Raw genomic sequence first — 144179 nt, forward strand, 5'->3', positions numbered from 1 at the left:
TTGCATCTATGTTCATGAGGGATATAGGTCTATAATTTTCTTTTTTTGTAATGTCTTTACCTGGTTTTGGTATCAGGGAGATGGTAGCTTCATAGAATGAGTTGGGTAGTATTCCGTCTTTTTCTATGCTTTGAAATACCTTCAGTAGTAGTGGTGTTAAGTCTTCTCTGAAGATTTGGTAGAACTCTGCAGTGAAGCCGTCTGGGCCAGGACTTTTTTTTGTTGGAAGTTTTTTGATTACCGTTTCAATCTCTTTTTTTGTTATGGGTCTATTTAGTTGTTCTACTTCTGAATGTGTTAGTTTAGGTAGGTAGTATTGTTCCAAGAATTTATCCATTTCTTCTAGGTTTTCAAATTTGTTAGAGTACAATTTTTCATAGTAATCTGAAATGATTCTTTTAATTTCATTTGGCTCTGTTGTGACGTGGTCCTTCTCATTTCTTATTCGGGTTATTTGTTTCCTTTCCTGTTTTTCTTTAGTCAGTCTAGCCAATGGTTTATCAATTTTGTTAATTTTTTCAAAGAACCAGCTTTTGGCTTTGTTAATTCTTTCAATTGTTTTTCTGTTCTCCAATTCATTTAGTTCAGCTCTAATTTTTATTATTTGTTTTTTTTTCTGGTGCCTGATGGGTTCTTTTGTTGCTCCCTTTCTATTTGTTCAAGTTGTCGGGACAGTTCTCTGATTTTGGCTCTTTCTTCTTTTTGTATGTGTGCATTTATCGATATAAATTGGCCTCTGAGCACTGCTTTTGCTGTGTCCCAGAGGTTTTGATAGGAAGTATTTTCATTCTCGTTGCTTTCTAAGAATTTCCTTATTCCCTCCTTGATGTCTTCTATAACCCAGTCTTTTTTCAGGAGGGTATTGTTCAGTTTCCAAGTATTTGATTTCTTTTGCCTAGTTTTTCTGTTATTGATTTCTAGCTTCATTGCCTTGTGGTCTGAGAAGATGCTTTGTAATATTTCGATGTTTTGGATTCTGCAAAGATTTATTTTATGACCTAATATGTGGTCTATTCTAGAGAATGTTCCATGTGCACTAGAAAAAAAAGTATATTTTGTAGCAGTTGGGTGGAGAGTTCTGTATAAGCCAATGAGGTCAAGTTGGTTGATTGTTGTAAGTAGGTCTTCCGTGTCTCTATTGAGCTTCTTACTGGATGTCCTGTCCTTCTCCGAAAGTGGTGTGTTGAAGTCTCCTACTATAATTGTGGAGGTGTCTATCTCACTTTTCAATTCTGTTAAAATTTGATTTATGTATCTTGCAGCCCTGTCATTGGGTGCATAAATATTTAATATGGTTATGTCTTCCTGATCAATTGTCCCTTTTATCATTATATAGTGTCCTTCTTTATCCTTCGTGGTGGATTTAAGTCTAAAGTCTATTTTGTCAGAAATTAATATTGCTACTCCTCTTCTTTTTTGCTTATTATTTGCTTGATATATTTTTTTCCATCCTTTGAGTTTTAGTTTGTTTGTGTCTCTAAGTCTAAGGTGTGTCTCTTGTAGGCAGCATATAGATGGATCGTGTTTCTTTATCCAGTCCGTGACTCTCTGTCTCTTTATTGGTGCATTTAGTCCATTTACATTCAGCGTAATTATAGACAAATAAGTTTTTAGTGCTGTCATTTTGATGCGTTTTCATGTGAGTTGTTGGCCATTTCATTTTTCCAGATACTTTTTTGTGCTGAGACGTTTTTCTTAATATATTGTGAAATCCTCATTTTCATAATGTTTAACTTTATGTTTATTGAGTCGTTACGTTTTTCTTGGCTTTTTTCTTGAGTTATGGAATTGATATTCCTTTTTGTGGTTACCTTATTATTTACCCCTATTTTTCTAAGTAAAAACCTAACTTGTATCGTTCTATATCGCCTTTTATCACTCTCCATCTGGCAGTTCAATGCCTCCTATATTTAGTCCCTCTTTTTGATTATTGTGATCATTTATCTATTGATTTCCATGATTCCCTGTTATGTGTATTATTTTGTTTATTTATTTATTTTTTAGAATTAATCTTAATTTGTTTGTTTTTGTGCTTTCCCTATTTGATTTGTGTTGGTATCAGGACGTTCTGTTTTGTGACCTTGTATTGTCCTGGTACCTGATATTATTGGTCATCAGGCCAAACAATCTCCTTTAGCATTTCTTGCAGTCTTGGTTTAGTTTTTGCAAATTCTCTAAACTTGTGTTTATCTGTAAATATCTTAATTTCTCCTTCATATTTCAGAGAGAGTTTTGCTGGATATATGATCCTTGGTTGGCAGTTTTTCTCCCTCAGTGCTCTGTATATGTCGTCCCATTCCCTTCTTGCCTGCATGGTTTCTGCTGAGTAGTCTGAACTTATTCTTATTGATTCTCCCTTGAAGGAAACCTTTCTTTTCTCCCTGGCTGCTTTTAAAATTTTGTTTGTCTTTGGTTTTGGCAAGTTTGATGATAATATGTCTTGGTGTTTTTCTTTTTGGATCAATCTTAAATGGGGTTCGATGAGCATCTTGGATAGATATCCTTTCGTCTTTCATGATGTCAGGGAAGTTTTGTGTCAGGAGTTCTTCAACTATTTTCTCTGTGTTTTCTGACCCCCCTCCCTGTTCTGGGACTCCAATCACTCGCAAGTTATCCTTCTTGATAGAGTCCCACATGATTCTTAGGGTTTCTTCATTTTTTTTTAATTCCTTTATCTGATTTTTTTCCCGCTATGTTGGTGTTGATTCCCTGGTCCTCCAGAAGTCCCAGTCTACATTCTAATTGCTCGAGTCTGCTCCTCTGACTTCCTATTGTGTTGTCTAATTCTGTAATTTTATTGTTAATCTTTTGGATTTCTACATGCTGTCTCTGTATGGATTCTTGCAACTTATTAATTTTTCCATTATGTTCTTGAATAATCTTTTTGAGTTCTTCAACAGTGTTATCAGTGTGTTCCTTAGCTTTTTCTGCAGTTAGCCTAATTTCATTTGTGATGTCTTTAAGCATTCTGTAAATTAGTTTTTTATATTCTGTATCTGATAATTCCAGGATTGTATCTTCATTTGGGAAAGATTTTGATTCTTTTGTTTGGGGGGTTGTAGAAGCTGTCATGGTCTGTTTCTTTATGTGGTTTGATATGGACTGCTGTCTCCGAGCCATCACTGGGAAACTAGTTTTTCCAGGTAATCAGCTAAAAAAAAATGCAGTCAGATCCCTATCTGAATTCTCCCTCTGGCTCAGGGTATTCGGATGTTAATGGAGCCGCCTGCTGATGGTGGGGGAGGGATCAGAGAGCCAGGAGTGTAGCACCTCAGAATATAGAGCTGATCCCCGCATTCACGCTCCGCCCGCGCCTGCCAAAATCCCGGCGTGATGGCTCCCTGGCTGGGACGCTGCTCTTCCTGCTCTAAGACCAGTCACTTCCTCTCGGGGACTTCTCCCTCCAGCGCGCCGCTCCTCTCCCACGAACTAGGTGGGCGTCTCCCGCACGAACAGCTGGGCCTGCCCCCGGGGTCAATTCAGGGAAATATAACTGGTCCCCGCGCTCACGCCCCGCCCACGCCGCCAAAATCCCAGCGGGACGGCTCCCCGGCTGGAACGCTGCTCTCCCCACTCGGAGACCAGTCACTTCCTCCTGGGGACTTCTCCCTCCGGTGCGCCGGGCCGCACGCGTGAACTGGGTGGGCGTCGCCCGCACGAACGTCTGGGCCTCCCCCAGGGGTCGCTTTAGGGAAATATAGCTGATCCCCCCTGCTCGCGCCACGCCCGCTTCCTGCCAAACTCCCGGCGGGACGGCTCCCCGGCTGGGACGCTGCTCTCCCCACTCCAAGATCAGTCACTGCCTCCCGGGTGCTTCTCCCACCGGCTGCGCCGCTACGCCACCCGCGCCAACCGGCCAGGCTCCCTCCCGGGATGAGTTCGGGGGGTAGGGCTGGGCCCCTTGTCTGTGCCGTCTGCCCCCCTGGGCTCTGCCCCAGATCGGGCTCCGAAGGTCACCTGCCTGGTACGCTGGCTCCTGGTTCTGAAAACGATCGCTGTCTGCCCGTATTTGTTCGTTCTCCGTCTCTAAGTCTGTGTTTGTTGTTCAGAGTTCGTAGATCGTTATGTATGTGATCGATTCACTTGTTTTTCCGAGTCTTTGTTGCAAGAGGGATCCGCGGTAGCGTCCACCTAGTCCGCCATCTTGGCCCCGCCCTCTAGACTTCTTTTGTGACTTAACATATGGCCTATCCTAGAGAATGGCCTATGTATACTGGAGAAGAATGTATATCTTGCTGCTGCTACGTGTTCTATAAATGTCTGTTACATCTAGTTGGTTTATAGTGTCGTTCAGGTACTCTTTCCTTGTTGATCTTCTGTCTAGATGCTCTATCCATTATTGAAAGTGGTGTGTTGAAGTCTCCAACTATTACTGTACAACTGTCTATTGCTCCCTTCAGTTCCATCAGTGTTTACTTCACTATTTTGGAGCTATGCAGCTAGGTGCATATATATTGATAACTGCTATATCTTCTTGATGAATTGACCATTTTATCATAATGTAATTTCCTTCTTTTTCTCTTATAACAGGTTTCGACTTAAAGTCTTTTTTTTTCTGATTTTCACATAGCCACCCCATCTCCCTTTTGGTTTCTATTTGCATGGAATTAAAAAAAAATTTTATTGTAAAAATATACATAAGAAAACATTTGCCAATTCAACAATTTTTGCATATACAATTCAGTGACATTGATTACATTCATCATGTTGTACAACCATCACCACTATCTTTTTCCAAATCATTCCACCATCATCAACAAAAACTCAGAGCCCACTAATGAATGATGCCTCCTTTTCCCCTATTTCCCATCCCTGGTAAACACTAATAAACTTTTTTCTCTATACGATTGCCTATTCTAGATATTTCATATAACTAGGATCATAAAATATTTGTCCTTTTGTCACTGACTTATTTCACTCAGAAAAATGTTTTCAAGATTTTTTTTTTTTATACCATATATTAGGACTTCACCACTCTTTATGGCTAGGTAGTATTGCATTGTATGTATATGCCACATTTTGTTTATCCATTCATCTGTTGGTGGACATTTTGGTTGTTCCCATCTTTTGGCTTTTGGGAATTGTGCTGCAATAAACATTGGTGTATGGGTTTCTGTTTGTGTTCCTGATTTCATTTCTTTTGGATAAGGGTTCCAATTTCTCCACATCTTCACCAACACCTGTTATTTCCCTCTCTTTTTTTTTTTTAATCATTAGCCACTCTACTGGGGTGAAGTGGTTTCTCTTTGTCATTTTGATTTGCAGATTGCTGCTATGCTGAGGAACAGATTTCTGTGGAGCTTCCAGACTAAGATGGACTAGGAAAAAAGGTCTGATGATCTACTTCCAAGAATCAGCCAATGAACACCCTGTGAACAAAACGGTCTGAGCTGCAACTGGTCATGGGGATGGCACAGGAATGGATGATGTTTTGTTCCGTTGAGCATGATGGTTACCATGAGTCAGGGCCAACTCAACCGCAGCCAACAACAAGGACTAATGACAGTGAACATGTTTTCATGTGCTTGTTGGCCATTTGTATATTGTCTTTGGCAAAATGTCTGTTTAATTAAGCATTTGTAACTTTTTTTCCAATCCTTTCACTTTCAACCTGTTTGTATCTTTTTTTTTTAATGGGTCTCTTGTAGAGAACATAGTTAGTCATTTATTTTATCCATTCTGCCAATTTGTGTCTTTTAATTGGAGACTTCAATTCATTCACGTTTGAAATAATTATAAAGAAAGATTTACTTCTGTCATTTTGCAATTTACTTTCTGTGTCCCTTATTTCTTTGAATACTGCTCTTTTTTGTCTTTAGTTAATTTTTTGAGATAAATCAATTTTATTCTTTCATCATTTCCTTGTGTATTTTTTCAGAAATTTGTGATTACTATGAGGATTACATTTACCCCCATAAATTTATAAAAACCTAATTTAAGCTGATACCAGCTTAAATTTAATAACATACAAAAAAACTCTGCTCCTATACTGCTCCCCCTTTATATTACTGATGTCACAAATTTTATCTTTACACATTATATGCCCAGTATTATATATTTACAATTATTATTTATACTTTTGCCTTTTATATCATGTAGAACATAACAACTACAGTTAAAAACTGAAAATAAATCAAAACTGGCCTTTTTATGTGCCCTTGAAATTACCTTTACCAAAGGTCTTTATTTCTTCAAACAGTTTCCAGTTGCTATCTAGTGTCCTCAACTTTTAAACTGTAGGACTCCCTTTAGCATTTCTTTTAGTGCAAGTCTGGTAGTAACAAATTCCCTCGCCTTTTGTTTATTTGGAAATATCTTAATTTCATTCTCATTGTTGAAGGACAGTTTTTCCAGTTAATGTATTCTTAATTGACAGTTTCTGTTTTTTCCAGCATTTTGAATTTATCATCCCACTGTCTTCTAACTTTCACAATTTCTGACGAGAAACTGACATTTAGTCTTATTGGGGCTCCCTCATACATGACAATTCACTTTTCTCTTGCTGCTTTCAAGATCCTCTGTCTTTGGTTTTTGACAGTTTGATTATAATGTGTCCCAGCATGGATCTCCTTGAGTTATCCTACTTGGAGTTTACTGAACTTTTTGTACGGGCAATTTGTGTCTTTCATCAAAATCGGAAATTATTCTGCCATTATTTCTTTAAATATTCTTTCTGCCTCTTTCTCTTTTCCTTTTGGGAAACCAATCTCACATATATCGATCTGCATAATGGTATCCCACAAGTCTCTTATACTCTTATACTCTGTTCATTTTTCTTTATTCTCTTTTCTTTCTGTTCCTCAGACTGGATCATTTTAATTGTACTATCTTCCAGTCTGCTGATACTTTCTTCTGCCAGTTCAAATCTGCTGTTAAATCTCTCTAATACATTCTTAATTGTAGTTATTGTACTTTTCAGCTCCAGAATTTTTGTTTGGTTCCCTTACATAAAATTTCTGTTTGTTAATGTTTTCATTTTTTTCATATATCATTTCCTTTAGCTCTTTGAGCATATTTGAAACAGTTGTTTTAAAATCTGTATCTAGTAGATCCAATGTCTGGTCTTCCTCAAGGATGGGTTCTTTTGCTTCTTTTATTCCTTTGAACAGCCCATCCTTGTTTCTTTGTATGTCTCGTGATTTTTTTGGTTAAAAAGAGGACATGTAAATAGTATAATGTGGTAGTTCTAAGACTCAGGTTCTCTCCCACCTCAGGGCTTGCTAAGATGTTGTTGTTCTTTCTTTCTCTTCCTTTCTCCTTTCCTCTCCTTTTCTGTTGTTGAAGGCTGTGGTAATCCATTAGCTTAGTGACTTTTCCAAACTATTTTTGCAGATACAAACAGAAAGAAAGCAATTGGGAAAAAAACTCTCTTCTAGTATTTGCCGATTGGCTCTATGCTGGGCCAATTCTTAACCAGTCTTAAAGTGTGCTGAGAGATCCACCCATAAAGAAACTTTAAGATTACCTCAGGCCTTTCTGGGCATGCACCTTGCTCTGGGCATGCATGTAGCTCTCTGAATTATACACACTTGGGTGGCTTTAAGTGTCCCAGTTTCTCAAGGATATTCTCTTCTTGGGCTTTTGACCCTGGTGTCTCAATGACCCTCTTTTGCCTCAGGCAGCCACAGGCTCCTCAGTTCACTTTACAGTGCCTCAGGCTATGCCTGCACCCCTCTGGTCCTAGCACCTCTAAGATGGACAAAAACAGAGGCAACCACTTCACTTTAGTCCTTTAGGTGGCCACTTGATTAATTCAAACAGGCAAACACCATACTTTGTTAATAAGGTGCACTCTGCTCTCACCACAATCAAAGACCCAGATCCCAATCTGGGAATGCAGCTGCCACTTCAAGACAGCAAGTCTCAGAGTCATCCTACTGTTCTGACCATCTTTGCCCAGCTTTCATGATCACCCAACTATTCACCAGTATTTCAACAAGGCTAACACTGCCATTTTCTGCCTCCCCCACCCTCCATGGGAGGACAGGAATGTAGAACTTCATACTCCCAACACTCTTGAATTTTGGATTTTTTTACTGTTCCCCAGGTATCACTCACCCAGGATGTAGGGCTATATTTCCTTACCTTCCTCAAGTGTAATGTTTCCCCCATTCAGGATTTCACAATACATATCTACATATTCAAAAGCACTCCCCACTAATTCCCATCAAGCATTTACAAGTTATATTTACATGTTAATATTCCACTTTCAGACTGTCCATTCCGAACTTCACAGTCACTTTGAGGGTGGAAGGCATTTTTCTATAGATGTTCTTGAGTGTTTACGGCAAGAATCCTCAGTCTGATGGTGAAATGGCAAATTTTCCGTATGATACGAAAATATAATGTAATGATTCCTCAAATAAACCTTTTTTAAGAACTATCTACATCACAGTCACCTGAGGGAAGCTTCCTCCAGAGATCAAAATTCAATAGGTCTGGGATGAAGTCAAGAGGAGCCCTGGTTGGTGCAGTGGTTAATTACTTGGCTGCTAACCAAAAGGTCAGTGGTTTGAACCCACCAGCTGCTCCATGGGAGAAAGATGTGGCAATCTGTTTCCATAAAGATTACAGCCTTGGAAACCCTAATGGGACAGTTCTACCCTGTCCTTTAGGGTTGCTATAAGTCGGAATTGACTCCACAGCAATGGGTTGGGGGATGAAGTCTAAGAATCTGTATTTTAGCAGGTTCCCCAGGTGAATCTATAGTTTGAAAACCACTGCAGAAAGAGATGTTGCTTATGTGTCTTTGCTCACTTTAGGTGTCAATATCTTCACTGTGGTCATTAGGTAATGCACCCATAACAGTATGTGGAAAGTTCTTTAATTTGGGACTTTATGAAGACAGCAAAAGTACCTGTTGAGAATAAATGAATGTGAACTCTAATAATAAGAACTACATATCTTCTCATACACATGTGCATGCTCACAAACATGCACACATAACCATACACGTTGCTTGTTTACTTGTTTGCATGTATTTAGATAAAAGAAACTATAAGGGTCTACAGACATTTTAATATCAATCTCCAAATACTCCTTTCTAAGGAACCATCCCTGTGTACATTTTTTCCCCAGGTTTTGGGGATCATCTATGTCTACCAAGTTGTTAATATCCTATGCTGACTGAACTAGGAGATCTGATTCTTGCTTCAGGGTGCTGATTAGGAATTCCATGCCTTGCTCTAATTATCTAGAATTGATTGATTTCTATGTTAAGCTTTATTTCCTTCCAATATGTTCTGCAAACTTCTGCTTACTGGCTGTACTAGTCAATTGTAATTGGCAATACTGTCAGTTAATGTCTAACCTGATGGTTCCAAAACCTGGGGCTAGCTGGAGGGAAGAGAGTATATGAGTCACCTGAGTAGCTCTTTTTCAAGTAACATGTGCCCTTTTCCCAGAATACCTGAGATTTTGGCAAGACCCAAGTTTGTGGATGGGGTGGGGAATCCAGGTTGAGGATCATTTGTCTAAAAAACAATCTGCTTCTGTGTTCTCTGGAACAACTGGATTCTCTCATTTTTTAAAGCAGCATTCCTTAAGGTGGACTATGGAAGGGGTATTTTAAACACCTTTCGCTGGGAAAAACCACTGCTGGTTTGGAGAATAAGCTGAAAAATTCCCCCATTTCCCTCACTACACAAGTCCATAACACAGTTCCTCTATAATACCATAAATATCCTCCACTACTATCCCAACACTTATCCTGGGGCAGTATCAGCTCAGTGTATTACTAGTTAATTGCCTCTTGCCTTGTATCTTTTCATGTATGGAATGACTTGGATTTACAATGGGTATCCTCAGAGACTGATAGCATTCAGGATCTTTCTGAGGGCTGGTATGAGTTATGTTAGGTTCAGAGTTCCCTACATATGGTATATGACATGGAGAAACATGTCTCTGTTACTAGCCTCACTAACTTTCATCAGTCAACCAAAACGATGAACGTTGAATAGGTATCTACTAACAACTGTATGCCCAAAGGAGGATGACTTAAATTCCAACCAAAGAAAGTAATGCATTTTTTTTAGACAAAGTTTGTGGCTCTTCAGCAATAAAGTAGCTCAGTTTCAAGCAGATTGGAGCTCCATGTTTCTTAGGCAGATTAGATAACCTCATACTCTCCTGGAAAAAAGGGAGTCTTACTTTCCACCCAGTGTTTAACCCACTTTCTGCAGCTCTCCAGTCCATAAAGTAAACTGGCCTCTTCAGGACGTGCCTACTGGTAGAAGTAGCTATGGCACTACCTGGTTCAGGACCCCATATACCACTATTTTCAAAGACACTCTAAATCTGGTAACAACATGGTTCCACCACAATGGCCTCATCAACATAGTTCCACAGGTAGAACTTCTATACAGTCAGTTTTCCTTTTTGCCTAAAGAACCTCCTCCATGACAGTTTCACAAAGACTTAATCCACCTACCTAAATCCTTAATTTTCTGTGAAACAGAATTAACTTGAAATAATCTGGCAGAACAGACATCCAAAGAAATACCTCTCAGTATAGCGCATCTTAAAATGATGGTGATGGAAAGAAAGAGAGAGAGGGGAGAGTGGGGAGGGAGAGAGAGACTGAATATATGCTCTTGTAGGGATGGCTAAGATGGTGGGAAATTAAGAGTCAGTTTTTTAAGGATCACATGGAAACCCTGGTGGCTTAGTGGTCAAAACTTCAGCTGCTAACCAAAAGGCCGGCAGTTCGAATCCACAAGGCATTCCTTGGAAACCTTACGAGGCAGTTCTACTCTGATCTATAAGGTTGCTGAGTCAGAACCAACTTGACAGCAAATGGGTTTGGTTTGGTTTTTTGAAGGATCACATGGAGTCACCATGAGTCAGAAATGACTTGATGGCAACTTACAACAACAACAAGGATATGTCAGCACTAACCCAGAGGAAAAAGGAAGCTATGATACTGGCATTTACCTTGGGATATCTACTTGTGTCTAGTGACCCTAGAGAATAGTTGCAAGGGACAAGGGACAAAGGAGACAAATTCTAGGGTCCAAGCAAGATTAGAAGTTGAATCAGGCACACGCTATCCTCCTTCTCCTCTGCTTAAAGTCAGACTCCCAAAGGGTGAAACTCTTAATGGATAAATGGGGTGAGGGGCATCCACCACCCACAGGGATATATGTGCCTGTCTTGGTTTTGGCTCTGGGCAGGGTGGCAAAAAAAGGAGAAATTCCCTTGAGACTTCATAAACCTAAATCTGTACTCATGCAGGTCTGGGGTCAGTACCCACACTACTAGCATGATCAAAACACCTCACACCAGAAATTTAGCTTAAAGTGTTTCTGTATTGGTAGTATTCCCAGGTGACTAGCAGGAGCAAATGCAACTTTTCTTTGGAGAAATGCACTTTAAACCCAAGCTTCAAAGAATTTCCAAAGAGAAGGTTCCAATGAACATGTTCTCACCAATAAACATCACTACACACACAAGAAAAATATGAAAGACAGGTTAACAAACATGGAGAATATAATGAGAAGGACCAAAATACATCGAATGGGAGTTACAGAAAGAAATATTAAAAAGAATGGGAAACTCAGGGCAGGAACCATTCCCAGAGCCAACTCTTCAGACAGGGATTGGACTGGAATAGAGGATGAAAAACGATACTGGTGAAGAACGAGCTTCTTGGATCAAGTGGTCACATGAGACTCTGTTGGAATCTCCTGTCTGGAGGGTAGATGAGAGGGCAGAGGGGGCCAGAAGCTACCCAAATGGACACGAGGAGAGAGAGTGGAGGGAAGTACTGTGCTATCTCATCAGAGGGAGAGCAATTAGGAGTGTATAGCAAGGTGTATGCAAATTTTTGTATGAGAGACTGACCTGATTTGTAAACTTTCACTTAAAGCACAATTAAAAAAAAAAGAATGGGAAAGAGGTAATATCTAATAGGTAAGAGCTGAATATACTCCAAAATTAGTGAAATACATAATTCCTCAGATTCAGTCCGTATTTAGTTAGCATCCCCACTCTGTCTACTAAACTTACTAGGCTAATGCTAATCCTTAATTAGCTCACATGAGAATTCTGGCTTGACCACGTTCAGGGTACTCAGTAATGTCATTCTTAAAAGGTGCAAGGGACAATGAGTGCAGTTACTTCACTAAGCCTCACGGGTTGTTCCAGAATACTAAAACTGCGATTATGTATGGTTAATACAGACCTTTCCTTCAGAGTCTGAATTGTTATCTGGTAAGTGAGCTCGGTTAATTCTAACTCCTAGCTTGACCATTGGCCGGACTGATTATCTTCTGTAACTCCCAAAGGAAAAATAGAAATAAAGGATGCATTTTTTTGTGTGGTATACTCGGAAAGGCACATGTTTAAGGGCCAGGCTCACCTAAGTTCATATTCTGACTCTTTCCATTGTGCTCAAGGTCCCTACCTATAAAATGAAGAGAAGGTTCTGAGAATTGGATAATTAAAATAATATGTAAAGTGCCAGACAAATCATAAGTACAGAATAAATGGTTGTTCCTCTTCACCCCCATCCCTCTTCTTAGGTCATTGCTTTTAGACTTTTGCTCAAGACTGAGGCCAGATGCCTGGTTCTCTATTCCCGACAAAATGGTCATTTTGAGTATAAAAGTTTGTCAGAAAATTTGAAAAAACTAAAATTATATACACCATTTCATAGTTCCAAGGTGTATGTGGGCAAGCCAGGTCTAAGGGAATAGTTGTTAACCAACCAGAACAACCAGTCAATGTGATTCCAGTGGGAAAGGTTTTAAAGGTGGAAAGGATGACTGAAACAGGCAGAAAGATCCAACAGGATGATCTAAGTTTTGAGTCCAGAACTTAACACTATCAGGGAATGTAGGAAGGCTGTAGTGAAGGCAGATTGGAGAAGGCTAGTGTCTAGACAATTTGGCTTCAAAGATGAGAAACAGGCAAAAAGTCATAAATGAGAAGTAAGAGACATAGTTGTTCAAGGTCTGGCAATGACTATTGGGAGGCCCAATCCCACATCTGGGTCACATCTGTCAGATTCCAGGCACAGGGTACTGGAGCTCAAAGTCAGAACTCAAATCAAGAAATTAGACAACAGGGATAAGAAGCTAAACCCAGAAGGACTAGGCCATACCACTACTATCCCAATACTTAGCAAAATGCCTGGCACATAGTAACCCTTTAATAAACATGTGTTGAACAAACAAATGAATGATGGAGCAATCACAGTGAAACCATATGATTACTAGCAGGCCAGCAGTAAGATTAACATTAAAAAAAAGCCCAAGCTCTAAAAGGCAAGCATGTTCGCGCCATGAGAAAAGATGACAGAAGTAGGGAATCAGACAATCCCTAACATCACGTGGGCAGCACAATTGAGAACATTTTGCAAATGGGGTTGATTTAAGGGTGTAGTGTATGTGTTTGTATGTGTATGCATGTGGACACACATGCACACAGTCATACACATGCATGCATGTGTGTGTGAAGGTAGACACTTCTTTCATATTTTAAATGCATATTAGGTTTTTTTTCTGAACTTACTTTTTTCTCTTCTGTCACCATATTACATCTTAATGTTGACTCCTGTTTTACTTTTTCCCCAAGTGTACTCAAAAACTTTTCCATAAAGCAAACAGCACCTATTGATGTATTACATTTGTTTTATCACAACATGTGGTTCTTAACCAGGAGAGGGAGGATAGGGATATTTGCCCCTGTGTTAGTTTTCTATTGATATATAACAAATGATGATGAACTTACTAGCTTAAAACAATGCCCGTTTATTATCTCATAGTTCTATAGGTCAGAAGTCTGGACACAGCATGGCTAGGCTCTCTGCTCAGGGTCTCACAAAGTTTAAAATACAGGTGTTGACTGGACTATGTTCTCATCTGAAACTTGGGGTCCTCTTTCAAGATCATTCAGGTTGTTGGAAGAATTCAGTTCCCTGAAACCATAGGACTGAGGCCCCATTTCATTGCCGGTTGTGAGCAGGGAGCCTCTCTCAGCCCCTGGAAGCTGCCTACATTCTGCATCAAGCGGCCCCCATGAGCAGTTCACAACATGGATGTTTGCTTTCTTTCATGTTAGCCAGAGTGCAACTCTCCGACTTCCTCTCCCTTACCAGCCAGAGAAAACTCTTAGTTTTTGAAGGGCTCATTAGATTAGATCAGGCCTACCTGTATAATCTTCCTAGCTTAATATCAACTGATTAGGGACTTTAGTTACCTCTGCAAAATTCTTTCATAGCAGCACCTGAATTAGTGTTAGATTGAATAACTGGGAGAAGATGTGTGTACACCAGGGCTGGGAATCCTGGGAGCAATCTTAGAATTCTGCCTACCACAATTTCCATGGTTGAGATATACCCACTTAGACATAAAACACTGTTTTAAAAATGAGAGAAAAATAATCTACTGTAATATTAACCAATTGCTTTGATTTTTATTTGTTGTAATATTTTTATTTAGGACACGTCACTCATTAACATGGCTCATTTGTTACAAGTTAGTTAAACTATAGCAAACTCTAGAGAGAGAACAAAAAATTACATAATAAAATAAAAGTATGAACTTGGATATGTCACAAACTCTCAATATCTCAATTTTCATATGATCTTCACTACCATAAAGTGTTTAAGAGTTCAAACACTGGATTCAGATAGACTTAAGTTCAAATCCTGACTACTAAATACTAGCTGTGGAATTTTGGGCAAGTTCACTTAACTCTTCTAAATCTGTTTCCCCTATCTATAAAATGGGGATAATAGTAGTATCTTCCTCATATAGTCTATGGATTAAGTGAAATATTATATTTAAAGTACTTAATACAGTGCTTGGGACCTAGTAAGCCCTAATTTAAAGATAGCAATTGTTATTATTTTATTAGCATTAAATGAGATAAGTAAAATAAGTATGAAGAGCTATTATAATAAACATATTGTTACTAAATACACAGAAAGAATATCATGAAACAGGTACCCTATACATACGGTAGATATGCTTAGCATGTACACATGTAATACATTTATTTAATGTATTACCTTAATTTTGCAGTTGAAATTCCCACTTATCTCAGTCTCTGAACACATTTGGTGAAAACACATCAGGACTGATGTTGTTACTTGTCATCAAGTTGGCTCCTACTCATGGCGACCCCATGAACAACATAGCGAAATGTTGCCCAATCCTGCACCATTATCACAATCATTGGTCTGCTCGAGTCCATTGTTGTGGCCACTGTGTATTTTGACTGACTTCTAACCTAGGGGGCTCACTATATTGGAAAACATTTTGTTGTGACCCATAGGGTTCTCACTAATTTTTAGATGTATCTCCAGGCCTTTCTTCCTAGTCTGCCTTTGTCTGGAAGCTGTCCACAATGGGTGACCCTTCTGGTATTTGAAATACCGGTGGCATAGCTTCCACCATCATAGCAACATGCGAGCCACCACCATATGACAAACTGACAGATGGGTGGTAGACAGAGGACAGATCACCATCTTTAAACAGATGAAAGGTTTTGTACGGACTTAGAAGACAGAATTATAACCAGTACATAGAAATTACACAAATGTAGATTTGGGCTAAATACAATGAAGAACTTTGCTAACATTTGGATTTATCAAAAATGAATTAACTATCTAGAAAAGGCAAACGCATAGAGACAAAAGCAGATTAGTAATTACCAGGGGTGGGGGGGGGGGAGTATGGAGAATAGGGAGTTATTGCTTAATGGGTACTGAGTTTCTGTTTGGAGTGATGAAAAAGGGTTGGAAATGGATAGAGGTGATGGTTGCATTGTGAATGCAATCAATGTCACTGAATAATACACTTAAAATGGAATAAAACGGCAAATTTTATGTTTTATATATATATATATCACCACAATAACATTTTTAAAAAACATATAAAAAATGGAGTGGGTAAATAGTAAGCTTGGGGAAGTTTATGGAATGAATTCATGCATCAGATATGAGGTATGGACCAGTGAGCTTGAAAGTCCCTTCCAATTGTAAGATTCCATGAAATTCAGTTGTTGTTGTTCAATGTGTGTATGAGTGTCCCTGTGTGTGTTTACTCATGATGACTGATATTTCTAAATAAATGTTTGCCATTTGATTAAGCTTTGGCAATTAAAATACATACATAAAGATGCCATGGGAAGAGAAATAAAAGATGTTTCCTGTTTATGATCTGAGGTGATATTTTGAAGCATAAAGTTCATATGTCTTAGTTCATCTCCCTTTAGATAAGGCCATGTATACTACTTACTTATTTTGAAAAACAAAATTATGGCTGGTCCATATTATTAGAAGTGTACCTCTAACATTATACTTTGCTTCTAGAAGCTCCACATCAGTGCATCATTTCACAATTACTTTAAAATTCCCATTACTATTCTCTTTATGTCTCAGGCCTGCAGTCCAGAAAAGATGACTTTGAAATGTAGAAAATATGACTTTTTAACCAGTCGACTGATTACATTCCAAGATTCGCTCTGTAGGTAATTTTTCCAAGTTCATCTTCTCAGTGGCACTTATTAAAATGATCCGGAAGCAAAGTGGGATGCCTGCAATAGGCCCAGGTCTCACAGTCATGTATTGTGTTAGAAATAAATTTCAGGCTTTAAGTTTATATATATATCTACATTGTATATGCTTGGCTATATATTTTCTTTTAATATTTCCCCTTGTTTACAAAATAATCCACCACTCGTCTGTCAGTTTCTCATACTGTAGTGGCTTGCGTGTTGCTGTGATGCTGGAGGCTATGCCACCGGTATCTCAAGTACCGGCAGGTTCACCCCTAGTGCACAGGTTTCAATGGAGCTTCCAGATTAATAGAAACTAGGAAAAAGGACCTGGCAGTCTACTTCTGAAAAAAATTGGCCAGTGAAAACCTTATGAATAGCAGCAAAACACTGTCTGATATAGTGCCAGAAGATGAAACCCCTCAGGTTGGAATGCACTCAAAATACGACTGGGGAAGAGCTGCTTCCTCAAAGGAGAGTCAACCTTAATGATGTGGATGGAGTCAAGCTTTTGGGACCTTCATTTACTGATGTGGCATGACTTAAAATGAGAAGAAACAGCTGCAAACATCCATTAATAATGAGAATGTGGAATGTATGAAGTATGAATCTAAGAAAATTAGAAATTGTCAAAAATGAAATGGAACACATAAACATTGATATCCTAGGCATTAGTGAGCTGAAATGGACCAGTACTGGCCATTAAGAATTGGACAATCATATGGTCTACTATTTCGGGAATGACAAATTGAAGAGGAATGGCATCACATTCATCATCAGAAAGAACATTTCGAGATCTATCCTGAAGTACAATGCTGTCAGGGATAGGATAGTATCCATAGGCCTACAAGGAAGTCTAGTTAATACGACTGTTATTCAAATACATGCAAAAGCTGGACAATGAATAAGAAAGACCAAAGAATTGATGCCTTTGAATTATGGTGTTGATGAAGAATACTGGATATACCATGGACTGTCAGACAAATGAACAAATCTGTCTTGGAGGAAGTACAGTCAGAATGCTCCTTAGAAGCGAGGATAGCGAGACTTTACCTCATGTAGTTTGGGCATGTTATCAGGAGGGACCAGTCCCTGGAGAAGGACATCATGTTTGGTAAGGTAGGGGGTCAGCAAAAGAGCGGAAGACCCATGACGAGATAGGCTGACATGGTGGCTGCAACAATGGGCTCAAGCATAATGACTATTTTGAGGATGGCACAGGACTGGGTGATGTTTTGTTCTGTTGTACATAGGGTCACTATGAGTCGAAACTGACTTGATGGCACCTAGCAACAATAGTAATAACTAACTGAAATTGTCTGCAGCATCTTCCCTGGCTACAAGATGGAAGCTGTCTGAGTAGGAAAATTGAAGCCAAAGCATGAAAAAAAGCAGAGATAAGCAAAGATGAGAGATGGACCAAAGGAGTACTGACATCACTTGGGCTCTGGACACAACCATGCCTGAAGCTACTGCTTCTGGACTACAGTCAATTCTGCTATAAGGCAACACATGCAATCCTAAGAATTCCTGTATTACATAAAACTGGGCAAAAAAAAAAAAAATGGCTTAGACAGAAAATGGAGTTGGGAAAGAACATTCAAAAACTTATCAGTTCATATGACCTCGCAATTCCAATTCTAGGTATATACCCAAAAGATTTGAAAGCATCAACGCAAACAGAAACCTGTACGCCAATGTTCACTGCAGTACTATTCACAATAGCCAAAAGGTGGCAACAACCTACCTGTCCATCAACAAATAAGTGAATAAACCAAATGTGACATACACATACAATGGTTTATTACTCGGCCATTAAGAGAAATGAAGTTCTGATACATGCTACAACATGGATGAACCCTGAGAACATTATGCTGAGTGAAATAAGTCAGTCACGGAAGGACAAATATTGTATGATCCCATGTATATGAAATAGACAAATGTATAGAGACCAAAGCTTAGTGGTTAACATGGGTGGGAGGGAGCGGGGAAAGGGAGTCATGGCTTAGGGGACACTGAGTTTCTGTTAATGGTGGTAGAATAATTTGGAAAAAGATAGTGGTAATGGATGTACAACATGATGTACTATCAATGTAACTATATTATACACATAAAACTTGTTGACTTTGCAAACATCAGATATATTTTTATCACAGTAAAAAAATGAAGGAAAAAAAACCTTTGTCAGTGACACATGAAAAAAATGAACCTAATAAAAATGGTAGCACAATTTTACACATTAACCAGATGAGCCAGTTGCCATGCAGTCAATTCTGACATACCCCCATGTGTGTCAGAGTAGAACTGGCTCTATAGGGTTTTCAATGGCTAATTTTTCAGAAGCAGATTGCCAGGCATTTCTTCCAAGGTACCTCTCTCAAAGCTCCAAACTTTCAGTTAGCAGTTGAGTACGTTAACCATTTGTACCACCCAGGGACTCCTTACAAATGTTAAATGGTTAAGAAATACATAGATTCTACAATAAAGATGGCACTTTACTTTGAAAAAGACCTGAAGTTTGCCTGTGGAAGTGGGTGTTAGAAGGGTTATAACTTGTTACTGTGAAGAAGCCCTGTTTGCACAGTGGCTAAGCACTTGGCTGCCAACCAAAAGGTCTGAGGTTCGAACCCACTAGTCACTCCACAGGAGAAGGATGTGGCAGTCTGCTTCCTTAAAGATTACAGCCTTGGAAACCCTATGGGGCAGTTCTACTCTGTCCTATAGGGTCTTAAGAGTCAGAATTAACTCGAAGGCAACGAGTTTTGGGTTAGTGGAAGGAGGGTTATCTGAAATTAGATGAAAGATTGTTAACAAAAGATGTGGATAGGTCTAATACATAACACACACGGTGAAGTGAGGCAGCTGGTAGATGCTTGAGGCAAGTGTCTGTACGTGCGTGTGTGTGCATTTTTTTGTATTCTGATGAAGTTTGGTTCGGTTGGATGCAATTTTCTGATTTCACCTAGTGTTTCCTACTGACAAAACCACGCTTAAGCAAACACAAAATTCATGTTATGCTCAAATTGTTCTCTGATACCAATCACAGTGGAACGAACAAGTGTTATAGCACAGCTGACTGTATTTGATCATTCAAGCCAATAATTTCCTTTTTTAAGATAATTCCAGTTAGCTTTCTTCCAGAGTCTTGAACAGTAGCGCACAGCTACATAATAGTCCATTACACAACATGTCCAGAGTAAAAGGCCTGATAGTATATATTCTAAGTTTTGCAGGCCATACAGTCCCTGTCTCAACTACTCAACTCTGCTGTAAAAGTAGCCATATATAATACTGAAACAAATAGTCTATGCAATGACAATAACAACCAAAAAAAAAAGTAGATATATATGCATATATGTGTATAGGAAGGCATGTGTGATTATAAGGGTGTGGGTATACAGGGGCATCTGTAGGCATGTGTATATACATGTTTATGTGTGCTGCATACATATTTATATACAGTAAATCACATACGGGGCACTACCTAAGTTTTTAACATTTTTAAAAATCCAATTTTTATCTAAAACAAAAAACCCAGTGCCGTCGAATTTTTATCTAGCCTATTTTATTAAGCAGGTTATCACAAAAACAGAATACTTTTCAAGTTACAGGAGTTTGTACAGATTCAAATTGAGTCCTGTAACTGCCATATTGCTACAGTCTATTTTATCTCTGTAAGTCAATAATTCAGAACTTGAGTTTACTAGTTAACACATAGGCTTTTCCCCCAGTTCATTATGTTACATGGGTGTCACAAAACAGCATTTATAAATATTTTTCTATCAATCCACAAAACCAACAGCAATCAAATACAATCTATAATTAAATGCCAACCCATGTCCCTGGCCCCACTCATCTTTTCTGCCGCCATTTTGAGTAACAGCTGAGGCTGCGCAAATCGCTCAAAGTGGCTGACAGCCGTGATGTCAGTGGGAGAAATAATTGTGCTTCACGATCATAAGGAAAGTTAATGTAATCATTTTGAAAGTCAATGCCCCGTTTAAGAAAGAACATCTTGGTCTTTTAAAAAGTACCTTTTTATTTTCATCACTGGACATTGGTCAGTGGAGGAGCAGAATTAAGTTAACTGGGTGTTAGCCTTGCAACTGTTTTCTGCTCAGTACATTAGTTACCATTTGACTGACCCACATCTTGGGCGTATGTAAAAATTTCTCTCACATTAAGTGTGGGCAGCGACAGATATTTGTAGAAAAAAAAGTAACTGGAGGCCTTATACTGGCCAAACCCGTAGCCGTCGAGTCAATTCCGACTCATAGCGACCCTACAGGACAGGGTAGAAATGCCCCATACGGTTCCCAAGGAGTGCCTGGTGGATTCGAACCGCTAACCTTTTGGTCAGCAGCCATAGCTCTCAACCACTATGCTACCAGGGTTTCCTATACTGGCCCAGCTCCAGCAATAAACTCATCCTAACTCCGTGGAACGGGCACACTCCTCGCGTGTCTCTCATGAATCTTATCCTCTGGCCGGCAGGACTGTATCTAGGGCTCTCAGTTAGAGATCTTGTAGTAGATACCACCAAAACTCGTTGCCGTCGAGTCCGTTCCGACTCATAGAGACCCTATAGGACAGAGCAGAACTGCCCCATAGAGTTCCCAAGAAGCGCCTGGCGGATTCAAACTGCCGACTTAACCACTACACCACCAGGGTTTCCAGCGAGATATTCACGTAACGCAAGAGGTGGTGGCCCTGCCTACGCCCCAAGGTGGGATCTTCCGGGCTTGAATTAAGACAATGTAAATGCAAACCAAAAAGGCCACGACAACATTTCCTCATATATAAGAGAAATTTTAAAAACAGACTCAAAATCATCCCTCTTGAAATGCCTCCCTTTGGAACTGCTGAGTAAGTACGTAAAACAACTCCGCAAAGCCCTACCAACATCGGTGCACACGCCCTCAGAACCCGGGCACCACGTTGCTCCTGCGCAAGTTCTAGACTCCTCCCTTATTGAGGCTCACCACCTCCCTTCCGGGCTACTTCCGGCCCCTCCGAACGCCCTCAACGCGCTTGGGCCGTTTTGATAGGCTTCTGGGGCAAAAGTAATCCGAGCGTTGCCTCTCAGAACTGCCCCCGCCTCCTCTTCGCCACGCCCACGCCTTACCGTCCACCTCCCGAAATCTCGCGATGGTAGGTGCGCGTCGGTGTTTTGCGGACAACCAGCTCTCCCAGCTGCTGTAATTGCGGCTGCGGGAGAAATTGGAGCTGCTGTCGCCGGCGCGCCCGCCCTCCCCCACGGAGAAGAGCCACCGCCTCTTCTTTCGTTCTGCTTGTACACCTAGCGCCAGGAGCGGCGGCGGCGGCGGCAGCAGTAGTCCCCGGACCACCGCCGCCTCCTCAGGCGGACGCTCTCCGGGTCATTCCCGCAGCCCGGCAGCTGAGGGCGGCCCTCTGTCCCTAACCGACTCTTCACTCCAGATTTTCTGCTCCCTTCTCATCCTTGCCCGGGACCCACCTCCCCAGTCTCGCCGGGGTGGAGGACGGCAAGGAGGAGACGAGAGTCACCCTCTCTTCAGGCGGCGCCGGCCCCCTCACCCGCGGGTGTGTCCTATAAATGGCGTCGGAGAGCGACACCGAGGAATTCTACGATGCCCCTGAAGATGTGCACCTAGGGGGCGGCTACCCCTTAACGTAAGTGATTGGAGTTACGGCTCAGAAGCCGAGCATCCCCGTTTCCTGGCTGCTTCTGTGCCTCATATCTCTCTCAGGTCCCGCTGCTTCCCACAATCACACTCCGGCACTTCAGACCTCAGACGTGGGGCTCCTTAGGGAGGGTGATGCAGGGGAGGGGGGAGTTACCCACCTGAGTAACCGCGCCCTCCCTCCTCTCCCTGATGAACGGCCCCAGGGGCTCACTCGGAGCCCTTTTCTTGGCTTGCCCTGCTTTTTGCGAGGTGAGACAGCTGACGTGCTTGAGAGCCAGCGATTTGTATTTGCAGGGTTTGGGGTTTACCTTTCAAACGTCCGTTTTGGCCTCGGAGACCATAGATTAAAGGGGCAGTAGCAGGAGTAATTGCGCTTCACATTTTTTTTTTCCTTCCTTTTACGGCTGACTTACCTATTCGTTTCAGAGGTAGCTGTAACTCTCCCCTATTTGCTGTCCTCTTTTCCTTGCAGAGGAAGAAAAGGAGTGGAGGAAAGGTTGGGTATTTACTTAGTAAAGTCCTCCAGCTGATGTACTCTAGATCAGCAGTGTGTTATTAAAATAGTACCTTACCGTGAGGCAAAGGAAATCGAAGACAAGGTCCTTATCGTTAGGAAGAATGCGGTCTATATGGGTAGCCGGAAAATGTACACAACCGACTACAGACAAACAAACAAGTGCTGAGTAATCTGGTGGTTGGGAGGAGAGCCACAGCTTTGTGCTCTTTATCTAATTCTGCAAGATGTTTTAGTTTACTTTTGATTAACATGAGAGACCCTGAGTAGGAAGTACAGTAGTTGGAATGCTTCGCTTGACTAGGATTTCTGGTAACCCACTCTTTCACTTTTCAAAGTTGAAATAATGTTGAAAGCGATTTCGCTGAACTTTTATATGGACTTGTGTGGTACTAGAGGCAATGAAATATATTTTCATGCTGTAAGAGCTTGAGAATTGGAAAAATTTGTATTTTAATGTAAGGCACTAATATGGTTCCAGGAGTTCACCTGCCTTCAATTCTCCTGCTTCCTTGCGGAAGAAAAGACCCTGTTTGATGCAAATAAAGTTGTCCCTACATTCTAGAAGTAGGTTCTAAAATCTAATGTATGTGACATAATCTAGACCAAGAAAAATTATCAAAGCGGTCATAAATGTGCATTGGTAGATTACAGATGTGTGTGTAGCCACCAACCTTCATATTATGTTGGATTTTTGGGTGATTTTGAGATCACTTTCGCCACCCTTGAGATGACACTGAATCTCCTTCAGGTTCAACATCAGACAAGTTCATGGCGAGATGGTAGAGGATAGAAAATACATTTGGTTTCAGTGTTGCTGCCTTCAAATTAAATTTTGTTTTTGTGGTTTCCAAAACTCTCAAAAGTAATGAACTGTTAATTCAGGTTAAATGATTGACTTTTGTGTGTATGTATGTGAGATGGAGGGAGAGGAGGAAACAACAGTTTACTTGTTGTAATCAGTTTAGAGCAACATAGATATTGTTCCTTTACGTTGAGTAAAATAAGTTTAATTTTGAATGACAATTACATCCGGAGCTGTGTGAATTGCCTAGTCCAGTGCCTGGCACAAAGAGAGTACTCCAACATTCCTTTCTCCTTCCTTTCTTGGAATTAGCAAATTTATTAACTTCACACAGTGCTTACTTTGTAAGTATCCAGAACTTGGAGCTATTTAATTTATCTAAACTGGATGAGTCATTTTGATAGAATTGATAGTCACTTCTTCCCCAGTGGGATAATACAAGTTCTCAAGGACTTGGATCCTTTGATGCTGGGTGAAAAGTAAAGTGTGTTGGGACCCGGCTTTCTAATTTTAATTCTAACCTGCCCAAATACTGAGTATGTTGAGCTCTACGGATAAAAACTACAGTGTCAGTTTGTGGATTTCACGGCTTCATGTTGTCTTCCCCAAAAACCCCAGTGCGGTCGAGTCGATTCCGACTCATAGTGATCCTATAGGACAGTAGAACTGCCCCATAGAGTTTCTGAGGGAATTTAGAAGACAATTAAGCTCATCTAGGGAATTGCATGTGAAAAGAATTAGCAGTGCTGGGAAGAAAGAAAAAGGTTGGCTTCATTTACATTTTCCTACATCCCTTTCCTCTGGTTTTGTTATTTGCATAAGGTATGGTAGTTTTTTGTTTTTTTTTTTTATGGTAAGGAGACTTGCCTGGGCAACTAAGAACCACCTGGAAATGCAGTGAGAAATGTTGATTTAGTGGAAACAGATGGTGTCACCAGATATGTGGTCATCAGAAATACCTCCCATCCCTTGGTATGAACTGGATTGTCACATTATACAAACTCCAAGAGGTTAATAGACTGAATTTGGGCACTTTAAGAAATGTTGCTTGCTATTGTGTGTTCAGGAATACAAAGACCATTTCACCAAATCTCACTAAACCGAGTAGGCAGTTGAGAGTTATTTCATGTTTTATTAACCAGCAGAATCTAAATACACAATCCATTTCTTAAAATTGATTTGTTTCTTGCATTTCTGCTCCAATGGTGTCTTCTGCTTTGGTATTCTACTTTTTTAAAGCAAATTTAATAAGTTAAAAATTAGCCTAATTTTTTGGTAGAAAGGTTTTCAATTCCAGTACAGCGTGGTTTTCCTCAGTAGTAGATCGTCTCCACTTTCCCAGCTTTGCAGTATATACCACATTTATAATGTTTTATTTTGTTTGATCTCTAAACTTCGAGTTTCCTTATTTTTATTTTTTCATATGGGGAACCTTAGGCTCAGAGAGGTTGAATGAGTTGTCCTAGAAGACACAGCTTGTAAGTGGCAGAGCTGGGATTTGAAACCATCTCTTCAGACTCCTAGTTCAGTATTTTGTCCTATTTTTTTTTTTTTTTTTTACATCATAGCTACCCAACACGAGGGGAGGGGTAGGGGGAAGGAGGGGTCCTTCCCCAAGATATTCTGGAGTAAAATGCTTTAGTACCATCCTGCAGAGTTGAACTTATTTATTTAAAACCAGCAGCTAGAACTTTTTAGTTCTCTTGGCTGGAAATCCCCTCTTTTTCTTTCAGCAATTATGTATTTTTGTGTTATTAGATAGGAGTTTTACAAGATCATAGCTTGTTAACACTAGAAGGGACGTGAGGGATAAACCCCTTCATAGCAAATGATGTGAAAAACTCAAGCCCAGAGAGGGGAAATGACTTGGCCAAGGTGCCACAACAAATAAATGGCAGAGCCAGGACTAGAACCCAGATCAGTTTCATAATCAGATGTTTTCTGTTAAGGTGCTATCTTTTGATAGTGCGGGAAGGGGAGGAGGAAGAACTGTGGTATAGTAGAAAAGAGGCCTGGACTGTGAGTCATTTCATTTCCTTCTCTTTAAATTGAAAGATTACACTCTGAGAGCCCTTCCAACTCTGTTGAATTGAGGTTTAAGAATATGCTTTTATTGATAAGCTTTAAGTTCTTGAGAAATCTTGCCAGCATTTTATTTTACCTTTTAATTTAACAAACTTAATGACTTTTGATACATGGTCAAGAGCCATAGATTTGAAATTATGGTAAGTATTTATTGAGTAAATGATGTATGAGATAAATGCCCCTGCTAATTAGTATGGGTTATATATACACATCCAACTCGTAGCGACCCTATAGGACAGAGTAGAACTGCTCCATAGAGTTTCCAAGGAGCGCCTGGTGGATTCGAATTGCTGACCTTTTTAACCACTGCGCCACCAGGGTTTCCTAAGTTTATATACCCTTTAATGGAATCTTGGTTTTAAGCTAAAGCAAATCCAATCAAAACCAGTTATATATACCCAGTGCCGTCGAGTCGATTCCTACATTATATGTGTATGTATATGAGTCGGAATCGACTCGACGGCCCTGGGTTTTTGTTTTTTTTTTTTTAATATATGTAGGGTCGCTATGAGTCATAGTCCACTTGACAGCAGTGGGTTTGGTTTTTTTTTTTTTTAATGCATGCACAAATAAATGTGACATTTTATGTATTTTTTTTTTTTTAGTGTCAGCCAAATGTTTTTTGAGGCCTTGAAAAAAGGATAGAATCATAATTTTTTTAGAGTTGGAAGGGATGAGAGATCGTTTAGCCTAGCCCTTCCAATTCTCTGATAGAGAAACCTACCCTCAGAGAGGGGAAGTGACACATTGCTGATTGGTGGCAGATTCGAAACTAGAACCCAAGTCTTCTGATTCCTCATTTATAATATGTTGCTATGTCTGTGGATAGAGGGGAAGTATTAGTTGATATTCCCGATATAAGTTCCTGGCACTTCCCTGTTTTCTGGGCTCCTAAGATGGTCTACTCCTATCTAATGTGTTTGTTTCTTCATACCTTGCAATCAGAGGACGTTGGCTGTTAAAGGACCCTAACTTTTGCCCTTTAGTTTTCCCCAAGTCATGATGGAAAAAAGTGGCAGGATAGTTGATGTAGGAACAGTGGGTAATCTTATGTTGTTGTTATGCTGTGCTACACTATGTTAATTTTAGAACTTGAGTAGTGTCAACCGCCACCTACCACGTTTAGATTGGAGTGATAGCAAAAGTATGTGTCTTGATTTTTTTTTATCTTTTTTTTGTGCTTTAGTTGAAAGTTAACAGCTCAAGTTAATTTCTCCTTCAAAAATTTATACACATATCGTTATGTGACAGTTGCAATCCCTATAATGTGACACCACACTCCCCCTTTCCACTCCAGGTTTCTTGTGTCCATTCAACCAGTTCCTGTCCGTTCCTGCCTTCTCATCCTGCCTCCGGACAGGAACGGCCCGTTTGGTCTCCTGTGCACACTCTTTATGAGCATTATTTTATGTTTTATAGGTCAGCCTAATCTTTGTCTGAAGAGTGGACTTCAGGAGTGGTTTTAGTTCTGGGTTAACAGAGCATCCAGGGGCCATGGCTTCAGGGGTTTCTCCAGTCTCAGTCAGACAATAAAGTCTGGCCTCTTTATGTGAATTCGAGTTCTGGTCCACATTTTTCTCCCACTCCATCTGGGATGCTCTGTTGTGTTCCCTGTCAGGGCAGTCATGGATGGTAGCTGGGTACCATCTAGTTCTTCTGGTCTCAGGCTGAAGGAGTCTCTGGGTAATGTGGATCTTTTGTCCCTTGGGCAAATATTTTCCTTGTATCTTTGGTATTCTTCATTCTCCTTTGCTCTAAGTGGGTTGGGATCAATAGATGCATCTTAGATGGTTGCTCACAGCTTTTAAGTCCCCAGATGCCACTCACCAAAGTGGGGTACATGACTTTTTCTTAATAAACTCTGTTATGCCAATTGCCCTTCTTAGCTGTTGCTTTCTCCCAGTTGTGCTGACTTCCCCTGTATTGTGTGTTGTCCTTCTCTTCACCTAAGATGATTCTTGTCTACTATCTAGTTAGTGAATTCCCCTTTCCCTTCCTCCCCACCCTTGTAACCATCAAGTATGTTTTCTTCCGTGTTTAAACCTTTTCTTGAGTTCTTATAGTGGTCTCATACAATATTTGTCCTTTTGTGACTAATTTCACTCAGCATAATGCCTTCCAGATTGATCCATGTTGTGTGATGTTTCGCGGATTCATCATTGTTCTTTACCATTGCATAGTATTCCATTGTGTATGTACCATAATTTGTTTCCAAATTCGTCTGTTGATGGGCACCTGGGTTGTTTCCATCTCTCTGCTATTGTGAACAGCGCTGCCGTGAACATGGGTGTGCCTATATCTATTTGTGTGAGGGCTCTTATTTCTCTAGGATATATTCCAAGGAGTGGGATTGCTGGATCGTATGGGACTTCTATTTCTGGCTTTTTAAGGAAGCACCAAATTGTTTTCCATAGTGGTTGTACCATTTTACATTCCCACTACCAGTGCATAAGTGTTCTAATCTCTCTTCAACCTCTCTAACATTTATTATTTTATGGTTTTTGGATTAGTGCCAGCCTTGTTGGGGCGAGACGGTATCTCATTGTAGTTTTGATTTGCATTTCTCTAGTGGCTAATGATCGTGAGCATTTCCTCATGTATGTGTTAGCTGCCTGAATGTCTTCTTTGGTGAAGTGTCTATTCATATCCTTTGTCCATTTTTTTAATTGGGTTGTCTTTTTGTTGTAGAGGTGTTGGATTTTCCTTTGGGTTTTAGAGATTAGACCCTTATCAGGAATGTTGTAGCCAAAAATATTCTCCCAGTCTATAGGTTCTCTTTTTACTTTTTTGGTGAAGTCTTTTGATGAGCCATAAGTGTTTGATTTTTAGGAGCTCCCAGTTATTTAGTTTCTCTTTTGGTGTTTGTGCATTGTTAGTTATGGTTTGGATTCTGTTTATGCGATGTATTAGGACTCCTAGCATTGTCACTATTTTTTCTTCCATGATCTTTATCGGTTTAGATTTTATATTTAGGCCGTTGATCCATTTTGAGTTCGTTTTTGTACATAGTGTGAGTTATGGGTCTTGTTTCATTTTTCTGCAGATGGATATCCAGTTATGCCAGCACCATTTGTTGAAGAGACTGTCTTTTCCCCATTTAACTGACTTTGGGCCTTTGTCAAATATCAGCTGTTCATAGGCGGAATGAACTTATGTCTGGATTTTCAATTCTGTTCCATTGGTCTGTGTATCTGTTGTTGTATCAGTACCAGTCTGTTTTGACTACTGTGGCGGTATAATTTCTTAACTCCAGTAGTGTGAGGCCTCTCACTTTGTTCTTCTTCAGTAATGCCTATCTTACCCGAGGTATGCATCTTGATTTTAAGTCATGGATAGCTACTGAAATCAAACTGTCCTAAAGAATTGTTTTAGTCTAAAAAACAAAAAGTTGCATAGCTGCTTTTGTTGAAAACTCAGTTTCTCACTTAGGTATCAGAAACATTTCTCTCTGATTTGAAAATTAATACAAGTTTTTATTTTAAACATGTGTGATAAGGATTACTTTAGGAAAGGTTCCTTAAAAATGGCTTTTGTTCATGGGTTGGCATTTAATCATAGGTTGTATTTGATTGCTATTGTTTTTGCAGATTGATAGAAAAATACTTACAAATGCTGTTTTATCACACCCGTGTAATGTATTGAACTGAGGGGAAAAAAACCCTAAGTATTAACTAGTAAATTCAAGTTCTGAATTGTTTACTTATGGAGAAAAAATAGATTGTAGCAGTGTGGCAGTTTGGGGACTCAATTTTAATCTGTACAAACTCCTGTAAATTGAAAACTCTTCTGTTTTTGTGATAACCTACTCAACAGGGTAGATAAAATTTGATTTTTAAAAACATTAAAATCCTAGGTAGTTTCCACATATCGAAGTTCAGTGATGATCTTATCGAATAGGAAATAATTTTTAATTGTTGGTATTTGAGACTTATTGCATAGCCTTTACACAGCAATTCATGTGTTCTCTTCAGTTCATTCTTATGCCTTTGACAAAGTCAGGTGAATTTGCCAGGCAAGCCCCACGAAGAGACTGTTTCCTTCTCATATTCTGCCCACAATTCTCGTGGATACTTTCTAGGGTAGTAGCGGAGGTGGTGTCAGGGAGTAGGAGGATGAGGTCACGGAGGTGGTGATGGAGGTTAGAGGAGGCAACCCAAGCAACAGGTATAGAGACCAAGTTATAAGGCTTCTTTCCTGGGCCTGGATAACTAAGACAAGACAAATCATACCATTCAGTGTTGTTTTAGATGCACACATACATTATGAATTAAATAACTCCTTCAGTAAGAGATTAATAACCTTTAAGAAATACCACAAACAAAATTTAAAGTAATTAAAATTGTTAGTACTTTATGCTGCCCTGTTAACTTGAAATGATAATTAACTTATATTTCTGTTTTCCACCCAGAGCTTAACTAATTTCTTCAGAATTTCACAAGGTATTTGAAAGTCTGTTCACTTCCAGCTGCTGTGTTATCCTGCTAACCAGTTAAACCTTTAATTAGGTGCTTCTTTACTCTTCACAGTATAACTTTGTTCTCTGGTTTCAAACTGAGCATTCTTTGTGTCAGTCTATCATCTCATGATTCAAAATTGAGGAAAAAACCCATAAGACATAATGTGGGCCCCATACCTGATGGCAACCCCAGTGTTTTTCCACAGTCGGTGTACAAATTTATCTTGGTTACTATAGCAACCAGCCCATCAGTTATTCTTCTAGCTCATTTGCCTTCCTGCAGATAACTAGGATTACCATATAATCAGGTTCTGCTAAAGCTCTTCAGGTTTTAGCATTTTATTACCAGCTGCAGATGTCTGCCAGTTTACAATTTGGCATTCATCAGGGTCAGTGTCTTTAAGTTCACTAAACCTTTTTGTCTCCAAACATTTTAAACATATACAATTTTTAAAAAAGTTTAAGCAGCAATTTCCTCACACTGATTTCCTCAGTTTCAATGTTTTTGTCTTGAAGTTTGAATGCATTGCATCACCAGCATCTAATGGTTATCTCTTTGTAATATCAACTAGAATAAATTTCAGGATCAAGGGTGACCATTTAAGAAATATATTCGCAGATGTGATTTTAGACTCAGTATCATCCTGAGCCACCACTTGCCCGTCAAATTGTCACTCTGTGGTGGCTTGCATGTTGCTGTGATGCTGGAAGCTATACCATTGATATTTCAAATACTTGCAGGGCCACCCATGAAGGACAGGTTTCAGCAGAGCTTCCAGACTAAGACAGGTTAGGAAGAGGGACCTGGCAATCTACTTCTGAAAAAATTGGCCAGTGAAAACCTTATGGATAGCATCAGAACATTGTCTGATATGGTGCCAGAAGAGGAGCCCCTCCAGTTAGAAGACACTCAAAATACAACTGGGGAAGAGCTGCCTCCTTACAGTAGAGTCAACCTTAATGACGTGGATGGAGTCAAACTTTTGGGATTTGCTGATGTGGCGTGACTCAAAATGAGAAGAAACAGCTGCAAACATCCATTAATAATCAGAATGTGAAATGTACGAAATATGAATCAAGAAAAACTGGAAGTTGTCAAAAACGAAATGGCACACTTCAAGATGGATATCCTAGGAATTAGTGAGCTGAAATGGACTGGTATTGGCCATTTTGAATCCAACAATCGTATGGTCTACTATTACCAGGAATGACAAATTAAAGAGGAACAGGGTGAAGTTACAAAGTTGTCAGTGATATGATAATAGCCATATGCCTACAAGGAAGACCAGTTTATATGACTATTATTCAAATTTATGCACCAATCGCTAATACCAAAGATGAAGAAACTGAAGATTTTAACCAACTTCTGCAGTCTGAAATTGACCAAAAATGCAGTCAAGATGCATTGATAATTACTGGTGATCGGAATTTGAAAGTACTTGGAAAATGTGGCTTTGGTGATAAACATGATGCCAGAGATCACATGATATATTTTACAAGACCAACAACTTATTCATTCCAAATACCTTTTCTCAACAACGTAAACAAGGACTATACATGTGGACTTCATCAGATGAAATACACAAGAATCAGATCGACTACATCTGTGGAAACAGATGATGGAAAAACTCAATATCATCAGTCAGAACAAGGCCTGGGGGCCAACTGCAGAACAGACCATCAATTGCTCATGTGCAAGTTGAAGCTGAATAAAATTAAAACAAGTCCACAATAGCCAAAGTATGACCTTGAGTATATTCCACCTGAATGTAGAGACCATCTCAAGAAGAGATTTGATGCATTGAGCACTGATGACCAAAGACCAAAAGAGTTGTGACGTGACATTGGGGGCATCATACATGAAGAAAAGCAAAAGGTCATTAAAAATACTTAAAAAAAAAAAAGGATGCTGGAAGAGACTTTGAAACTTGCTCTTGAACATAGGATAGCTAAAGCAAATGGAAGAAATGATAAAGTAAAACAGCTAACAGAAGATTTCAAGGGGTTGTTTCAAAAGACAAAGTATTATACTGAAATGTACAAAGACCTGGAGTTAGAAAACCAAAAGGGAAGAACACGTTTGGCATTTCTCAAGATGAAAGAACTAAAGAAAAAATTCAGGCCCCAAGTTGCAATATTGAAGGATTCTATGGGCAAAAAATTGAACAATGCAGAAAGCATCAAAAGAAGATAGGAGGAGTACAAAGATTCACTATACCAAAAAGAATTGGTCAACATTCAGCTATTTCAGGAGGTAGCATATGATCAATAATTGATGATACTGAAGGAAGAAGTCCAAGTTGCACTGAAGGAAGGCCTTGGCAAAAAACAAGTCTTCAGGTGACAGAAAACCAATTGAGATATTTTAGCAAATGGATGCAATGCTGGAAGTGCAACTTGTCTATGCCAAGAAATTTGGAAGATGGCTACCTGGTCAACCGACCAGAAGAGATCCGTATTCATGCCCATTTCAAGTAAAGGTATTCCAACAGTATGCAGAAATTATCAAACAATATTACTAATGTCACATGCCTGTAAAATTATGCAGAAGATAATTCAAAAGCAGTTGCAGCCGTACATCAACAAAGAACTGCCAGAAATTCAAGCTGATTCAGAAGAGGACATGGCACAAGGGATATCACTGCTGATGTCAGACGTATTTTGGCTGAAAGCAGAGAATACACGAAAGAGGTTTACCTATGTTTTATTGAGTATGCAAAGACATTTGACTGTGTGGATCATAATAAATTATGGATAACATTAAGAAGAATGAGAATTCCAGAACACTTGATTGTGCTCATGAGAAACCTGTATGTACATAGACCAATAAACAGTCATTCCAGCAGAACAAGGGGATGTCGTGTGGTTTAAAATCAGAAAAAAGTTTGTGTCACCATACTTACTCAGTGTGTATGCTGAGCAAATAATTCGAGAAGCTGGACCGAAGACTTATTAACAACCTGCGATACACAGATGACACAACCTTGCCTGCTGAAAGTGAAGAGGACTTGAAGCACTTACTGATGCAATTAAAGTTATAGCCTTCAGTATAGATTACACCTCAGCATTAAAAAGACAAAAATCCTCACAACTGGACAAACAAGCAGCATCAGGGATAAATGAAGAAAATATCGAAGTTGTCAAGGATTTCATTTTACTTGGATCCACAATCAATGCCCATGAAAGCAGCAGTCAGGAAATCGAAGGACACATTGCAAAACTTGAAAATGTTTAAAGGCAGAGATGTTTTAAAGACTAAGGTACACCTGACCCAAGCCATGGCATTTTCAATTGCCTCATACGCATGCTAAAGCTGAACAATGAATAAGGAAGATTCAAGAAGAATTGATCCCTTTGAATTATGGCATTGGAGAAGAATATTGAATATCCTGGACTGCTAGAAGAATGAACAAATCTGTCTTGGAAGAAGTACAGCCAAAAAGAATGCTCCTTAGAAATGAGGATGGTGAGACTTTGTCTCAGGTACTTTGGACATGTTATCAGGAGGGACCAGTCCCTGGAAAGGACATCATGCTTGGTAAAGTAGAGGGTCAGCAAAAAAGGGAAAAACCCTCAATGAGATGGATTGAGTTGGTACAACCATGGACTCAGACATAGCAAAATTTGAGGATTTCACAGGACAGGACATTGTTTTGTTCTTTTTTACATAGGGTCACTATAAGTCGGAACTAACTCGACATTACCTAACAACAGCAATAATCATCATGAACTAGCCGAAGTGACTTAAAAGCATCTTGATTCATCAACAACTATCAAAAGTAATTAATCTGGCTTTTAACAAAAATGATTTCTGTAGGTTGTAAAAATAATGTTTGGCTTTAGGTTACTGTGGAAACCCCCGTGGTGTAGTGGTTAAGTGCTACAACTGTTTAACCAAGAGGTCAGCAGTTCAAATACTCCAGGTCTCCTTGGAAACTCTGTGGGGCAGTTCTGCACTGCCCAATAGGGTCGCTATGAGTCGGAATTGACCTGATTGACTTGACAGCAGTGGGTTTGGTTTTTTTTTTTTGGGTTTTAGGTTACTGCATTTTTACGCAAATAAACACGTGCCTTCTATATTTGCCAACCGCACCCTACCCCTCTGAGGTATTTTTCTAAACACACTACTGATTTCTCACAGCAACATGTGAAATAAATTGGCATAGTGGCTCTTATGAACCTTACGGGGGCGCAGTTGGCAAACAAAGATAGAAGGTGTGCATTATTTGCCTAAAAACACAATAATTCGTTTTAATTTGACAAAACTGTCTAGACATTAAATACAAAAGGTTTCTTTGTAACCGTTGAATAAATGGGAAAAGAAAAGACTGCGTATTGTATGAGCCATTACTATATGTCTTTAATAGTTACTTGACAAATACATTTATTATGTTTTAAAAACCTCAGAATTCATATAACTAAAATATTTTTAAATTTAAAAATGTAAATTGCTTGTTTTGCCAAAAATAAGGATATTGAAGAATTATTCAGAATATATAAACTGCTTCTGTTAGTATTTGGTTTTGGTGCTCATGCTGGTTAATGTTGCATAGCGTAGTGATACCTCCTAAATATCCATGATTAATCTCTCAGATTATCTGAATTGGAGATGGTTAATCTGTCAATGACTGCACCAGTATTGGTATCATTTTTATATGTAACAATAGCATAGATCATTTAGTTTTTGAAACCAAAGTAGAATTCTTCTCTTAAAACATTGTGCGTGTTTTTCAAAAAGTACCCCTGTGATTTAGAAATAATGCTTATCTTCCCATGTTAAACTGAAATGGCAGGTGGCTTGAATGTTTTTCTCAACCCCAGTGCCACCCCTTTCGTCCCCAGCTTTCTCTTTCCTAGTTTATCCTATATGGTTACTATAGAGATCCCTAGCCTAAGGACAATGATGGAAGAAGTATAAAGGGTGGGAACTTCCTGAAGGAGTAAGGGAAAGATTGATTAAATTGGATATAGAGACTACCTTCGTGAGTGGTGTTGGTAAATCGAAGGTGGGAGGTGGATCACCCATGTTAGTGGAAGATAGGTGAGCAGAATGGATTTACTGAAATAGCTTGATAAAGCTGGTAACTTTGTGAGTGAAAGTGAGTAGATTTGTAAGTATTTTGCAATTGGTATTTCATGTTTATTGGATTGTCCCTAGGGGTAAGGTTAATGACTGAGCTCAAGCTCCTTTCCTCTAAATGAACTTACTATCCCTATTATGTTTCAGGATCATATCTCTTGGTTGTTGACTTTTAACCGTTATTCTGCAGCATAGACAGATGTTCACGGTTTATGTGTAGCAATCACAAAAGGTTGAGGTGGGGACAGAGTAGCATGCTCTCTGGTATTCTACTTCTCACAGTTCTACTTTTGAACTTCCGGGTTCTCTCAAATCTCCCCATCTCCCTAAACCTCCCTTCTCCCCGCACACACACCAGTTCCTATAAGGGTGAAGAAGGAAAGAGGAAAAGAAGGGGCAAGGACAGTGGTTTGGGTTTATGGGACCTTTGTAATTTGGGAATATCCTGTACTTGGAAATATTAAATGTTAACGGTGAAGCTTTGGGAGGTGTTGCCAGCTATCCTGTAATCATATCAATTCCTTGTTACCAACTTTTTTGAGGGATGAGTGAGTTCACAGTATTAGAGTCACAGTAAGTATTATAGGCCTATATGTTGTTACACGAAAGGATGATAATGCCATACTGTCAGCTAAAGTTGACTTTTAGTTTTCAGCCTGCTTTCACTCAGGTTACCTCTTCTAATTATCCTGAAGGTCTGTGAGACAGACAGGACAATTTTTGTGAGATAGGTAGGACAGTTATTACCCTAATTTTGCAAATAAGAAGACTTTGGCAGCTTAGAGAGGGTAAGGGACTTGTGACACACCCTGTAAGAGGTAAAAAAAACTAGATGAATGGCAATTTAAAACATTGGGCTCCTCCCTATTTTTCTAAACTATAAACATTCTGTGATGTATTTTAAACATGAATGATGAGGATGACTCTCCTACCATTTGAGTGTGTATAATTTACTCCTTTAAACAATTTTAAAAAAACAACAAAACTATTTTTATGCTCTTCTTTTTATGCTTTGGTGTAATTGATTATGGAATGGTAGCCAGGTCAGAAAGTGACGCTGCTACTTAAAGAGCTAGAATCCCGGACACTGCTAACTGCATTTCAAAGGGTATGTTCTTTGTTTCTAAGAGAAAACCCCTCAGGATGTGAGCCACACTGATGTGGCCTCTTTGCCTCATCAAAAAGTCTCTGTCCTGGATTTTTTTTTTTTCTGTAATTGTTTTGTAGATTGTTGTCATTTCTTTAGTTAGACCACAGTACGGTGTTGTGTGGTTGTTTTGTTTGTTTTAGAATAACTCCGATTCATGTTTTTGGCCACAAGCCACTAACTGAAAACAGTCTTTTTTTTTTTTTCTTTCCTCAAACCTGTTTTGTAATAGTCACAGTGAGTGCATGTGGTAGTTATTAACATTTTTCACCTAATCAGACATCTTATGGCTATCAAATTAGTGGGAAAAATACATTCCTGATAGGTAATTAGAAATATTACATTATCAGTAATTACTGTTTAAGATGTAAATAAAATTGAATACTCTTAAAATAATAAATAATCAGGGTGTTAAACTTGGTCTATAGAATGTTCTGTGTATTGCTAGGTAACTTGCTAGATTTTTCTAGAGCATTTATCAATCCTTAATACTTGTTTCATTAAAAAAATATAGAAATAGAAATTCAAATACATAAAATATAGAAATATAATTTGTAACATAGAGTGCTTAATGTTAAATCTTACTGAAATATGTTCTTTTCTGTTATTCTTGATATTGAGGAAGAACATGAATCATTAAAAGCTACCAATTACACCAAAACCTCAGTTCAGTCGTCAGTTCACAACTTACTTCCCCACTGAACTTTTTATCAGAGATAAAAACAGTAAAGGAAAGAAAAGAAAAAACTTTTTTTATGTTTACTTGATAAACATTTATTGAGTGCCTACTGTGGGAGTTATTGCTGTGTGCTATAGATTCCGACTCATAGCGACCCTATGTCACAGAGTAGAACTGCCCCATAGGGTTTCCTAGGCTGTGATGTTTACAGGGGTAGATCACCAGGTCCTTTCTCACACCGGCTGGTGGGTTTGTACCACCGACCTTTCAGTTAGCAGCCGAGTGCTTAACCATTGAGCCACCAGGGCTTCTTCAGTACAAAAAAAATTGAATAAATAAAAACGGCTTGGTTTACAAAAGCAAGGAAGTTTCCTGAATAAACTGAATGCTTCGAAGACCAGCGTAGTAGGGATGGGGCTTTGGGGACCATGGTTTCAGGGGACATCTAAGTCAATTGGCATAATAAAATCTATTAAGAAAACATTCTGCATCCCACTTTGGAGAGTGGCATCTGGGGTCTTAAACGCTAGCAAGCAGCCATCTAAGATGCATCAATTGGTCTTAACCCACCTGGATCAAAGGAGAATGAAGAACACCAAGGACACAAGGTGATTACGAGCCCAAGAGACAGAAAGGGCCACGTGAACCAGAGACCTACATCATCCTGAGACCAGAAGAACTAGATGGTACCTGGCTACAACCAGTGACTGCCCTGACAGAGAACACAACAGAGAACCCCTGAGGGAGCAGGAGAGCAGTGGGATGCAGACCTCAAATTCTTGTAAAAAGACCAGACTTAGTGGTCTGACTTAGACTGGAAGGACCCCGGAAGTCATGGTCCCCAGACCCTCTGTTAGCCCAGGACAGGAACCATTCCCAAAGCCAACTCTTCAGACAGGGATTGGACTGGACTATAAGACAGAAAATGATACTGGTGAGGAGTGAGCTTCTTGGATCAAGTAGGCACATGAGACTATGTGGACAGCTCCTGTCTGGAGGGGAGATGAGAGGGCAGAGGGAGTCAGAAACTGGCTGAGAGGACATGAAAATAGAGAGTGGAGGGAAGGAATGTGCTTTCTCATTAGAGGGAGAGCAACTAGGAATGTATAGCAAGGTGTATATAAGTTTTTGTATTAGAGACTGATTTGATTTGTAAACTTTCACTTAAAGCACAATAAATTTTTTTTTTAAATGGCTTGGTTTAAATTTTGCTCTTGGTGATGCAGTAGTTAAGCACTCGCCTACTAGCCAAAAGGTTGGCAGTTTGAACCCACCAGCCACTCCATAGGAGAAAGATGTGGCAGTCTGCTTCTGTGAAGATTTACAGCCTCGGAAACCCTGTGGTGCAGCATTGCTCTGGCCGATGGGGTTTCTATGAGTTGGAATCAACTGGAAGGAACCCGGTTGGTTTTGGCCTATCATTGGTGATGAGCAGTGAACTCAGAAGAAAACCGAGAAATTTCAGTCTAAATAATCAGGTCACTGATAATAGAAATGATTGATTTCAATTTTAAAAAGCAGGGGTGTTGCGACAGGTCCTTTAGGGCTTTAATTTTTATTTAAAATTGACCTTAGAAGTTACTGACATTTACTTTTTTTTTTAATTAACTTTTATTGAGCTTCAAGTGAATGTTTACAAATCAAGTCAGTCTGTCACATATAAGTTTATATACATCTTACTCCTTACTCCCACTTGCTCTCTGCCTAATGAGTCAGCCCTTCCAGTCTCTCCTTTCGTGACAATTTTGCCAGCTTCCAACTCTCTCTATCCTCCCATCCCCCCTCCAGACAGGAGGTGCCAACACAGTCTCAAGTGTCCACCTGATATAATTAGCTCACCCTTCATCAGCATCTCTCTCCTACCCTCTGTCCAGTCCCTTTCATGTCTGATGAGTTGTCTTCGGGGATGGTTCCTGTCCTGGGCCAACAGAAGATTTGGGGACCATGACCGCTGGGATTCCTCTAGTCTCAGTCAGACCATTAAGTATGGTCTTTTTATGAGAATTTGGGGTCTGCATCCCACTGATCTCCTGCTCCCTCAGGGGTTCTCTGTTGTGCTCCCTGTCAGGGCAGTCATCGATTGTGGCCGGGCACCAACTAGTTCTTCTGGTCTCAGAATGATGTAGGTCTCTGGTTCATGTGGCCCTTTCTGTCTCTTGGGCTCTTAGTTGTCGTGTGACTTTGGTGTTCTTCATTCTCCTTTGATCCAGGTGGATTGAGACCAATTGATGCATCTTAGATGGTGACATTTACTTTTTAAGATTAGTTGACCATTGCTTGTTTTGGATAACTTACAAAATCATATTAGTACATTAATTTGATAAAGCTTCTATAGTATGGCCTGTAGCCCCACATCTTATTTACTTTTTAAAAAATAAGTTACAGTGTGATTTACCAAGTTTGCATTAGGTGTTAACTTCACCAGATAGGCATAAATTTAGTTATTTATTTTTGTCCCAATTTTACTAGAAATTACTTTTAATCATTAATGGAAGTGACTTTTATTCTGACCCACTATGACAAATTGGGACATCATGATGGCTAACGTACCCCAGAGTTACAGTTTCAACATTGGTATTTGTTGAACGGTTATAAACGTGCAGAGTAGAATGTTTTTAGTTTAGAATGCTTGAGTAGGCCCAGGGAAATGATTTATTTTTCTGTTATTTTGTCTATAAATAGATTACCAGGCTGTTCTTTCTGGAATATAGTAGCTACATTTATTATGTAAATAATTTTTGAAAAATCAGGTTGTCATTTTAGAAAAGAGAAAGTTGCTTAAGGGTCCACTCTGTTTATAATTATCTTATATGTGAACAGATTTATATTTCATGATAAAGTTTCCTTTATTTCATTAAAGATTTTTTTTAATTTGTATTGAGCTTCAAGTGAACATTTACAAATCAAGTCAGTCTGTCACATATAAGTTTATATACACCTTACTCCATACTCCCATTTGCTCTCCCCCTCATGAGTCAGCCCTTCCAGTCTCTCCTTTCGTGACAATTTTGCCAGCTTCCAACCCTCTCTACCCTCCCATCCCCCCTCCAGACAGGAGATGCCAACACAATCTTAAGTGTCCACCTGATACAAATAGCTCACTCTTCATCAGCATCTCTTAAAGATCACTTTTAAATGTTGCCACAAAATCTACTTTCAAAAAAATATAGAGCCATTGTGCTAAATTTTCTCACCATCTATTTTTATTAATGTCACTGATGCTAATTAGGCATGTTTAGGTATATTCTACTTCTAGGCTTTTATAGTATTTAAAACAAAATGGCCTTTCAAAGGATAATAAAAGTAGTAATTCACATTTTGAGAATTCAGTTAATTCCATATTAGATCATTGTCCTAACTATAGCCTCAGCTTTTTGTTAACCTTGTTAATGAGCCATATTGCCATTTATCTAGGAATTTGAGTGATTGCTATTTCCTAGTACCCAGTTCAAACATGACTTTTTAGGATGTACTAGGAAGATAAGATAGGTTATGTTTGCCTAGGTTTTATTTTTTTTTGGCTGTTCCTAGACTTTTTAGGTTTAGTTGGGATTCTCACTTTTGGCATTAAAACCAAAAAACCAAACCCATTGCTGTCAAGTTGATTCCGACTCATGGTGACCCTATAGGACAGGGTAGAACCGCCTGTAGAGTTTCCAAGGCTGTAATCTTTATGGATGCAGAATGCCACATCTTTCTCCGGTGAGGCGGTTGTATGGGTTTGAGCCAGCAGCCTTTCCGTTAGTAGCCAAGAAACACTTAACCACCACACCGCCAGGGCTCTTTGATAGTAACTAACTTAAAATAGGACTATGAAAATGGGCATGGTACTGTCACAAATAATTTGGGTTTGAAAGGCTAGTAGATGATTTTCATTTAAATACCATTTTTTTAATTGGAGTACTCTTACCAGGTTGAAGGTGGTCCTTGGCTTCCCAGCCTTCTGTGGGGAGTTTTCACTTAGCACGTAATCTAGTGAAGCTTTCTATAAGAATATAATTAACAAAATCAGTATGTATATTTCAACTTCAATGTTAACCAAATGTTAAAAACTATGCAGTTAGAGCAAAATTTAAAAATAAAAAGTGTCTCGTTTTCTAAGTCTGAACTGCTTCAATTTTTTGTTCACCCTTGGGTTATTTTATTTGTGTGTGTGTGTGTGTGTGTTGTTTTCTGACTAGCCTAAAAAAAAAAAAGTTTTTTTTTTTTTTTTTTAGCCTAAGTGGAGAAAAATCTTCAGGTCAGTGCTTTCTGAGCGTCAGAAACCTTCTGACCCCCAGTTTAGACTTAGCGCTTCAGTGTCGGTCTTAGTTTGCCATCAGACCTTCCTATTTCAGCTTGCTTGGCTTTAGAAATCAAAACCCCTTAATAACCTACTTTCTCGAATGACTGACTAAGATAGGCCTCACCTAGGCTCATATCCTGTTCTGCTCAAGGAGCTTAGAATCCCAGCACCTTCTTTGTACAGGCAAACTGTTCTTTGCTCCGCTTGATTCAGTTTTTTGATGCAGCACTTAAGCTCATCTGACTTTTATATTTTCTTTATAGGAAAGGCAGAAAGAGGAGACGGGAGGGGGATAAAAACAAAACCAAACTATAATTCCTTAGTCAAACCCTTTGTAGTCACTTTCCTATAAGAAAAATTTTTCCTAAGCAACCCAGCTGTATTCCAGCTAAGTCACGTCATCACTCTTTTTTACCTCTTTGTAACTATATCAGGAATTTTACAGCCTGACAAGAGACTTTTTCAGAGGAGCCAACCACCTTTTTTTCCTCTGTGCCTAAAAAAAAAAAAAAAGTCACCTTACTAATAGGAAGAAAAGAAGACCTCATCAGTTTTTTTGTATGATCCCCAATTGTTTTTTATATTCTTTTCACCCAGCATAATGCAAAGTCTGGAAATGGGAATGTTAAGTACAAGATAAACCCACTGCTTTCGAGTTGATTCCGACTCATAGCAACGCTATAGGACAGAATAGAACTGCCCCACAGGGTTTCAAAGGCTGTAAATCTTTATAAAAGCAGACTGTCACCTCTTTCACCTGCGGAGCAGCTGGTGGGTTCAGACCACAGACCTTTTGGTTAGCAGCTGATTGCTTAACCCGTGCACCACCAGGGCTCCTTTAGGTATGGGATAATACATATATTAATTTAGGAGGCGATTCTTTGAGTGTCTAGTTTAGTTGAATATGAAGCAGGTGGCAAGTGTAGATTAGTCTGCACACTTATTCCTCCCTATTCAGGGAAGGCTTACAGGTTGTGTGTGTGTGTGTGTTTTCCAGTTAGCCCTCAGGCAAAGAACGGAAACACCAAACCCAAGAGGCAGCAGGATCTGTTCATAGCTAATGAGGAGAAACTAGTCCTAGGATGGCCTATGGGAGCTGTTTGAAACTACAGAAATTCAGTGTTCTTATTTTAAAAGTAGATTTGAGCACTTGCACCATGATTTTAAGTCCTCATTACCCTAAATTCATAGCACATGAGCAGTGAAGGTTGCGTTTAAAATTGGAAAAGGTGATCCAAGATTGCCTGGAGAGAAACCACTTGCAGACACTCTGAAAAACCAAGTTAGATTCCTGCTATAGTCTGCCATGTGAATGCCTGATTTTAAAACATGTGTTTTGCAGTAAGCTAGGAAGGCAGTGTTTCTATTTGGGGAATCTAATCTATATGGGTTCCGTCAATTGCCATTCAAATCCAGGAACTTGAGGTTGTGGGAGGATGTTGAGGGAATGTGCTGACAAAATTGAGAAGCAAATTCTACTTCATATTGCAGAGGCTCATCAGCTTTTTTGATTGGTATAGAAATAACTAATCTGAAATATTTCTAATATCCTTTTTATAAAATGAGGAGAGTATCCTAAAATGACTTTGTGTGTATAGTAACTGAATCTTTTTTTTAATAACAAAATAATTTTAGCTGATGTTTAGCTAGAAAGTTGGCTGTTGATTTTTATTTAACCTGTATAGGTTAACCTCATTTTGAACACATTGACGAAAAGCAGTTTCATATAAATATCTTTCATACATAATGGTCATAAGTCACTTACATATTTAGAAATTTTTTCGATTTGTTGCAGTAGCCATCTGTTGTTGTTTTTTTTTTTTTCAGTCTAAGCCAGTAAAATGAAACTGTTAATTCCCCTTCCTACTCTTCACTGAATGTTTTGGATAAATGTACATAATACCATATATGTAGTATTTGCATTTAAGCATAGCCTAAATGTACTATCTGGAAAAGCTTTGACCGAATACACAAGTGCATTTTTTTGCAGACAGTGAACTCTCCCCCATACATAGATGAATATTTACGCAAGGACAATGGCCATGCAGTTCTTTCCGCTTTGTCCTTTTAACACACACTAACAGATCATAGGTTAATTGTCTACCTAATTAACTTGGGCATGAGGGCAGAGTTCCCAGATAAAATACAAGATGCCCTGTTAAATTCCGATTTCAGATAAACATACTAAAAGTGTATTTGTTGTTTATCTGAAACTGGAATTTAACTGGCTGTTCTATATGCTTAGTTGCTAAATCTGGCAGCCCTGGAAGGGTCTACTGGGTATGGGCACATTTATGAGATTTAAATACAATTAGAGCCTGCAATGACAAGGATAGTCTTTACTCTGATGGGAGTGCTAAGATTTTAGAGTGCAACGTTTGTTGTTTAGAGTCCAACACTTTTTTCTTTGGAAATGCACTGTTATGGGTTGAATTGTGACACTCCTCCCCCAAAAAAAAAAATATCTGTCAACTTGGCTAGGCCATAATTCTCAGTATTGTGTGGTTATTCACCATTTTGTCATCTGATGTCATTTTCCGATGTGTAGTAAATCCTACGTCTATGATGTTAATAAGGTGGGATTAAGGGCAGTTATGTTAATGAGACAGGACTCAATCTACAATATTAGGTTATGTCTTACGTCAATCTCTTTTGAGATATAAAATAGAGAAGCAAAGCGAGCAGAGAGATAGGGGGACCTCATACCACCCAGGGTCCCTGTAATGAGAAGCTTCTGGTCCAGGGGAAGATTGATGACAAGGACCTTCCCCCAGAACAGAGAGAGAAAGCATTATCCTGGAGCTGACACCCTGAATTTGGACTTCTAGCCTATTAGGCCATGGGAGAATAAACCTCTGTTTGTTAAAGCCATCCACTTGGAGTATTTCTGTTACAGCAACACTAGATGAGTACGACATGCACCAATGAAAATTCAAAAGTAGAAAAACTTAACAATGTATTGTCTAGGGATGAATGCATGTATGATGAAACTTTTAAAAACCAAAAAAGAGAACAATAAGATTTGTGATAGCGGTTACCTCTGAGGGAGGGACAGGCAGATGGATTACAGCATGCATTAGCTGCACTGGTATTGATAACTCTTATAGTTCTCTGGTGACATGGTAAGCCACAGGAGTTCATTTTATTTGTTACGCTTCATAGTTATATATATGCTATATATACTCTTCTGCAAGAAACCCTGGTGGCGTAGTGGTTAAGTGCTATAGCTGCTAACCAAAAGGTCAGCAGTTCAAATCCACCATGCCCTCCTTGGAAACTCTCTGGGGCAGTTGTACTCTGTCCTATAGGGTTGCTATGAGTCGGAATCAACTCAATGGCAACGGGTTTGGTTTTTGGGTTACTATTCTGTACATATCAAATATTGCATACTAAGGATAATTTAAAGTCAAACTGAAAAATGGACTTCTATAAGAAAATTAGCCTATATGCAGTTTCACTGTATATACTTTCCAAAATAAATGCAAAATCTTAGTCAAGAGACAGTCACCAATTTCACAAAGATCAGCTCAGGTAATTAATAGATTCTAGATTGAAGACATGTTTACTGGACCACATCTGAAATAAAAGATTCATCTTTACTTGATTTCTACAGTGGCAAAGCTTCCGTTTTTGTCCTTACTTAGAAAGATCACTAATGGTTAAAAGGTACTGTATGCCAAATGGAGGGAAAGAAACAAGAGCAAGGCCATGCATATAGGTTTGATTAGATGAAATGACCTACGTATAAATTCTGGATTCCTAGAGCAAAACAAAAATCTCAAAGGGCTCTGTTTTCCTTGATTAATTAAAAACAAAAAACACAGCTAGGCTTCTAGCTCCTCCCATGTAAGAACTATTTGGACAGACTAGAGTAACCATCAGTAAACAGAATAATTCATCTTTAGAAGTGCTAGTTTAGAGGATTGAAATGTTTTATAAGCACTTAATGGTTCTCTCTTGCCAGTTGCCCTCACATCAGAATTGACTCATGGCAACTTCATGTGTATCAGAGTATAACTGTGCTCCATAAGGTTTTCAGCGGCTGATTTTTTAAAGTAGATTGCCAGGCCTTTCTTCCCAGATACCTCTGGGTGGACTGCAACCTCCAATCTTTTGGTTAACAGCTGAACACTTTAACGTTTTGCACCATCCAGGACTCCTACAGTTCTCCGTAGCCTGGTATAACTTTATATTGTAGAAAGAGCTGGGAGGGCTCTTTCAGGAAGCCTTTCCCAATATATCCCCTTCCTCCACTCACCGTTAGGTGCTCCCCCCCTCCGTGCTTCCAAGATATCATAATCATGTGTTCTTGTCTCTCATTGCAATTACCACATTGCATTGAAATTATCTGTTCATATATTTGCCTTACCCATGGGATTGTGACCTCTCTGTGGGAAAGGGCTTGGTCTTTTTTTCAACACCTGGCACTGCCTGGGACATGGTAAGCACCCAGTAAGTGCTGACTGAACAAAGGGCTCAACTAATCTCACCCTCATTTCCAGGTGTGGAAATGGAGGTTTGGAGAGTTTGTAGCTTTAGAAATATTAATTCTTAGAAAGAAGAAGCCCCAACAGGTAATCTGTACCAAACTTACACAGTATCCCCGTTATGATGTCATTCAGTTTCTGTTTGAACACAGTATCCAGGGAAATAGCTCATTCTCATTTCTATACTGTGGTGGTTATTAAGATCCTTAGGCCGAGCAAAAGTCAACCTCCTTGTAATTTCTACTCTTAATCTTAGTTCTACTGTATGATGTTTCAAACACATGAGGACAGCTACTTTTCTTTCTTCTCTAGGATAGCCATCCTTAGTTCTCTATATCATTCTACTCGGTTTCTAGAACATTCACCAAATTAGTTTCTCTCTTTTGGGTGTGTTCTATTTTATCTTTGTTCCTTTTAAAATATCATTTCCCAAATAGTACACAATACTTTAAGTGTGCTCTTCACTATAAGGAGTAGAACTTACCATTCCCCTTGCTTTGAACATAATACTTCTGTTAGTGCAGCTTAAGATCACATTAAACATTTTGGCAGCCGTGTCATCGTCTTTACCCTGTCCAAGTCATCAACAAAAATACCTAAATATTTTCACATGGTTTGCTATTAAGCCATACCTCTTCCATCATGCATGTTATGGTTATCCCTACTATATTTCATTCTGTTAAGGTGTGGCCCGTTGTTCTCGCCTGTTGAAATATTTTTGGATCCTGTCAGCCAGTACTCCTCCTAACTGTGTCATCTGAAAATTTGGTAAATATGCCTTCAGTGTTCTCATCCAAGACATTAGTAAGAACATCAAGTAGGATAGAGCGCTAGAGAAATTATTTGAGATTTCGTTCTGGTTTTTCATTGATCCATTAATTAACACACCTCAAGTAATGTTGTTAAACCAGTTACAAACCTACCTAAGTATATTATCTTCTAGCTTAAATCCTTTTATTATCTAAAGGATATCATGAGAAGATTATAAAAGTTTCTGCTGAAATCCAGATATTTTTTGTGTACAGTATTTATATTCTAAGCCAATAACCCTATCAAAAAAAAAGAAAGAAATTAGGTTAATCTTGCATGATTTCCTTTCTGTGAATGCTCACTGATAGTTAATCAGCATCTTTCCCTTGCCTAGGGCTCTTAAACCCTTTAACAACAGTGTGTTTAAGGATTTTGCTTGGGATTGATATCAGATGAATTTGTCTATAGTTTGGCATCTGCATGCTTTGCAGTGTTGCATATTAGAGTGTTTTCATTACAGCATCCTCTTCTATTCTCTCTGATTTTTCAAAGCCTTTAGATAGGAATTGAGCTATCTTATCTGTAAATTCTCAGAGTACTCAGGAAGGTTGAACTCATTTATAATTGTTAGGTACTATTATCTCCTTGAATGCTTTGGGATTCTGTTTCCTCATTCCACAATTTGTTTTTCCCTTGTCTGCTTTGACTATCACTAATCTAAATTGGAAACAAAGAATTGAGGCAGCCTTTTTTTTTTTTTACACTAGATAGACTTCGCCCTCAAATCAGCACAGACCTGCACTTTTCTTTTTGTTGTTCCTGTTCTGAGTATAAATTAAGGAAAATCTTTGTCTCTAGTTTGTTTTTTTTTTTTTTAATCTCAATGCAGTCTAAGCCTCTCTGATACTGTTCTTTCAGGTTTTTACAATTTTCCTTGGATATGTGCCCATTCTATCCCTCCAAACTCTTGCATGTTTCCTTTAAAATATTTCTTATGGACACAGATTGTTACTGGCAGATTCAGGACTAAAACTCAGATCTTCTGATTCTGGCTCATGTTCTTTCACTATATAGCTAAGTTTACAGTCCTTATACTTCCAGGTTGATGTCACGTTGCCCTTTTAGTCTCTGGGGCCCCAACCCTTCCGTGGGAGATTTGTTGTATCTCTAGATAAATCAAAGTTTTAGTAAGTGGCCACAGTTTCACTTGACTGGCTACCTACCCATGTGAAACCATGAAGGGACATTAGAATTATTAAGGTAGGTTGAGAGGCTGCAAGACTTTTAAGCTAGTCCTATGTAGGCCTTAGCATGAACTCCATGAGGGCGGGACCGTGTCTGTTTTGCTCATTTCACCCGACATCTAGCACTGTGCCTGGCATATGTTAAGTAATAGGTAAGTGTTAAGTGAATGAACTAAATTAACCTTTTTTGGCTTCATTTTCCTCACATGTAAAATAAGATTATTGATCTCAATGATTTTTAAGGTTCCTTCAAACACTTAACAAAATTTCATTCTTACCTTCTGGCTGAATTTCTTTATCCTTTTAGGATTTTAAAAAAGAATTAGTGAAAGTTTCTTTAACAGTAGGTGACATCAGTAGGTAGGATCCTCACTTTTAACAACTGTGGCAGAAAACCCACATTTGTTATGCTACTTCCAAATTGCTACTGCTGTGTTTTCTGTTGGACAGATTTTTGTTTCTGTAAAGTAAATGGATACCATTATTGACAGTACCAAATTAGAGAGTCAGGTTTTACAAGTTCAAAGTACAGTCATCTAAGAAGATTAATAAAATATTGCTTTGCTTATATATTTATGTTTTGCGGAAATTGTATTGAATGCAGTACTATGATGTCAGAGTTATAAAGAATTTGCATACCGCTTCCTGTGGAAACTAGTAGGCAACTTTTGGATAAATTGCAGTTGTCATCAGATCTAAATCCCATTGACTCTAGGAACCTACCCTTGAGAGTAATGAGGTTAGTCTAATGAGAATTTTATCTCAGGTGTCTGAAGGTTATCGCTGGATCAGGTCAGATATTATAAAAAAGAAATAATTCCTATGTCATCCTACAAAGCAACCTTTTTGAAACTATATAAATGTTTTTAAAACAGTGAGTGTTGTGCAGATAGTAAAATACTTTGGTACTGCATATCAATACCTTAGCTGCAAAAGGAAAACTCCTAAAATTAAGGTGCTAAATGGATTAAGTACTGGAGAAAGCATCTGCCACACACCATTTTATATTCAAACATGAGTTTTTTAGTATAAACTGAACATTAGGTAGTATGTGAAAATACCTTTCTTATAGAAAACAAGTTATAATAAATTAAAATATTCTATCTATATTGAAAGTTGGAGCCCTGGTGGTTCAGTGGTTAAGAGGTGTGGTAAGCTACGGCTGCTAACCAAAAGGTTGGCAGTTTGAATACACCACCTGCTCCTTGGAAACTGTGGGGCAGTTCTTCTCTGTCCTGTAGGGTCACTGTGAGTCAGAATTGACTCCACAGCAACAGCGCACGCTTATTAAAAGTTGTGAAGAACTAATCTGAAAATTGCCTTTATATTCAAAACGTAAGAGGAAGCCACACTAAAAATAATTTCAGTATTTGATCTGTAAGTCATGTTTTAAGTAGAATACCAATACTTATTTTTGAAGCAGGCTTTATTTTGAAGCTGTTTCAAAAATTCTTTTTTTTTTTTTTTCATGTTTAAATTTAATAGCACCATTCCCAAAGCCAACTCTTCAGACAGGGATTGGACTGGACAATGGGATAGAAAATGATACTGGTAAAGAATGAGCTTCATGGGTCAAGTAGACACATGATACTGTGTTGGCATCTCCTGTCTGGAGTGGAGATGAGAGGACAGAGGGGGTCAGAAGCTGGCTGAATGGACAGGAAAAGAGAGAGTGGAGAGAAGGAGTGTGCTCTCATTAGGGGGAGCGCAATTAGGAGTACATAGCATGGTGTATATAAATTTTTGTATGAGAGACTGACTTGATTTGTAAACTTTCACTTAAAGCACAATAAAAAATTTTTTTAAATTTAATAGCACCATTGGTAGACACTGTCTTCAATTTCAGAAACTATGCTGCAAAACCAGATATAGTGTTTGTAATTAGTATTAATATGTTGGAATTTTTTTTTTTAAGCCATTAGGTAAGCAAGGATGTTTAGCCCTTTAAAGTTATATATTATTTTCGTTTAACTTTGTAAGAAACACATTGTTTACATTGTCTTGTTAATTATATATTTAAAGGCATCAGCAATATTTGTTTTAAAAATAGCCTATGATAAATTCTTTTAAAAAGAGAAATGAGGCATTAATCCAAAAAATACAAAATAATAAATGTTGGAGAGGCTGCAGAGAGATTGGAACTCTTATACACTGCTGGTGGGAATGTAAAATGGTGCAACCACTTTGGAAATCTATCTGGCGTTTTCTTAAAAAGTTAGAAATAGAACTACCATACAACCCAGAAATCCCACTCCTCGGAATATACCCTAGAGAAATAAGAGCCTTCACACGAACAGATATATGCACACCCATGTTTATTGCAGCTCTGTTTACAATAGCAAAAAGCTGGAAGCAACCCCGGTGTCAATCAACGGATGAATGGTTAAATAAATTGTGGTATATTCACACAATGGAATACTACGCATCGATAAAGAACAGTGACGAATCTCTGAAACATTTCATAACATGGAGGAACCTGGAAGGCATTATGCTGAGCGAAATTAGTCAGAGGCAAAAGGACAAATATTGTATAAGACCACTATTATAAGATCTTGAGAAATAGTATAAACTGAGAAGAACACATACTTTTGTGGTTACGAGGAGGGGAGGGAGGGAGGGTGGGAGAGGGTTATTTACTGATTAGTTAGTAGATAAGAACTACCTTAGGTGAAGGGAAGGACAATACTCAATACACGGAAGGTCAGCTCAACTGGACTGGACCAAAAGCAAAGAAGTTTCTGGGATAAACTGAATGCTTCAAAGTTCAGCGGAGCAAGGGTGGGGGTTTGGGGACTATGGCTTAAGGGAACTTCTAAGTCAATTGGTAAAATAATTCTATTTTGAAAACATTCTGCATCCCACTTTGAAATGTGGCATCTGGGGTCTTAAATGCTAAGAAGCGGCCATCTAAGATGCATCAATTGGTCCCAACCCACCTGGATCAAAGGAGAATGAAGAACACCAAGGTCACACGATAACATGAGCCCAAGAGACAGAAAGGGCCACAGGAACCAGAGACTTACATCATCCCGAGAACAGAAGAACTAGATGGTGTCCGGCCACAACTGCTGACTGCCCTGACAGGGAGCACAACAGAGAACCCCTGAGGGAGCAGGAGATCAGTGAGATGCAGACCCCAAATTCTCATAAAAAGACCAGACTTAATGGTCTGACTGAGACTAGAAGAATCCCGGCGGTCATGGTCCCCAAACCTGTTGGCCCAGGACAGGAACCATTCCCAAAGACAACTCAGCAGACATGGAAGGGACTGGACAATGGGTAGGAGAGAGATGCTGATGAAGAGTGAGCTACTTGTATCAGGTGGACACTTGAGACTGTGTTGGCATCTCCTGTCTGGAGGGGAGATAGGAGGGTAGAGAGGGTTAGAAACTGGCAAAATTGTCACGAAAGGAGAGACTGGAAGGGCTGACTCATTAGGGGGAGAGTAAGTGGGAGTATGGAGTATGGTGTATATAAGCTTATATGTGACAGACTGACTTGATTTGTAAATGTTCACGTAAAGCTCAATAAAAATTATTAAAAAGAGAGAGAAATGAACTTCTGAAGTTCTCATTTTGCTCGGTTAGGTTTTCTTTAAAGTGAGGTATACCACCTATACTTAAATATGACTACATATAACTTTGGGATTTTCTTAAAATTTTTTCATTTGTGTGGGGCATAAAAAGAGTTATTTTATGTAGGCATTTGGACTTTTTCTGGGAAAAAAAATACCGGCCCTAGCCTGTAAAAAGGAGAAATCTCACTTGCTCTATTTAGGTATCTGTAACATTTTGAAGGAATATTTTCCTAGTTACTTGACTTATCTGAGTATTATTGGGTATGTGTATCAGATTATGTCCATGTTTCCTATATCTCAAATATAAGGGAAATCAAAGGCTATGAGATTCAGATCATTAATCATGGTATAAGTTATATCTTTAGTCCTAAACTAATGAAAAGCCTCTATATAAAATGTCATAAAATTACAGGAACTCTTAAAAACCTTTGCTTAAGACCTTGTAGCTAGCTGATAGGAGAGTCAAGAGTAGCACTTAATTTTCTTGACTCCTAGTCTCCCATTTTCCCCACCCATTCCCAGACTTGAACATGAATAGTTAATTTTTTTAGGCATATAAACCGCTGAAATAGTATAATGTTATTATCTCTACTTTGAAGTTAGAGACTGAGTTATAAAGTAGAGCTGAGTGGTTGTCTAGGAATACAGAAGATTAGTACCACCTCACTTACCTGGTGGCCACTCCTTTGGTTAATGAAAACTCTCAGGTACAGGCAGTTCCCCGGGTTAAGAAAGTCCGACTTACATATAATGTAGTTACGAATCAACCCCTGTAAAGCCTATTACATTAAACATTTGAGGTACGTGCAGTGGTTCCTAGGAACAGACAGGCACTACTTTGTGACATGCATCAAGACATTATTATTACTGTACAACGTTAAAGATGTTTTAGAGTATATGGAAGTATTTCTTTAATGTTTTTTATGCATAAAAAGGTACATTATATACTATATACTAAGGTAAACATTTGACTGACATTAGATACAAACCGTACCTAACTGTTCTGACTTACGTGCAGATTAGACTTAGATTTAGGACTGGAACTTGTTCGCAGTCTGGAGACTGCCTGTACAACAGAAAACAAGAAATAAGCACTTAAAAAAGCCTTTGAGCAATAAAAAGAAGTGTCGAAAAGTCCACATTAAAGTCAAGTACAGAACTCACGGGAAGATCCTCAGAATCTCTAGAGCCTTTCTTTACTATAAAATTTCGTTTTTTTAAAATCTGATTTCCTGTCAATGTAGAGTAGAAGCAACACATTAGAAGGCTAGAGGGAGGAAAGCTTTTAAAGGCAGGCCTGTGACCACTTAAAGTGAGTAAATAGATACAAAACTATAAAACACAGACATTCCAAGCATAGTAGCCCAGGGTCCTTTAGTGTAAAGGCAGATAAATCCCCTGCACCTTAAGGTCCCCTGAGGGCATTAACCATGTTAAAATATAGTATTTGATCATGATAATTACTCTGAATCATTAAAAAAAAAAAAAAGGAAATTTGTATATCCTTTCTTTAAGAAAGTGTTTTCAACGAAAGATTACTGAAACTCCAAGGCTTATTAGCCTATTCATGTATTTATTTACAAGCTGCTTTTGATGTTTTAAATCCAAAAGTAGTTAAAATATTTTCAAAAGTTTGTCATTCAAAGAGAACCTTCATCTGTCTGGAAATTTTACATACAAGGAATATTTCGTTCCCTGGCTGAGCCAAATCAATTAGGTGTTACTTGTAGTTCTTAAAGGCAGGTCAGGATTCAGCCTTTGATTTTATTCAGTGTAGTCCAATTCAAGAAAAGAAAAGAAGCAGCTCTAATTGCCTTTACTTTGGTGCTTATTCACAGTACCAATTGTACTAGTGTTGTAACCTAGTAGTGTCGTGACTGTCATCTTTGAAGACCTTACCCAGAAAGGAGACAACATTGCAAAGTGGTTAAGAGAGTAGGCCCGGGAGACAAACTGACTGGGGTCAAATTCTGGCCCTATTATTTACTAGCTTCGAAATTTAAATTAGTCTGTCCTAAGCCTCAATTTTTTGTTCTGTGAAATAGGGAAAGTAATTTAAACAGCTTGTAGTAGGGTGGAAACCCTGGTGGTGTAGTGGTTAAGTGCTACAGCTGCTGACCAAGAGGTCGGCAGTTCGAATCCACCAGGTGCTCCTTGGAAACTCTATGAGGTGGTTGCACTCTGTCCTGTAGGGTCACTATGAGTCAGAATCAACTCGACGGCAGTGGGTTTGGTTTTGGTTTTTGTAGTAGGGTGGTGAGGACAAAAGAAGCAAGAGTGTGTCAAGTCTTAGCAGTTTTTGGCGCATGCTTAGTAAATTATGGCTATTATGTTATTGACAAGGCTGCTATTAGGAAAGCTTTGTGTGGGAGTACTGAATAATGATTTTCTGTTTCTCACAGTGAAATGAATTGTTCTTTTTGCATCTTAGCACATGATGCAAATCATTTTAGCCAACTTTGCAAATTATAAATATGCTTTTATTTTTGACTAGATTCTAATGTTCTATTAATGGATCAAAAAATGATCGCCAAAATAGTTCTGGTCTTACAGGCTGTGCTATTAAAGAGGATTTTCAGCTTAATATGCTGGAAGAAGCTAGGATAGTTTGAAGTGTTTTACTGCCTACCAAAACCTTAGCGATTTGGTAACTTGTAAAACATGCTTCAGGCATGAGTGTCTTTTGTTGTTAGTTTTTAATTTAATGACATCACCAATTTATTAATGCAGGCAGGATCCCATTTTAATCACCAACACAGTATAATCCAGCTTTTTTTCATGTTCCCTGTTGCTAAGTGGGCTGGAGTTTGACAAGCTGTAGGGTATCTTTCCTGTGTTCCAGAAATGATTCCTAGGTGCCAAATTACTGGCAGACTGCCAAAGTATCTTTGAGAAACTTGGTGAACCTCACCATCTGTGAGTTTAGATGAAGTAATTCAAAGCTGCCAAAAACTGGTAGCATGGTGGTTAAGCGCTCGGCTACTAACCAAAAGGTCAGTGGTTCAAACCCATCAGCCGTTCCATGGGAGAAAAATGTGGCAGTCCACTTCCCTAAAGATTTACAGCCTTGGAAACCCTATGGCGCAGTTCTCTATGCTACAGGGTCGCTATGAGTTGGAATCGAGTCGACGGCAATGGGTTTAAAGAAACTACCGTTTATTGTGTGTACCCCAGGTACTTCCTTACTTAATCCTTATAACAGTCCTATTAAGTAAATAGTATTACCCCTTTTCCAGATGAGATTGAGTCTTGGAGAAGTGCAGTGATTTTATCAAGACCGGTAGAAACAATATTCAAACAAGGTTCATCTGCTCAAAAACCCATGCCTTTTTCACTGTGTCTTGTTGCTCAAAAGGAAGTAAAAAATTACTCCTCATTTTTTGTTTTTTATTACTGTTGTTAGGTGCCATTGAGTCAGCTCCGACTCATAGCGACCCTGTGTACAACAGAACAAAACACTGCCGGTCCTTTGCCATCCTCACAGTTGTTGGCTATGTTTGAGCCCATTGTTGCAGCCACAGTGTCAATCCATCTCATTGAGAGTCTTTCTCTTTTTCACTGACCCTTTACTTTACCAAGCATGTCCTTCTCCAGGGACTGATCCTTCCTGATAACATGTCTGAAGTACGTGAGACAAAGCCTCGCCATCTTCACTTCCAAGGAGCATTCTGGCTGTACTTCCTCCAAGACAGATTTGTTCTTTTGGAAGTCCGTGGTGTATTAAGTATTCATTGCTAACACCATAATTCAAAGCATCAATTCTTTGGTCTTCCATTGACCAGCTTTCACATACATTTGAGGTGGTGGAAAAAGATTATGGTTTGGGTCAGGCACACTTTAGTCCTCAAAGTGACATACATGCTTTTGAACACTTAAAAGAGATCTTTTGCAGCAGATTTGCCCAATTCAGTATGTCATTTGATTTCTTGACTGCTGCTTCCATGGACGTTGATTGTAGATCCAAGTAAAATGAAATCCACTGTTAGTGTGTCAGTTTGTTGTACTGTGGTGGCTTGCATGTTGCTGTAATCCAGGAAGCTATGCCACCAGTATTTCAAGTACCAGCAGGGCCACACATGGTGGACAAGTTTCAATGGAACTTACAAACTAAGACAGACTAGGAAGAAGGACCTGGTGATATACTTCTTTTAAAAAATAGGCCAGTGAAAACCTTACAGTTTATGCACAGCTGTGTATAAAGCCCCATCAGAGCCAATCTGGACTATTTCCATATACACTAACAATTGGCCTATAACTTAGATTCTATGAATCGGCTAACCAGAAGGTGCTGTTCATGAAACAAGACATGAGGGATAAATGTGACATCATATTCTTCTATTTGACAAGCAGCTAAAAAACCTGGTCAAATTTCTCAAAGTAAGGTTTGGGGGAAAGGAAGATTTCCTCCCTTCTCTACCTCATAGGGGTTGTAATTTTTTTTTTTTTTAATCTTAATTCTCCTTGCCTTCTATTCCTCTGTGGCAGGTGGTTTTGTTCCCCCCGCCCCTGATGGGCATTTAGAATTTGTACTACATGGAAATTTGAGCCCCTTCAAGGTTTCGTTATCTGCTGTTGTTTGGTATCACTTGTATTTTATGGTGTTGGCAAAGAATACCACTTGTATTGGATCCCATTTGTGTGGGATCTTTTTTCTTTTTAATTGGGGTAGCCTTTGTCTTAATCACCTCTGGAAAAACAAGATTTTGTTACATAGCAATGTGGGTTTATCAGGGAAGCCAAACATTTGGGAATATAAACATTTTCACTTCGGGAAATTGTCCTTTATTAAGGCACTGCAATTAAGTAAACTTTTATGTCAAGGAGCCCTGGTGACACAGTGGTTAAGCACTTGCTGCTAAGTGAAAGATCAGCAGTTAAATCCACCAGCCATTCCCTGGGAGAAAGATGTGGCAGTCTGCTTCTGTAAAGATTACAGCCTTGTAAACCCTATGGGGCAGTTCTTCTCTGTCCTGTAGGGTCACCATGAATTGGAATCAACTGGATGGCAGTGGGTTAGGATCTTTTGTTTGTTTATATCAACTACCTATTTTTAAAAAAACAAGTTTAAAGCTCCACAAACTAAAATTTTGTCTTATGTTCAAAACTCTAGTTCCTGATACATAGTAGGTATTCTATAAATGTTTGTTGAATAAGGGGTTGATTTTCTGTTATATGGCAAAAGCAATTTTATGTCAAAGTAAATTTTGATTAGATATCAAGGATTCCTGTATCAAATGTGGCTTGGCCAATTTTGTGTATAAAGAGTATTGCTGGTGTAGTAAAGACTCGAGATCTAGCTGCTTCCCTTGGTTCTGTCCCAAGATATGTGACCTTGATGAAAAGTCACTTATGTAATCTCTCAGGACCTCAGTTCCTTTGTAAAAAGAGGCTGTGTGGTTAGATGGTCTTGAAGGTGCCTTCTAACCCAAAGTTGTATCATCTGGGATCATTGCATCTAAAACTGTTTCTTACTGCTTAACCCGGAAGTATATAATAAGCCACCATAAGGGCATGTCTCTCTCTTATGCTTAGAAGCAGATATCAAACTGCTTGTATTTCAGTTAAAAATAGGGTATGTGAAAATAATTGGTGAAAAATTACTTTTAAAAATTGTTATATTTAAAGTAGTCTTTGTTTAAGAAAATCCAGAATGCTAGTTTTCAGTAGGAAAATAAATTGAGAACATAAACCTCTTTCTTCAAAAAGCAATGTAAATATCAAATACATACGAACATGTTGAGCCACACTAAAAACAAAGGACTGCCATTAAAACAACAGTGAGATACACTTTTTCCTGTCAAATTGATATACAGATTTTAGAATATCACACATTTTTGGCAGAGGTATTAAGGAAACAGGCCCTCATAAAGCAGTGGGAGTATAAATTTGTACCACCGTTCGGGAGAGAAATGTGCATACTTTTGACCTGCCATTCTACTTCTGGGAATGTATTTTAAGGAAATTCATCATGAAGATATACACAGTTTTATATACAAGGATATTTATTGTAGTAATAATGTGTTATATATACATGTGTGTACATATGTGTATATATATACACACACACACACACCAGTTGCCATAATATAGATTCCTTGATGATCCCATGTGTGTCAGAGTAGAACTGTACTCCATAGGGTTTTCAGTGACTGGTTTCTTAGAAGTAGATCACCAGGCCTGTCTTCCAAGGTGCCTCTGGGTAAACTCAAACCTCCAACTTTGCAGTTAGCAGCTGAGTGCATTAACTATTTGTACCCCCCAGGGTGTCCCCAGAATTTCTAGGTGGTAAGATTATGTGTCACTTTAATTTTCTTCTCTACTTTTTCATGTTTCCCACATTTTCTATATGCATACAAGACTTTTTTTCAATCACAAAATATATGTGAGTTTTTAGGAGAGCAACGACATGTCATGGCATTGTTAACTGATGTCATAAAGCAATATGTGTACTAACTGTTTAATGAGAAACTAGTTCTGTAAACCTTCATCTAAAGTACAAAAAAAAAAACTATGAAAAAAATTATAACATTAAAAAATATGTATATGTGTGTGTGTTTAAAAGTGTGGGCTTGTCTTTAATAAGTGTGTAGAAATATTTCCCTTCTCACTTCCGCTACTCAAACACCTCCTTGCTTTTATTTCTCAACAGGTCTCCAGGAAAGGTTGGACTTACAACATTAAAGGTAAATTATGCTTTTTGAAAGTTATGAGTGTGTTTCTGCAAATTGTGTACATTTTTCATTTCTGTTTTCTCTTTTATATATTTCTTCATTTCCTTGCTTTTGCCTTCTTTTACTTAATTTTTGCTCAATAATACTGTCATTATATCCTTCTAGTTATAATTAGGTACCCTAGAAATACCTAAATATTATGCTATAACAAAGGGACTGTAAGTATTTTTCAGATTTCCACTAATTTGTATTTCATTTATGATTTATGGAACAAAAGAACACTATAAAATACTATTTTTTTTTTTTTTGGTATGTATGTGTTTTAATTGAAAAAGTAATACTTGCATGGCAAAAATGTCTAGTAACCAAAACATTTATACCCTTTTCACTATATGGAAAAATCAATCCCAGCCTTATATCCAAGCAGAGGGGTTTGTACTGAGATATTATGCCACTGAGAGCCATTTTAAGTACAAGAATATCACCAAACAGAACTATTTGCATCAAATGGAGGATACACTATATGTGTATGCATGTATGAATACATGTGTAATCTGGAACATGCTTTTTTTTTTTTTTTTTTCAGTTCCAGTGTGCTTACCTTCTACTTAAACACAATGGATACTGGTCTTTTTAATAAGCTGTAGTGTATTCACATGGCCTATAGTATAGCAGTGGGAATGAATGAATGAATTTTAAACAATAACATGGATGAATTTTAGCACCATAGCGTTCAGTAGGGGAAAAAAAAGCAATTCGCAGAAAAACACATGCAATAAGATCCCATTTATATTACATTCAAAAGTATGCAAAATTAATATATTGTTTTTCTTAAAATAATTGTTTAGGAAAGATTATATTATAATTCTTTATTTGTTGTATTTTATAAACCTTATTTTGTATTTACTCAATATTTACTAAAACCGATTTTTGAAAATAATTCATGCACATGGTTAAAATTCACTCAGTGCAAAAAGTAGATAGTAAAAATTTAGCTTTCCTCCTATCCCTGATCCCCCACCTCCCAATCCCTATATCCAGAGGCAATTACTAGTTATGCTTGTAGGTTTTAAAAGTCAGTCAGCTCTCAAGATATGTTTAGGTTATAACAAATAGGTTTCCAGAATTGTCTTTATCCCAGTAATTACAGATTATTCTTAACCTGAATAACATTAGATAGCAAATGTATATATTTAGTAAATATGAAGTTGGGTATTGTTCTTTTTTACTTTTTATTTTGAAGTAATTATAGATTCACAGGAAACTGTAAAGATAATGCAGAGATCTCCTGTGTATCCTTTACCCAGTTTCTTCAATGGCTATATCATTTTGACATTGGTACGATGTGAGTGTATAGTTTTACGTCATTTTGTGTAGATTCCTGTAACCACCACCACAACCATCTCCCTTGGCCCACCCCTTTATAATCACACTCACCACCTCTCCCACATCACCCCTAACCTGGGCAACCACTGATCTGTTTTCCATCTCTATAATTTTGTCACTTCAAGAAATATTATATAAATGGTATCACAGTATGTGACCTTTTGAGATTTTTCTTTTCCCCCCGCTCAGCGTAATTCCCTTGAAATCCATCCAAGTTTTTGGGTGTATCAATGATCCTTTGCTTTTTATTGCTGAGTAATATTCTATGGTATGAATGTACTCAGACAACTGAGTGCATATTATGTGTAACGGTATATCTGTTGATATCTTTGGCAATTCAAAGAAAAGTTATTTATAGTCTTGATTTTTTGAGGATTTTTACAGCCTTGCAGAAACGTGTATAGGAAGGGAGATACGAGTTATTGATGTTTACGGAATAGAATAAATATTAACTGCTGCAAGGAGTTTGGAGAAGGGAGGGAAGAGGTAGAGCAAGCATGAGAGCACTGATACCTGGAATAGAGAAAAATTTCAGGGAAGAGGTAGAACTTTTACTGAGCTTTGAAAATTAAGAACGATTTGCATAGGTAGAGAAAGATGGACCGAGCAGTGTATGTTAGGATATAGTATGAACTAATTAATATGCAAAGGTATAGAATTTGCTGGGAGCATTGAATGGAGTAGCATGACCTTTGTAAAAGTTTCAGTGGTGGAATGTTGGAAAGGTAAGTTGGGACCTGTTATGGATTGAATTATGTCCCCCCAAAATATGTGTTGTAAATCCTAACCTATATGCCTGTGGTTGTAATCCCATTTGGGGATGGGTTGCCTTTGTTATGTTAACGAGGCAGGTTTAGTGTAGGATATTTTTAGTCAGTTTGTTTTGAGATATAAAAGAGATTAAATAAGCAAGCAGAGCAGAGATGAGGAAGAGAGATGCCAAACCCGTCCATGAAGATCACCTAGGAGCAGAAGCTCAGAATTGACAAGGACCTTCCTCCAGAGCTGACAGAGAAAGCCTACCCCGAGAGCTGGCACCCTGAATTTGGACTGCTAGCCTCCTAAACTGTGAGAAAATAAATTTCTGTTGGTTAATGCCACCCACTTGTGATATTTCTGTTATAGCAGCACTAGATAACTAAGACAGGGCCAGATTGTGATGAGCATTGAATGCCAGGTGAAGGACTCTGGGCTTTAAAGTTTTGAAGCAGGGAATTTAAAAAGTTAATTTTTGTACATCTTATTTGTACTAGAGCCCTGGTGGCACAGTGGTTAAGAGCTTGGCTGCTAATCAAAGGGTCAGCAGTTCGAATCTACTAGCTGCTCCTTGGAAACTCTTTGGGGCAATTCTACTCTGTCCAATAGGGTTACCATGAGTCGGAATCAACTTGAAGGCATAGGTTTGATTTGGACACCTGTACTGTCCAAGGCTTTTGGCTGGGGACTTAAGAAAAATGAAAGATTTTGTTTGTGGAAACATGAAAGAAATTTGGAGGAAAGAGATCATATGCAGAGAGAGAGCTGGTTAGAGGCAGTTAGAATGTCGACATAAGACTCAGACACAGGGATAAAGTAGTGTATTCTATGGTATGGATATACTCCTAGGAATGGATAGGTGTATGTGACAACCATGTAAGAGTGGTTTCTTTTCTTCTCAGTGAAAAAGAATGGAAGTCACATTTCTAAAAAAAAAATTTAATTTCACTTTAACCCAGTGCCATCAAGTTGATTCTGACTCATAGCGACCCTGTACGACAGACTAGAACTGCCCCATAGAGTTTCACTTTAGTCACTGTTAATAACGTCCCCTCTGTCTTCATTACCTAGAGCTGCCACAACAAATATCAAAAGTGGGTGGCTTTAAAGAACAGAAATTTATTTTCTCACAGTTCAGGAGGCTAGAAGATCGAATTCAAGGTGTGGCTGTAGGGGGAGGTCCTTTCTTGTCTGTTTCATCTTCTAGTAGCTGCCAGCAATCCTTGATGTCCCTGGGCTTATAGGTGCATCTGTCTCTGTTGTCTGTCTTCCTCTTCCCCCTGTGTGTCTCTGTGTCTAACCTGCTCTTTTTATATACTCAAAAGTGATGAGGTTTAGGACCCACCCTACACTGGTATGGCCTCATTCACATAACAAGAGAAAAACTATTTCCAAACGGAGTCATATTTACAGGTACAGGGGTTAGGATTTCAACATATTTTGGGGGGACGCAATTCAGTCCATAACATTATGCCTTACTACTAAAAACTAAAAGTGGCCTGAACTTTTTCATAATTTACTTTTTTAGCTTAATGTTCTCTAACTGATAATAGTGACTATTTCTCTGAGTATAGATCACTTTTGTACAAATGATTCGTAAATGTGATGTAGTCTTTTCTTAGTTGTACTGCTTATTAAAATTGAAAAGCTCAAATCTTTTAACCAAATACTATGAAGAGGGTACAGGCAGCTCTCTAATATCTAACACAGATAGAGGGTAACAGTCATACAAATGTTGTAACCAAGTCAAACCCATTGCTGTCAAGTTGGTTCTAACTCATAGGAACCCTGTAGGACAGATTAGAACTGCCCATAGGGTTTCCAAGGCTGTAATCTTTACAGAAGCAGATTGCCACACCTTTCTCCCGCGGAATGGCTGGTGAGTTTGTACCACTGACCTTTTGGTTAGCAGGTGAACATTTTAACCACTGTGCCACCAGGGCTCCCTGTAAGTAATGTAGAAATTTAATAATGTGCCATGTCTTTTAAGGAAGCATATTTCTGGTATTGTGATAGGTAGGGGTTTAGAGAAATGGCCTGATAGTGGGCAAGCTGGGGTTTAGGAGTTAGTGCATTTTAGTAACAGGGCAACTCATCTTCAGAAGGAGGTAATAAATGAGAACTGTCTCAAGTACAGCTAAATTGCTATTAGTTGTCTGCAGGCACATGCTTGGCACCCTGTTCTTTATCCCCAAAACCTGGGTTGGGGTGCTAGGACAAGGACCTGGACGTTATACATCACTGGGAAAGAATCATAGTTGTCTGCCTATACTAATTCAGATTTTACTAAGACATCTTCTGATTAACTTCTCTAGAAATCAGGTCCTCTGGTAGGTGCCTTATCACTCCTTTAAACTTGTGACCTACCAGCAGTTTTCCTTATAGAAGTTAGTATCTTTCAGAAGTTCAAAGTCCAACAGAGTTTTGTTAAAGTCAAATAAAATAGAAGTCTAATCACTGTTTGGCATTTTTGGTCAGTGTAAGAGTGTTCATCTGTGATCTTTGTGAATACTTCATTAAAGAAAATTCAATTGAGGTAAAGGAATTCTTAGTGTGTTTTTTGCTTAGCTCAATTTAGGGGAAATATCCATGGAATTATGTTGTACAGTGCTTTGGATTTGCCTACTAATGAACAGTTATTAGAGGTCGATTGGATAAAAATGCTTAATTGGTAGGACAGCTTAAGATGTTTTTCTAATACGAATTCATTGTTCTTAATGACCATGAGCTTTTAAGTATTCTCTCTTGCTCCTTCAACTTCTCAAGGCTGTTTTACTAATTGGTTTTGATTAGATTTGTTTTAGTTTAAAACCGAGATTCCATTAAAGGATATATAAACTTAAGATATGTGTATGAACTGAAGAAAAACCAGAACGTGCATTTTTCAGCATTCATTCAGCAAATGATTGCCTAGTGCCACAGTCTTTTAAGTACTGGGTAAATAGTGGTGGGCAGAACAAACAAGGTCTCTGTTCCCATGGCGCTGACATTCTAGTTGGGAAGGGAAGAAACAAAAAAAAAATAAGCAAGTGCACAAGGTCATTTCAGATGGTGATAAGTGCAGTGAAGGAAAAGATAGGATACTGTGATAGAAAGGTAAGACCCAAAATAACCTGTTGCCATCGAGTTGATTCCGACTCATAGTGACCCTATAGGACAGAGTAGAACTGCCCCATAGGGCTTCTAAGGAACACCTGGTGGATTTGAACTGCCGACCTTTTGGTTAGCAGCCATAGCATTTAACCACTATGCCACCAGGGTTTCCAGAAAGGTAAGGGAGGGAGGCTGTTTTAAGATGGTTGGAGAAGGCTTTTCTGAAGCAATAACATTTGAGCTACAATCCTAATGGTAAGGAACCATCCAGTCAACCAGAGGATAGCTGTGAGGGAGTAGTGTGAGAAGGGGATGAGAAATGTAGAAGATGTCAGCAGTGCTGGCAAGAACCATATCATATTAGATTTTTCATGGGCTGTGGTAAAGAGTTTGAATTACCTAACATTTAAAATTCCTGAAACAACTTTTCTTTGGAAGAGTCTATGTAAAATTGGTATTGTTTACCCAGTGCTGGGAAGAATTCAATGAAACAACTTTTCAGATTGATGATATTGGAAGTCTTAAAGAAATTTCCCTAGTACATTAGTTAAAAAAAAAAAAAAAAAAACTAGTTAGCATTATAATAATCTCTGGAATAATTTTATCATGGTTGTATCCTGATGCTTATGTAAGTGCTACCTTGATACTTACCATCTTTGTGTCCCTTAGGTCAGTGATCTGTCAAAAATGATTAGTGACCTTATTCTTACAAGCTCTGTGATGTGCACCAGTAGTAGCATTCAGATTGCTGTACTACTATAAATATATAGACGTTCAAATTGCTCTACATTATAAATATAAGACAACTTTAGAAAAGAATACTGTATTAAGATTTGTGAATATACAATTGTCTTATTTTACCCTAATTTTTTTTACAGCAGAAATGCAGTATCCATTTATAACCTTCCAAATATATATATATATGTACGTATGTGTATATGAATGTATACGTAGATATATATGTATTTTTGGTGGGTTTAATTTTTTTCACCTACGGACTTAAGGTGCTTTGTTTAACTTTTGGTTACACTTTGATTCCTTTTAACTAAAGCCTGTAGAATTTTAAGAAAACTATTCTGTATGTGGCTTTCTGTGTTATTTGCTTTTGTATTGTGTGTATTTATGAACAGTACTTTGGGGAAAATAACAATTCCGATTCAACCCTTTGCTTACATCTTTAATCCTTATGTTTACAAAGGTACTTAGTAGGTTTTATCTTCTTGTGCAGTTTTTTTTACTGTTAAAAATTGGGAAAACTTTCACATTTAAAGGAAAATAACTTATTACAATAGGAAAACAGAAAATTGCTGATTGGTGACCTTCTGCAAATCAAATTATCCCCGTTGGCATATAATCTCTAGGCACTTGTCAGTATACAAATATCTAAGCCCTTTTTGGGCCTTTGATTTATTAATACTATATTTTCTGATTTATACCAATTTTAAGTAGAGTTTTTCAGAAAGGTTGCCATCATTTGGTTTATTTTTTCCTTATTAAACAGGAAACAGAGACCACTGCATACAAAGTTGGAAATGAGTCCCCTGTACAAGAATCAAAACAAGATGTGTCTAAAAAGGTTGGTAAGATATAATGTAATATTAGGTCTACATCACACATCACGTTTAGTGGTATATTTAACGTGGAAAATTTGTACATCATTCTTTCACTATAGTGCTCTATATACATAGATACTCAGTAAATGTTCCTTGAATCTGTTAAATTTGTGATTGAAGACCCATCAGGCTTTTCGAAGTCATTTTCATATTCTAAGCAATTCCTAATTTATCTTTGAAACAGCATTTTCAAAAATGTTTTGTATTGTGTTTTTAAGCTTGTATTTTTATTAGAATAAGCTATAGCTGCTTTTGAGGCGGTTAATACTAGGAGTTAGTTAAGGGTTTTGAAAAGCTCAGTGCAGTACATTGTGGTGTCTTTACAAGTCATTACTCTGATAATACCTTTGATACCATTTAAAGAATCAGTGCTATGAAGCTTCAGAAATTGGTTTACTAGAAAACTGAGTAAAAAAAAAAACAAAACTGAGTACAAGATAGAAATTTTGAATATAGATAGTTCACAATATCAAGGTAAACACAAGGAGAAAGGCAGGATGGTGTGTGTTCATTTATACACTTCTTGAGTGCTGTGTCCCATGCGCTGTCCTAGACAGTAGGTTTCTGGAGACCAACCAGATGGTACATCCTCTACCCAGAGTTTCTCAACAGTGGCACAATTGACATTGTGGGCTGGATAATTCTTGGTTGTGGGGAGAGGGTGCTGTGCATTGTAGGATGTTTAGCAGCATCCTTGGCTTCTACCCAACTAGATGTCAGTAGCTTTCCATCTTCCCACCACAGTTGTGACAACCCAAAATGTCTCTAGACATTTGTGGGTTAAGGGGGCAAAATTGCTCCAGTTGAGAGCCCTTATGAAGTTTAGAAATGTAATGGACTGTATATTTTGATGTTGGTCACTTTTTGCTTTAAAATGAACAGTTACCCCCTTTGGGAAAAGTGCTGGTATTGTGTGTCAGCATAAATAACAAATATGGAACCTTTTTTTAAAATAAGAAATTTTGTCCACAATTCTACACTGCGACAAACAGCTGTGTTGATTTTTCCCTCCTGGTCCTTTTCCATTTATTTGCTTAATTGTAGTGTAGATAGAATTTTATATTCTACCTTTTTCTCTTACATTTTTGGATTTTCCTCATATTTCTATATGATTTCAATAATCAGTTTTCATTTCATGCATCAATTTCCGTTAAGTGAATATATTACAGTATATCTACCCTTTCTTGTTGGACTCTTGGAATGTTCCCATTTTTCCACTATAGCTTTTCTTCCCCTTTGTAAGAATTATTTTTTAGGGATAAATTACCAATGGATAACTTTCTGTAGTTGGTAGCAAAAAAAAAAAAAAAGATTTTTAAGGAAATTTTAGAAGCTGAAAAATAGTAAGAAAACACTACGAGTCAGTAGACTGAGGCTTAAGAGTCTGGGTATCACTTTTTAAGTCCAAGCCTTCTCAATTCAATTAAGTATCAAGCATTAATGATAAAATCTGTGAGGATATATTCCGGAACAAAACATTATCCCTGCTCTAAAGTAGCTTACATTTTAGTAGAGGAAATCAAATAAACACAAAACTAAATGCAATGAGTGTTCAAACTGAATAAGAACACTGGGGGACATTTTACTTCCTGCTTAGGAGTTGGAATGGGGAAGACTTGATGGAAGGAAGTAGCATCTGAACTGATTCTTGGTGGATGAATAGGATTTAGACAGACAGAAATGAAGGAGCAAAGGCATGGAGATGGGCAATGTGCAGACTGTTTAAGGATGAGACTAGAGACCAAAGTTAGGGCCAGATTATGGAAATGCCATATGTCGTATGAAACATTTGGGGTTTATTTGATATGCCTTGGACACGTGGCAACCTTTTGTGTATCAAACAGTGCTTTGGCATGATTACCTCTGTACTGGTCTTGATTCTCATTGTTCTCTTGGTCTTTCTATTTAAGTGGCCTCTTAACACCCTGAGAAAATTGACAGGGCCAGGCACCATAAACAGGTGCTGTGGGGGGCATATCAGGAGGTAGAAAATAGGGCCTTGCCCTCCAGGAACTAATTACCTGGTTGTGGAGAAAATATACTTGCGGAGGTAGCCCATATACTTCCTTTTATTTATATTCTGGTTTTTACCATACAAACTAGTAAGAATGATAGGAGTTCAGAGGAGGGAGAGATTGCTCTTAGGGGATTAGAGAAGGCCTTAGGATTCCCAACTTTATTTTCACCCTTAGAGCGTGGGCCTTTCCATTATGTATAGTGGCTATTTCAAACCTTTACACTCAGTTCATGCTTCCTACTGCACGGAGACATTAGAGGCTAAGAAACCTGAATTGACTCCACTTTCTAACATCTCTCACTTCCTTTACGTGCAATTTTGTTTTCATCATGGTATAATACTAAGAATACTTGAGTTTTTGAGAAAGACCTGGATTTCAATTTTGGCTTTGTCTCTTACTAGCTGTGGGACCTTGGACAGAATTCCTAATCTTTTACCTCAAGCGTCTGCTTTTATGGAAGAGAGATAATCCAGCTACTTTATAAGGCCTTTATGATGACTAAATGAGAATGTGCATATTGTGTCTAACCCACAGTAGGCCCTCTTTCCTTTCTTTACCAGAACTTTGCTCTAATATCTTCCTATCCATTGGCTCCTCTCCTCAGCTTATAAAAATGCCAGCAGCCTCTTCCCTTAATAGCCAAGGTTCTTGAAAAAGTAAACTATATTGACTGTCTCTGTTTTTTCACCTTATTCATTCTTTAGCCCTCTGTAATCCAGCCTCTGTTTTCACTAAGGTCTTTGGTGCTCAGTGACCACCTAATTGACAAATTAACTGGACTCTATTTAATATTTCTCTGGTAAAAGCTCGAGGATTAAAAATTTGAAAATTGAAATAAATTATTATACAGAAATGTCAGAAATCAGGGATGGATACTACTGAGCGGCAGCAATACCCAGTTCAGGTTAGCATGAATTTGTGGTAAGCCGGATCAGGACAGTTCTGAGACAGTCTTCTTTCAGAAGCCAAGGAACAGAGAAAGCAGAAGTCATCGTGGTTGGGCATGGTAGAAAGAGAGGTGGGCTGTGAAATTTAAAATGTTAATACTGACAGGACTCGGTAAAGATACATTTTTTCTAAATGTTTTTAGACGACACATTTCAGCTACAGATGAGAAATAAAATGGAAAAAAGGGCAAGATGGGACTGGGTGTTCGAAATATTTATTGGCCCTGCCATCGGTCTGAACAGTGAGGTGTTGGGTGTAGTCTGTTTAAGAATGTTAATCTGCTGGCTTTTTTGTGAGGCTTGAGTACAGAACTAAACAAGTTGAATTTTTATACTGGGAGGGGTTTGAGTCTCATGATTTTGTTAACAAGGCTCAAACCATCAGACTGTTATTACCATGAATTTTGCATAAATAAGTAAATGAACTACAATATTAAGAGTCTTACTGTAATTTTAGGCTTGAACTTTATTTTACAGGATTGCTGGTACTTCTGTGACAATATGTACTAACATGATTTCCTACTATAATCATTAAAGGTGCAGATTCTGAAGCCAAACTCCCCGGATTGATATGCTAGCTTTACCACTTACTAGCTTTGTGACCTTGGACAAATCACTTGATCTCTCTGTATCCTAATTCCCTCATTTGTAAAATGAAGATAGTAAGAATGCTATCTCATAAAGATTAAAATATGTAAAGTGTTAAGAATGTTGCCTGACACATGGTAAGTACTGTATAAATGAAGCTGTCATGTAAATAGCTTTATTTTAAAAAATGGATTTTTAACTTTTCATCAGATTATTGAAAGTATTATTGAGGAAAGTCAGAAAGTACTACAACTTGAAGATGACTCTTTGGATTCCAAAGGGAAAGGACTTTCTGATCAGGCCACTGCAAGTCCTGTCACAGCTGGAACAGATCTTAGCAATGTACCTGGACCATTAGCCATAGATAAAGTACTACAGGAAGATTCCCAAAAAGCAGAGAGTCAGAATGTATTTGAAGAAACTGAATTAGAATCTAAAAAATGTTTTCCTTCTGATGACGCCTTTGAGAAGCCAGCAGATGAAACCACGAAGTCAACTGAAATAAGTTCAACTGAGGAGCTTGATGTGCCCGAAACTGAAGGAGAAGTATTGAACAAGGAAGCCATGGAAGTCAAACAAAGTGAGGTTCTAGAATCTGCATCCTCAAGGTCCGTATCTACTAAAGATTTTACTGCAGTGGAAGAAGCAGCTCCTGCCAAACCTCCAAGACAACTTACTCCAGAACCTGATATAGTGGCTAGTACAAAGAAGCCTGTTCCAGCACGCCCACCCCCTCCAACTAACATCCCACCTCCTAGACCCCCACCCCCATCTCGACCTGCTCCACCACCAAGAAAAAAGAAAAGCGAATCAGAGTTTGAGGCTCTTAAAACTCCTGATCTAGAAGGCAAGTAGCAATTGAGAAATAACTATTTTTGTGGAAAAAATTTTAAAGTTGAAACTAAGCTTTCTGATATTTATTTCAGTTTATGCTGCATAAAGCCACATTGACAGCCATGTTAGAAAATTTTTTTCTTTGGTAATAGACAAAAGAATGAAAATGTTTACATTGGTGATAAGTTATATTACTATCACTGAACATTTCAGCAGACTTCAAACCTCCAAATCTGTTACTGTTTGAGTGGCATGGTGACAAGAATGTGAGATTTGGAAACTTAAGCTCTGAATTCAAATCCTGGTTATGTTAAGGAAGTTAACTTGTTTGAACCCTGGTTTCCCGATATGTAAAGGAAGAGTAATAAAACCATTTAACCCGCAGGGTTGTTATAAGAATCAAACAAATAAAAGTTAAAGTACTTTATAAGCTATATATAAGGTCCTATATAAATGTTAGTTATTGCTATTATTATTGTTGTCATTACAGTTGCCAAAGAGAGTGTTGTGTCCGATACTCTCCTAACTACAAACATAGTTTCAGAGAGCACAGCCAAGGATTCTCAGCCTTCCCTTGATTTGGCAAGTGCTACCAGTGGCGATAAAGTAGTTACTGCTCAGGTTGGTGAACTGGTGTTATACTTGATACAGGCTTTTACCGCTTTCTGCAGTGAACTGGTTTGTTGATTGTTGAACCTTCTTTCTTCTCCAGGCCAAATATTTCCTTGTCCCCAAAACCTGGCCCCCTTCCTTCTCCTGTCTAGCTCTGGTAATAACAAGCTGAGTGACCCTACCAGGCTATTTACCCTAAGTCTCAGGTGCCCCGTTTATAAAATGGGAAAAAGCCTTTCTTGAAGATTTATTGCAAAGATGAGATGAGCTGAATTATGACAAGTACCTGGCATGTAGTAGACATTGAAAAAATGGCAGATGCTGCAGTTTGTAATATCATTGATATTAGTAAATTCCAGCTGTCATCTTCATGTACCTGACCTATATTGGTCAAAATTGGGAAGTTTTAAAAAATAATTTCCTTTTTCCTAATCGTGAAAAGTGTCATCATACCAGGCAGTGGGCATGATAACATGAATCTTACCATAATCAAATTCTGGAACTCAAGGGTTGCTTAAGCAGTAGCTGTTGTGGGATGAGCTAGTAGACTGGAGATAGAAGATTATTGTCCTGTCATAGCCTTAGAACAGGGGTCAGCAGCAGCCTGTTTTTGTAGGGTCCCTGGGCTAGGAATGGTCTTTACATTTTAAAGGATTGTTTTTAAAAAAATGAAGAACGTGCGTATGTGACACAAAAAGTCTAAACTGCCACCTGGCTCTTCACAGAAAAAGTTTGCTAACCCCTACCTTTGAGTTAGCCTACAGCCCTGATTAATAGCAATTTTAGTGCTGTCATTATTCTACTAGTAGAGAACTGCTTTTTGACTAGGGCCAAATAGAGCATTAATTTGTTTTCAAGACTACTAAAACAGAATATTTCAGGGGTAGCAGTAGTTTTGGTACCTAGCTTTTTTCAGCATGCTGGGAATAATAAAGGACTGAAACTGAGTGTTCCGTTTAAATGTTCAGTACGCTCCATTATCTAAATTATGGAATTCTTTAGAACTGTGTGTGGTAATGAATAATTGAAGATTTGTAGAAATTGCCTCAGTCTGCTTTGTGTTTATAAAATTATCATTTCAGGAAAATGGAAAAGCACCTGATGGGCAGACAGTAGCAGGTGAAGTGATGGGCCCTCAGAGACCTAGATCCAACTCTGGGAGAGAGCTTACTGATGAGGTATAGTTAGATTTTTTGCTTTTGGTTCTTAAAAACATGAAATATAAAAATCATAATGTTGTAAGAGACAAATGAAAATTGAAGATTGTCTAGGTTTTTCTTTCTTTTTAATATGCTGGATCTTGCAACTATGCCTTAAACTTACCCTTTCATACAATTATATGATGGAATAATGTATTAAAACAAGGACTGTATTTTATAGAAAGTACACTTATAAAGAACTTGATGTTATAGATACAACCTGTTTTTATACATATTAGATAATGTACACTATATAGAGACTCAATGCTTCTTACCATTAAAATTGTTTAGTATACATCTGTTGGTCAATTAATTTATAATGAAGTTTTGAGGCAAAATTTTTTTTGAACTTTATTTTTTTTTATTGTACTTTAGATGAAGGTTTACAGAACAAACTAGTTTCTCATCAGTTAGTACACACATTGTTCAATGTCATTGATTAACAACCCCATGACATGTCAGCACTCTCCCTTCTCACTCTCCCTTCTAATGGGTTCCCTATTACCAGCTATTTTTTGTTTCTTTTAAACAGTACATTTTTAAAAAATATTTTACTTCTTGGAAAACAGTTTGATGGTTTCTCAAAATATTAAACATAGAGTTACTATAAAAAAAATGACCCAGCAATTCCACTCTTAGGTGTACCCAAGAAAAATGAAAGCATTGTCCACATAAAACATTATATATGAATGTTCATAGCAGCATTTTTCATAATAGCCAAAAGGTGTAAACAACCAAAATGTCCATCAGCTGTTGAATGGATATATAAAATGTAGTGTATCCATACAGTGGAGTAAGTTTCAACAATAAAAAGGAGTGAAGTAAATGATATAGCATGAATGAATCTTGAAAACATCATGCTAGGTGAAAGAAGCCAGTTACAAAAGACCATGTATTATATGATTTCGTTTATATTAAATGTCTAGAATAAGCAAATCTCTTGCCAGGGGCTGGGGAGAGGGAAATGGGGAGTGACTGCTAGTCAATATGGGGTTTCTTTTAAGGATGATGAAAATGTTCTAAACTTAGAGAGGTGTAGTGGTTGTACAACTCTGTGAATATGCAAAAATCATTTAATTGTGCTCTTTAAATGGATATATTTTATGGTATATGAATTATATCTCAATAAGATGTTAAAAAATTATTGTGAAAAAATATTGAATGTGTCTAGAAAATCCTCTGCTTACATCTTTGAGAATTTTCTGGACTAAAAAAAAATAATTACATTATAGATCATCTCATTGTTATTTTTTATCTCAGGAAATTTTAGCCAGTGTAATGATTAAGAATCTGGATACTGGAGAAGAAATACCTTTGAGTCTTGCCGAAGAGAAACTGCCAACAGGGATTAATCCTCTCACTCTACACATCATGAGGAGGACTAAGGAATATGTAAGGTATGGCCTAACATTATTTGTCATTTGTTGGCAGTTCAAATCCACCAGGTGCTCCTTGGAAACTCTATGGGGCAGTTCTACTCTGCCTGTAGGGTCGCTATGAGTCGGAATTGACTCGACGGCATTGGGTTGGGTAGTCCAAATGGTGATTTCTCTGTTTATGTACTGTGACATTCTCTAATTTGATTTCATTTAATCTGTTTTTTTAGTCTGGAATTTATGTATCGTTAAACTTTGTTCTCTCATGATTGCACAATTACTTGAGAAAAACCACATAAATCTTATTTAAAATTTCCTAGTATTTAGTTTTTCTTTTTTAAAAATGATTTGTATTATGGTAGAGACAGTGTAAGGGGCACTGGTGGTGCAATAATCACTCAACTGCTAAACGAAAGGTTGACAGTTCTAACCCACCCAGCAGGTCCGGGGGAGAAAGACCTGGCGATCTGCTCCTATAAAGATTACAACCAAGAGGTCCCCGTGGGGCAGTTCTGCTCTGTCACACTGGGTCACTATCAGTCAGATCAACTCGACAGCACCCAGCAATAACAACAAACCAAACCCATTGCCATCGAGTCAACAAGAGGCAGTATAAAAATATATTGATGCCAAAAAGCCATGTGGAATGAACACCTCACTTTCTGGAATCTTGCTTGAAGAATCATAAATTTTATAACTATTTTTACTGTCTTTGGAGGGTTAGAAAATGGCTTAGAGCGAATTGGTTGACTTTATTGTGAGATGTGTATGGATCTAAGGTATAATTTTTTGTAAAAGCAAAAGCTTTTTTATTAAATATAATTCATGACATATCTGATGAGTGGGGTAAGAAGATATCTGGAAGTTAACGTCTGTGCAGCACATTTTGCCCAGCAAAAAGCCTTGTTTGTAGTAGGATTTCATAAATTCCTAAATTACATTCACTTAGATTTTGTACATTGTAACTTGTTTAAAGATTCTATTCTTCAATCTCTGCAGTCCTTAAATTCTCAGGGTCATATTTTAAAGTAAAATCATATAAAGCCTGTTAACAAAGGTTTTTTTTCTTATTCTGGTAAAGATTTGCTAATTATATAGTAAGTATAAATAAAGATTTCCAGATGCACAGGAGAGTTTCTTTTGACATGGCTTCTTTGCCTCCTAACAGTAATGATGCGGCACAGTCAGATGATGAAGAGAAATTGCAGTCTCAGTCAACAGATACTGATGGTGGAAGGTTAAAACAGAAAACGTGAGTTTATAGTACATCCTTTTTCTTCATTTCAAGCTTTTATATAAAATAGGAGAGTCACCATACTGTGTTAAATCTATGCTCTGTCCAGCTCATACGGCTTCCCACCACCACTCTCCCTGTCCCCAGCCAATGAGTTATGAGTTCCTTGAGGCTGTGTTGGTCATTTTTATAGCATCTGACAATAAAGTAAATGATCACTAAGTTTTGAATCATCCCTGTAGGCATGGTAGGCATCACAAGTGTTACTAGAATGATAATGATTGCCCTCCTTAAAGTTGTCTGTTCCTTTTTCTTCATCTCTGCAGACCCTGTTTGTCCTTCTTAACCCAGCTCTATGAAATTCTTCCTGGCTAACCCAGCTCATAGTTAATGTCTTCTTTTTCCAACTTCAGTGATACCTCTAGCCTATTAACTCACTTTTGCCCTGTATCATATATTAAAGTGTTTTTGACTTAGCAAGCAAGATGTTACACAATTAAGCGTATGCTGTGAAAGGATCGTGATCGTTCTTCTGTGTCATCCTTTCGTTTCACCAACTGACTTCTAGCACAGTGGTGGGCATACTGATTTTGCTGGACTATACACAAGTTGGCAGTCCCTGGGTAGCACAAACCATTAAGCACTCAACTATTAGCCAAAAGGTTGGAGGGTCAAACCCACCCAAAGTGCTTCAGAAGAAAAACCTGGCAATCTGCTTCCAAAAGGCCACAACTCTGAAAACCCTATGGAGTGCAGTTCTACTCTGCACACGTGGGGCCACCAGGAGTAGGAGCCAACTCGACGGCAGTTAACAACAACAACATACACAAGTCACTTAAATGAAAATAATTCATTCTGAGGTCCAAAGCACATTGTCCATTTGAGTGTTCCTTTCCAAGAGTAGGTGTATGAGAGAAAGCAATAAGAATTTTTAGAAAAGATGTGCTCAAATTGAAGTATGTAATAATACCTCAGATATCTAGAACTTTTCAGGAACCTGAGAAATTGGGAATTACGCAGGAGAGATAACACATAGTTCATGCACTAAAGCTTTTGCATCTTTCTAAGGGAAATGCTCCTCAGGTTTATTCAAAGCCATTGTTCTTACTTTCTGCCTAATTTCTTAAACATTCTGGTCATCTGTTTTCTGAACTCATAGAAAAATAGAAGCAGTAAATTGTGACCATGTGTAAGTGGACATGTAAGACACGTCAGGTACAATTCTGACTGAGAGAAGAATCAGAAAAATGATAAAAGAAGTCATGCGTAGAACAACTATTCTGTACAGCAGTGCTTTCCAATCTTTTCTCATGTCATGACACACAGGAAATGATGACATTTAAACTGAATGCTGAATGGTCAGAAGAGACTTGCTCAGGGTTCTGCTTCCCTGGGCCCTGTCCAGCTACTTTGAAGGCTGGGGGTGGGAAGAGAACCAACATTAAGGTACACCTGTAATCCATTTGAATGGCCCTGGATATATTGAAGAACAGTAAAGATGGTAACAATGACCCTGTTTTCAAGGAAGGAGACTTACTGAACATTGAATTCATTTAGAAAGCATGGAAGTATATATTTTAGAAATATTCTCTTCCAAAATGATTAGAATGTCAGTTTTCTTGCTTATAAGGTAGTAGTGAATCTGTAGTTATCCAGAAATGTAGCTTCAGAGTTACAGGTATCAGAGACCTTATAGTGTTGCTAAAAATGGTTTATCATCTTTTGCTCTCTGATTTCCAAAAGTAATAAAGAAATGTGTAAAACAGAAAATGAACAGACGTCTGTCTTAATCTCACCTCTAGAAATAATCAGTGTCCATGGTTTGGTCCATTTTCCATAGAAGTTTTTTTTTTTCTCACAGAAATGGGATTAAACTATACCTGTAGTTTGTCCACTTGCTTTTTTCAAATCTAATACGTTGTCAACATCTTTTCATATCAGTACCAATAGTTCATAAATATATTGCAGTCTTTCTATGAGCCAGGTGTGGGTGTTTAGGTGCTGGAAAATAGTTAGCAAGACAATCATAAATCATAGTCTCTGTCCTCATAGAACTTATGGTTAAATGAGACAGATACTAAACCTGTAATTACACAGATAAATCTAATTACATTTGTAGTAATTCCTGTAGAAGAAAAGTGTGGTGTGCGGTGAGACTATGTAACAGGGAAACCTAGTCTGAAGAGCCAAGGAAGGCTCTTTGTTCAGGGCTGTTTGATCTGAGACCTAAAAGATGAATTTCAATTAGCCAGGGGAGGAGTGTTCCAGGCATAAATAACCATATGTGCAAAGGCCCCAAGGTGAAAAAAGAGCTAGGTATATTTAAAGAACTGAGGTTTGCCTCATTAGTCTTAATCATTTTAAGTTGTATAGATATACCATTATTTATTTATTCATTCTCTGTGGATAAAAATTTCACTTATTTCTGCTTTTTATCTATTCTAGATAGTGCTGCAACAAACATCTTTGTGTATATAGCTTAGCAGTCTTTTCAAATACTATCCTTAATATCATAAGCTCCGATGAATTGGTAAAAACTTTCCCCTGATTTGTCATTCTTTTGTTTTAAACATCACATACTGTGGTTTGTTTTCATTATCTTAATATGTGAAATTTGGGAGTTAGATAATTGAAAAAGAATAAATAAGTTCCATTTATAGAAGGTTGAGGTGCATACTTGGGTTACATTGTGTTTAGGCATACCTACTGGGAAAGTGCAGCCAAGTTTTATTACATCTAAACATCCAACCTGAAAAAGACGGGACAACAGAGTATCTTGGGCTACCAAAGCATTCTGTTTTTTAAGTAAATACCTCTTTACATTTTATTTTAATTGGTGAAATGTACTTTTAAGAACAACTCCCTGAAGCAGTTTTCATTTCAGGTTCATCTCCCCCCAGGCCCTCTAAGTCAGATTATCTGCGGGTGGGGCCCAGGTATATGTACTTTAACCAATCCCTCCCAGCCACTCTCCTCCCATAGTTGAAAATTATTATTCACAGTTGAAAATTGATACCCTAGAGTATATGATATATAAATTGAGGGGAAGCACCTGTATTTTCTTTGTAACCATATTGACTTGAATATATTTATTCCATAGCATAAGGGATTTGGAAACTCAAGCACCTACTGTATATGTAAAGAAATAGGTTATTTCAAAATAATATACTTTACCATTTACAGCTGATGAGTTATATGCATGAATTGTTGAGTTAATAAGACATGTTTCTGGAGATTCTTTCTGTTTTTGTTTTGGTTAGGACTCAGCTGAAGAAGTTCCTAGGAAAATCAGTAAAGAGAGCAAAGCACCTTGCTGAAGAATATGGTGAACGTGCTGTAAATAAAGTTAAAAGTGTTAGAGATGAAGGTAAATGAAATAGAACATCTTTACTGAATATTCAATGAATTTGTAATCACTTAAATTTAACCTAGAGTTTATAAGAAGCATTCTATTTAATCTATTTAATCGAAAAGAATGAAGTCTTTATAGCTAATATCTTAATATTTAAATAGATCATAAATTATTTCTTCTGTCACTACATTTTATGAGTTTGAGGAAAAGTGAATTTGTACATCTTAAACATGAATTTGTACCTTCTTTGTGAATGTGACCACCTGGAAGAGCGTTTAGTAATCAGTTATAAATTAGTTTTGTACGGCTATTTATTTTTTATAAATATTTTCAAAATTAGGTAAAATTTCTAAATTTGCATAGATCTTAACTTCATATGCCGTTATTATTCTTACACTCATTTCTTTGATTTAATAAACACATAGTACTTATTCTGTACAGGCACTGTTCTCAACACTTTCACCTATATTCATTTAATCCTCAAAAAAAACCTGTGAGGTAAATCCCATTATTATCTCCATTTTATAGATGAGAAAACTGAGGCATAGGAAGGTTGAGTAATTTGCCTGTGGTCACATAGCTAATGAATGACAGAGCTGGATTTGAACCCAGGCAATCTGACACCAGACTCCGTGCTCTTCACCAGCATGCAATTTAGTAACATACAAATTTTGCTTTTCCGTGTAATAAATTTTGTTAGTGAGTAGTGAGTATAAAGATATGATAGTTGCTATATCCATATTAGCTGGTATTGATTTCTATTAATGCTTTTCTGTTAAGTGTTTCATACTGATCAAGATGACCCTTCATCAAGTGATGACGAAGGAATGCCGTATACACGACCAGTTAAATTCAAAGCAGCACATGGTTTTAAAGGACCTTACGATTTTGATCAGATCAAAGTGGTGCAAGACCTTAGTGGAGAACATATGGTAAGCTGCCTTTTTACACTTCAGAATTGATACTGTTTCTTTTGGGAGAAATACTTTCACTTATATAGGGCTGATCTCTCCGTAATGTGTGTGATTTTGTTAGCATGACTCAAGAAGAGCAAATGTATATTAATAAGATTTAATGAATAGATAATGCAGACGTCTGTCTTTTAAACATTGTTCAAGAAGTTAAGTTACTGAATAAAACTCTAGCCCTGTGTCATTAAGAAATATAAAGCTACAAATCTTTAAAGCAGCTGAATTAGGGGTTGGTGTGTCACTTTGAAAAATGTTTAAAATGTTCCCCAGTGTATTTGAAATACTTTACATAAGTGTTTCAGAAGCTCAGTGTGTTTTCTAAAGTCAGGTACTTGGTGTAAACAAGGAGTGGGAGGTACAAGTTCTTTATCAGAGTTAAAAGGTACCAGAGTAGATGAAAGTGCACAGATTGTATTGCAGTTGCCTCTGAAAATGTTTGGAACACAGGGAAGGCAGCAATAAGACCCAGAAGTAGAAAAATGATGCTGTGTGTCCTTGATCTGGGAATCTAAAACCCTGTCATCTCTCAGCATCTTACAGTTCCTAAGTGGACTTTTATCTGTCTTTCTCCCCTTGCTAAGAAAAGAAACTGATGTCCTTGAATTTTCCTCAGTTCATCTACATTTGTGTTATTATATTTAGAATCAGCTCTAGATTATATGGGGATAAAAGAAAATGTGTGTGATACAAAGGATATAAGAATTTTAAAAAGTGATTTTTAAAAGCTACCTTCCAAATACATTTGTTTTATTATATAGCCTTTAAAAGTTGTCATAAGTGGATGGCAGCCAGATTACAATTTAAATTTTGGTGCTTATAAGCTACACATAAAATGTTTGAGTTCATTATAGTACTAAAGAATCTGATAAATTTCCTTGTACTGTATTGACTCCTTATTTCCTGTTTTAAGTGAAATCCCATTGTAGTGGGCTCCAAATGACAAATTCCTTAATCTACTTGAGTTTTGTGGAAATGAATACTATTCCAGTAAATGAGCTCTTTTGCCTCTAGCTTGGATAATCTTTTTTTTATGCATAGATGTGTGTTAGAACAGTATTTGTTGTAGTAGGACTTGGCCTTTCCAACTTAGGGTTTGCGTTCTTTTACACTCCTACACACACACACACACACACTCCCCACTGTTTTCAGTATCTCAGGATTCTTCCAAGGATCCTGTGGGTGGGTTAAAACTTCCAACCTTTCAGTCAGTGGAGCACATTAACCTAATGGCTGCTAACTGGAAGGTTAGAGGTTTGAGTCCACCCACAGGTGCCTTGGAATAAAAGCCTGGTGATGTACTTCTAAAAAAATCATCCACTGAAAACCCTATGAAGCTCTTTAGAACTCTCATTTCCATTAATATGAGGACAGGACTTATGATCTTGAAGTTGTTAGTTTAGATTATGGCAAACTGCTACTACCTCATCTGGGCTTTCAGCATCAAGTGGTGTTAATAATGTCAGCAATATCTTCTTATGTCTCATTTGGCATGATTTTTAACTTTGGCTTAAAATTAATGTTTCAACTTTTAAAGAAATAAATTTGAAACTTTGTTTTCATAGGGAGCTGTTTGGACCATGAAATTTTCTCACTGTGGCCGATTACTTGCCTCAGCTGGACAAGACAATGTAGTGAGAATATGGGCTTTAAAAAATGCTTTTGACTACTTCAACAATATGCGAATGAAATACAATACCGAAGGTATTCACTAATTGATGGGCTTTTAAAATCCATAGAAATCTAGAAGTTTTACATTGTAGGTATAATAATGCCCTTCTTATCTGAGAATCATTTGCAGCAACCACTACTTTCCATTAACAGCCACAAACCTAAAATTAAGACAGACGTCAAGAGCGAAAAAAACCTTTAAACCCAATGAAAACAACTACCACAAAAGCTTTCGGCTTTGGCTCTTCTCAAGCATAGTGCATCCTTATATTCATCAACTATTATTATCTGGTTTTCCCTGGCAACCTTCAGTTCTACCCTAGATTAAAATGAAAGACCTGATTAATATAGAAAAAAGAATGAGAATAATATATAAATCTAGTAAATAAAGATTAAAGGATACATAGCCATGGAAAATAAATATGAACTGTCAGTATATCAAAAGGTATATGAAAAAATGTTAAAGGAAAAGCAAAACCTAAGAATATTGTATACACACTGATGACAGCTATGTAAAAATATTAACGTGTCGTGGTAAGTACCAAGAAAGTATGACGCATTAATGGAAATAGGAGTTTTAAGTTTATGGGATTCTTTTTCTGAAATTAGTTACCTGTGCAATAAATTTTCTCTACCACCACCACCACCCCACCACCCCCATCAGCCAAAGCTGAAAACAAAAAGTTAACGGATGAGAGAAAGGTAGTGAAGATCCACTAACAATGGAGAATAGAATAGTAGAAGCACCAGTTTGAGGAACATAGAACCCATTTTAAAAAAATTTTTTAAAACCCATTGCCATTGAGTCGATTCCAACTCATTGCAACCCTATAGGACAGAGTAGAACTGCCCCATAGGGTTTCCAAGGAGCGGCTGGTGAATTCAAAGTGCCAACCTTTTGGTTAGCAGCCAAGCTCTTAACCACTGCGCCACCTGGGCTCCAGGAACATAGAAATGTAGAGGAATTCACTAAACTGGTAAGCTAGGACCTATATACTTTAGTAGCTAATACGTCATTAAAGATGGTGAATTGATAAGTTAAACTTTGTTCACTATAAGTGAATTTTTCTCATCCTAGCCATTTGTCATTTCTTTTGTTCCCTGCCTGGAACAAAAAGACTATTTCCAGTGGCCCTTGAGACTTATCCTGTCCCAGACCCTTTGTGCCCCTTTATTGTTGATCTCACTACTTGTTAGGACTAATAAGAATTTATTTGCTATTAATGATGCGGATTTAACAGTAAAAAAGATAAAAAATATTTTGTTGCTTAAGGAGTTATACTTCATTTGCTTGGAAAATGTATTTTTCCAGAATACTACATTCTCTGATTATTAATTATGATTATATGTATGTATGCATACATGTGCTTTTATAATGATCATGTTGTTTTTAGGTCGTGTGTCCCCGTCACCTTCTCAGGAAAGTCTAAATTCATCGAAATCTGATACAGATACAGGGGTATGTTCATAGTTTTATGGTTACTATTATGAAATGCTATGATTTGATTTGTTTACCATAAAGTATCTGATTGATTTTCAGAAATTACTCTTGCATAAATGCACTTAATTTAAAAATTAACATTTGGAGTTGGAAGCAAGAGTTTTCTAATATTGGAATTGGTAAATGAAAAATTTGATATTTAAAGTGACAGTGAACAATATTATGCAAGCCAGTAAACTACAAATATAAACTTAAATACAACAAAATCCCCTTCACTCAAATCCATATTAGATATTTTAGAATAATAATAATGGATATCCAAATACATAATTAAGGAAAGAGAAAAAATATTCAAACATTTTAATTTCTCGTTCTTCTTGGTTTAATAAATGCTTTACCACAGTTTCAGGTAGTTGAAATATCTTAATGCTTTTCACTTGATCTTAGAGCAGAAAGGTTACATACAGCCAATTTTAAACATAAACGGAATACAAAATGTTACCCTAAATTGTCACCTGTGCTTCTTATGTACTGCGCTAGGCAAGGGAGAACCTAAACTGTCCACCTGTTCAGCAATATTTTCTGGGATTCCATTGGCTTTCTAGTATTTGACACTAACTTTTTCCGACTTTAAACATACTCCTCTTGGTTTTCCATGGTCCTGTTTCTTCTTGGTCTCTTCTTATATTCCTGCTGTCTCTCCCTCTTTCACCCCCTTAACTGGTACTGTTTCTCAGGATTCTGTCCTCGACCATTCTCAGTCATCTCTGTGTGACCTTCAGTTTGCGTCTATAAGCTGATGATTTCCTGCTTGCTCTCCCTAGCCCTGAACTGGCTTAGATCCATAATTCTTTGTTTCTTTTCACTAGCTTTATGTTTTTAAAACAATACTGGGACCTTAACATACATGCTATTTTTATAACCTGTCCTTTTCAAGTAATAATATTTAGGATATTTCCACATATGTTTTTTAAGCACATCAGTTAATAGATCTCAAAATGAACTCTCTTGAAAGATGTTTTTTGAGTGCCTGCTATATGTGTCTAGACACTGCTAGATTCTATAAAATCAACTGAAACAGAGTCTCTGGCCTCGGGCACCCTGCTGGCTAGTGAAATAGATAAATACTACAATTACAATTAGGTGGTAATAAACTCGAGGGCACTGGGCTTGCTTGCTTGCTTATCCTATAGAAGGTACTACAGAAGTATAGGAGCCTTATAAATCAGAGTATCAAGAAAAGTTTCCTTAAAACACTAAACAGACAATAGATGAGTGGTAACTTTGGTGAAGGGTAAGACAGTGTCTGGGGTCTTAAAAGCTTGTGAGTGGCCATCAAGGATACTCCATTGGTCTCACCCCCTTAGGAGCAAGGGAGAATGAAAAAAACTAAAGACACAAGGGAAAGATTAGTCCAAAGGACTAATGCACTACATCTACCATGGCTTCCACCAGAGTGAGTCCAGTACAACTAGATGGTGCCCTTCTACCACCACTGACTGCTCTGACAGGGATCACAGTAGAAGTTCCTGGACAGAGCTGGAGAAGAATGTAGAACAAAATTCTAACTCACAAAAGACCAGCTTTACTGCCCTGACAGAGACTGGAGAAACCCCAAGACTATGGCCCCTGCACACCCTTTTAGCTCAGTAATGAAGTCACTCCTGAGGTTCACCCTTCATCCAAAGATTAGACAGGCCCATAAAACAAAATGAGACTAAAGGGACACGCCAGCCCAGGGCCAGGGACGAGACGGCAAGAGGGGACAGGAAAGTTGGTAATAGGGAACCCAGGGTCAAGAAGGGAGGGTGTTGACATGTCGTGGGTTTGATAACCAGTGTCACAGAACAATATGTGTACTAACTGTTTAATGAGAAGCTAGCTCTGTAAACCTTCATCTAAAGTACAATAATAATAATAAGTTTCCTTGAGGAGACGATATTTGAGCTAGAAGTTGGCTGTTTGAGAGAAGTACAAAGACTTGGAAGCTGAAACATCATGGCATGTTAAAGGTACTACAAGAAATTCCTTGCAGCCAGAGCAAAGGCTGCAGTGAGCGAGTCATAGGAGAGGTAGGTAGAAGCAAGGTTTTTAATGGCTTTGTGTGTCAAACCAAGGCGTTGGAACTTTATCCTGCAAGCTTGGGAAGAGAGGGCCTTTGGAGGGTTTTAATCAGGAGCTTAATTAATATGTTCAGAGTTTTGTTTAAGAAAGGGCATTCTGGTACCACTACAAAGGGTAGGTTGGATGGGAGCTCCAGGCAGGGAAATCACTGAAGAGGCTCTTAATCCAGGAGGGACATGGGCACTTTGGTTATGATAGATTATGATAGCGGCAGAGATAGGAACAGTGAAGATAAACTGAATTCGAAGATGTAAAAGAAGTCGAGTCTCTAGGACTTGCTGACTGAATAACTGATGATAATTAAGAAGGATGACTCCTTAGGTGTCTGGCTTGAGTAACTGGCTAGATGGTAATGGACCTTCATGAAAATATAAAATGTGTGGACAGAATCTGTCATCTATGCACAATCCTGCTTCTCCTCTCTTCCGAACCTTATTTACTGGCCCATTCACCCAGTCAAACACTCTGGGGTTACTATCAGTTTTTCTTCCTTATGCACATGTCAAATTAGTTACAAGCTCTTATCCACTCTACCCTTATTCCCAGATGCCTGTGGAGTCTGTTCCCTCTTCCACCATTGTCACTTACATCTAGGCCTTCAACTCTTTTTTTTTTCTTTTCTTTTCTTTTTTTAATTATAATATTTTACTGTGTTTTCCGTGAAGGTTTACACAGCATTTTAGGTTCCCATTCAACAGTTTCTACGCAGGTTGTTCAAGACATTGATTACATTCTTCACAATTCATGAACATTCTCATTGTTTTCGTCCTGGTTGTTCCGTTTCCATTAATCTACTTTCCCTGCCCCCTTACATTCTCGTCTTTGTTTTAAAGTAATTGTTGACCATTTAGTCTCATATAGGTGATTTTTTAAAGAATTACAGTACTTACGGGTGATATTATTTTTTTAGCCCATTTGTTATTTAGATACAGGGTGACCTCGGGTCTTTTGTTCTGTTTTTTAAGTCGCATTACCTTTTGACATCTGCACAGACCTGAAATCTGGTTTCTCTTCCACCAGGAGCATGAATTACTAGCAATATAAATAAGAAATCAGGATCATACAGAGAGGTGCATCAGGGAGGTATGGGCAACAGGTGAAGAAAAAACAGTTTGTTCACTCTAACAAAGAGCAGACCCAAGGGCACATGGTCTCAAATTCTGAAGCAGCTGTGCTGGGGCAAAGACTGGTGTGTGGGACCCCAGAAGACAAATGGGGGAAGAAGTGATAGGGTAGCATTTTGCTCTACTGGAAAAAACTTTTTCATAAGGTGTTGCTTTCCAAAAATAACTTACATTGTTCCATGAAATAGTGAGTGTACCCCTGGTCACTGAAAATGTGTAAATAGAGGCAGTGTGGCCCTCCATCTGGAAGTTACAGAGAGGATTTGTGTATTTCTGAGGGAAGTTAGGCTCCATGCAGGCAGGCATTCATTCATTCAACAAATACTTACTGAGTGCCTGCTATTTGCCAGATACTGTGCAAGTCCCCAGACAACCCAGAACCACAGCTCTCAGTAGGCTGACTTTTGGAGTGACTCAAATACAGCTTAGGCCCCTTGGTGTTGCAGATGGCTTGCACTCTTAGTGGTTCAAATCCACTCAGCAGCACAACGAAGAAAGACCGTTCCTGGCGATCTACTTCCGTAAGATTACAGCCATTGAAAACCCCCCTATAGAAGTGTAGTTCTCCTCTGAAACACATGGGGTCACCAGAAACAGGAATTGACTCAACAGCAACAGGTTTAAACACATCCAAGGCACGAAGGTGGTAACCACTGAAACTATAGGCAAAGAGTTCAGAAGGACTCAGACTGTATCTGGTGAGCCATCCAGGCAAACCCAACCTACAGTGGGTTGGCTCTGTTTTTTTCTTAATGTACTTTAGATGAAGGTTTACAGAGCAAATTAGTTTCTCATTAAACAATTAGTATACATATGGTTTTGTGACATTAGTTACCAAACCCACAATGTGTCAACACTCTCCCTCCCCGATCTTGGGTTCCATTTTACTAGCTTTCCTGTCCCCTCCTGCCTTCTAATCCTTGCCCCTGGGCTGGTGTGCCCCTTTTGTTTTGTTTTGTTTTATGGGCCAGTCTAATCTTTGGCTGAAGGGTGAACCTCAGGACTGGCTTCACTACTGAGCTAAAAGGGCCATACTGTCAGGGTTTCTCCAGTCTCTGTCAGGCCAGTAAGTTGGGTCTTTTTTTGTGAGTTTGAATTTTGTTCTATATTTTTCTCCAGCTCTGCCTGGGGCCTTCTATTATGATCCCTGTTAGAGCAGTTGGTGGTAGTAGCCGGGAACCGTCTAGTTGTACTGGACTCAGTCTGGTGGTGGCTATGGTAGTTGTGGTTCATTAGGCCTTTGGTCTAATCTTTCTCTTGTGTCTTTAGTTTTCTTCTTTCTCCCTTGCTCCTTACAGGGTGAGAACAGTGGAATATCTTAGGTGGCCACTCACAAGCTTTAAGACCCCAGATGCTACTCACCAAAGTAGAATGTAGAACATTTTCTTTATAAACTATGTTGTGCCAGTTGAGTTGGATGTTCCCCAAGACCATGGGCCCCACAGCCGTCAGCCCAGTAATTCAGTCCCTCAGGGAGTTTGGATGTGTCTGTGGAGCTTCCATGACCTTGCTTTGTAGAAATTGTGCTGGCTTACCAATATTGTGTACTGTCTTACCCTTCACCAAAGTTAGCACTTATCTATTGTCTAGTTAGCGTTTGTTTCCATCTCCACCCATCCCCTCCCTCATAACCATCAAAGATTGTTTCTTTTTGTATGTAAACCTTTTCATGAGTTTTTACAGTAGTGGTCTCATATAATATTTGTCCTTTTGTGATTGACTTATTTCAGTCAGCATAAAGTCCTCCAGATTCATCCATCTTATGAGATGGTTCACAGATTCATCATTGTTCTTTATTGTGTAATACTCCATTGTGTGTATGTACCTTTGTGTATGCATTCATCTGTTAATGGGCATCTAGGTTGTTTCCATCTTTTTGCTATTGTGAACAATGCTGCAATGAACGTGGGTGTACATATGTCTATTCCTGTGACGACTCTTATTTCTGTGTAGGGTATATTCCTAGGAGGGGGATTGCTTGATCATATAGTATTTTTCTATTTCTAGCTTTCTAAAGAAGTGCCATACCGTTTTTCAAAATGGTTGTACCATTTTGTGTTTCCCACTAGCAGTGCATAAGAGTTCCAGTCTCCCCACAGCCTCTGCAGCATTTATTTTTTTTCTGTTTTTTGATTCAATCCAGTAACTCCAGGGTAAGATGGTATCTCATTGTGCTTTTGGCTTGCATTTCTCTAATGGCTAGTGATCATGAGCTTTTCCTCGAGTGTCTGTTAGCTGCTTTAATGTCTTTTTTGCTGGAGTATCTCTTCATTTCCTTTGCCCATTTTTTAATTGGATTATTTGTCTTTTTGTTGTAGAGGTGTTGAATTTTCCTGTAGATTTTAGAGATTAGACCTCTGTCAGATTCGTCATCACCAAAAATTTTTTCCCAGTCTGTAGATTTTTTTACTCTTTACTCTTTTTTGGTGAAGTCTTTTGATGAGCATAAGTGCTTAATTTTTAGAAGATCCCAGCTATCTAGCTTATCTTCTAGAGTTTGTGTGTTGTTAGTCATGGTTTGTATCCTGTTAATGCCGTGTGTTAGGGCCTCTGGAGTTGACTCTATTATTGCTTCTATGATCTTTATAGTTTTTGGTTTTATATTCAGGTCTTTGATTCATTCTGAGTTGGTTTTTGTGTATGGTGTGAGCTATGGGTCCAGTTTCATTGTTTTTGCAAATGGACATCTAGTTTTACCAGCACCATTTATTAAAAAGACTGACTTTTCCTCATTAAATGGACTTTGGGTCCTTGTTAAACATCAGGTGACTGTAGTTGAATGGATTTACATCAGCGTTCTCAATCCTGTTCCATTGATCAGTGTGTCTGTCATTATACCAGTATCAGGCTGTTTTGACTACCGTAGCTGTATAGTAGGTTCTGAGATCCGGTACTGTCAGTCCTCCTACTTTATTTTCCTTAGTGCTTTACTTATCCAGGGCCTCCTCCCTCTCCGTATAAAGTTAGTGATTAGTTTTTCCATCTCTTTAAAGAATGCTGTTTGTATTTGGATTGAGATTGCTTTGTATTTGTAGGTTGATTTGGGTAGAATTGTCATTTTCACAATGTTGACTCAGCCTATCCATGAGCATAGTATGTTTTTCCGTTTATGTAGATCTCTCTTGGTTTCTTGCAGTGGTGTTTTGTAGTTTTCTTTGTATAGGTCTTTTACACCCCTAGTTAGATTTATTCCTAAGTATTTAATTTTTTTAGAGGGTTATTATAAATGGTATTGTTTTACTGATGTCCTTTTTGTCATTCTGTTTATTGATTTATAGGAATTCAACTGATTTTTGTATATTGATCTTGTATCCTGTAACTCTGCTGAATCTTTCTATTAGTCCCAGTAGTTTTCTCATGGAGTCTTCTGGGTTTTCTGTGTATAGGGTCACTATGAGTCGGAATCGACTTTACGGCAGTGGATTTAGTTTTATGTATAGTATCGTATCATCCACAAATAGGGAGAGTTTAACTTCTTCATTACCAATTTGGATGCCCTTTATTTCTGTTTCTTGCCTTATTGCCCTAGCTAGAACTTTCAACGTGTTAAATAGGAGTAGTGATAAGGGGCATCCTTTTCTTGTTCGGTTCTCAAGGGGAATGTTTTTCAGCCTCTCTCCATTAAGAATGATATTGACTGTTGGTTTTCTATGGATGCCCTTTATCATGTTGACAAATTTCTATACATATTTTATTGAGAGTTTTTATCAGGAATAGGTGTCGGACTTTCTCAGATGCCTTTTCTGCGTCAGTTGAGATGATCTGGTGATTCTTTTACTTATGAGGTGGATTATGTTGATTGGTTTTCTAATGTTGAGCCATTCTTGCATACCTGGTATAAATCGCACTTGGTCATGATGATACAAATTCTATTGGCTAGAATTTTGCTGAGAATATTTGTATTTATAAGAGAGATACTGCTCTGTAATTTTCTTTTTTCGTGGTGTCTTTGCCTGGTTTTGGTATCAGGGTTATGCCACCTTCATAGTATGAATTTGGTAGTATCCCTTCCTTTTCTGTGTTCTGAAATAGTTTGAGTAGTACTGGTGTAAGCTCTTCTCTGAATATTTGGTAGAATTCTCCAGTGAAGCCATCTGGGCCGGGGCTTTTTTGGTTGTTGTTGGGAGTGTTTTCTTCTTACCTTTTCAATCTCTTTTGTTATGGGTCTGTTCAGATTTTCAACTTCAGTTTGTGGTAGTTGGGGTAGGTAGTGTGTCTCTAGAAATTTGTCTGTTTCCTCTAGGTTTCCAAGTTTGTTGGAGTATAGTTTTCATAGTATCCTGTTATGATCCTTTTTATTTCAGTTGGGTCTGTTGTTATTTGGGTTATTAGTGTTGCCTCTTGTTTTTCTTTTGTCAATTTGACCAGTGGTTTGTTGATTTTGTTGATCCTTTCAAAGAACCAACTTTTGGTTTTGTTGATTCTTTCTTTTGTTTTTCTATTCTCTATTACATTTATTTCTGCTCTGATCTTTATTTTCTCCTTTCTTGTGGTTGTGGGCTTCTTTTGCTGTTCTCTATTTGTTCGAATTGTGTAGCTAATGCTTTGATTTTTGTCCCTTCTTTTTTGATGTGTGCATCTATTGGTATAAATTGACCTCTGAGGACTGCCTTTGCTGTGCCCCAGAGGTTTTGGTGTGATGTGTTTTCATTCTCACTTGCTTCTTGGAATTTTTTGATTCCATCTTTGATTTCTTCTATTACCCAGTGGTTTTAAGCTGTTGGGTGGAGTGTTCTATATAGGTCTGTGAGGTCAAGTTGGCTGATTGTGTCCTTTAGATCTTCTGTATCTTTGCCGAGTTTCTTTCTAGATTTTCTGTCCTTTACCTAGTGTGATGTGTTGAAGTCTCCTACTATTATTGTGGAACTGTTGATTTCTTTTTTCAGTGTTTAAAGTTTATGTATTTTGGAGCCCTGTCATTGGGTGCGTAGATATTTATTATGGTTATGACTTCATGATGGATCATCGGGAGAGGTAATTTTTTGGGAATTTAGGTATGCAGCATTTTATTAAAATATATGTGGGTTTATATTTGATTCAGTCAACAATTATTAAATATCTGCAATGTGCTAGACACCAAGAATATAGCAATGCAGTGGAAAGTCCATGCCAAGGAACTCTGCATAGGGGAAGACAGACATCGACAATGATAATATGTCTAAAGCAGAATTAAGTATATTTCTTCCAAGAAAACTCCTTTGGCAGTGTTCTTGATATCAGTTAACAGTCATACCATCTCCTGAGTTAGAAAACGTGGTCATGTTTTACTCTTTTTTCTCCCTCCAACATCTTCTCATTTACCAAGTCCTGCCCATTTGATCTCAGAAATGTCTTTGGAATCTTGCCATTCTGTTACATTTCTACTGCAGTAATCCAGGCCTTTATTTCTTGCTTGGACAATTATCACTGTTCTCCCAGATTTCAGTCTTTTATCCACACTGCCAGTACAATTATTTTCCTACAAAATAAATCTCATCATGTTACTCTCCTTTTTAAATACTCCTTTTGTCTCTCTTTCTCCCTATAGAATTAAGTCCAAATTCCTTGGCTTGACTCAGAGTCTTTCAGAGATCAACCTGACCTCAGCTCTCATTGTTATTTCCCACCATTCCCTCTCACAAACCCTGTATTCTGAGGCACTCAGTTGTTTATTTTTGCCCCTACAAAACAAAACTTTGACTCCAAGTATTCACATATACTATTCCTCTTTGGTAAATTCACTTAAGACCTATCTCAAAAGTCTCCTCTCTGAAGCATTCCTTGCTTCATCTAATGCATGATTACTCATGTGCTCTTTTTCTGTTCCCATGGTACTTTGCCTATATTTCTGTTAAAAGCACTATACTGCACCGTATTAATTCCTTTATGTAATAACAGCTAACATTTTGTGAGCGCTTACTGTGTGCCATATACTTTGCTAAGCACTTTTATGTCTTATTTCACTTCACAACAGCCCTGTACATACTAAAAAAAAAACTAGGTACTTTAAATAACCGCATTTTACAGTTGAAGAAAAGAAGGCTTAGAGATATTAAGTAACTCATCAATTTCACATGGTTGGTAAATATAGCACCAGAATTAGAACCCAGCTCTGATCTGTCTCTAGAGCTTATGTTCTTAACCATTCCGCTCCACTAAACCATTAGCATCTTGAGGACTGAGACTGTGCCTTCATTTAGTCAACAAATATTTATTGAGTGCTTACTATGTGTTAAACACTTTCTAGGATCTGGGGCTATAGTAGTGAACAAAAAGAGACAAAAATCTGTTTTTATGGAACTTAAATTCTAATGGAGTGAAACTGAGAAACAAAATAAGTAAAGTTTGTAATACATTAAAAGGTGATAAGTTTCATGGAGGGAAAAAAGGAGATAAAGTAATGCCAAAGGGATAAATAGGTGGACGACTAAAGCTTCACTGAGAGGTTGTCATTTGAGTGAAATCTGAATATGAGGCATTGATCATATGGGAAGAGTAGTGCAAACTGAATAGGTAGAGATGGGGAGCCATCAGAGCATATAGGCCATTGAGAGGACTTTGGATTTTCCTCTAAGAAACATGAGAGCCAGTGAAGAGTTTTTGAACAAAGAATGAGCTAATCTGATTTATATTTTAAAAGAACTATTCTGGCTGCTATACTGAGAATAAATAGACTCTAGGAAGTGGCCCTTGAGACTTATCCTAGTCCAGACCCTTTCTGCCACTTTGTTGATCTTGCTACTTATTAGGACTAATAAGAATTTATTCACTATAAACAATGAGGATTTAACAGTAAAAAAGATCAAAACAGATATTTTGGTGCTTAAAGAATTATGCTTCACTTATTTAGAAGATGTATTTTTCCATGTTACTACATTCTCTGACTATTAATTAGATGATAATATGTCATTATTTTGGTATCCCAAGTAGCCAACACAGTATCTAGTACATAACCCACCCATTGCCGTCAAGTCGATTCCAACTCAGAGCAAGCCATAGGGTTTCCAAGGCTGTAAATCTTTATGAAAGAAGACTACCATGTCTTTTTCCCGTGGAGAACCAGATGGGTTCAAATCCATGACCTTTTGGCTAGTAGCCAAGCACTTAACTACTGTGCCAACAGCGCTTCTATCTGGTATATAGTAAGTGCTAATAAATATCAAAAGTCTTACAGTTTTTTTTCTTTTTTTCATGACAATCCGACTTTAAAACAACATTTTTAGATAGTCAAGAAATTTAAATATGGGTTAGATAACACGTTGGTGTTTTTGTGTGTGTGGTAATGGCATGGTGGTGCAGTGGTTAAGAGTTATGGCTGCTAATCAAAAGGTCAGCAGTTTGAATCCACCAGCTGCTCCTTTGAAACCCTATGGGGCAGTTCTACTCTCTCCTATGGGGTCACCATGAGTCAGAATCAACTCCACAGCAATTGGTTCGGGTTTGGTTTTTTGGAATGGCATGGTCACACAGTGGTTAAGTGTTCAGCTGCTAACCAAAAGATCGACAGTTTGAACCCACCAGCCACTCTGTGCGAGAAAGATGTGGCAGTCAGCTTCCATAAATTTTTACAGCCTTGGATATGCTATAGGTCAGTTCTACTCTGTTCTGTAGGGTTGCTATGAGTCAGAATTGACTCAACGGCAATGGTTTTTTTTTTTTTTTTTTTTTACAGCATGATAGTTAATATTTAAAAGAGGCTTATCAGTTAGAGATATATATTGAAGTGCTTATTGGTGAAATTAATGGTGCCTAGATTTTGCTTTAAAATGCCCCAGCAAAAATAAATTTAAAAATGTATGAGAATTGATTACAATAGGTAGATAAAATGTTGATAATTGTTAAATCAGGTGCTAGATACAGGGGGTTCATAATACTGGTGTATCTACTTTTATGTGTATTTGAAATATCCATAATAAGTCAAAAATACATATACATAGAAATAAATGACAACATTTTATTTGGTAATTCTACCTTTAGTAGTTTATTATAAAGAAATAATCAGATATGTCCAAAGATATATGTAAAATAATTTTCATCTTCGTGATCTTCAAACCAGTTGGCCGTCAAATTGACCCCAACTCATGGTGACTCTGTGTGTATTAGAGTAGAACTATTTAATAGAGTTTTCAGTGGTTGATTTTCTTAAGTAGATTGCCAGGCCTTTCTTCTTTGGTGCACCTCTGGGTGGACTCAAACCTGCAACCATTTGGTAGTAACCAAGCATGTTAACCATTCGCACCACCCAGGGAATCCTTGGTGTTCGTACAGTAGCTAAAATTTGAACAACCTAAATAAAAAAAAAAATACTAGGAGTTGGAAAATAAAAACTATGGTATAATTCATACAGTAGAATAGTATGAAGTCCTTAAATTGTTTTAAAAGATTACTTAATGACATTAAAAAATGTTCTCAATAAAATATAAAGTAAAAAAGCAGAATGGGAAATTGCATAGAATATTAATCCCAATTTTTACTAAAAAGCGTCTGTAAATATTTATAGATAAAAGACTTAAAGGAAATACACTCAATTATTAATAGTAGTTATCTCTAAGTGGTAGGATCTTAAGTGGTTTTTATTTGATTCTTTCTACTTCTCTTTTTTTTTTTTTCCCAATTTCTTTAATAAACTTCCCTGCTTTTATTTAAGTAAACAGAAGGCACTATTAAAGTCTCAGGTTTAAACCTTTTGACCCAGTAGTACCCCTTATATAAGGATAAGGAAGTAGTTAAATGTGGATAAAAGTCATGTTCTGAGATGTTTATGGAATTGCTGTTTATATTAGCAAAAAAGTTGGAAATGCCTAAATGAACAACAAATGGAAAATGATTAAATTATGGCACATCCATATTATGCAACCAGTGAATTTTTTCAAAGAACAAAATACAGGAAATGCTCATGGTATAATAAAAAGGAGGATACCGAATTAGGTAGACAATGTGATCTCATTTATGTTTTTTTAAAATGTTAAAGATTGAAGATAGTCAAAATGTGAGTACCTTACAGGTGATTTTAATTTTAGTTTTACTACTTTCTGTATTTTCTGAATTGTTTATACCAAACATGTATTATTTTATAATCAAAAAAACATTATTTAAATACTTCGAAAAAGGGTAGCATGCAGGGAGAAGGAAATGGATGTTTAAGGAGTAAAGAAGAGGCCTAGAATCACTGTGTCTTAGGCTGAGTTCTCTAGAGGAACAAAACCAGTGAAGCATGTATGTATATAAATATGTATATTAAAAAAAACCAAACCCATTGCCGTCAGGTCGATAGCAACTCATAGTACGTATATAAAAAAAAAAAGAGATTTATATGAAGGAAATGGCTCACACAGTTGTGAAGACTGGCAAGTCCCGAATCCCTGTGGGTTCAGACATCAGGCTGGAGGCTTCTTCTGACTCATGTGCTTGCAGGAGCTGATGAACTCAAAAATCGGCAGGTCAGGCGACAGGCTGCTGGCTCACTTTCCAGGAACTGGAGGTCAAAAGGCGAGCTTTGCCAGAACATTCGTATATGTTAGATGCAGGCCACGTCCCAGAGGAACTCCCCTTTCAACTGATAGACGGCTCACATCAGATCACAAAATGGAGAATGATTACATAATGTCTGCTGAACCACTGAGAATCATGGCCTAGCCGAGGTGACACATAACGATCACACTCTGCTAAAGGAAATATGCTAAGAAGTTAATGCAAAGGAGATAAAGGATTATTAAACAAGAAGTTGAATTTTATGTAATGGGACGAGCCTGTTTAGTTTTGTCTTCCAGCAGTGCTTATTAGTCTGAATTAGAATTAGGGCAAGTAGTTGCAGTCATCTAGGGTTAGGAGCATTTGGCAAAAGGCCAGGGAGTCCACATTGCTGTTCCTCCTCCACAGTTGATGTGAAGATGTTTTTATAAACTGTAAAGTTCTAGACATATGATAGTGGTAGCTTTTATGTACCCCTGTGGCCACTGTTCTAGTTCAGGCCCTCATCGTACTTGCTTAAATTTATCCACTGCTCTTCCTGCTTTAGTCTCTCTCTCCCATCTTTTACCTTATTGCCCAGAATTCTCTTTCTCTAAAGCACCAGCCAAAAACCAAACCAAACCTATTGCACTCGCGTCGATTCCGACTCATAGCGACCCTGTAGAACTGTGGATTCGAACTGCTGACCTTTTTGGTTAACAACCATAGCTCTTAACCACTGCACTGCCAGGATTTTCAAAGCATCAGCCAGGTAGTGTTATTTTTCCTTTACAGAGACCTCTTTGGCTCCCTGTTGCCTTAGAATACCTGAACACTTAAACCGCAAATTCGAGGCTCTTTATGATGTGGTCTCAAGTACCTTTCCACCTGGACCCCCTGCTATATCTCCATGTACTTTTTTCTCCATCCTTAGCATTCTACTTAACCCGGCTTGGCTAACACTCGATATTTTTGCTCATGCTACATCCTCTAAAACATTTCAGGGACAAACAAGTTAGATAACCTGTATCCCCACTTTGGTTCAAGTGTATATAGGTGACTTCGTGACCTTTATTATCTCTCTAAGTCTCAATTTTTTTTCTTAATTTCTTCATCTTCATAATGTTAGTACCTACCTCAGAGTTGTTAGGATTCGTTCAGATAATGAATACAAAAGCGTGTTAATAAACTAGATGCACAGCACACGTGTGGCATCATTTTCTATGTACCTCTGTCAGGATGCTTTTGACTTCAAATAACAGAAACCCAACTGAAAATGGCTTAAACAATGAGGAATCAAGTCTGGAGGTAAGCGGTTCCAGGGTTGGTTAATTCAGCACATCAGTAATGTCAGGGACACAGGGTCCTCCCATCTTTCTGCTTTGCTATTCTTTTCCTGTTGTTTTGTTCTCCTGGGCATGTTCCCTTATGGTCCTAAGATGGCTGCTAGAGTCTTAGGTGTCACATGCAGACAACAATATTCAAAGACAAAAGAGAGAAGGTCCCTTTTGTATGTCCCTTTTTAAGAGCAAGAAAATCTTTCTAGAAGCTTCCCCTTCCATCTCCTTTTACCCCGTAAACTTTTCCTCATGTCTAATTGGCAAAAACTAGCACGTGCCCATAACTAAACCAGTCATCACTGGGAAAAGGAATGAGCTAATCTTGATTAGTTTATACCAATCATGATTCACCCCCTGGTGCTGGCTCCCACCTTTCCTAAAGGAGTAGATGCTCAGAAAAGGATAAAGTGGGGCCTCCGTTAAGGAAGGAAAAAGATTGTGATAATGCAGTTTTTTCAGGGATGATCTTAGTTTGTTAGGGCAAGAAGATGTAAAGAAGAGGTGGTGAGTAGTAGATTTAGCATAAAGGAGAGTTTGCTCATAGTAAATCAAGATTTCAGTCACATCATACAAAATGATGAGAGAACAAATGGGATGGGAGGAGTATGAAACTTTGTTTTACTAGTTTCAAAACTTAATTTTAAAGTTTGTCTTTATGCCTGAATAGGTATGCAGTGGAACTGATGAAGACCCTGATGATAAAAATGCACCATTTCGACAGCGGCCATTTTGTAAATATAAAGGACATACTGCTGATCTCCTTGACCTTTCATGGTCTAAAGTAAGAAATACTCATTTGAATTACATATTAATTCTGTGTAACTATGACTTTAGGATAAAACAAATGTTTTATCTGTATGATTGTCAAGTGTTCAAATGTTCATATATACTTTGTGGGAGTTACCTATAAATTAAGTAAAAAAGAAACCTCAGATTAGGCTAATAAGTGTTTATATTACTTAATGACTTCTATCTCGATCTTCCTATACATGTTTATATATAGTAATTTTGCAAGGTAACTGCCCTCAACAAAAAAGGTATGACGTCAACTACAAAGGTGAAGTCTGGTCTGTCTAACAAAGGCTGATTTGGGATTAATCTACTATATTTGAGAAATTACTAATTTAGGTTTAACAATTATAATCTATAAATCAATGGTAAATTTTCATTCCGTTATTTTCTTTTCCCTTAGAACAAAATTCTGTCAGAAGGAGCTATTTTGCCATTCATCAACTATCTTAGCAATTTTGCCAAAATGTAAAGAGAGATTTTAAATTTTATGTAAAGTGTTTGAAGCATGAAGCACTTGGAATTTTTGCATAATGCCTTAAGCTTTCTTTGTATTAAAATTTATCAGTATCAGAATCTCAAATCTATTAAGAATTTGAAGAAAAAAACTAATGCATAAAAGCAATGATGTCCATATATTTTAACTATGTCAGGAGAACCTCATAGCCCACTAAGATAACACTAGTATATCTTAGAAAGTCAGGCTTTCCCTGAGCTCCAGATTTTGAATCATTCCATTTATGAATCGCTGTTCCTGTCGTAACTATTTAGATGTTCTGGATGGTTTTCATAATCCATCTGTCATAATGTCTTTCTTTAACCACCTTGGAACAAGCTTAGGACTCATCTTGGTTACAGGTAGTCTGGTTTATAAACTGAGCCCTAATCATGTGATCCATTATTCTCCTTCCCTGCCCTGTGTCAGTGAGTTGTGAGAAGATGGAAATCTAATGTGTCCTTAATCTGATAATCGTATTCATCTGGAATAAGAAGTACACAGCACATATAGGGAATCTTGCACTCATTTTACTTTCTAAAAGCAAGCCAATATTTTTTCCTGAAATGCACCGTTAACTGGAAGAAATTGGATCTCCATTGACCGCCTTCTTGTCAGAATTAATACCATCTCTTTGAACTCATTCTATTTAACCTTTCTCTAACATTTGCTGATTTGATGCTATTGATCTTTCTTAAAATACTCCTTGGCTTTGGAACACTATAATTTCTTGATTCTCTTCCTGTCTCACTCATCACTCCCTTTGTTTCTTTCACGGAGGCAGCAGTAAATAGTAAAAAGAGCATGAGACTTAAAAAGAGAAGATCTGGATTTGACCTCTGGTATCTCCATTTGCAGGAGCCATGATGGCGCAGTGGTTAAGCGCTTGGCTGCTAACTGAAAGGTCAGCAGTTCGAACCCACCAACTACTCCATGGGAGAAAGATATGACAGTCTGCTTCCTTAAAGATTACAGCCTTGGAAACCCTATGGGACAGTTCTACTCTGTCCAGTAGGGCATCTGTGAGTCAAAATTCACTCTGTGGCAACAGGTATCTCCATTTACAGCATGGCCTCAGGCAGATTATCACAAGTTCCCCCTGTTAAAGCAGCAAACACTCTCTACCTCACACTGTGGTTGTGGGAATTATTGAGAATCTATGCAGATAACCTGCTGTATGTCAAGTACTTTCCATCCACTCAAAACATCCAGTTGATCACTGTTCTCTTGCCACCTACACAGGCAATATAACCTGGTGGTTAAGAGCATGAACCTCTGGAGCCAGATTCCCAAGGTTCATATCCTATTTAGTCTGCCCCTTATAACTGTGTGACCTTTAACAAGTTACTTAATGTCACCATGCCTCATCTGCAAAATAGGCATAATAAAAGTAGCTTCCTCATAGGGTTATAGAAGAAGTTTAACTGAGCTAGTAAATATGAAGCACTTGTCTAGAACATAGTAAATGTTCAATTAATATTAGCCATTATTATCATCATCATCCTCACCATCACTACGCTGTGCCAGGTAGTGTTGTAGGTGCTGGAGATACAAACTATACGTACTCAAAGTGTTGTTGTTGTTAGGTGCCATTGAGTCCACTCCGACTCATAGCGACCCTGTGCACAACAGACGAAACACTGCCCACTTCTGCATCATCCTTACAATCATTGTTATGCATGAGCTCATTGTTGCAGCCACTGTGTCGGTCCACCTCATTGAGGGTTTTCCTCTTTTCTGCTGACCCTATACTTTGCCAAGCATGATGTCCTTCTCCAGGGACTGATTCCTCCTAACAACATGTCCAAAGTATGTAAGACGCAGTTCCACCATCCTTCCTTCTAAGGGGTTGTACTTCTTCCAAGACAGATTTGTTCGTTCCTTTGGCAGTCCATGGTATATTCAATATTCTTTTCCCAAGCCACAATTCAAAGGCGTCAGTTCTTCTTTGTCTTCCTTGTTCATTGTCCAGCTTTCACATGCATATAGTGCGATTGAAAATACCATGGCTTCGGTCAGGCGCACCTTAGTCTTCAAGGTGACTTCTTTGCTTTTCAACACTTTAGAGAGGCCCTTTGCAGCAGATTTATCCAATGCAATATGTCTTTTGATTTCTTAACTGCTCCTTCCATGGATGTTGATTGTGGATCCAAGTAAAATGAAATCCTTGACAAGTTCAGTCTTATCTCCGTTTATCATGATGTTGCTCATTGATCCAATTGTGAGGACTTTTGTTATCTTTATGTTGAGGCACAATCCATACTGAAGGCTGTGGTCTTTGATCTTCATTAGTAAGCACTTCAAGTCCTCTTCACTTTCAGCAAGCAAGGTTGTATCCTCTGCATAACACAGGTTGTTAATGAGTCTTCCTCCAACCCTGATGCCCCGTTCTTCTTCATATAGTCCACCTTCTCGGACTGTTTGCTCAGCATACAGACTGAATAGGAATGGTGAAAGAATACAACTCTGACGCACACCTTTCCTGACTTTAAACCAATCAGTATCCCCTTGTTCTGTCAGAACAACTGCCTCTTGATCTACGTAAAGGTTCCTCATGAGCACAATTAAGTTTTCTGGAATTCCCATTCTTCGCAATGTTATCCATAATTTGTTATGATCCACACAGTCGAATGCCTTTGCATAGTCAATAAAACACAGGTAAACATCCTTCTGGTATTCTCTGCTTTCAGCCAGGATCCATCTGACATCAACAATGATATCCCTGGTTCCACGTCCTCTTCTGAAACCGGCATGAATTCCTGGCAGTTCCCTGTTGATATACTGCTGCAACCGTTTTTGAATGATCTTCAGCAAAATTTTGTTTGCATGTGATATTAATGATATTGTTGTATAATTTGCACGTTCAGTTGGATCACCTTTCTTGGGAATAGGCATAAATATGGATCTCTTCCAGTCAATTGGCCAGGAAGCCGTCTTCCATATTTCTTGGCAGAGACCAGTGAGCACCTCCAGTGGTGCATATGTTTGTTGAAACATCTCAATTGATATTCCATCAATTCCTGGAGCCTTGTTTTTCGCCAGTGCCTTCAGAGCAGCTTGGACTTCTTCCTTCATTACCATCGGTTCCTGATCATATGCCACCTCTTGAAATGGTTGCACATCGACTAATTATTTTTGATACAATGACTCTGTGTATTCCTTCTATCTTCTTTTCTTGCTTCCTTTGTCGTTTCATAGTTTCCCCATAGAATCATTCACTATTGCGACTCGAGGCTTGATTTTTTTTTTTTTTTTTTTCAGTTCTTTCAGCTTGAGAAACACCGAGCATGTTCTTCCCTTTTGGTTTTCTATCTCCAGCTCTTTGCACATGTCATTATAATACTTTGTCTTCTCAAGCCTCCCTTTGCAATCTTCAGTTCTTTTACTTCATTGTTTCTTCCTTTTGCTTTAGCTGCTCGACGTTCGTGAGCAAGTTTCAGAGTCTTCTCTGACATCCATCTTGGTCTTTTCTTTCTTTCCTGTGTTTTCAATGACCTCTTACTTTCTTCATGGATGATGTCCTTGATATCAATCCACAACTCATCTGGTTTTCGGTCATTAGTGTTCAACGTGTCAAATCTCTTCTTGAGATAGTCTCTAAATTCACGTGGGATATACTCAAGGCCATATTTTGGCTCTCGTGGACTTGCCCTGATTCTTTTCACTTTCAGCTTGAACTTGCATATGAGCAATTGATGGTCAGTTCCACAGTTGGCCCTTGGCCTTGTTCTGACTGATGATATTGAGCTTTTCCATCGTCTCTTTCCACAGATGTAGTCAGTTTGATTTCTGTGTGTGCCATCTGGCAAGGTCCATGTGTATAGTCGCCGTTTATGCTGGTGAAAGAAGGTATTAGCAATGAAGAAGTCGTTGTTTTTGCAAAATTCTATCATTCTATCTCCAGCATCGTTTCTATCACCAAGGCCATATTTTCCAACTGGTGATCCTCCTTTTTTGTTTCCAACTTTCGTATTCCAATCGCCAGTGATTATCAATGTATCCTGATTGCGTGTTCGATCAATTTCAGACTGCAGCAGCTGATAAAAATCTTCTATTTCTTCATCTTTGACCTTAGTGGTTGGTGTGTAAATTTGAATAATAGTCGTATCAAAGGTTCTTCTTTGTAGGCGTATGTGTATTATCCTATCACTGATAGTGTTGTACTTCAGGATAGATCTTGAAATGTTCTTTTTGACGATGAATGCAACACCATTCCTCTTCAAGCTGTCATTCCCAGCATAGTAGACTATATGATTTTCCAATTCAAAATGGCCAATACCAGTCCATTTCAGCTCACTGATGCTTAAGATATCAATGTTTATGCGTTCCATTTCATTTTTGACGATTTCCAATTTTCCTAGATTCACACTTCATACATTAATGGATGTTTGCACCTGTTTCTTCTCATTTTGAGCCGTGACACATCAGCAAATGAAGGTCCCGAAGGCCTTAGTCCATCCACATCATTAAGGTCGACTCTGCTTGGAGGAGGCAGCTCTTCCCCAGTCGTCTTTTGAGTGCCTTCCAACCTGGGCGGGGGGGGAGCTCATCTTCCACCACTATATCAGAGAATGTTCTGCTGCTATTCATAAGGTTTTCACTGGCTAATGCTTTTCAGAAGTAGACTCCCGGGTCCTTCTTCCTAGTCTCTATCAGTTTGGAGGCACAGCTGAAACCTGTCCTCCATGGGTGACCCTGCTGGTATCTGAATATCGGTGGCATAGCTTCCAGCATCACAGCAACATGCAAGCCCCCACAGTACGACAAACTGACAGACACGTGGGGGACTCAAAGTATACGTCTTCCCTATTTGTACCCTCAAAACAACCTTACGAGGTAGCTGATGTTTCTTTATGGGTAAAAAGCTGAGGTTAGTAGAAGTCAAGGAACTTACCTAAAGACACATAGCTAGGAAATGGGGGAGTTGGGATTCAAAGCACATGGCTGCTTTGGAGCATTACTCTCTGGCCCATTCCTGTGCCTCATCAGCTAATCACTAAAAAAAACTAGGTAGCAATTACAAAAATGACAAAATGTTAGATGTGTTGCAGAGATTTAAGAAATCTTAAAATTCTTCCATGCTTGCTGTCCTGGATTTTTTTTTAATGAAATTAGAATGGAGCAACAATGTGAGTTAATATCCATCTTGTTACCTACTTGCCTGAAGCCAGTAGTATATATTTTTAAGGACTGGTGTCAGTCCATTAACTGTTTCTTACCAGTCCCTGACCAGATCAATGTAGAATACCAGTCTGTGAAGAGAAAAATACAGAAAGGGAGAGAAAGCATTTAGAAATTTCTACGGCAGTTTTTCAGAGCAATAGTATGCTTGTTGAATCTAGTATTTAAAAATTAGGGCTTCTATTTTATATGATGATAAAAATGGGCTTCTGTTTTATGTCTTTTATTTTCATTTCATTTTCCTAATAATTTTTTCCCCCATATTTTACGATAGTTTTAGTCTACAACTCACTGGAAATCAAAAACAAAAACGGTCCTTCACCACAAGTAGTTTGAGAAGCACTGGTCTAAATGACAGTTATTTCAACAGGGCTGTGTCCCATTAAGGAATGGGCATGTCTTCGCATTCCCCATCCCCCACACCCAACCACAAAAACCAAATCCATTGCCATTGAGTCAATTCCAACTCATAGTAACCCTATATGACAGAGTAGAACTGCCACATAGAGTTTCCAAGGAGCACTTGGTGGATTCAAACTCTGTACCCTTTGGTTAGCAGCTGTAGCACTTAACCACTACAAAAAATGAACAAAATCCCTGCTATTCTAGCCCCAGATGTTGAGCATCTTTCTTCTTCATCTCCACCTAACCAAAATACATTCATCCATTACTATGCTTCTTCAATCCCATTTCCTCCATAAGGCCTTCCTGGAAGCTAAAGCAATTATTGATTATTTCACTGAATTTTTGTAGCACTTATCTGTGTGTTCTTTTCTTAAAATGTCTTTCATTTTTACTTAACCACTTCCTGTGCATATTTTAAGTCTTATTTGCAAGAAGATTCTAAGCCCTTCGAGGGTAAGGAGCAGATCTTTCACTGTTGTTTCTTTTCAGTGTCTAGCATAGTTGATATCTATAGTGTGTTTTGTATTTGTGGAAGACTTATTTTGTACCAGGTAACTAGAATTTTTTTTTTTTTTTTTAACTGAAATTACCTTGTTCTTAAAATAACAGCCCCGTGAGGTAGGTGGTATTTCATTTTGTAGATGAGGACACTGGGCCTCTGTAACTGGCCCACGATCACAAAACTAGTTATAGATAGAATTTAGATTTGAATTCTGGTCCTCTGACTACCAAAATCAGTGCTTAGTTGATGAAAATTATGTATTTGATTTTTTTTATTCAGTGAGTAATGAACAGAAACCTCTTGGTATAATAGAACACGTCTTCAGCATCTTCACTTAATATTTTAGAGATGTCTTAATCTCTCTTTCGTATGCTTAAAGCAATGGACTATAGAAAGAATTGAATTAAGTCAGTTTTGATGAACAGCAGGTTTAGTTTTATACAATTATTAATAAACGGCATCTTAAAGTGAACTCTGCATATACTCAAAACTACTGGAAGTGAGTGGATCTTGAAAGTAAAAATGATGGATTTTTCAGAAGTTATTATTGATCTTTTAAAATTCCCTTTTTTAATTATAAGGTACACTGTTTAAAAACAAGTATACCGTATAAAATTCACACTTTTTAAACTAGCTAAAACCAACCAAAAAAGCAAACCTGTTGCCATCAAGTCAATTCCGACTCATAGTGACTCTATAGGACAGAGTAGAACTGCCCCATAGGGTTTCCAAGACGCAGGTGGTGGATTCAAACTGCCGACCTTTTGGTTAGTAGCTGAGCTCTTAACCACTGCGCCACTAGGCTACAAATAAAACCAGCATATATTTATCAGAACAGTTATGTATCAAGTTCATTATTTGCACTTAGTCTTTTTACATTCAGAGACTGTAGAATCTTAATTACTTTCAGCAAATAACAAAGCATCTTGTTGCTTTTCATAACATGTGTTCTACTTAACCAGTCTCCACAGTAGTGTAGTGGTTAGAGCCTGGCTTTAGAGCCGGACTACATGGTGTTGACCTGTGTAATCTCAAGCAAGTTATTTAACCTCTCTGTACCTCAGTGTTCTTGTTCTTTATGAATAAAGGAGATAATAATGTACCTACCTCATAGGGTTGCTGTAGAGTACTAGGAGCAATGCTTAATGCATCATAAGTACTTAGTGTTGTTGTTGTCAGGGGCCGTCGAGTCGGTTCCAACTCATAGCGACCCTATATACCACAGAACAAAATACTGCCCGGTCCTGCACCATCCTTACAGTCCTTGTTATGTTTGAGCGCATTGCTGCAGCCACTGTGTCAATCCACCTCCTTAAGGGACTTCGTCTTTTCCGCTGGCCCTTTACTCTGCCATGCATGATGTCCTTATCCAGGGACTGATCCCTCCTGACAACATGTCCAAAGTATGTAAGATGCAGTCTCGCTATCATTCCTTCTAAGGAGCATTCTGGCTGTACTCCTAAGACAGATTTGTTCATTCTTTTGGCAGTCCATGGTATATTCAATATTCTCCCCCAACAGCACAATTCAAAGGCATCAATTCTTCTTCTGTCTTCCTTATTCATTGTCCAGCTTTCACATGCATATGATGTGATTGAAAATACCATGGCTTGCATCAGGCACACCTTAGTCTTCAAGGTGACACCTTTGCTCTTGCAACTGGTTAAAAAGGTCCATTGCAGCAGATTTACCCAATGCAATGCATCTTTTGATTTCTTGACTGCTTCTTCCATGGCGGTTGATTGTACATCCAAGTAAAATGAAATCCTTGACAACTTCAGTCTTTTCTTCATTTATCATGGTATTGCTCATTGGTCCAGTTGTGAGGATTTTTATTTTCTTTATGTTGAGGTGCAGTCCATACTGAAGGCTATGATCTTTAATCTTCATCAGTAAGTGCTTCAAGTCCTCTTCACTTTCAGCAAGCAGGGTTGCGTTATCTGCATATTGCAGGTTATTAATGAGTCTTCCTGTAATCCTTATGCCCCATTCTACTTCATATAGTCCAGCTTCTCAGATTATTTGCTCAGCATACAGATTGAATAGGTGTGGTGAAAGGATACAACCCTGATGCATAGCTTTCCTGACTTTAAACCACTCAGTATCCCCTTGTTCTGTCCAAACAACTGCCACTTGATCTATGTACGGGTTCCTCGTAAGCGCAATTAAGTGTTCTGGAATTCCCATTCTTGGCAGTGTTATCCATAACTCGTTATGTTCCACACAGTCGAATGCCTTAGCGTAGTCAATAAAACACAGGTACTTCTGGTATTCTCTGCTTTCAGCCAAGATCTATCTGACATCAGCAATGATATCCCTGGTTCTATGTCCTCTTATGAATCTGGCCTGAATTTCTAGCAGTTCCCTGTCGATAAACTGCTACAGCCACTTTTGAATGATCTTTTGCAAAATTTTGCTTGCGTGTGATATTAATGATAGAGTTTGATAGTTGCCACATTTGGTTGAATCACCTTTCTTGGGAATAAGCATAAATATGGATCTTTTCCAGTTGGTTGGCCAGGTAGCTCTCTTCCAAATTTCTTGGTATAGACGAGTGAGCACTTCCAGCGCTGCATCCATTTGTTGAAACATCTCAATTGATAGTCTGCCAATTCCTGGAGCCTTGTATTTTGCCAATGCCTTCAGAGCAGCTTGGACTTTTTCCTTCATTACCATTGGTTCCTGATCATATGCTACCTCCTGAAATGGTTGAACATTGATCAATTCTTTTTGGTATAGTAACTCTGTGTATTCCTTCCAGCTTCTTTTGATGCTGCTTTTGTTGTTTAATATTTTCCGCATCGAGTCCTTCACTATTGCAACTTGAGGCTTGAATTTTTTCCTGTTTCAGCTTGAGAAACGCCAAGCATGTTCTTCCCTTTTGATTTTCTATCTCCAGTTCTTTTCACGTGTCATTATAACACTTAACTTTGTCTTCTCGAACTGCCCTTTGAAATCTTCTGTTCAGTTCTTTAGCTTCATCATTTCTTTTTGCTTTAGCTGCTTGACGTTCGAGAGCAAGTTTCAGAGTCCCCTCTGACATCCATCTTGGTCTTTTATTTCTTTCCTGTCTTTTCAAGGACCTCTTGCTTTCTTCATGTATGATGTCCTTGATATCATTCCACAACTCGTCTGGTCTTCTGTCATTAGTGGTCAGTGCATCTAATTTGTTCTTGAGATGGTCTCTAAATTCAGGTGGGATATATTCAAGGTTGTATTTTGGCTCGCATGGACTTGTTTTGGTTTTCTTCAGTTTCTTGAACTTGCATATGAGCAATTGATGGTCTGTTCCACAGTCATCCCCTGGCCTTGCTCTGACTGGTGATATTGAGCTTTTCCATTGTCTCTTTCCACAGATGTAGTCAATTTAATTCCTGTGCATTCCATCTGGCGAGGCCCATGTGTGTAGTCGCCGTTTATATTGGTGAAAGAAGGTATTTGCAATGAAGAAGTCATTGGTCTTGCAAAATTCTTTCATTTGGTCTCCAGCATTGTTTCTGTCACCAAGGCCATAGTTTCCAACTACTGATCCTCCTTCTTTGTTTCCAACTTTTGCATTCCAATCGCCAGCAATTATCAATGCATCCTGATTGCATGTTCGATCGTTTTCAGACTGCAGCCACTGATAAAAATCTTCAATTTCTTCATCTTTGGCCTTAGTGGTTGGTGCATAAATTTGAGTAATAGTCTTATTAACTGGTCTTCCTCGTAGGCATATGGATGTTATCCTATCACAGACAGCATCGTACTTCAAGATAGATCTTGAAATGTTTTTTTTTTTTAATTAACTTTTATTAAGCTTCAAGTGAACACTTACAATTCCAATCAGTCTGTCACATGTAAGTTTACATGTATCTTACTCCCTTCTCCCACTTGCTCTCCCCCTATTGAGTCAGCCCTTTCAGTCTCTCGTTTCGTGCCAATTTTGCCGTCTTCCCTCTCTATCTTCCCATCCCCCCTCCAGTCAAGAGTTGCCAACACACTCTCCAGTGTCCACCTGATTTAATTAGCTCTCTCTTCATCAGCATCTCTCTCCCCCACGCTGACCAGTCCCTTTCATGTCTGATGAGTTGTCTTCGGGGGTGGTTCCTGTCCTGTGCCATTAGAGGGTCTGGGGAGCATTGCCACTGGGATTCCTCTAGTCGCAGTCAGACCATTAGGTATGGTCTTTTTATGAGAATTTGAGGTCTGTATCCCACTGATCTCCTGCTCCCTCAGGAGTTCTCTGTTGTGCTCCCTGACAGGGCAGTCATCGATTGTGGCCGGGCACCAACTAGTTCTTCTTGTCTCAGGATGATGTAGGTCTCTGGTTCATGTGGCCCTTTCTGTCTCTTGGGTTCTTAGTTGTTGTGTGACCTTGGTGTTCTTCATTTTCCTTTGCTCCAGGTGGGTTGAGACCAATTGATGTATCTTAGATGGCTGCTTGTTAGCATTTAGGACCCCAGACGCCACATTTCAAAGTGGGATGCAGAATGTTTTCATAATAGAATTATTTTGCCAATTGACTTAAAAGTCCCCTCAAACCATGTTCCCCAGACCCCAGCCCCTGGTCCGCTGACCTTTGAAGCATTTATTTTATCCCGGAAACCTCTTTGCTTTTAGTTGAAATGTCCTTTTTCACAATGAATGCAACACCATTCCTCTTGGAGTTGTCATTCCCAGCATAGTAGACTATATGATTGTTGGATTCAAAATGTCCAATATCAGTCCATTTCAGCCGAGGATATCGATGTTTATGCGTTCCATTTCATTTTTGACAATTTCCAATTTTCCTAGATTCATACTTCGTACATTCCAGGTTCCGATTTTTAATGGATTTTTGCAGCTGTTTCTTCTCATTTTGAGTTGTTCCACATCAGCAAAGGAAGGTCCCGAAAGCTTGACTCCATCCACATCATTAAGGTCAACTCTACTTTGAGGAAGCAGCTCTCCCCCAGTCGTCTTTTGAGTGCCTTCCAACCTGGGAGGCTCATCTCCCAGCACTATATCAGGCAACGTTCTGCTGCTATTCATAAGGTTTTCACTGGCTAATGCTTTTCAGAAGTAGACCTCTGGGTCCTTGTTCCTAGTATGTCTTAGTCTGGAAGCTCAGTTGAAACCTGTCCTCCATGGGTGACTGGTATCTGAATACCGGTAGCATAGCTTCCAGCATCACAGCAACACGCAAGCCCCCACAGTACAACAAACTGACAGATACATGGGGGTGGTAGTTAAGAGATCATCATTATTTTTACCTTGATTTGTTTAGCACCTTTTAAGCATACCAAAGAATACTGGGGTGTTGTTTCCTAGTTCAGTAAAAGTCATAGTTCTCCACTTTGAATAGATTATGTTTGGAAGTTAAAGAGCTTCTATCAGCTGGAAGATTTTGACAGATAGTTGTTTGGTTCTGAGCAATGGGCTGTCACTTTGCCTGAATTAGTTAATACTACTGTCTTCTAGCTTTGAAAATTCTGTGATCTATTCTGAGAGATTTGACAGTTTCTACTGTCTAATTGCCTTGCCTAGGATGTGACAGGTGCACAATAACTTGTCATTCCCATGCTGCATTATAGGGCAATCTTTTTAAAAACATTGTAATTGACAGTTAAGGGTCCAGATGTGAGTTGAAGTCCACCAGTGTTGTCAGTGTGGAAATAACTGAACCGAAGTGACAATTAAATGAATAGATGCCTTGTACTCATAGCTAAGTTCCTGTATATGAAGGCTATGACAACTAAGGTACAACTTAGTCCTCTCTATGGTGCCTGGTAAATTTCTTTTGACATAAACCATAAGATTCACCCTAATTTCAGAATAACTAATGTGAAAAATTCTGAGAACAATGAAATATGGTAATTAACTGTTTGGGGAAAAAATGAGATCTTCCAAGTGATTTCAATAATCTTCTGTTCATTCTGATGCTGCATACAACAATACTAATAATAAAACTATTGAGATACATAGCTGTGAAGTTCATTTTTATTGTGTAAGTAAGTTTTGTTTTTTTCTCCATATGGTGGTAAAATGATCAATGTCCTTTTCTCCATAGAACTACTTTCTTCTTTCTTCTTCCATGGATAAAACAGTCAGGTTGTGGCACATTTCCAGAAGAGAATGTCTTTGCTGTTTTCAACATATAGATTTTGTCACTGCCATAGCTTTTCATCCAAGAGTAAGTAACTGTTTATATAGGTTTTTGTGGTTATTACACTATAAAGAAGGTAAGAGAACCTGGCTTCTCTAGAGGGCAACTACTAGATTACAGGAAAAAAAATTAACAGCCATGTAGTTAAAAGCAACTTAATTTAGTGTTTCATTTTGTTGTAAAAATTGAGAAAAGTCGGTATTTTGCTAGTCTGAATTAGAAGAACTAGGAATGTTATATTCTCAATATAACAGTGAAAAGACACTCAAAATTCTTTATGAGACATGAAGGGTATAAAGAAATAAAGTATCCTACTAACGATGGAGGAAGAAGGGGAGACAGTATATAGATAAATGAGAAAGGGAAATATATAGGCAGGAAAATTGGCAGGGCGGAGGAAGGAAGAAACAAGGAAGAAAAGATTAAAAGGGTCAAAGGCCCAAATTCATTAGAAGAGATACTTAATTCCTATCAAATGTCAAAACATTGTTCATCTCAATATCACTTATTATCAATGCCTAAATTAGCGTTTTGCCACTTTAAGCACAAGAGAAATCACATGTTGATGCTGACTCCACTAGCTAGATTAAAACAAGTGGAGGACTTGAGCGCTGACCCACCAACGTTCACACGCCTCCACTGATGTATAATTACATTTCCGATTATGTCCTCATCTGTATATGTTTAACGCCCCTTCTTTTTTCCCCATTGTCTTTTTTTTGTTTGTTTGTTTCGTTGTGGTAAAATACATATAACAAAAATTTGTCATTTTAACCATTTTTAAGTTTACAATTTAGTGACATTTATTGCATTCACCATGTTGTATGATCGTCACCTCTTTTTACGAGTTTTTCATTACTCAAAACAGAAACCCAGTATTCCTTACATCATAATTCCCCATCCCCCAGCCCCTGGTAACCAATAGTAGACTTTGGTTTTTATGCATTTATCTGTTCTAGATATTTCATATACATTCAGTCATACAATATTTGCCCTTTTGTGTCTGGCTCATTTCACTTAGCATATTGTTTTCAAAGTTCAGGGTTGGGTAAGAATAAGAATATTGAACAGAGTAGAGACACTGTTTCTTGTTTTGGCATTCCGGTTATTTAATCTTCACTTCTTATATTATCAAAAATTAGATCAGCTTAATGATAGGACCGGTCTCATTTAGAACACAGTTTCTCAACCTTGGAACTAAGATTTTGGGCCGGGGAAGAGACTGTCTTGTCCATGTTAGTATGTTTTGCAGCATCCCTGGCCCCTACCCCCATCACAGTTGTGCCAATAAAAAATGTCTCCAGACATTGCCAGATGTCCCTATGAGGCCAAATTGTTCCCAGTTGAGAACCCCTGGTTTCAAGTCAAATAGAGAATTTGAATATTGACATACTTCTCCACTGACTTATTGCCATAGTTCAAAATAATGACTGCTCCTGTGGGCCACTAACTGGTGTTTCTCTTTTATCCAAGTGTTCCATGTATCCCAGAGGAGGATATGGGCAAACATAGCATCATAGGATAATGTTTCCCAAAGCATGTTCCTGCTAGATGTTCGTTTTTATTCCCTCCCCACCAAAACAAAGTCTGTGATTAAGGAAGTTGGAAACACTACTGTTTTATCCCCCTTTTGGAGATTCAGAATGCGTGTTAACTTAGTAACAACTCTGAGAATTCTGAAGTCTGCAGCCCAGAATTTCTCAAACTTACTTGATCACAGAACTCTCCTCCCATGCAGCACACACTCAGACACATCTATTAACATCCATATTGCGAAAAAGGCAGTTTAAGTGATGGAGAGCATCATTTCTTCAAACCGAATATGGAGGCTTTTAATTGTTGTTACTGTTTTTGGTGAATAGAATTATGTTTGCCTGAAGACTGCTTTTGTACTTTTAAAAGAGATCTATATGTTTTAAACATTATTTCTAATATTTTGATTTGCTAACGGCTTTTTCTTGATGTAAAATGAAAGCTTTCTCTTTTGCCAACTTGTTAGGATGACAGGTATTTTCTAAGTGGGTCCTTGGATGGAAAGCTCCGCCTTTGGAATATACCTGACAAAAAAGTGGCTTTGTGGAATGAAGTAGATGGTCAAACAAAATTGATCACAGCTGCAAATTTCTGTCAGAATGGCAAATATGCAGTTATTGGGACATATGATGGCAGATGTATTTTCTATGATACAGAGGTAACTGATGATTTTATGTAATTTATATAATTGAATACTTAGAAAAACACTTTTGTGACTTTGGGGAAGTTGATCCTCTGGACTTTAGCTATCTTACCTGTAAATTGGAGCAAATGATACCATGTCTTTCTGAGAAATTGATCTGATCTTTGAGGTTCCTCCTAATTCTAATTTTTAATTTATGATTTCTTTTTAGCATTTGAAATACCATACGCAAATACATGTCCGATCTACCAGAGGGCGCAACAGGGTTGGAAGAAAAATTACTGGCATTGAGCCTTTACCTGGAGAAAATAAGGTACTGCATATACTATTCAGAACTATCTCTCTCCACACTATATGTCAGCTCTTGAATATTAGCTCTTAATCTTAGCAATATATTCCCTTTCCTATGGAATACCACTTTTTATGCAAATAACACACACATTATACATTTTTTTCCCAACCGTGCAATCCCTTCACACATTTTCCTAGGTGCACTATGCTCGTTATATGTGTGTGCACGTTATTTGAGAAAAATACGGTACTACTGCTTTTTCTAGTTTGGGAGGTGTATTTGTTCTGCATGTGTGTAGCACCTTTTTGGCTTATAGCTTAATATAGACTTAAAAATGATGTTTTTCACTTTTGACTTATTTGTAGATACTGGTAACTTCAAATGACTCCAGAATCAGACTATATGATCTTAGAGATTTGTCACTGTCCATGAAGTATAAGGGTTATGTCAATAGCAGCAGCCAGATCAAAGCAAGTTTCAGGTAAATTCTCAAAAGAGACTAGAACATTTCTCCCCTACTCCCATTTTTTCATTCATCTATGCCTTATGTTTTCATGTTTTTATTATCTTTGCACTTTGACACCTGGTATCTCATTTTATCGTTTCATAATACTTAACCTCATCCACCTGTATGGTAGATAGTTAGAATTGCCCATATTCTGCAAATGAAGAAACTAAGATGACAAACATTAAGTGATTTGCCTAAAGTCACACAGTTAGTTACACAATGAGAATTAGAAGACTCCCACCTGTAGCTTTTTGCTTTTACCTTTTTATGTACTTTTTTTTTTTTTAATAATTTATTTTTTGTTGTTGAAAATATACACTGTAGGACTTACTCCACTTCAGCAGTTTCTACGTGTACAATTTGGTGACGTTGATTACATTCTTCAAGTTGTGCAGCTGTTCTCACCCTCTTTTTCCCAGTTCCCTTAAAAGAAGGTTTACTTCCCCACCCCACCCTGCCCAATGATCCTGATCCTTTTAGGTACAGGAGCTAATAAAGCGTTTTACCATCCTAAAGCCCAATGTCTCTGTATTTATACCTTTCCAAAAACAAAAACCAAACCCGTTACCGTTGAGTCAATTCTGACTCATAGTGACCCTATATGACGGAGTAGAACTGCCCTATAGGGTTTCTCAAGCTGGAAATCTATACGGGAGCAGATTGCCAGGTTTTTCTCCCAAGGAATCATTGGTGGGTTTGAACTGCCAACCTTTTGGTTAGCAGCCAAGCACTTAACCATTGTGCCACCAGGGCTCCTTTGAAATAGGGTTACCCACCCCTTTTTCCCTCTAACCCTCTTGCATTCAGCACTTATCAGTTCTTCCCTTCTTCTTGCTTTGCCCAGTAATTACCCAGTTATTCAGTTGGTAAAGTTTTTCATTCCTTAGGCCAGTGTTCCTCTAAGTGTGGGTGAACCAGCTAGGGCGTTGATAAAAATACAGTTTGCCTGGGCCCCATATCAGACCTCAGCATCCAAAGTAAGGAGTGAGACTAGGAGCCTACATTTTCAACTAGCTCTCTCAGGTGTTTTTTAGGAATTTTAAAGTAGGAAGTACTGGTAAGAGCAAAACCTAAACAAAATTTTGATTTTTTTTTTTCTTTTTTTCTTTTTCCTCTGCCTTTAGCCATGATTTTAGTTACCTTGTCAGTGGCTCAGAAGATAAATATGTTTATATTTGGAGTACTTACCATGACCTAAGCAAGTTTACTTCAGTCAGAAGAGATCGTAATGACTTCTGGGAAGGTATTAAAGGTAAGTTAATGCCTACTTTTGCATGTCTTATTTGTGAATAAAGTTAGAATGAAGATGTATTGGAAGTAAATTTGTATAGGCATTATTTTAGAGAGACACTTTGGCAGTTCTGACTGCTTTTGCTTTGTGTTTGGATTTACTTGTTTGATTTTTCTATACTAAGGAAGAACTTACACTGTAAAATTTGAGAAGTCATGGAATCTCAGAACTTGTATGTGGTATTTTATTAGAAAATATTTTTGGTTTTGTTTCTTTTTGATGGTTCTTACTATTGCTATTAGATTTAAAAGATATTTGGCATATAATATACACACTTTTTGTGTGTCTTGATGTTTAGTATCAAGTTTATCAGTTAACGCTGAAGTAAATGTTTTTTTCTCAGCTCATAATGCAGTTGTCACATCGGCAATCTTTGCTCCAAACCCAAGTTTAATGTTATCTTTGGATGTGCAATCTGAAAAATCAGAAGGCAACGGTAAAGATGAAGATCCTGAGGCTTTGGATACCATGCCGTCTGGTAGGCACTGTTGTTTAATTTGACCTGTATTTTTTCTAGTCAGCATTTAGTAGCCTCACTTTCCTAGTAATGGGTATTATGAGGTTTTCATGAGTATAAAGAATATTGTTTACAACATAATGGTTGTAGGATATCCATTTCTGAATATTTCAGTAACATATTCCTCTGAAGTTTTTCTTTTAAATTCAACTGGGAATTAAAAATGAAAATTTTGGAATTTTCTAATTGTGGCCAACCATTCTTTTTGGAGAAATGCAAACAAGACATAGGAATACAAAACTTCTTCAGTGATTTATCTCTGCTACTAAACTATCATCTCCGTGAGGACAGAGACTTTATATGTCTTATTTATTGTTGTATCGCAGTTCAGTTCTACTCAGTCCTATAGGGTCGCTTTGAGTTGGAATCAACTTGATAGCAGTGGGGTTTTTTGGTAGCACTGTGCTTGCCTTCATATTTTAAAGGAAAACCCAAATCCATTGCCGTCAAGTCAATTGCTACTCATAGCAACCCTATAGGACAGAGTAGAACTGCCCCATAGGGTTTCTAAGGAGCAGCTGGTGGATTCAAACTGCCACCCTATTGGTTAGCAGCCTAACGCTTAACCACTGCACCACTGGGGTGCCTACATATACTAGGTACTTAATAAAAGTATGTCAAATGAATGAATTAAAATAAAAACTGTTATTTTCTGCTTGTCACAATTTAACAGCTTCTCAGGTTTTCAGGATAGGTAACTATTTACAAGACTAATTTCTTGCCAAGGAGCCCTGGTGGCTTGTTGGTTAAGCGCTTGGCTGCTATGCTAACTGAAAAGTCAGTGGTTCAAAGCCACTAGCCACTTCTCAGGAGAAAGATGTGGAAGTCTGCTTCCACAAAAATTACAGCCTTGGAAACTCTATGGGCAGTGCTACTTTGTCCTCTAGGGTTGCTATGAGTTGGAATCGACTCCATGGCACTGGGTTTTAATTTCTTGCCATTTGCAGCATAGGCTTTGAGAATGAGTAGTAATTCCAGTTATATAAAATCCTCAGATTCTGAAGTGAACAGAAACCATCAACAAGTGGTATTGAGTGCTAATTATGTAAAAATGGTCACTGTTAGTCATTAGGAGTATAGTAATGCCATGCAAATGTGGACCAGTTAGTGAAAACAAGTTTGTATTAGTCACATCAATTACAGAATGGCTTCTTAATGTGTTTTCTAACTCTAGAGATTACAGCCAGGCCTTTTAGAGAGACTTAAAGCTACAACAATAGATACAAAATACAAAGGGTACTTCTAAAAAAATATTTGAATACAGAAAAGTACTCCAGTATTTTTTAATTTAACCTCAAGTCATTTCCCTAGTGGTAGTATTTATACTATCTGTTTCTTTTCTCAATGAAAAAAATTTCTGATAAACAAAGGTGAACTTCAGTCTAACTTCAATGTAGCACATCTTTAATTACAAAAGATTTAAAAATACACTGAGTCAGAATTATTAAACCCTTACAAAATACCTAGTTTGGAAATATTTCTATTTTCTTTATCTTTTCTTCTCAGAACCAAATCCAGTTTCTGTTTTCTAACTTTAGTCATTTGGTTTTCTCTTTTCTAGTGATACCTTTTTACCCTCTATACATTCTCCCTTATATATTCCACAGGAAATTCCAGCTTTTAGAATTTGAGGAAAAACGAAGAGTACATTGATTTTCTTCTTTTTTTTTTAAACTTCTAATGGAACTAAGGTTCAATTACTTCGCTGGGTCCTTTTTAAAGAGGTACAACTTTTAAAGGCTCATACTCAGATTTGTGTTTGCTGTTTTGTACCTATCTAGCAACCCTGGTACTGCAGTGGTTAAGAGCTCAGCTGCTAACCAAAAGGTCAGCAGTTTGAATCCACCAGCCGCTCCCTGGAAATCCTATGGAGCAGTTCTACTCCATCCTGTAAGGTCGCTTTGAGTTGGAATTGACTCAGCGACAACAGGTTTGGTTTGGTTTTAGGTGTCTAGACAGCCCTGGTGGCGCAATGGTTAAGTGCTCAGCTGCTAGGCAAAAAGTTGGGCAGTTCAAACCCACCAGCGGTTCCATGGGAGAAAAGACCTGGCAATCTGTGCCCATAAAGATTACAGCCTAGGAAACCCTATGAGGCAGTTCTACTCTGTCCTACAGGGTCGCTATGAGTCGGAATCGACATGACAGCAACAGGTTTGGTATCTAATTAGTGAATTCCACTCGATGGCACACAACAGCAGGTGTAATCTAAGATTAAAATCTTAATACCCAAGGGTACAGGATCATAAAGTATATATGATTGCCCAATCTCTTCATCTCTGACATATTTGGCAAGTTGAGTTTGTTTTCCTCGTGTGTAAAATGGTGTTAATACGTAGTTTACAGGGTGATGGTAAGAATTAAAGGTAACATATGTGAAGTGCTCCGCAAAAAGCCTGGCCTGTAGTTGACATCATTAACATCTTCACTATCATTGTGTCTTATGACGCATTTTATGTATATGATGAATTATTTTCTTCTCTGTCCTTTCAGCATCTCCCTCAGTCCTTTGCTGCTGCTGTTACTGCACAGCACCACTTTGAGATGTGCTAAAAAGGTGATGGGGAATATTCAAAGGCTTAGGATATGTTTTTAGCAAATCTGAGTGAAACCATTTTGCCTAGCACATCCTGTATACAACTTTCCAGTTAAAGTCAGCATTCTTTTCTTCCCTACTAACCATACCTTCTTAAATCTACAATTTGGCCTATGTGCAGTAGAGGTAGTTAACACTGAATTTGTTTTTATTGAATGTTTTTACACAACTGGCAAATATAAGAGGTAAGCCGTTTTGCTGTTCAGCATAGCTACATAGCTGAAAGGCAAAGGTGCTGTCAGCATTCACAGCAAACGTGTACACTTCATTTTACAGTCGTTTCAGTATGTCTTGCTCTACACTAAACCGTACTGTCAACTTCATTAGAGACCCCTGTTAGCCTCAGACTTGCCCGGCTGGTTGCATTCTGCCGTCATTCCAGTCCTGGGGGCTGAATAACAGCCCCTTGCCATGAAATGAAGCATTAGACGGCGTTGAGGCCTAGACTACCTGGGACCGAGCATCCAGGCCCCCAGGGACTATATCCCAAGCCAGGGAAAGACCAGCTAAGACAGGTAAGTAGACGTGAGCCTCAGAGAGGAGGGAAGGTACAATGGAATGAAAGCATACAGGAATGAGCAAAAAAAAGAGACAGAAAAGGTAGGCAGAGAACCTTTCCTCTGAAAGGTGGAGGGTCTTGGCCATGTGACAATTGTCATAGCAGGCTTCATGTTCCCTGTAAAATCAACTAAAAACTTTTTTTTTTTTATGTTTTTAAGGTGTTATGAAGACAGATAACACAGAAGTTCTTCTCTCTGCTGACTTCACTGGAGCAATCAAAGTGTTTATTAATAAAAGGAAAAATGTATCTTAATTTGAAATCACATTTAAAATACGCATATCAGTAAGTTTCTATATGTATCAAAACTGAAAAAATATTATAGTGCTTCAGGCTGACATCGTTTTTTGTTTTTTAATTGAAAATTGTTCAAATATAATATATTTTTGAGAAGCAGTGTTGATGATCTAGTAAACCCTGGCCTTGTAGACTAGAAAGGAATGTGGCTAGAATAACATCTCCAAACATTAGGCTTTATGTTTTGTTATGTTTGTGTTTTTATTATGTAATTGTTGTGAACATGCACAGTTTTCTGCATGAAAATATATTAATATATTAATCACGTGTGTGCCTTTTGATTATATGTACTAAATCTAACAGAGTTAAATTATTTCCATGGCTCTTTTGGCTTCTTACTAGGGGACGGTCTTGTTTTTAGCTTAAACTATTTCTTTTGCACAAAATTTCATTTTTAAGGAAAAGTGGTATCTTTTGATTGAGTTATGATTTTGAACATGCTATACAGGTTTTCACAAGGTCGACAACCATGTGTAAATTGTTTTTATAAATTTTTCAATTTCGGGACAAGATTTTTTTTGTGTGGTCTAAATTGTGGACTTGATTCTTTTCTTTGTATGTGTATATATATATATATTTTTTTCTTGCCACACTGGAGCACAATGTTTCTATGTAAAGAATTCTTTTCATTCTTTATTCATGAGTACAGGCTTTGCTCACTTAAAAAAAAAATTAAGTTGCATAAAGGAGTGAGTCTTCTTTTTTACAATAATGTAAAAATGAAATGTTTACATTTTTTTAAAGCATTGTAGTTTTAAAAATTAAGCTGTTTTGTTTTGAGTTGTTGAATTTGAAAGCCTTTGTAAATATTGATATAATGTACCAATGAAATAACATCTGGGGCAGTGTAACCCTGATAATGTTGTTGATGGTAAGCATATGTTTCTGAAAATTAAATATGTGTTATTAAAAGTTGGTCACCAACACTTGTTAAACATGTGGCTTTATTTTTGGATGACTTCAGTAAATTGAAGAATGTGAGAAAACTAAACTCTTGTTTTAATAATTTGAATTTTAGAAAACAGAAATTCAGATTTTGGACCCCTAAATTATACTGCAATAGCTATGTCCCTTTTTATTTATTTTGTTGTTGAGAACATACATATCAAAACATAGACCAATTCAGCAATTACATGTACAACTCAGTGACATCGATTATATTTTTCAAGTTCTGCAACCGTTCTCACTCTCCTTTTCTGAGTTGTTCCTCCCCCATTAGCATAAACTCACTGCCTCCTAAGCTTCCTATCTAATCTTCCGAGTTGCTTTTGTCATTTTTGATCCCATATAGATACATATTAAAAGAGCACAATGCTCAAGGCAGCCATTTGGTACTAGTTAAGCTGAACTATTCTTTGGTTTTAAGAAGACTTCCGGGGGTATTTTTGGTTTAAGGTTTAAAGATTATCTCAGGGCAGTAGGTTCCAGGGTTCATCCAGCTACATGCCTTTTAAAAATATATATTTCTAAAATGAACACTGTTAAGAGTTCATCTGTAAGTTTATATTTCTTTGCTGCGTTTGTTTTCAGTATATAAATTAGACGCTAGGGAGCTACAGTCTCACCCTTCTTAATCCTGCTTGGTTTTGGAGTGTTCTGGGTTTTCTAGGTAATTGCACAGTATATAAATTAGACGCTAGGGAGCTACAGTCTCACCCTTCTTAATCCTGCTTGGTTTTGGAGTGTTCTGGGTTTTCTAGGTAATTGCACGTTTGCCTTCGTTTTGCCTCCATGCTTTCTTCCAGTGCCAATTTTATGTGCATGCTCTCCTTCCCGCTTCCTTCGGCTTCTCTCATCACTCTGTCTCCCCCTCTCTCCCTGTCCTTGCCCTCTCTTTCTTCCTCCTTATTTTGGCTTTCTTATTCTTATGTACTTTACCTGACAGACTGAATTGTCATGTCATTGGCTTACTAACCAGTCACAAAGTATCTTCAGTCTCAGGGTCTGGGTGACAGTATGATTGGCCCCATGTTTCTTCTTTGCTCTTGATGTCTTCAATTCTTTGAGGCAGCTTGGCTGTCACTGACTTCAGCCTGAGGACTTGTGGTTTGCCCTGGTGCTGCTGGTTGTGCCAAATGCGGATAATTAGGGTGTTACCATACGAAGATTTCTTGATAAGTTTTATATGCTTATTTAAAGAAAAGGGCAAAAAAGTTGGGAACCAAGATTAAGAGAATAATACTGACTGACACTTATAAGATTTTTTTTTTTAATGTTTATTATCACTATATAAATACACTGCAAAATTACAAGTCAGAAAGTGAGTTTGAAAAGGTAGCATCAAAATGTATGCAAAGAAAGAATGAAGAATAAACAAACAAACAAAAAAAACCCTTTGCCATCGAGTCGATTCTGACTTATAGCTACCCTATAGGACAGAGTAGAACTGCCCCATAGAGTTTCCAAGGAGCCAGCTGGTGAATTTGAACTGCTGGCCTTTTGGTTAGCAGCTGTAGTTCTTAACCACTATGCCACCAGGGTTTCCTAGAATGAAGAATATTCTTCCTCAATATTAGTGTTAGAAGCTCTCTGTAACAAGGGATGTGGCATTATAGGAAACAGTATTCTAGGGACAGAGAGATGTGGATTTGGCTTCCTGTCTTCGTACATTCCTTATACAAGTTATTTATCTTCTATCAACCTCCATTTTCTTATCTGTAAAATGAGAATACCTAATTCATATTGTAAAGCTTTATGGAGAAATCATATACATGTAAACCTGGGTGCCTAGCCAGTAGGTGTACTCAACAAAAGTACATTTCTTACGGCCTCCCATTGGTTCCCTGAGTGCTCTCTCACCAAAAAAAAAAAAAGACAGTATACGGAGGTGGTTTCCAGACATCGGGATTTCATGGGCAAATATCACTTTGGGGATTGACATAGGGCACCAACTTCTTTTTTTTTTTTGCCAACTTGAAACACTTCAAAGAAAAAAAAACTACCACCATCTACTATCATCTATCACCTCTTCATAAAAGAGAACAATCTAATACAGTAACAAAAAATAGAGCACAATCTTCTAATCTTAGAGCAATGAACAGTCTATTAAAGTGAATACACTTAGCTTTTGAAGAAGCAATTACTTTGCCTTATTTTTCCAATTTCTTCTTTGGTGAAAATGTCATCATGGACTTGCTGTGACAGGTTGGGGACTACTGTACTAGATGAATAAGTTTAAAGCCCTATATCTTTAAAAGCTCTTTGAAGAGTCATATTGAGCCTTTTCCCTTGTTGACTTAAATTGGAATTAAAAAAATTTTTTTTTTTTTAATGACAACTTATTTTAGCATGTCAGTTTCCCTGGTCTTTAAATTATACAGGTGGACATTTGGCTTTTTATTCTTTGAAATGTATGTTTAACATTCATGTATTCATCTCCAAAATTTCAATTCCAGTTGTATAGTTTTGAGAATCAGAGGCCAGATCTCCCCATGGATGTAAGCAATTGAGTTATCAGAATATTTTTAATTACATTAATTGTTATAAGGACTAATGGTAAAGACATGTTTAGGACTTAGTGATTCCCCATACGTTTTCAAGAGCAGCCACTTGATTCTCAGGCCAATCTTTGTGAACGTAGTATTACCAGCAGCAAGGATAATACAGATAAAAGAGTTTACATGTAAGACATCAGTTGGAAAGAGAAAACCTAGAATCTTTGTCTCCCTGAAAAATCTTAACTGTCTTTTGTTTTGGCACTGATTTCTTGAGTAATAGACCTTCCCTACCTGCAACTTCTCATTTGTTCCCTTCAGTTCTGATGCTTGATCCTTTTTGTTTTGTTTTTCTAGATTTGAGTCATCTAGTCTCCTAGGGAACCCAGACTTCCCCGTTAACCACAGTCACTTTCATGCACATGAAATACATTCAGGTTGATACAACAGGGCTAGTGGTGAAGATGTGTGTAGAGATGAAGAGATTCACCACAGAGTCCCAGACAAATCAGATATTATCATGTAGGTTATCTAGGGTGGTCCAAGCAGATAGATTTTGCTTGTGTGTTTAGTTACTCTGCATTACATTTCTGTTTTTTTAACTTTTTTTTTTTTTTTTTTGGAATAACGTTAGATTTACAGAAATATTTCAGTGAAAATACGCAGTCCTCATATACCCACCCAGTTTTATCACCATGGTACATTTGTCAAAACTAAGAAACCTTTGGAGCAACAGAGGAAGGAGAGTCAGGAATAGGAAGAAGACAGGGAATGTGTGGCTAATTGTCTCCATAAACAACTGCATCCTTTCCAGTGAGTCCTGAAGAACTGGATGGTGCCTGGCTACCTTCACTGAACATTTTGATCAAGGAGTCTAAAGAAGAATCCTGATCAAAAGATGGGAAAATGTAGAACAGAATTCTAAATTCTCATGTACATCAGACTTTTTGGAGCCATAAAGGTTGGATGGACCCCTGAAACTGTTGCTCTGAGATAATCTCAGAAGTCGTCTTAAAACCAGATAATAGTATAGCTTAACTAGTAAAAAATGTCTGCCTTGAGCATTATGCTGTTTTAAGAACTATATGGGATCAAAGTGACAACAGCAAGTCCAAGGATTAGATAGAGGCTTAGAGGGCAGTGAGTTTATGTTGATGGTGGAGGAGCAACTCAGAAAAAGAGGGTGAGAATGGTTGCACAAGTCAAAGAATGTAATCAACATCATTAAATTGTACATGTGGAGACCATTGAATTGGTCTCTGTTGTGCTCTGTATATTCTAAACAACAACAGAATTAAAAAATTAAAAAACTAAGAAACCAACATGGATACATTACTTGTAAGTAAACTCCAGATTTTATTTGGATTTCATCAGTTTTTCCACTAGTGTTCTTCCTCAGTTCCAAGATCCTATCCAGGATACCACATTGCATTTAACCACAATTTTTTTTTTTTTCATTTAAATACACTTCTTATTCCCGAAAAGTTTCAGATTTCCAGAAAAGATAATACAGTTCCCATATCTCCTGCGCACCCAGTTTCCCCTAGTGTTAACATCTTACATTACAACTAAGAAACAAACATTAGTACATCAGTCTCAACTGAATTGCAGACTTTACTAGGATTTTACTAGTTTTTATCTAATGTCCTTTTTGTATTCTGGGATCCCATCCAGGATATAATACATTCAGTAATCATGTCTCCTTAGGCTTTTCTAAACTGACAGTTTCTCAGACTTTCTATGCTTTTGATGACCTTGGCAGTTTTGAGGAGTACTGGTCAGGTATTTTGTTGAATGCCCCTCAGTTTGGGTTTATCCGATATCTGATTATGGGTATTTAGGAAGAAGACCACAGAGGTGAATTGTTCTTTTCATTACATCATATCAAAGGTATATACTGCATATTTGTTGGGTATCAACATGACCTGGCTAAGGTAGTGTTTGTTCAGGTTTCTCCACTGTAAAGTTACGTTTTCCTCCCTTTCCATACTCTACAAAAGCCATCACTAAGCATTTAGAATTCTAAACAGGAAATAGACCTCTTCTCCATTTATTCGACCATTTATTTTTATCAGCATGGACTCATGGGTATTTATTTTATACTTTGGGTTATAATCCACTACTATACTATTTATTTTGATCTGTTTGTTCCAGCTTTGGCCATTGAGTGCTCTTTCAGGTTGGCTCTTGTTTCCTTTTGACATCCTCCCATCTTTTTTTTTTTTTTTTTGCCACTATAAGATTCTCCAGGTTCATTTTGTACATTCCCTGCCCTAGCCCTAGAATCAGCCGTTTCTCCAATGATCCCTGGTTCCTTTTATTGGAGAATGATATTAGAAACCAAGACCTGGGTGCTGGGTTTACTTGTTGTTATTGCTTCTAGGCCTACTCAGTGGACAGAGCTAGAAAGTACATGTATCATGGCTCAACGGTTAAGCAGTTTGGCTGCTAACCAAAAGGTCAGTGGTTTGAACCCACCAGTCACTCCACAAGAGAAAAGACCTGGCAATCTGCTCCCATAAAGATTACAGCCTAGAATACCCTATGGGGCAGTTCTACTCTGTCCTGTAGGGTCACTATGAGTCAGAATTGACTCGATGGCAATGGGTTTTTTGGTTTACTCCTGTGAGAAACAACTTTACCAACTAGCGTACATTATGTATAGTCCTTTTGTCTTTTTTCCCTCATCCACTTTACCTTTTTTAATACTATCAGTTGCGGCTGAGTCAATTCTGACACATGGCAACCCCATGTGTGTCAGAGAAGAACTGTGCTCTGCAGAGTTTTTAATGGCTGATTTTTCAGAAGTGGATCACCAGGCCTTTCTTCTGAGGTGTTTTAATATTAGATTCATTTGTCTGCCCCTCTACCAAAATCTATTGGGTTTTAATGATGTGAATATACTATTTTGTAAGTGGCACTCTCTAGACCACTTCCGGCTTTGTTTTCTGATGTTTAGCATTATCCTGAAGCAGTTTTACAGTTCTTTTGTCCTGTTGCTGCACGGAGGTTTCACTCATTCAGTAAGCATCAAGTGCATAGTTTATGTCAAGCCCTTGATGGAGTCTGTCTAATATGGGAAAGAGGAGTGATGATTCTATCCAGACTGTTCACATAATTGAAGGGGTATTCTCTGATTTTCTTATTTATCAATGCTATGCCACTTACTGATTTAAAAAATAAATAGGAAGAATGTCAGAGGTTAAATAGAAACCCACTTTCCTAATTCAACATGGAACCAGATATTGATTCCTCCTTGCTTATATATAAGCAGTATTCTGAGTTATCAAAAAGCCAACTTATTTGAGAACACACAAAATTTGGTGACACATTAAGGAATTAGTAATTCATTTGAAAGTATGAAATCTGTTCTCTCAAAGAAAAGTAATTTCTAATTTAGTTATGAATAATTTGATTTGTTTCTCTTGATGAAAAGACATTCTAAAAACAAATGCACTCTAAAAGTTGAGTACATTGATCTTTGAGATTTGTGCTATGGACCTGTATAGAAACGGCCTGACAAACCCCTAACTTGGCTACAATGAGTCTGCCCCCAAGCAGTCATTTTATTTAAAATAAATTTTAAAAGTAATGAAACTGTAGTAACAAAGGGAAATTGGAAATAGTAAAATTAATTGGTCAGCCAATGGCTGTGTTTTTTGGGGTCCTGTGTTTAAGTTTAAGTGTTTAAGGTTATACATGGAATACATCTAAACCAGGCAAGCAAGCTCAAAGATGAAGCAAATTGAGAGCTCTGAATGTCAGGGCTTATGAGGCTGTGATGAGTATATAAGTTTAGATATATCCAGATACTAAGATCCAAACCCATTTCACCATAGTATAAAATCTTTGGAGTATCTTTAACATATATATTGAAATATCATTCCCATTATAAAACCCACCCATTTAAAGTATAAAATGCAGTGGTCTTAGTATCTTCACAGAGTTGTGCAACCATCACCACAATCCAAGTTGAGAACATTTTCATCACCCCAGGAAGAAACCCTGTACCCATTAGCAGCCACTTCCCACTTGCCTCTCCCCAGCCTTAGGCAACCACTAATCTACTTGCTGTCTCTGGATTTGCCAATCCTGGACATTTCCTATAAATGAAATCATACAATATGTGGCCTTTTGTGTTTGGCTTCTTTGCCTTTTGCATAGTGTTTACAAGGTTCATCCATGTTGTAGCATGTATCAGTACTTAATTTCTTTTTATTACCTACTAGTATTCCATTCCATTGTATGGATATATCATTTTATTTATCCATGTATGAGTTGTTGGACATTTTGGTTTTTTCCACTCTTTAGCTATTTATGAATAGTGCCGTTACGAACATTTGTGTACAATATATTGCATGGACATACGTTTTCATTTCTCTTGGGTATATACTTAGGAGTGGAATTGCTGGGTCATAAGATAACTGTATATTTAACTTTTTGAGGAACTGCCAAGCTGTTTTATACAGCAGCTGCACCATTTTGCATTTCCACCAGCAATGTATGAGAGTTTCAATTTCTCCGCATCCTCGCCAACACTTGTTATTGTCCATCTTTTTGGTTCTAGCCATGTTAGTGACTGTGAAGTGGTATGTCATTGTGGTTTTCATTTGCATTTCCCTAATGACTTTTTAATGACTGCTGAACCCTATGGGACAGTTATACTCTGTCCTATAGGGTCGCTATGAGTCAAAATCTACTGCAACAGGTTTTTTTTTTAATGAGTATCTTTTCATGTGCTTGTTGGCCATTTTTATATCTTTGCAGAAATGTCTATTCAAATATTTTGCCCATTTTTAATTTGGGTTATTTGCCTTTTTATTGTTGGCTTGTAATTATTCTGGATATAATTGTAATTATTGTAGATAGAATTCCCTTATCAGATGTATGATTTGCAAAAATTTTCTCCAGTTCTGTAAATTGACTTTCCACTTTCTTGATGGTGTCCTTTGATGCACAAAACTTTTGATTTTGATGTCTTCTTTTTTCTTTTGTCACTTTTGCTTTTAATACAATATCTAAAAAACCGTTGCCAAATTCAAGATCTCAGAGACTTACTCTTAAGTTTTCTTCTAAAGTTTTGTGGTTTTATCTCTTACATTTAGGTCTGCGATCCATTTCAAGTTAATTTTTATGTATGATGTATGGAAGATGCCAAACTGTATTCTTTTGCACATGAAAATCCAGTTGTCTCAGCAACATTTGTTGAAGAGACTATTCTTTTCCCATTAAATGGACTTGGCACTCTAGTCAAAAAGTCTGTGAGAACCAAGTTTGAAATAGCTAATTTAGGCTAAAAACAACATAGAAAAATTTCCAAAGCAAATGTTTTTTAGATAATCGCCTTGGTTGCCTTAAACCACTTACACTATGCTTTGGATCCTGGAAATTCACCAAGGAGTTACAATTATGAGTTAAATCATTGTATTACATATTTTCTGAGTTCCAACTATACTGAGTACTATAGAGAATAGAAAGATGAATAGGGTATGGTCTTTCCTTCAAGTGTCACATTCAGAACACCTTTCATTGATAGAAAGCTTTTCCCACTATTAGAATCAGTAAATAAAGCCTATTCAGATTCATACAAGGACATAAACAGCTACTCCACAGAAGAAAGACCTGGAGATATGCTTCCATAAAGATTTCAGCTTAGAAAACCCTAAGGGGCAGTTCTACTCTGTCACCAAAGGTTGCCATGAGTCCCAATAAACTTGTTGGCACCCAAGAACAACAAAAGTGAAGGAAAGAACATTGCAGCAGATGTCAGTGCATTGCTTCTCTTAGGACCAGAGGCTTGAGCCAAACAGAAAGGGAACCAAGCAGCTGGAATGAATTGCACTGATCTCCTGAACCCCAAAACATTTTAAATATTAAAATTTTATTGAACCACGAAACTCACCTGTTATTCACAAAACAAAACATTTAGTAAAGCAATGCAAACCAGAAATGAACCTACCTGTTTGCTAAACCTATTGAACATGAGTAAAACTCAACCATTAAAAAACTTAAATTGAACCTAGCTTTAGTAAGTCAGAGTCTAGTTAGGAGAGTCTTGAAAAGTGACTTTCAGATGAGACAGAAATGAAACTGTTTGGCAAGAGTAGTGAACCCTGAAATGAGACAGACACAGGTGGCAAAACTGGGAATCAAGTTGAAATAGATACAGAAGGCAGAAAATAATCATTCCACTTCTTTTGTTGATTGTTATGGCTTGACTTCGCCCGTAGAATGTATGTGAAAGTTGACCACAGAGCCTTGTAAATATCAGGTGCTTAACAAATGTTCAATCTGAATCTGAATTGAGTCTGCGGCAGTGCTCAGTACAATGAGAAAAAGGTTAAAGGAAGAAAGATTGGAAACTATGTGTGACTTCATTGGCTCAATTTTTTCCTTTGGCACAGGTATCACTAAATCAAAGGAATAAACCATTAGAGAGACTGGGTTCAGTCAGCCAAGCCCTCATGCATCTGCATTAGGGAAAGGATTTAGTTTAAGGTTGTAAACAATTACATGAAAGCCTTTCACTCTCATGCATCAGTGTCAAGAACAGAACATGTTGTTTCTCCTTTTTCAAGTTCCTTTCCCTTCAGTCCAATGGGGCAACCAGGGAGTTTGTCAAACATGCAGATTTCTGAGTCACACCCTAGACCCACTGAATCAGAATCTGGAGTAGGGGGGGTAGGAATCTATTTTTAACAACTTTCTAGAACAGTCTTTTGCAGTTTCAAGTTTGGGAAACCCTGAACTAGGAATGGAAGTTCAAGGAGCTAACTCACTTGGGCAAATGGCAGGAGGCAGACAGGTAGAGACATGGATTGCCCAAGGCCTAGATACAACCAGTGGTATGCTGGTAAATGTGTAACAGTCAGCTCTAAAAAAAATGATAAATTGGTAGCATTTGCCAATTACAGTGGTATAATTACTCCCACTATTATGGATTGAATTGTGTCCCTCCACAATGTGTGCCAACTTGGCTAGGCCATGATTCCCAGTACTGTGTAATTGTCCACCATTTTGTCATGTGATTTTCCTGTGTGTAGTAAACCATGCCTCTAACAATGTTCAATGAGCCGGAATCCACTCGAAGGCATTGGGTTTGGTTTTGGTTTTTATAATGTTAATGAGGCAGGATTCAATCTACAAGATTAGGTTGTGTCTTAAGTCAATCTCTTTAGAGATATAAAAAAGAGAAGTGAGCAGAGAGACAGGGGACCCCATACCACCAAGAAAGTAGTGCCAGGAGCAGAGGATATCCTCTGGACCTGGGATCCCTGTCCTGAGACGCTCTTAGATCAGGAGAAGATTGATGACAAGGACCTTCTCCCAGGGCCAATAGAGAAAGAAAAAGCCCTCCCCCTGGAGCTGACGCCCCGAATTCAGACTTCTAGCCTACTAGACTGTGCGAGAATAAACTTCTGTTAGAGCCATCCACTTGTGGCATTTCTCTTCTAGCAGCGCTAGATAACTAAGACAACCACTGTGGCCTATTTCAGGCTGCCAATGTGACATCACCAAACGCAAACTTGGGAAGAGATGTTCAGTAGCACGCCATTATACTATAATATTGCTGCCTTACAGATACAATAGAAGTAAATCTCAAGATCATAAGGAATAGTAAAATAATCAGGAGGTGATACATTTTGAGGATTACTTTGTTTTTATTATAATTTGTTGTAATTTTATACAATTTAAAGTTTAATAATGGCTGTGTTTAACAAATGACTTGCAAATTTAACCACTGACTTGACTTTAAAAAGCCAGTATAAGCCAGCACCAGCGCACCACTGCCTGCCACCATTTCCAAAGTACACACAGCCTTCCTTTGGCCTGTGGACTGATCATAGCACCTGAGCAATCTCAGAGAGCCTGCAGTGTGCCAAGTGTGGAAGGAGCAGGGTAAGTGTGTAGGAGATGGAGGGGTTGTTTAAGGATGGATTTGGCCAGTAACCAACACCCATAAGAGCCCCCACTCTTATGGGGGCACGCAGAACCAACTAGGCAGCTACCTCAGCGTCCTTCTGAGGCCTGCCCTATAGCCTGAGCCAAGAAAAAAAAAAAGACCACAGGGCGTGTGTGTAAGCCTGCAGCCCACAAGTACACTGTCCTCTGCATCTCATTCTCTAGCCCAAAATTTCCTCAGAGTGTCATGCACAGACAACCTGCATCAGGCAGGGGAGGTGTGCCTAGACTGCATATTTACAAACCCCAAGCAATACCAATAAGCACTGAAACTTGACAACTCCTGGGTTGGATCAGATGTAGTTAAAGAAAAGTACCCATACCCCTGAGGGTACATGAAGACTTTCCAAGGCATATATGGGCACAGATAGTTTTAAAATATTCAATTTCCAGATCCCCAACTTCCAAATATTCTCAGGTTTCCAAATATGCCTCAGCCCGAGGAGGAGGCTACCTACAGAATCTCCTTTCCCACCTTCCCTCTTAGGATCACCTGTCTAAAGAAAATCACGCTCCTCACCCATCCCAAAACTTACTATGGGACATGGCCCCAGAGTGTAAACACCTCCAGAAAAACTACCACCACCATTTGCCTTCAAGTTGATTCCAACTCATGGTGACCCCATGTGTGTCAAAGTGGAACTGTGCTCCATAGGATTTTCCATGACTGATTTTTTCAGAAGTGGATCACCAGGCCTCTCTTCCAAGGCACCTCAGGGTGGACTCAAACCTCCAGCCTTGCACTTAGCTTAACTGTCTGCACCAGAGAGATAAATAAAATTCAAAATTTTGGTGTTGGTGCTCAGAAAATAAGTGAATGTGATAACATATCTTATTTCTAACAACATATCTTTTTTGCAAGTCAAGTGGTTTCCAGTTTTTGCTTTCACCAAAATTGAAAGAGGGCCTGAGTTGTCAGCTAATCATTAATAAATAATTTTTGATAATAGACGTCTTAGTTATCTAGTGCTGCAATAACAGAAATACCACAAGTGGATGACTTTAACAAAGGGAAGTTTATTTTCTCACAGTTGTTGTTGTTAGGTGCCGTCAAGTTGGTTCCAACTCATAGTGACCCTATGCACAACAGAACAAAACACCGCCCAGTCCTGCGCCATCCTTACAATCGTTGCTATGCTTGAGGTCATTGTTGCAGCCACTGTGTTAATCCACCTCCTTGAGGGTCTTCCTCTTTTCTGCTGACCCTGTACGTTCCCAAGCATGATGTCCTTCCCCAGGGACTGATCCCTCCTGACAACATGTCCAAAGTATGTAAGACGCAGTCTCGCCATTTATGCTTCTAAGTAGCATTCTGGTTGTACTTCTTCCAAGACAGATTTGTTCGTTCTTTTGGCAGTCCATGGTATATTCAATATTCTTCACGAATGCCACAATTCAAAGGCGTCAATTTTTCTTCAGTCTTCCTTATTCATTTTCCAGCTTTCACATGCATAAGATGCGATTGAAAATACCATGGCTTGGATCAGGCGCACCATAGTCTTCAGGGTGATATCTTTGCTCTCCAACACTTTGAAGAGGTCCTTTGCATCAGATTTACCCAATGCAATGTGTCTTTTAATTTCTTGACTGCTGCTTCCATGGCTGTTGATTGTGGATCCAAGTAAGGTGAAATCCTTGACACCTTCAATCTTTTCTCCGTTTATCATGATGTTGCTCATTGGTCCAGTTGTGAGGATTTTTGTTTTCTTTATGTTGAGGTGTAATCCATACTGAAGGCTGTGGTCTTTAATCTTCATTAGTAAGTGCTTCAAGTTGTTTTCATTTTCAGCAAGCAAGGTTGTGTCATCTGCATAACGCACGTTATTAATGGGTCTTCCTCCAATCCTGATGCCCTGTTCTTCTTCATATAGTCCAGCTTCTCAGATTATTTGCTCAGCATACACATTGAATAGGTAGGGTGAAAGGATACAACCCTGATGCACGCCTTTCCTGACTTTAAACCAATCAGTATCCCCTTGTTCTGTCTGAACAACTGCCCCTTGATCTATGTAAAGGTTCCTCAAGAGCACAATTAAGCGTTCTGGAATTCCCATTCTTGGCAATGTTATCCATAATTTGTTATGATCCACATAGTCGAATGCCTTTGCATAGTCAATAAAACACAGGTAAACATCCTTCTGCTATTCTCTGCTTTCAGCCAGGATCCATCTGACATCAGCAGTGATGTCCCTGGTTGCATGTCCTCTTCTGAATTCGGCTTCAATTTCTGGCAGTACCCTGTTGATGTACTGCTGCAACCGTTTTTTAATTGTCTTCACCAAATTTTACTTGCATGTGTTATTAATGATATTGTTCTATAATTTCCACATTCAGTTGGATCACCTTTCTTGGAGATAGGCATAAATATGGATCGCTTCAAGTCAGTTGGCCAGGAAGCTGTCTTCCATATTTCTTGGCATAGACGAGTGAGCACCTCCAGCACTACAACTGTTTGTTGAAACATCTCAATTGATATTCCATCAATTCCTGGAGCCTAGTTTTTCATCAGTGCCTTCAGTGCAGCTTGGACTTCTTCCTTCAGTACCATCGGTTCCTGATCATATGTCACCTCTTGAAATGGTTGCACATCGACTAATTCTTTTTGGTATAATGACTCTGTGTATTCCTTCCATCTTCTTTTGATGTTTCCCGAGTCGTTTAATATTTTCCCCATAGAATCCTTCACTATTGCAACTTGGGGCATGAATTTTTTCTTCAGTTCTTTCAGCTGGAGAAACGCCGAGCATGTTCTTCCCTTTTGGTTTTCCATCTCCAGCTCTTTGCACATGTCATTATAATACTTTTGTCTTCTCGAGAGCCCTTTTGAAATCTTCTGTTCAGTTCTTTTACTTCGTCATTTCTTCCTTTTGCTTTAGCTGCTCAGTGTTCGTGAACAAGTTTCAGAGTCTCCTCTGACATCCATCTTGGTCTTTTCTTTCTTTCCTGTTTTTTCAATGACCTTTTCTTCATGTATGGTGCCCTTGATATCATTCCACAACTCGTCTGGTCTTCGGTCATTAGTGTTCAATGCGTGAAATCTATTCTTGAGGTGGTCTCTAAATTCAGGTTGGATACACTCAAGGTCATATTTTGTCTCTTGTGGACTTGCTCTGAATTTCATCAGTTTTAGCTTGAACTTGCATATGAGCAATTGATGGTCTGTTCCACAGTCGGCCCCGGTCTTGGTCCGACTGATGATATTGAGCTTTTCCATCGTCTCTTTCCACAGATGTAGTCAATTCGATTCCTGTGTCTTCCATCTGGCGAGGTCTATGTGTATAAAAAAAATCATTTATGTTGGTGAAAGAAGGTCTTGCAAAATTCTATCATTCTGTCTCCAGCATTTTTTCTATCACCAAGACCATATTTTCCAACTACCGACCCTTCTTCCTTGTTTCCAACTTTCGCGTCCCAATCACCAGTAATTATCAATGTATCTTGATTGCATGTTTGATCAATTTCAGACTGCAGCAGCTGATAAAAGTCTTCTATTTCTTCATCTTTGACCTTAGTGGTTGGTGTGTAAATTTGAATAATAGTCGTATTAACTGGTCTTCATTGTAGGCATATGGATATTATCCTATCGCTGACAGCGTTGTACTTCAGGATAGATCTCACAGTAAAGTAGGCTAAAAGGCCAAATTCAGGGCATAAGCTCCAGGGGAAGGCTTTCTCTGTTGGCTCTGGAGGAAAGTCTTTGTCCTCAATCTTTCCCTGGACTAGGAACTTCTCAGGCGTAGGGACCCTGGGTCCAAAAGATGCTCACTGTTCCTGGTGCTGCTTTCTTGGTGGTGTGAGATTCCCAATGCTCTGCTTGCCTCCCTTTCCTTTTATGTCTTGAGAGATAAAAGGTGGCACAGGCCACACCCCAAGGGAAACTCTCTTTACATTGGATCAGGGATGTGACCTGAGTAAGGCTGGTGTTACAATAACACCCTAATCCTCTTTAACATAAAATTGCAATCACAAAGCAGAGGACAGCCAAAGAATACTGGGAATCATGGCCTAACCAAGTTGATCCACACATGTTGGAGGGGACATAATTCAATCCATGTCAACAGACTAATATTATTTTTTTGTGCATGACTTGGAAAGCCTTCAAAGAAATGAGGAACATTGCTATAATAAAACTTTCATTCTCATCTACTTAAATTTATGAATAAGGTTCCCTTGTACTTACATCTATAAAAGGAAAGAAAAATAGAAATAAAACAAACACGGAACCCTGTCTCCTTAGAGAATAAGAAATATTCATCCACAGAAATATTAACTAATTAAAAAAGGCCTCTTTTACTTCATTTAGAGGTATATTTCAGTAAAAAAAAAAAAAGTACTTATTGTCGAAGTTGTTGTTGTTAGGTGCCATCAAGTCAGTTCTGTCTCATAGCAACCCTATGTCCAACAGAACAAAACACTGCCCGATCCTGTACCATCCTCACATTGTTATGTTTCAGTCCATTCTTGCAGCCACTGTGTCCATCCATCTTGTTGAGTGTCTTCCTCTTTTTCACTGAGCCTCTATTTTGATCTCATTCTCCAGGGACTGATCCCTCCTGACAACATGTCCAAAGTATGTGAAACAACATTTTGCCATGGTTCCTTCTAAGGAGCATCTGGCTGTACTTCTTCCAAGACAGATTTGTTTATTCTTCTGGCAGTCCAGGGTATAGTCAATATTCTCTGCCAACATCATAGTTCATAGGCATCAATTCTTCTTTGATCTTCCTTATTCATTGTCCAGCTTTGACATGAATATGAGAGGACTGAAAATACTGTGGCTTGGGTCAGGCACACCTTAGCCCTCAAAATGACATCTTTGCTTTTTAACACTTCAAAGAGGTCTTTTGCAGCGGATTTGCCAATGCAATATATCTTTTGATTTTTTGGCTGCTGCTGCCATGGGTGTTGATTGTGAATCCAGGTAAAATCAAATCCTTAACAACTTCAATATTTTCTCTGTTTCTCATGATGTTGCTTATTGCTCCAGTTGTAAGGATTTTCGTTTTCTTTATGTTGAGGTATAATCCATACAGAAGGCTGTGGTCTTTGATGTTCATGGGTAAGTACTTCAAGTCCTCTTTCAGCAAGCAAGGTTGTGTCATCTGCATAACGCAAGTTGTTAATGAGCCTTCCTCCAATCCTGATGTCTCCTTATTCTTCATATAGTCCAGCTTCTATTATTTGCTCAGCATACAGATTAAGTATGGTGAAATGATACAACCCTGACACACACCTTTCCTGATTTTAAACCATGTAGCATCCCCTTGTTCTGTTTGAATGACTGCCTTTTGGTCTATGTACAGGTTCCTCATGAGCCCAATTAACTGTTCTGGGGAGCCCATTCTTGGCAATGGTATCCATAATTTGTTATGATCCACACAGTCAAATGCCTTTGCACAGTCAATAAAACACAGGTAAACATCCTTCTGCTATTCTCTGCTTTCAGCCAGGATCCATCTGACATCAGCAGTTATGTCCCTGGTTGCATGTCCTCTTCTGAATTCAGCTTCAGTTTCTGGCAGTACCCTGTTGATGTACTACTGCAACCGTTTTTTAATTGTCTTCACCAAATTTTACTTGCATGTGTTATTAATGATATTGTTCTATAATTTCCACATTCAGTTGGATCACCTTTCTTGGAGATAGGCATAAATATGGATCTCTTCCAGTGAGTTGGCCAGGTAGCTGTCTTCCATATTTCTTGACATAGACAAGTGAGCACTACCAGCGTTGCATCCATTTGCTGAAACGTCTCAATTAGTATTCCATCAATTATTGGAGCCTTCTTTTTTGCTGATGCCTTCAGTGCACCTTGGACTTCTTCCTTCAGTACCATCGGTTCTTGATCATATACTACCTCCTGAAACGGTTGAACGACAACCAATTCTTTTTGGTACACTGATTCTGTGTATTCCTTCCATCTTCTTTTGATGCATCCTGTGTCATTCAATTTTTTCCCCATAGACTCCTTCACTATTGCAGCTTGAGGCTTGAAGTTTTTCTTCAGTTCTTTCAGCTTTGGAAATGTGTGTGCATGTTCTTCCCTTTGGGTTTTCCATCTCCAGGTCTTTGCACATTTCATTATAATGCTTTACTTTGTCTTCTCAAGCCACCCTTTGAAATCTTCTGTTCAGCTCTTTGGCTTCATCATTTCTTTCATTCAGTTTAGCTACTTTGTGTTCCAGAACAAGTTTCAGAGTCTCTTCTGACATTCACTTTTGTCTGTTCTTTCTTTCTTGTTCTTTTAATGACCTTTTGCTTTCTTCGTGTATGATATCCTTGATGCCATCCTACAATTTGTCTGGTCTTCGGTCATTAGTGTTCAATGCATCAAATCTATTCTTTGTGTGTGTGTGTGTGTGTGTGTGTGTGTGTGTGTGTGTGTGCTTTAGGTGAAAGTTTACAGCTTAAGTTAATTTCTCAATAATAATAAACTCAAAATTTTTTACACATATTGTTTCGTAATATTGGTTGCAATCCCCACAATGTGAAAGCATGCTCCCCTTTACAACCCGGGTTCCCTGTGTCCAATCATCCAGTTTTTGTACCTTCCTGCCTTCTCATTCTGCTTTTGGTCAGGAGCTGCCCATTTGGTCTTGTGTACTTGATTGAACTAAGAAGCAGTTCCTCGCATGTGTTATTTTTGTTTTACAGGCCTGTCTAATCTTTATCTTTGCATAATCAATAAAACACAGGTAAACATCTTTCTGGTATTCTGTGCTTTCAGCCAGGATCCATCTCACATCAGCAATGATATCCCTCATTCCACATTTTCTTCTGAATCCAGCTTGAATTTCTGGCAGTTCCCTGTTGATATACTGCTGCAACCGCTTTTGAATGATCTTCAGCAAAATTTTACCTGTGTTTTATTGACTATGCAAAGGCTTTTGACTGTGTGGATCATAATAAATTATGGATAACGTTGCAAAAATTGGAATTTCAGAACACTTAATTGTGCTCATGAGGAACCTGTACATAGATCAAGAGGCAGTTGTTCCAGTAGAACAAGGGGATACTGCGTGGTTTAAAATCAGGAAAAGTGTGCATCAGGGTTGTATTCTTTCACCATACCTATTCAATCTGTGTGGTGAGCAAATAATACAAGAAGCTGGACTATATGAAGAAGAACAGGGCATCCGGATTGGAGGAAGGCTTATTAACAACCCGCATTATGCAGATGACACAACCTTGCTTGCTGAAAGTGAAGAGGACTTGAAGTACTTACTAATGAAGATCAAAGACCACAGCCTTCAGTATGGATTACACCTCAACATAAAGAAAACAAAAATCCTCACAACTGGACCAATGAGCAACATCATGATAAACGGAGAAAAGATTGAAGTTGTCAAGGATTTCATTTTACTTGGATCCTCAATCAGCAGCCATGGAAGCAGCAGTCAAGGAATCAAACGATGCACTGCATTGGGCACATCTGCTGGTAAAGACCTCTTTAAAGTGTTAAAAAGCAAAGATATCCCTTTAAGGACTAAGGTGAGCCTGACCCTAGCTATGGTATTTTCAATTGCCTCACATCCATGCAAAAGCTAGACAATGAATAAGAGCCAAATAAGAACTGATGCCTTTGAATTACAGTGTTGGCAAAGAGTATTGAATATACTGTGGAGTGCCAGAAGAACAAACAAATCTGTGTTGGAAGAAATACAGCCAGAATGCTCCTTAGAAGCAAGAATGGTGAGTCTATGTCTCACATACTTTGGACATGCTATCAGGAAGGACCAGTCCCTGGAGAAGAACATCATACTTGGTAGAGTAGAGGGTCACAAAAAAGAAGACCCTCAAGGAGATGGATTGACACAGTGGCTGAAACAATGGGCTGAAGCACAGCAACAATTGTGAGGATGGTGCAGAACTGGGCAGTGTTCTGTTGTACACAGGGTTGCTATGAGTCGGAGCTGACTCAATGGCACCTAACAAAAACAACAACAATCTTTGTCTGAAAAGTGTGCTTCAGGAGTGGTTTCAGTTCTGGGTTAGCAGAGCATCTGGGGGCCATAGTCTCAGGGGTTCCTCCAGTCTAAATCTATTCTTGAGATGGTCTCAACTCAGATGACATATACTGAAAGTCGTACTTTGGTTCTTATGGACTTGTTTTAATTTTCTTCAGCTTCAACTTGAAGTTGCATATGAGCACTGATGGCCTGTTCCCAAGTCGGCCCCTGGCCTTGTTCCGACGGATGATACTGACCTCCATTGTCTCTTTCCACAAATGTAGTTGATATGATTTCTGTGTATCCCATCTAGTGAGATCTATATGTATAATTACCATTGATAGTGTTGAAAAAAGGTATTTCCAATGAATAAGTCGTTGGTCTTGCAAAATTCTATCATTCAATGTCCGCCATCATTTCTATAACTGATCCTTCTTCTTTGTTTCCAACTTTCACATTCTAATCCCCAGCAATTATCAATGCATCTTGATTTCATGTTTGATCAATTTCAGACTGCACAATTTGGTAAAAATCTTCACTTTTTTCATCTTTGGCATTAGTGGTTGGTGGGTAAATTTGAATATTAATTGTATCGACTGGTCTTACTAGTTGGTGTATGGGTATTATCATATCACTGAGAGCATTGCACTTCAGAATACATCTTGAAATGTTCTTTTTGACCATGAGTGTGACGTCATTCCTCTTCAATTTGTCGTTACTGACACAGTAGACCATATGATTGTCTGATTCAAAATGGCAAATTCCAGTCCATTTTAGATCACCAATGCTTAGGATATCGATGTTTATGCGCTCCATTTCATTTTTGACAATTTCCAATTTTCCTAGATTCATACTTCGTATATTCCAGGTTCTGATTATTAATGGATGTTTGCAGGTGTTTCTTCTCATTTGGAGTCGTGTCACATCAGCAAATGAATGTCCCCCAAAATTGACTCCATCCACATCATTGAAGCCAACTCTACTCTGAGAAAGAAGCTCTTCCCCAATCATGTTTTGAGTGCCTTCCAACCTGAGGGGCTCCTCTTCTGGCACTATATCAGACAATGTTCAGATACTATTCAGAAGGTTTTCACTGGCCAATTATTTTAGAAGTAGACTGCCATGTCCTTCTTCCTACTCTCTCTGGAAGCTCAGCTGACACCTGTCCACCATGAGTGACCCTGATGGTATTTGAAATACCGGTGGCATAGCTTCCAGCAACACACAAGCCACCACAGTGCGACAAACTGACATATGAGTGGTGGCTGTAACGATTACAGCCTAGGAAACCGTATGGGACAATTCTACTCTGTCACATGGGGTTGCTAAGAGGTAATATCAACTTGACAATAGCCAACAACAAAGAGTTGCTTGTCCACGTGTTTTTGAAAAGGATGACGGTAACTCTCAAATTGCTATGTTATAGGCTTATAGTATATGAATTGTATCTTAACAAAGATATTATTTAAAAAGAATATCATTGGAGGTGGGGCCAAGATGGCTGACTAGGTAGAAGCTACCTCGGATCCCTCTTGCAACAAAGACTCAGAAAAACAAGTGAATCGATCACATACATGACAATCTACAAAACCTGACCATCAAACACAGATCTAAAGAGTTGACCTGAGTGACAGAGACTGAGAACAAACAACCACGGGGACCAGCGACTGTTTTCGGAGCCTGGAGCCAGCATCCCAGTCAGGAAACCTTGGCGCCGGGCTTTGGAATGGGCGCAGGGTTGCTAAGAATGGCATCCTGAGATGGCACAAACACGGGATGCGGCCCTACTCCCCAGAAGTGACATCGGGGGAAGCCCAGCCAGTGCACGCAGACAATGCAGCGACGTGGCTGACAGGAGGAGAAGTCACCGGGAGGCAGCGAATGCTTTTGGAGGCGGGAGTGCGGCGTCCCAGATGCGGAAGCTTGGTGCTGGGCTTTGGACTGGGAGCGGAGGAACTGACCACGGCTTCTGAGACAGCGCAAGTATGGGAAGCGGGCCTGACCCTCGGGGGCAATCTCGACCCAGCCAGCGCACACAGTCGACGCGCCCCTCGGGAATCTGAGATAAAACAGTCATCCCAAGCAAGATAAGTAACTTTGTCTATATTCCAGGGTGCTACTCTCTCCTATTTATCTGAACCGTCCCCTCCTCTCCCCATCCCAGGCGGCATCATTAACACTGGAATTTCCTGAGCCAGAGAGTGAACTGTGCTGCAGTTTCTCTTTTTTTTTTTTTTTTGGTCTTTTCCTAACCCATTCTCCTGGCCTGAGAGAAGCAGCTACAAAAAACCCAGGGACCAAAAATCCTTCCCTAGTTGGACTGAAAACACAGAACCAGCTCCAGCCAAGCATATGTGATCCATAGTCTTGGGCTTTCATCCCTACAGGGAACAAGGTGGCTATTATAATGCAAAGGCATTTCTGATACGGATCTGACTGTAATTGTTTTAGCGGGTTACTGGAAAGACAAGTTTCCCAGGTCTGATATCTCTGCATATTCAACAGAGCCCTCACTGACCCACAACAGGGAACTGAGGGCTGAAGCTCCCCCCAGACCACCTAGTCTCCTGCCTTAGGGGTCTAAGGAGGGTGACACCTACCAATCTGTAGAGGTATTTGCATTGGGGGCCTAAGGTACAGCTGCAGAGCCCACCCACCAAAGTGCTTTAGGAATAGAGACACACGTACCTCACTGGCACTTGGGGAAAGCCTGTCAGCATCCTGCCCCCCCTGGAGTGTGAACCCCTGCTGCTACTAGAATCTGGTGCACACAACTATCACCACTACTTCTCTAGGTGGATAGGTGACAGTCTGCACCACACACTTGATGACCCAAAATCAGATTCTACTCAAGAATAGTGAATGGACTCTTAGGCTTATATATCTGGTAACAGCCCAAACCAGCTGGTAATAGGACATAAGTGATTCAAGGCCTACAACAACCAAGACAGCACAATCTAGTAGCCCATCTATGTATATTGAAAGAAAACAAAACAAGATAAGACTCAGTGAGCAAATGTAGAATAAATCACTACAATATCTTAGTGATGGCTCGGAGACAGCGGTCGATATCAAACCACATAAAGAAGCAGACCATGATTGCTTCTACAACTCCCCAAACTAAAGAATCAAAATCTTTCCCAAATGAAGATACAATCCTGGAATTGCCAGATGCAGAATATAAAAAACTAATTTACAGAATGCTTCAAGACATCAGGGATGACCTCAGAAATGAAATAAGGCAGTCTACAGAAAAAGCCAAGGAACACACTGATGAAACAGTTGAAGAACTCAAAAATATTATTCAAGAACAAAGTGGAAAAATTAATAAGTTGCAAGACTCCATAGAGAGACAGCATTCAGAAATCCAAAAGATTAACAATAAAATTACAGAATTAGACAACGCAATAGGAAGTCAGAGGAGCAGACTCGAGCAATTGGAATGCAGAGTGGGAGATCTGGAGGACCAGGGAATTGACACCAATATAGCTGGAAGAAAATCAGATAAAAGAATTTAAAAAAATGAAGAAACCCTAAGAATCATGTGGGACTCTATCAAGAAGAATAACTTGCGTGTGATTGGAGTCCCAGAACAGGGAGGGATAACAGAAAACACAGAGAGAATAGTTGAAGTTCTGCTGGCAGAAAACTTCCCTGACATCATGAAAGACAAAAGGATATCTATCCAAGATGCTCATCAAACCCCATTTAAGATTGATCCAAAAGGAAAATCACCAAGACATATTATCATCAAACTTGCCAAAACCAAAGATAAAGAGAAAATTTTAAAAGTAGCCAGGGATAAAAGAAAGGTCTCCTACAAAGGAGAATCAATAAGTTCAGACTACTCAGCAAAAACCATGCAGGCAAGAAGGCAATGGGATGACATATATAGAGCACTGAAGGAGAAAAACTGCCAGCCAAGGATCATATACCCAGCAAAACTCTCTCTCAAATATGAAGGCGAAATTAAAACATTTACAGATAAACACAAGCTTAGAGAATTTGCATAAACCAAACCAAAGCTTCAAAAACTACTAAAGGAAATTGTTTGGTCAGAAAACCAATAATATCAGATACCAGCACAACACAAGGTCACAGAACAGAACATCCTGATATCAACCCAAATATGGAAATCACAAAAACAAATTCAGATTAATTTTAAAAAGAAAAAAACTGTCAAAACAAGTAATCATTGAAATCAATATGTAAAAGATCACAATAATCAAAAAGAGGGACTAAATACAGGTGACATAGAACTGCCATATGGAGAGGGATACAAGGCGATATAGGACAATACAAGTTAGGTTTTTACTTAGAAAAATAGGGGTAAATGTTAAGGTAAACACAAAGAGGTATAACAACTCCATAACTCAAAATAAAAACCAAGAAAAACATAACGACTCAGCAAACATAAAGTCAACTACCATGAAAATGAGGAACACACAATTTACAAAGAAAAATGTCTCAGCACAAAAAAGTAAGTGGAAGAAGGAATTGTCAACAGCACACATAAAAAGGTATCAAAATGACAGCATTAAACACATACTTATCTATAATTACACTGAATGTAAATGGCCTAAATGCACCAATAAAGAGACAGAGAGTCTCAGACTGGATAAAGAAACAGGACCCATCTATATGCTGCCTACAAGAGACATACCTTAGACTTAGAGACACAAACAAACTAAAACTCAAAGGATGGAAGAAAATATATCAAGCAAACAATAAGCAAAAAAGAGCAGGAGTAGCAATATTAATTTCTGACAAAATAGACTTTAAAGTTAAATCCACCACAAAGGATAAAGGAGGACACTACGTAATGATTAAAGGGACAATTGACCAGGAAGATATAACCATATTAAATATTTATGCACACAATGACAGGGCTGCAAGACACATAAAACAAACTTTAACAGAACTGAAAAGTGAGATAGACCCCTCCACAATTATAGTAGGAGACTTCAACACACCACTTTCGGAGAAGGACAGGACATCCAGTAAGAAGCTCAATAGGGACACGGAAGACCTAATTGCTACAATCAACCAACTTAACCTCATTGACTTATACAGAACACTCCACCCAACTGCTGCAAAGTATACTTTTTTTTCTAGCACACATGGAACATTCTCTAGAATAGACCACATATTAGGTCATAAAACAAACCTTTGCAGAATCCAAAACATCGAAATATTACAAAGTATCTTCTCAGACCATAAGGCCATAAAAGTGGAAATCAATAACAGAAAAATTAGGGAAAAGAAATCAAATACTTGGAAACTGAACAATACCCTCATGAAAAAAGACTGGGTTATAGAAGACATTAAGGAGGGAATAAAGAAATTCATCGAATGCAACGAGAATGAAAACACTTCCCATCAAAACCTCTGGGACACAGCAAAAGCTGTGCTCAGAGGTCAATTTATATCAATAAATGAACACAGACAAAAAGAAGAAAGAGCTAAAATCAGAGAACTGTCCCTACAACTTGAACAAATAGAAAGCAAGCAACAAAAGAATCCATCAGGCACCAGAAGAAAACAAACAATAAAAATTAGAGCTGAACTAAATGAATTAGAGAACAGAAAAACAATTGAAAGAATTAACAAAGCCAAAAGCTGGTTCTTTGAAAAAATTAACAAAATTGATAAACCATCTTCCAGACTGACTAAAGAAATACAGGAAAGGAAACAAATAACCCGAATAAGAAACGAGATGGGCCTCATCACAACAGACCCGACTGAAATTAAAAGAATCATATCAGATTATTACGAAAAATTGTACTCTAACAAATTTGCAAACCTAGAAGAAATGGATGAATTCCTAGAAAAACACTACCTAGTTTTTTTTTTTTTTTTTTACCTAAACTAACACAATCAGAAGTAGAACAACCAAATAGACCCATAACCAAAAAAAAGATTGAAACAGTAATCAAAAAACTCCCAACCAAAAAAAGCTCTGGCCCGGACGGCTTTACTGCAGAGTTCTACCAAACTTTCAGAGAAGAGTTAACACCACTACTACTAAAGGTATTTCAAAGCATAGAAAATGACGGAATACTACCTAACTCATTCTATGAAGCCACCATTTCCCTGATACCAAAACCATGTAAAGACGTAACAAAAAAAGAAAATTACAGACTTATATCCCTCATGAACATAGATGCAAAAATCCTCAACAAAATTCTAGCCGATAGAATTCAACAGCATATCAAAAAAATAATCCACCACAACCAAGTGGGATTTATACCAGGTATGCAAGGCTGGTTTAATATTAGAAAAACCATTAATGTAATCCACCATATAAATAAAACAAAAGACAAAAACCACATGATCTTATCAATTGATGTGGAAAAGGCATTTGACAAAGTCCAAAACGCATTTATGATAAAAACTCTCAGCAAAATAGGAACTGAAGGAAAATACCTCAACATAATAAAGGGCATCTATACAAAGCCAACAGCCAGCATCACTCTAAATGGAGAGAACCTGAAAGCATTTCCCTCGAGAACAGGAACCAGACAAGGATGCCCTTTATCGCCGCTCTTATTCAACATTGTCCTAGAGGTCCTAGCCAGAGCAATTAGGCTAGACAAAGAAATAAAGGGCATCCGGATTGGCATGGAGGAAGTAAAATTATCTTTATTTGCAGATGACATGATCTTATACACAGAAAACCCTAAGGAACCCTCCAGAAAACTACTGAAAGTAATAGAAGAGTTTGGCAGAGTCTCAGGTTATAAGATAAACATACAAAAATCACTTGGATTCCTCTACATCAGCAAAAAGAACATCGAAGAGGAAATAACCAAATTAATACCATTCACAGTAGCCCCCAAGAAGATAAAATACTTAGGAATAAATCTTACCAAGGATGTAAAAGACCTATACAAAGAAAGCTACAAAGTACTACTGCAAGAATCTAAAAAGGACCTACTTAAGTGGAAAAACATACCTTGCTCATGGATAGGAAGACTTAACATAGTAAAAATGTCTCTTCTACCAAAAGCCATCTATACGTACAATGTGCTTCCGATCCAAATTCCAATGACATTTTTTAATGTGATGGAGAGACAAATCAACAACTTCATATGGAAGGGAAAGACGCCTCGGATAAGTAAAGCATTACTGAAAAAGAAGAAGGAAGTGGGAGGCCTCACTCTACCTGATTTCAGAACCTATTATACAGCCACAGTAGTCAAAACAGCCTGGTACTGGTACAACAACAGGCACATAGACCAATGGAACAGAATTGAGAACCCAGATATAAATCCATCCACGTATGAGCAGCTGATATTTGACAAAGGCCCAGTGTCAGTTAATTGGGGAAAAGATAGTCTTTTTAACACATGGTGCTGGCATAACTGGATATCCATTTGCAAAAAAATGAAACAGGACCCATACCTCACACCATGCACAAAAACTAACTCCAAGTGGATCAAAGACCTAAACATAAAGACTAAAACGATGAAGATCATGGAAGAAAAAATAGGGACAACGTTAGGAGCATAAACAGAATACAAAATATTACCAAAAATGACGAAGAGAAACCAGATAACTGGGAGCTCCTAAAAATCAAACACCTATACTCATCTAAAGACTTCACCAAAAGAGTAAAAAGACCACCTACAGACTGGGAAAGAATTTTCAGCTATGACATCTCCGACCAGCGCCTGATCTCTAAAATCTACATGATTCTGTCAAAACTCAACCACAAAAAGACAAACAACCCAATCAAGAAATGGGCAAAGGATATGAATATGCACTTCACTAAAGAAGATATTCAGGCAGCTAACAGGTACATGAGAAAATGCTCTTGATCATTAGCCATTAGAGAAATGCAAATTAAAACTATGATGAGATTCCATCTCACTCCAACAAGGCTGGCATTAATCCAAAAAACACAAAAGAATAAATGTTGGAGAGGCTGCAGAGAGATTGGAACTCTTATACACTGCTGGTGGGAATGTAAAATGGTACAAACACTTTGGAAATCTATCTGGCGTTATCTTAAACAGAAATAGAACTGCCATACAACCCAGAAATC

The 144179-nt window shown here is 38.2% G+C and overlaps 1 protein-coding gene across 1 annotated transcript; it reads left to right on the forward strand.

Annotated features, from left to right (window-relative positions):
* The first annotated feature begins 21653 nt into the window (after positions 1-21653).
* On the forward strand, positions 21654-118086 carry WDR44 (WD repeat domain 44). The gene is made up of 20 exons (XM_064278707.1): positions 21654-22155; positions 57928-57961; positions 64686-64760; positions 68561-69197; positions 69675-69805; positions 70879-70974; positions 72256-72392; positions 73540-73623; positions 76866-76972; positions 77738-77889; positions 79491-79629; positions 80991-81055; positions 95722-95835; positions 108459-108581; positions 110554-110745; positions 110942-111043; positions 111388-111503; positions 112655-112782; positions 113165-113299; positions 116651-118086. Exons 1-20 carry the CDS (start codon positions 22079-22081, stop codon positions 116743-116745), a joined length of 2739 nt encoding a protein of 912 aa, XP_064134777.1. The 5' UTR covers positions 21654-22078; the 3' UTR covers positions 116746-118086.
* The last annotated feature ends 26093 nt before the right edge of the window (positions 118087-144179 follow it).

This window comes from Loxodonta africana, chromosome X (genome assembly GCF_030014295.1).
Source record: "Loxodonta africana isolate mLoxAfr1 chromosome X, mLoxAfr1.hap2, whole genome shotgun sequence".
In the NCBI taxonomy this organism is placed as follows: Eukaryota; Metazoa; Chordata; class Mammalia; order Proboscidea; family Elephantidae; genus Loxodonta; species Loxodonta africana.

Bases quoted from the DNA above. Each gene is read 5' to 3' on its own strand.
- WDR44 (XM_064278707.1), top strand. From the start codon at position 22,079: ATGGCGTCGGAGAGCGACACCGAGGAATTCTACGATGCCCCTGAAGAT. The intron at 22,156-57,927 runs GTAAGTGATTGG...ATTTCTCAACAG, and splicing joins GGGGGCGGCTACCCCTTAAC to GTCTCCAGGAAAGGTTGGAC. The intron at 57,962-64,685 runs GTAAATTATGCT...CTTATTAAACAG, and splicing joins TTGGACTTACAACATTAAAG to GAAACAGAGACCACTGCATA.